This window comes from Talpa europaea, assembly GCF_964194135.1.
Source record: "Talpa europaea genome assembly, chromosome: 14".
In the NCBI taxonomy this organism is placed as follows: Eukaryota; Metazoa; Chordata; class Mammalia; order Eulipotyphla; family Talpidae; genus Talpa; species Talpa europaea.
Window position 1 is genome coordinate 79196903 of NC_140082.1, and position 144179 is coordinate 79341081.

Below are 144179 nucleotides of genomic sequence, written 5' to 3' on the forward strand. Positions count from 1 at the left end.
CATATGTTTTGGTGCACCGTGTACACTTTGTTGGGTGCATACCAAGTACTACAATTGCTGTGTCATAGGATATATGTCTGACCATCTTTGATAGATAATCAAGTAATTTTACAAAATTGTTGAAATGATTATACTCCTACCAGTCCCCATAGGGACACTCCAATTGCTTCACATCTTCACCAATCCTTATTATTTTCTATTTTAGTAACTTTAGACATCTAATTGTGATTTCAATTTTTCTGAAAACTAATGAGTTTGAGCAACTTTTCATTGATTATTGGCCATCCAGGTGTCCTCTCGGGAAGTATATGTCAGATATCTTTCCATTTTTTCTTGGATTAACTATTTCTTCTTAACTTCCACACATATTCCGAATACTAGCCCTTTCTTGATTAACTGCATCTTTTTGCTCCCTGTGGTTTGCCTTTTTACTCTCTTAATGATGTACAGACAATACATTCTACTTATGATGCAGATTGAGTCCTAAGTCGGGGGACACACAGAACTCTGCTCCAGTGGAAGGAATGACCTTCTGAATTCTGTGCCCACCCCCACCAAATACACACACTTTAAAAGGAGAGACAAAAATCGAATTGCATTTTAGATTGCAGCCTACATACCCTGCCCACTCATTTCCTAGAGTCTTTCCCTGGGCAAGTTAACTCTGGTCTTGGTACTGCCCTGCTCAGGCCTGTCACATGTGTATGGGGCTGTGCTTCCTCACTGCAACACTGCATAAGTGCCCAAGCACTCTTTGCTTGAGGGCAGGAGAGAGAAACACAATAACCATCTGCTAGAGCAGGGAAGAAAATTCCCCTCCGGTCCTCTGCCCTGGTATGTGGCCTCCACACTGCTCAGAGTTTACCCAAAGGGAAAGCTCGAAAGAATGCAATTGCTGCATCTTAATCTGCACTGACACAAGCAAAATGCATCACTTCTTCCTTATTTCCAGTTATCTCCAAGGTACATTAATCTCATTTGTTCTTCGAACCTTAGTACAAACCATGGAATTTGCTCTCAAACATGAAGCCAGTGGCATTTTGCAACATTGCTAGGAAGAAAAATATCTTGCTCTGAAGCCTTAGGGAGGTAAAGACTTTCTCATTCTTGAGTTTGTATTTTTCCATTTTTCAAGACTCTGTAGGCATTACAGATATCATCATGCAATTTAGAATTTATTCCCCCTGGAGACTCAGGTGACTTCAAGGTAGCTTCAAGGTGATTTATAGCAAGTGAACGTGGCAGAATTATGGAGAGTGGCGATAAGAAATAAGGTAAAGCAATGGAGAGGGAGAAAAAAAAAAGAAGGAAAACAATTTTGAGCAGGGGATTTAGAACCAAGTGATATGGTTTAAAGCACAGGGAAGAAAGTGAGCGGTTCAGACACAGGACTTCATAGTGGGAAGCCTGCTCTGCTCGCTGGGGAAGACTGACTGAGGCAGGAAGTGTAGACAGCCAGGACATGGCCCTGCTCTACATACATGTCAGTCCAGAATGAATGAACCCTGATTGAAGCAAAATATATGAGTTTATTTGAGGTTTTACTAAAACTGTAATCCAAGAGACACTGATTCAAGAAGCCTTTGTATGTGTTCTGAGTTACCTGGGCTTGAGATGGGGTTTAGCTCTGCAAGGAGCAGGGGTGGTTCTCATTTTGGTCCGCTATGCCAATTAGTCTGGAAGTCGGTCCATTCTGATTAGTGTAACAACATGCAAATTAGGGCAGGTTGAACTGTGACTGGTTGAGTTTCAGTCCTGGCCAGTGTGTGGTAGCTGGCTCTGGTCTCAGCTCCTTCCCAGAGGAGATACAACATGTGTGCACGTGCCTGGGGCCTGGTGCACCTGTTTTGGTTGCCCAACTCAGCTAACTCCATTTTCTTCCTTATCTCTTGTCACCATGAAGGGGTGACTGAAAGCCTGCAGCCCACTTCACATCTCAAGACTGCTGGGTAATCAGTCCTTTCCATCCCTCCCCGCCTTTTCATGTGGACTGTTTCCCATTACTGCTTTGGAACATCAAGCTTTCCTCAGAGGTTAACAACGTTTAGCATAAAGCTCACTTCTCACTGCCCCTTCGCCTTCTTTCTTGTGCACATCAACACTCCAGCCCCATGTGGCATCACCTAAACCAGAAACAGAATGGGAAGAATAAATACTCCGTGCCCACCCCTGAGACCTTAACCTGATGACATCACCCCAAGTCTCAGAGATTTTCTCCTACTTTTTCCTCTAGATAGATGTTACAGGTTTGTGTTTTACATATAAATTTCTCAGTCATCTTGACATTTTTGTTTAAAATGTGAGGTTGAATTTCTCTGTTTTTGATTTGTTTAGGGTTTGTTTGCTTGGTTTTTGCTGTTGTTGCCTTTTTTTTGTTGTTGACGGACCTCCAATTTGCAAACGTACTCATTTGTTAAAAAGATTGTCCTTCCTCCATTAAATTACTTTTTATCCTTATCAAAAAATCAGTTGGCCGACACTCACATCAGCAACACATATACTAAAATTAGAGTGATGAGGAGAAAATTACTATGGGTACAGTGCAAGCTTGACAGGCAAATCTGTGAAGATTCCATACTTTTTAATGTCACCAATTGTGCACTTACAAACAGTTAAAATGGAAAAATATGTGTTGCATGTATTTTACCACCATTTTAAAATTCCATAATGTAATATTACAACAGCCATTGAACTGCACACTTTAATTGGGGTAATTGTATGATATGTAAATTATATATCAATAAAGTCATTGGGGAAAAAATGCATCCAAAGCAAAAAATTAATTGGCTTTGCCTGTGTAGGTCTGTTTCTGTGTTTTCTCTTCTTACCATTGATTAATGTAGTCATATGATAAATCTTAATTATGTGAGTATATTGATAGGTTGTCCTAACTTTAGGTCGAGTGATTCATCCCAATTAATTTTACTTTTCAAAATCACTTTAGCTCCTATAGTTCCTTTGTATTTCTACTTCAGTTACAGAAATAGGTGCCTATAACTACAAAAATGTTGATGGGATTTTGATAGAAATTGCATTAAACCTATAGATCATTTTGGAGAGCATTGACATTTTTACTATGTTGGGTGTTCTAGTCCATAATCACAGTACTGTTACCATTTATTTAATTCTTCTTTTATTTCTTTCATCAGTATTTCATAGGTTAAGCATGCAAATCCTGTACATGTTTGGTTAGATTTATACTAAGCATCTCATTTGTTTACTGAGTTATTGTAAGTGGCATTTACTTTTAATTTGTCCATGTGTTCACTGCCAGAATGTGGTAATGAGCACATGTTCATTATCTTCATTGCTAGTGCACAGAAATACAGTCTGTTTAGTATGTTGGGCTTAATCTTGTGAATTTAGTGAACTCACCTGTATGTTGTAGTGATCTTTACGGATTCATTGGGAAATTTTCTATGTGGACAGTCATGTAATCTGCAAATTGAGGCAAATTATTTCTTCCTTTTCTATGCCTTTTGTTTATCTCTCTTGTTCTGGCCAGGATTTTGTACTGTGTTGATTATGTGATGAGAGCAAACATCCTTGCTTGTCTGTGATCACAGTTGGAAAGCATCAGTCTTTCACCAGTCACTATGATGTTAGTGCTAGTATTTTTGAGGTTTTCTCTAACAAGTTGAAAAGACTTCCCTTGATTTCTAGTGCTCTGAAAGTTTTTCTTGTGAATAGTATGATTATGTGCTTTGTCATTCTTCAGCCTATTAATATACATGATTGGATGATTAAATTGATTAATTTTTTAATACTGAACCCATTCTTGCATCTCTGGAATAAATCCTATTTTGTCATAGTATTATATACATTAGCATAAGAAAGAATTAGGATATATAATTTATATGTTATATATTATATCTAAATATATATTTCATTCTATGAAGATTTTATATATACATATACAAATTTATATGTATACATTTATTACATATTTATATGCAATATAAATATTACATATATTATATTTTAATATATTGGGATACGTATGGTGTGTTATATTTATATAATACATTATTTATTACATATAAATATTTGTACTTATATTCAGGAGAGATAGTAATTATATTTTTATATACTCTTTGTCTTAGCTTTTGGCAATTAGGTAATACTTGCCTCATAAAACTAGTTAAAAAATGTTACTTTGCTTGTGTTTTCTGGAAGAGATTGTGTAGAATTGCTTTTAATTCTTTAAACATGTAGTGGGATTCTTCAGACTTCTTTAGGAACAAGACATAGCTGGAGATTTCTCTTTTGGGATATTTGAAATTACAAATAAATTTATTTAATAGTTATAGGAATTCAAATAATGTATTTCATATTGAATGAGTTGTGGTAGTTTGTGCTTTTTGAGGAATTTGTTTCATCTCAGTGACCAAGTTTTTTGTTTGCATGATTGTTAACATTTTCCTCTTACTATACTGTTGCTGCCTGAAAATCTATATGTGCTGTGAAGCTGTCTGCAGCCTCTGCAGCACCGGTTCCATCCAGGCCAGCCACATGGCACGGCAGACCTCTCCTGTCTCACCCACTACTCCCCTCAACAGTGTCCTCTGTCTGTCTGCCTGTTCTGTTCCCTGCTCTGTGTCTGGTGAATCCTCTCACCCTCCCGTGAATCTGGCCTGTGCCCTGGTTCTTATATAAATAAATAATTTTTTAAAGATTTATTTATTTATTTATGCAAGCACTGGGTACAGTCAGAAGCGCGGGAGGGTGAGAGAATTCACCAGAGCAAGAGCGGTGAACAGAACAGGCAGACAGATGGAGGACACTGCTGAGGGGAGCAGCAGGCGGCAGGAGAGGTCGGCGAACCATGTGGGACCTACCCAGTGGCCGGGGATTGAACCGGCACTGCAGAGGCTGCTGGCAGCTGTCACAGCCCAGCGCTCAACCGCTGCACCACGCGGGAGGCCCAATAAATAAATCTTTAAAAAAACAAAATCCCATTTCAGTCTTCTTATAGGTAATTTGTATCTTCCCCTTTTATTTTTTTTGTCAGTCTTCAAGAGGTTGGTCTATTTTATTGATGTTTGTCAAAGAACTAGATTTCCATTCACTGATTTTTCTCTATTGTTTTGCTATTTTCAATTTAATTGAAATCTATTCTTATCTTTATTATTTTCTTCCATTCACTAGCTGTGAGTTTATTTTGCGAGCTTCATAAAGTACAAGCTTAGATTATTAATTGGATATTCTTTTCCAATGTAAGCATTTTGTACTATAAGTTTCCCTTTTGGCAGTGTTTAGTTGTATCTTAAGAATTTTGATGTATTCTTCTAAAGATTTATTTATTTATACAAGAACTGGGGTACAGGCCAGATGTGCGGGAGGGTGAGAGGATTCACCAGAGACAGAGCAGGGAACGGAACAGGCAGGCTGACGAATACGCTGCTGAGGGGAGCAGCAGGTGAGACAGAAGAGGTCTGCCGCACCATGTGGGTTTCTCCATGGCCAGCGGGAATCAAAGTGGCACTGCAGAGGCTGCAGACAGCTTTACAGCACTGTGCTCAACTGCCTGCACCACCAGGGAGGCCCCCTGATGTATTGTATTTTTATAATATATATGTAATTTCTCTTGAGACTTCCTCTTTGAACCATGGACTATTTAGAGGATTTTCAGTTTCCAAGTCTTTGGAGAATTTCTTTTTATCGTTGTAGTTTGATTCCATTGTGTTCAGAGAATGCATTCTACATGAATCCAATTCTTTGGTGTTTTGACAGTTTATTTAGGTTTTGCATTACAAATGCATAACTTACTGCAGTCGACTAGTGTTGCTATTAAGATTTTGCCAGTTTGAATGAAATACAGATACCTCAACTCTTTTTAAGTCCCTTTACCCTTTCCTATTTGTACTTTTCCTAAATATTTTCTCTATATAGTACTTTGAGAGTCACATCAGGGTTACAATTTTGCTTCAACCATCAGACATAATTTAGGAAAGAAGGAAAATGTCTCCTATTAACCAAATTTTTACTCTTTCCATTGTTTATTCATCTTTAATGGAATTACCATATTCCCTCATTTAGCATTTCCTTTTATTTTTAAGATATTCCTTAGCCTTTCTTTTAGGGTAAGTCTATTAGTGACAAATTCCCATCTACATTGTCCACTGACCCAGGAGAGCACAAAACTCTTGTCCCTCTTCTCCACTCCAACTTTTTCTCTGCCAGAGCCCTTGGAGATGATGAGTTTTCCATCTCTTAATTATGAGGTCTTCAGGTTTCTCTGTCCCTGGAAGGTAGTAAAATTTTCTAAACTATTTGCCGTCAGCAAATCTCCCTCAAAAGACTTCCAAATGCTCCACTATTACAATTCATAAAAGTGCTTAATTGCTTTCTCTGTCTCCATTAAACCTTGTGTTGCGTTTGTAATGTCTTGTGTTTCAAGATAGTATTCTTTAAATGAAAAAGAGAGGATTTAAGAAAAGCTAGCATGGAGACTCCGGGCTGGCTAGTGACCTCTCTGATTCTGAGTGTAAGTCAGCCTTAAAGGGATGAGCACAAAGAAAACATAGTGTAGCTGTATCTGCATCTACCCCACCTGTGGGGAAAGTGACAAATTTAATAAATATCTTGTCCTACTCAAAAGTGTTGGTAGAAAATAGAGTTGGATGCCAGCAACAAGCCATGTAGAGGAATAAATTCCAGATGGGCTTTTAACCTACATGTAGGGTAAATAATCAGATTATACAAATACTAGGAAGTTTCAAAGACTCTCCAGAGAGACCCTCCTAAATCAGGAAGGAGTCCCAGAATGATAAAGGGATAAATTGACATATTGGGCTACAAGACAATACTCAGCATATTTTCTTATGATCTTACGTAGCATTTTTACATTCTAGAGGTCATGCCACATATGATTTTCTCTTGATTTTTTTAACTTCCTCAGTGTTTTCCTATATGGCATATAAAACTTCTAAATTATAATTTCAGTGTCTCTATATGTTCTACATGATATGTGCACTACCATTTATTTAGAACTTAAAATTTTTAAACAAAAGGAACAGTTCTTTGAAACGATGTTTCAAAAGTAGAAAACACATCCCATAATGTCTTGAACAGAAATTTGACATGCGAGACCGTGGCGTGCTGAGGTCCCCTTTCTTGGGATGAGGCAGTTGGTTGCCATATGGCCATCCAGGCCTTGTGCGCTCACATATAATCCAGAGGGGAAACGGTGTTTAATAAATTGTTAGCATCAGTTAGTATCAGTCAGAAAAAAAGAAATATTAGGCCCTCTTTCCACACCCATATAAGGATACGTAAAGGATGACATAGAATGTCCCAGGAGCTAGGGGCTGATTACAGATGTTTGGAAGATTTTTCTCTCATAGTACCCCAAGAATTTTTAGGAGTTTGAGGACATAGAAATTTTATTCTGCAGATTATGGCAATTACATCCATGTCACATAACATTCTGGGACAGATGATCAGACAAAGGAGGATGGCCTGTGAGCAGTAGTGTTCATGACTGCCAGCATCAGTACCTACCATATTTTCTTTCTGGATAGACTTTTTGTAGGGTGTTACTGGAGACATTATGTATCTGAACATTTTGCAGTGCATTTCATAGACAGGAAGCAAGATACAACATTTAAATAAATACACGCAACAAACAAAAAGCAATCAATACATTTGCATCAGAAGATCTGAGCATTGACCCCATTATTAGGTTCCCAGCTCATGACCTCAGCACCTTCCAAAGGTCCCACCTCCTAATACCATCACTTTGAGGTTAGAGTTTCAACATAGAGATTGGGGGGCACAAAAACATTCAGCCAATTGCGTTAACCTTGATCACTCGATTAAGATGGTCTCTGACAAGTTTCCTAGTACAAAGTTACCATTTAAAATTAAATATCTCGATACCACTTTACACCAGTAAGAATGACACATATCAAAAAAGCAAGCAACAACAAATGCTGGTGAGGATATGGTGAAAAAAGAACACTCCTACATTGCTGGTGGGAGTGTAAACTGGTCCAGCCATTATGGAAAACTATCTAGAGCTTCCTTAGTCTACTAAAAATGGAGCTACCATACAACCCAGCAATTCCACTACTGGGGATCTACCCAAAGGACACAAAAACATTGATTCAAAAGAACACCTGTACCCCTATGTTTATTGCAGCACTATTTACAATAGGTATAACCTGGAAACAACCCAAATGCCCAAACATAGATGACTAGATCAAGAAGATGTGGCATATATACACAATGGAATATTATTCAGCAATCCAAAAAGATAAACTCATGCCATTCACCGCAACATGGATGGAACTAGAAGGAATTATGCTCAGTGAAATAAGCCAGAAGGAAAAAGAAAAATATTCGATGTTTCACTTATAACAGGGGAGGAGGCAGGAGAGGGATCAGAGGGAGGGAGAGAAGAGCACAGGAGACTGACATGATAGTGCACGGGTGCATTGGTTAAGGAAACTCTATGGGGGCTACACCTGAAGGGTTGGGGGGAAACAAATATTTTTTAAAAATGAAAAATGATGTAAAAAATAAAAAAAAATTAAAAAAGAGAAAGTCCAAAAAAATAAAATAGTATTTATTAGTCTTTGTCTTCTAAAAAACATAAATAAAATTAAATATCTCATACTCCTGCAAGGTATATTGAAACTGGCATGAAGATACCCTCTCTCTTATACCTTCCAACAGGCAAGGCTCATGAAGTCTACAAGAAAAGTCTTCAAGTCATCCTAATACACTCTGCACAGTCAGGTGATCTTGTGATGTTGGTGTCAAGAGAATGGGCAGGAACAAAGAGGGCATCATCTGTGAATACCAGGGCTTCATGATTGCACAGGTTGGGGAATAGAGAGGTAGGCGAGAGACAGAGAAAGACAAGAGTGAGAACAACTTACAGAGAAAGAGAGACACCTAAAGGATACATTGAAATGGAGACAGGGAAGTCGAGGTGGGCTCCAACTTTGAAATTCCAGTTGCCTTGGTGAACAGGCATGTTTTACAAGGAATATGGGTTCTAAAACCTTGAGATTCCAGTGAAATGTGGAAGTGGGCACACCAACAGGGAGTTGTAGATTGAAGAGTAGAAAGGTAAATAAGACTAAAGAGAGAGAAACTTGAGAGTCTTTGAACACAGGGGGCAATTAATATTTAATTAGTATGGATCTGTTATCTGAAGAAAGGAGCTGAATCCCAGACATACTTGGAAAATACCCATGATTTGTTGAGGGAAAAAACTAGTGAGACAAACGGAAGTGGTGGGAAGATGAGGAGCAATTCAGATGATGAAAGATGATGTGGCCAGAAATAAAGAAGAATGCAAGATGGCACAGCTCTAGCAGCTGTGTTAACAGCTCAGAGCCAGTGACTTGGTAACTCTTGTGACTATGGTTTTGATCAGGTGGTAGAGACAGGATCCAGACTTGAGTAGGGACTAGAGACCTACAGAGAACAGATTAAATGAGGAAGAGGGAAACACATTTCTAGGAGCAGTTCAAGAAGGAACTGTGTTTAGTAATACTGCAGAAGAAAAATAAACTGTAATGTCACCTGCATTAACAGTGACAACCAGACTGGGTTTTATTTCTAAAGAAGAATCACAGGGCCCCAGATAGCAAAGTTTATGAGTGTTGTATCTATTACTGAGAAGGGTTATGTGAAGATAAGAGTCTGCATTCTAGCAAAAGGACACTAACAGGAAGGGGTTCCTTGGCAATTGTCCTCCCTCTGTAGAGGGATGAACTTTCCCTTTTGGGACCTCCATCATGGGCAGGGAGCACCTCAGAGCTAAGCAGCCCAAATAGAGTCTCAGTTGGGACTTCTTCCCTGCCAGTCACATGGGCACATAATTGCTATAAGACCATCCCCAATATCACAGTCTCCCATCACTCCCCATTCACTGAAACCAGGTCAAACCATCATTCTCATGTTATCAATAAACAGGGCTGACAAACTGGTACAACCCTCCCTGAAACTCACCTTATACTCAGAGGGGAAAAGAACAGCATACTGATGACTGCATTTCATACTTTAACCAGGTACAGTTCTTCCTTCAGTGGAAAAGCTCAGGCTGATGCCACACCTGCTAGAATTTATGCTCCCAGCACAATTATGTCATTAAATTCTTACAACCATCCTATTCAACAGGTATTATTATTCCTCTTTTTTATAAAGGGAACCATGATGCTCAAAAAGAGTACGTTGCCAAGGCAACACAGGTAGGAGGAAAGGGAAGATAGTTGTCTGTGGGATAGGAGGTCAAGCAAAAGATGCTTTTTTAAGAAGAGGTACCCTGTTTCTTTTAAATAAACTGGGAGAAAAAAGTTACAGGGAGGAGGAGGTTGCAGGTAGGGGGAGCAAAGCGATGATTGCAGAAGGTGGGTGGCTTGGAAAAAAGGAAGAATGAACTCCTAAGACTGCATGTGAAGAAAGAGGGGATGAGCATATCCATGAAGGCCCAGCCCAGGCTCTCTATAGCTTCCAGATCCATGGTGCCCCCATCCTGAAGATCTGCGAAAACACACTGCTGGACAGCACCCCTGGAGTTTCTGATTCATCAGGTGTGCATAGAGCCTAAGAATTTGCATTTCTGGCAAGTTTCCAGGTGAGACTGTACTGCAGCCCAGCCAACCCACTTTGAGAACTGCCTCTCCATTCAGGATGGGCTGGGTCATCTGGATGCAAGGTCTTGGAAGATGAGATGGGGCCTGACATTGTGGCCCTTTGGGGTGGTCACCTCGAGATGCTCCACCCCTTTGCCTGTCTTCTATCAGGAATATGACTAGGTCATAAAACAACATCAGTTATAGGAACCAAAGTTTCATCAATGCAATGAGTTAGAAACTTTTTTTTGAAAGATTTATTTATGCATGCAAGAACTGGGATACAGGCCAGAGGTACAGGCAGGGTGGGGGGGTGGTGAGAGGATTCACCAGAGACAGAGCAGAGAACAGAACAGGTGGATCTACTGAGATACACTGCTGAGGGGAGCAGCGGGCAAGTCAGGAGAGGTCTGCTGCACCATGTGGGCAGCTCCCTGGCCGGGAATCGAACTCATGCTGCAATGGCCACGGGTAGCTTCATAGGTTGCATCTTAACCCCTTGCGCCACCTAGGAGGCCAGAGTTAGAAACTTGTTTCAGCTGCATAGCTTTCATATGAAAACTCCCATTTTAACCAAGAACCAGAGAATGACAGATCATTTTCATTCCTGATGTGAAAAATTGTTTCATCTTGAATAAGAGTCATAATTATCACAGCATAATTTAAACCATTTTGAAATAAAAAAAAATATCCCCAGTGGAGGAGGTAGAGGTGAGGAAAGAAGCGTGTTTGGCTGCTGTTGGTGGTGTTGGTCATCAGGTGGGCAAGATGCCAAACGGGGATGAGGTGACCGTGGCCTTTACAGAGTAGGGAGAGACCAGCCTAGTGTCTCAGAGCATTTGGGAAGTGACGATATCAAGGTCAAAGCTCTGGCTTTGCCATTCAGATTCAAGGTGACTTCTGCACAGTAGGTTCTATGCCTCTTCTGGACCCTGAGGTGGTCTTTAAGGTAGGCATGCTAGCCCCCGCTGCACAGGATTGCTATGATGTGTGCGGTGGGATGCAGCAGAAGGGACTAGCACATTGGAGACGCCCAAAAAGGCTCCTCTGCTTCAATGTCAAACAAAACTCTTCAATTTCAAGGTGTCCTTAGTCTGATTCTTCTCAAACCCTTGTCTTTGATTGTCCCCTAAGCTCCTGAATCCACAGACCCTGGGCCTCTGTGACCTGGAGAAGGAACCTCGCTGCCCAGGCTGGCCTGAGGGGACTCTAGAGCAGCCTGGAGATGGCTCAGCTTTAACATGTTGCTGCCCAGGTGGCCACCATCTCTCCTGTCCCCCATCAGCCTCCCTGCTTGACACCTCAGTCACCTGTCTGGGCTCCCAAGAGCCACCCACCTGATTGCTGGGCCCCAATCTGGAAATAGGGCGATGCCATGATGTAGCTCCAGCCCTCTGGGCCTGCATGCTGCCTGCAAGTATCTTTTTCTGTCCCTAAAAGAGAGGAGAGTAGCCCAGCTAACACGGACCTGCGATTTCTGCCTCCCCCCTCCCAGGATCACCAGATGCTGCCCTGGCCTAGCCCACTGCCAGGTGGGCCCTCATTTAGCTTTAATTGGAGAACATTCGTGTTGCCAGAGCTCAGTCCACCCAGTAGGGAGAGAAGTAAGGAATTTGTTCGCATTTTGCAAGTACATCAGTGCCAACCTTACCCTGGAGAGAGGGGTGTCAGGTAGAGCGGCCTCTGCTCATGAGGGAAGGTGAGTTTGAATCCCCTGGAGAGTAATGCTTGCATGCTAGGAGTCCCTTACAACTGAAGCCCACAGTTTAACTTGCACAGGGCCTCCTCACTCACCCAAGGAGCCGGGAAGGGGGCTTCTCTTGTCCCAACATCCACCCTGCTGCAGCCCCAATGAGGGGGTTGACAGGGATTGGTGTCACCTCCCAGCTGGTGGAGAAGCTGCCCAGGAAGCAAATTGGCTTTGCAGAAAAAGCAACAGGAGAAGGAGCCAAAATACAGGGGCCTGTGGCCTCCACACTCCGTGAAGAGCGCGTGGCCCTGACAATCGGGCCTTGTGCTCTATGGAGAGAGAAGAACAATTGAGAACAGATTGCCCAGTGTTCCGTGCCCTGAGTGCTTTCATCCACAGGCTACCCCGCAAGGCAGGTCCTGTTATTATACCTGTTTTCTAATGTGAAAAGTGAGGCACAGAGAAGTCAAGATACACTCCTGAGGTCACAGAGCTCAGGAGTGATGAGATGAGATGACTTGAGGGTTGGAACCCAAGCAGCTGCTGCCAATTTGTGCCTGCTGTTTCCCAGTCACCAGCCCTGGGGACGTGCCTCCTCTTCTGTCACTTGGCCTGTCTGTGTGCTTCTGTCTCATATTAGTCTAATGTGACCGTAGGGCCTTGAGCCCCGTCAGGTCCCTAGTATTTCAAACACCTGTACTCTCCGGCTTGTTCATCTTCACCAAGCCCTTCAGAACAGTCCTAGCCCTCAGTAATGGGTTGGGCAGGCTTGATGTGGATTCCCAGGGCCAGTATTGGAAGGACAGGAGACTGGGGCCATCCCAGGTCTCCTGAGGCCTTTTCAGTCCACTCTGCAAGGAAGTGGAGGGGGAGGGAGGAAGATCCTTTGGAACAGCCTCTCACATCTGTAATGTGGACATAAAAGTTCTCTGCTTTCATCCAGAAGCTTCCAAGTACTGGGTGTGTTCCCAACTCCAATGTGTGGCTCCCCTTCCCAACTGTCAGCCTTGTCCCCAGACTTCTCAGGAGGGGCTTCTGCAAGGCATCACCAGGGCCAGTCCAGCCCATCCTGCTTTCCAGGCCACAGTCCAGGTCTAAAACGGCAGTGTTGTTTTAGAGACCTGTTCTCCAGGGTAATAGTGTGCGTGGAATGTTAGTCCTTCACTGGGTCTCACTGGTAGTCTTTGTCCACCCCTCATCTTGAGCCTGATGTGTTTTTAAGTTGCCGGCAATTTGATTGCATATGTCTCTAGAGGCACTTGCATTTTGAAAAGCACTTTAGCTACTGAATCTTTACATAATTTATTAGAAACATATTTTGCACTTATGATATCTGACAGTACAAAAAGGAAATATCCTCTTTTTATTTCCAGAAGTTGTTACTGACTTCTCCTGAATTTAAACTTCTGGAAATTTAGCCAGCGCGCGCTGCAAGTATAGGTGCTATTGGAGCCCCAGAAGCAGCGCTGAGTACAGGGGGACACCTGTCTTCCTGAGACACAGAAGAACTTGAGAGATCCGCGTAGGAACTAAAGCCTGTTTCATAGAAATTCACTTTTCCCTGAAAACTCTTAAGAAAACTAAGAATTAAAAACTTTCAACACACCTGTCTCAGCCTATGGGGGTGAAGGTTTTTGAGTAGAGCAAAGTCCTGGTTCTTAACAAGTGGAGCTCAGGCACCCTTGGAGGGAGGGAGCTGAGCGATCATGGGCAGGGTGCTCTGCTGGGAGGTGGGGAAGCTTTTGAGCTGGGTCTTAGAACCAGGAGAGAAGAGGGATTTTGAAAATATCTGGGGTGGGGGGGGTGCAGGGGGCAAACAGGAATATAAACAAAGGCAAAGGCAAGGGTGCAGGAAGTAGGGGGAGGGCAGGGTGACATGTTCTGCTCAGAACTGGCCTTAAACCCCTGAACTGGATCCTCCCTTGGCCACTGCTGCTTCTAACCCAAGCTCCCTGTGGGGTAGGAAAACCCTCTACCTGTTCTTGTGGGATTTGAAGAGTCCATGTGATGTGAAGCAGCCAGTCTGGTACCTTGTGTGTGGTACATGCTCAGTAACAGACAGTGTCAAACTGTGATTCAGCCATGAGCCAGAGCTTTATCTCTAAGTGAGAACAAAGATTTTATTTAGGGTCTTTAGGGGAATGCAATTGGGGAGACACCATCGGGCAAGGCTTGTACATGTGCTCCAGAGTGGGAGGAAAATACAGAGCTGGTGGAGGCAGAGCTGCCTCCCCCACTGAGAAGTGCTATTACTTATTAGGTAAATTAATAAAATTCTTTAAGAGGAAAAAGAAAGCATGCTGAAGGGAAGGGTGCCTGCATGCTTGTGCAGTGACATTGGCCTCTCTGAAGCTGAGATCCGATCACATCTACTAGTCTTTGTGAGCTGCTTTCCAGTCTCCCCAGTTCCTGGTGTCAGGAGGCTGCTTTGCTGAGGACCGTGTGTGCGGTTGATTGTCTGTCCAGGTTGCCAGCAGCCAGGTGTGGTGGTAGATGCAGGTTCCACTTTCCTAGTGGCCTCTGACTCCATTTGGATACTCCCTTTATCAGTTTTAGTTACATGATTTCTTAGTCATTTCCACAAGAGCTACAGTAAAAAAAAAAAAAAAAAAAAAAGTAACAATCATTATAACCTTGCCTGCCACCTGCTAGCATAAAGCTAGTCACTGAGCCACATGAAGAAATAGTCCCTGAACTAAAAATACATTCACAGGAGGTTCTTGACTCCACCCAGCACCACAGGCCTGTCACCTTCTATGTGGGCTCCCTGGCTTGAGAACAGAATTGATCAGTCCCCTCAAGGTCCCTCTTTCGTGGATTCCCGTCACCCCAATTGCACATCTCACATGAGCCCTTGTGGGCATCAGGGCTGTGAGAATTGGGGGTTTACTTCTGGAATCTATTCCATCTTGTCAGTCCATGTATCCATCTTTAAACCCCATACCGCACTATTTTAATTACTGTAACTTGGTAGTAAGTTTCAAGATTATTTTGGTTATTGATTCAGATTCTTTTCATCTAGTGTCTTCCCACCTCTACTCAAGAATTCAGAAAATGTATTATCTATCAAACCATTTTGAAAGTACTACTCAAAACTCCCTGCAGTAAAATAAAAATTAACTTGATAAAGGAGAACCAAGAGATATGTAAATTATTTGTGATTAACAAAGAGTAAAACATTTGCATAATTATTAACAGTATAGTCATGGAGCTTAAGCAATTGTTAAAAAAATATTCCTAAGGGGCCTCCCCGGTGGCGGCGCAGTGGTTGAGCGCTGGGTTGCGAAGCCGCCCGCAGCCTCTGCAGCCCAGGTTCGATCCCTGGCTGCTCCCAGGCCGCCGGATGGGTCCCACATGGCACGCAGACCTCTTCTGCCACCCGCTGCTCCCCTCAGCAGTGTACTTCGTCACTCTGCCTGTTCTACTCTCTGCTCCGTTCTACTCTCCGCTCTGGCTCTGGTGAATTCTCTCACCCTCCCGCTCCTCTGACTGTACCCAATGCTTGCATAAATAAATAAATAAATCTTAAAAAAAAAAAAGTTCCTAAGAAACTACTAGCATGAAAATTAAAAGCAATTTACAATATTTTAAATGATTTAAGCAAAATGTAGCAGTTAGCATAGGAATAAAAAGCAACTATGTTCAAGTAACTTTCTATTTGGAAATTTGAAGTTGTGTACATTAATTAATTCTCAATTTGATTTTTAAAAGTGAATACACCAACACCATTTACAACTGTAAAGAAACTATTAGAAGAGAAAATAACATAATTTCTAAAAAATTTTACAGGAAAAAAAAAGAATGAAATCAGTTAAAGACAGTAGGGAAAACAAGAAGAAGAAAACTTGTTTTCTTGCATAAACTAGGTAAGACTAAATAAAATGTAGAAAATGGTCCAAATAAACCAATCACTCCCCCATTCTAATCCCACCCCACACCAAAAAAAAAAAAAATGAAATAGGTTAAATTCCCTAACTGAAAGACAGGATACTCTGAAACTAAGTAAAGTTTCTGTGTAATATGAGATTAGAAACAGCTGAAACAAAATGACCTAAAATAGTAAAAAATATAAAGACATAAAAGTATAACAAGCAATAATACAAAAAGAATGAGTAGCAACAAGTAAGAGTAGAATTCAAAATTGAGAATAAAACTGAAGCCAAAATATTTTATATTGATAAAAGGCGCAAACCACCCAAAGGAGAGGCTGATTGCATTATATTTGAAAAGTTGAAAGTAAAGCAGTTATGCTAATGAAGATGTGTGCTTTGTCCATCTGGGTAGGATATGTCAACGGGAATCCCTCTGGGGATGTGGAGCTCCAGGCTGCTGACGACCAGCAGGGAAAGTCCACTCCAGCCCCAACAGGTGATTCCAGAGGTGCAAGCAGGCTCCTTACACTTCCCCCAAAGGGCCAAGCAAGGTGTTTCCAGTAGGAAAGGGTAGTTATTGTGCTTATGTGGTCTCTGTGTGGGGTGCACAGATGTGATTCAATTCCTTCATCTTACCTGTGCAGTCTTGCCCCACTGACCTCTGAGCACCCTAGGGTTCTAATTCCTGTGAAAGCTCCCACATTTGCAGAAAAGTGAGTGAGTCTCAGGAATCTCGATGCCTTTGATGACCCCACTGCTCCTGCCCGTCTGGACCGGGGTGTGGTCCACAGGCTGTTCATGACACACCACCTCCAACTGTGTACGCACGTAGTCGGTGCACCCCACCAGGACCAAATGTGGTCATTGCCCTGACTTCTGGGGTTCACCATCTCCAGGTGGGAATTGTGAATGGCTTTCTGATTTCAAGATTTCCCATGAACCACCCTGCCTGAGAGTCACATGGAATGTCAAAAGTTGGGGTTCAATTTGTGAACCCCTCTGGAAAACACCCTGCACCTCTCCTGAATCATCAACATGAAACACGAGGTCCTCATGGGTTCTGACCTTGAGACTTTTCCCATTTTTCCTGACCTACCTCCTGATGCTTGTGTTTATTTAAAAATTGAAGAGGGCCTTCCTGGTGGCACAAGGGATTAAGAAGCAGTTCAATCCCTGGCCAGGGAGCTACCCACATGGCTCAGCAGAACACTCCTGTCTTGCCCGCTGCTCCCCTCAGCAGTGTATTTCAGTCAGTCTGCCTGTTCTGCTCCCCTCTCTCTCTGGTGAATCCTCCCCCTTCCACCTCTGACCTACTCCCCAGCTCTTGTATGCATAAATAAATAAAATAAATCTTTTAAAAAATTAAAATTAAAGAATGGGATCTTGTGTTGAAGAGGGAGGTCCGTGGTCTGGGATTCCCTGTCAAGACCATGCCAAGTTCATAGTTAATATTTAAAATCATTTAAAATTTCAAAGTATTAATTCAATTTTAAAAAAAGGGCCTCCCCTGGTGGCGCAGCGGTTGAGCACTGGGCTGCGAAGCTGGCCGCAGCCTCTACAGCGCTGGTTTGATCCCCTGGCATGCAGACCTCTCCTGCCGCCCACTGCTCCCCTCAGCAGTGTATTTCATCAGTCTGCGTATTCTGTTCCCTGCTCTGGCTCTGGGGAATTCTCTCACCCTCCCACTCTTCTGACCAGGGTAAACCTGGTTCTCGTATAAATAAATAAATAAATAAATCGTTAAAAAAATAAAATAAAATACAAAAAAAATTTTAAGTGAAAATTTTAATTCTCACTTGACGTGACATGTAGACATTCTCTTTTTTCTTGTCTTTTCCAGAGTTCTCGGGGGCTGTGGTGTCATACCTTCTCCTGGGGCAACTATGGAGCATTTCCAGCAGGGACAGTGTGGTGTTGCTCCAGATGCCTGAGCACCAACACCTGCAGAGAATCACGCTGTCTGCAGAGTAAGTCCTGTGTTCAGGCAGTCCTGGGGAGCAGGCCAGGGGGCAAGTGCAGTCAACAGCTCTAACAACAGAGTTTGTGTGGTTCTAGAAGCAGATCCCTGGAAACAGGTCTAAGGCGAGGGATGGTTGCCTGTCCACTGAAGTCCATTGAGACAGAATTGTAAGATGACTTCATATTGTATTAGATCTTGTGTTTAAGTCATTAAGCATTAATCTTTCTTTTTAATATTGATTTCATAATCTCTTTTTCTTTTATTGAGGTAAATTGGTTTACAATGATTCAGAGGCAGAGGGTCACACCTGCTTGGATGCAAGTTCTCACAGCACACCCACCACCAAGGCACCCACAGCCCTCCTCTGTCTCCTCCACCTGTAACCTTCATTTCACAGCCAGTTCTTGGTATTATTCTTACAAAGACAAAAAAAATGACTATAATGATTGAACAACACTAATGATCTGTGATGATTTGTAATGATTTGATCTGCACTAGTATAAAATCTGCTAAGCTGTTGCCATCCATTACTATCATTTGATTTTTAAACAACTTATAATGTAAACAAAAGGGAGTCACAACGTATCATAGTCATTGCTTTTATTTTTAATGTTTCTTTAGTTCTTGCCAAAAATATACAAAATTTATCTAGTCAATATGCTAGCATAACAATTCTTTTGCCTATGACTCTTTCATTTACTTATTTGCCTACTTTTCATTTTGATAAACTGCAAATCTACAGAAAAAAATGGAAACTAAACACCCATCTTCACTCAGATTTACCAATTGTTTACCCACATACACATGCACACATGTGTAGTGATTATAGATATATAGTTGTCTTGTGTGCATTGTTTTTTTCTCTGAATCATTGGAAAGTAAGTTTCGGCAGATATCTTCTAAGTTCACAGACAATTTTGAAAACTAATTCCATAATCACTGTGGACTTTATCATCGATAACGTAATGTTATTCAATAATAGTCCATATTTAAATACCCCCAGTGGTCCCCAAAATATTCTTCATAACTGTTTTCCCCTATCTAGCACTCAATTAAGCATTTTGTACTGAAGTTGGTTCTAGCTCTTTAAATCTGAATCAAAATCCTGCCTTCATTTTTGTCCTTTGCGATGTTGACATTTTTGAAGCATCTAAGCCACTTATTCTATAGAGTAGTTCACGGTCTGGATCTGTCTACCCGCTTCCTTGAACCTTAGATTCTGGTAAAGACTTTGTGTATTCATACCACACCAGTGGTCCACGCATCATTGTGACCTAGGATTGGGATGATGTGTTTGCTCCCCTGACTAAGGTGGTTCCTGCCAGATCTTTATAACCTTTATAAAGTTACCTTTTTTATTACTTGTAATTAATAAGCAACCAGTGGAATTAACTTTCCTAGTTAACTGTCACCCAAAGTTTTTAGAATCCATTTTTGGTTGTATTGTGATTTTTTTAAATATTTATTTATTTTTATACAGGAGCTTGGGTACAGGCCAGATGCACAGGAGGGTAAGAGGATTCACGAGAGACAAAGCAGGGAGCAGAACAGACAGATGACAGAAATACACTGCTAAGGGGAGGGGAGCAGCGAGCGTAACAGGAGAGGTCTGCCACAACATGTGGGATTCTCACTGGCTGGCCGGGATCAAACCCGCACTGCAAAGGCTGTGGACAGTTTCACAGTGTGGCGCTCAACCTGCTGCACCACCAGGGAGGCCCAGTTGTATTGTGATTTTTAACTACTCAGTTCATTACTTTCTTCCCTGTCGGTCCTTCACTTTTTGCATTTTCATGGTTGTGAAATATCACATGAAGGAAAACAGAGAGGTGGTCAAGAGAAAAACTCCATAGTCACACTGTCTGAATACCCAGCTTGATCTGCACCCCATCACACAATAACCAAATGACACTGAGCCAATGCTTCCCACACCAACCCCCATGTCCTCATCATTCAAAATAGGGGGCAAAGACTCCATGGAAGGAAGTATGGAGGTTGCTCAAAAAATTAAAAATAACACTACCATGTGACCCAACAACTCTCCATCAAGTCATCTAGTCAAAGCGTGCGAAAACACAGAATGTGAAAACCAAGAATGTGTTCATTGCAGCACTGTTCATAGTAACCAAGACCTGGAAACAACCTAAATGCCCACTGATGAATGATTGGATTTAGAAGATATGGTAAAATATATAATATGTATTATATATAATGTACATGTTATATATATATAATGCATATTGTGCTAGAGTTCAGCTATAAAAATAGTAAAATCTTATAAATCTTTATTTATTTATTTATTTATACAAGCACTGGGTACAGTCAGAAGCGCGGGAGGGTGAGAGAATTCACCAGAGCCAGAGCGGGGAACAGAACAGGCAGACTGACGAATACACTGCTGAGGGGAGCAGCGGGCATGGCAGGAGAGGTCTGTCGCGCCATGTGGGACCCTTGCCGGTGGCCGGGAATCCAACCGTCGGTGCAGAGGCTGCGGGCAGCTTCGCAGCCCAGCGCTCAACCACTGCGCCACCAGAGGAGGCTCTAAAAATAGTGAAATCTTAATATTTGTGACCATGCAGGTAGGACTTGAGGTGGTTATGCAAAACAAAATAATTCAGAAAGAGAGAACCGAATACTGAATGATTTCATTTGTAAGTAGAACATGAAGAAACAAAGCAAATGAGCAAACAAAACCCAACAAACCCTTAGATTCTAACAACAGAATGGTGGTTAGTCACAGTGGTTATGGCTACCTGAGGCAAGAGTGTGGGGAGAGGGGAGAGGGTGGGAGGAACAGGTAGAGGGGTCATTTCAATCATGGTAAATAGTACTAGAATTTTGGTGTGTGGCTACACATTCACTGAAGTGGGAAGCTGTACTGCTGAAACTTGTACAGTAGTATGAACCAGTAGCACCTCAAATGAAAAATAAATAGTAGACAAGAGTAACGACAATGCAGGGTGGCAGTTTGGGTGGAGCCCACAGTTGAGGTTCACTGTTGTGTATTCTCAAAGCAGGAGGATGGCTGAGGATGCTGCTTCCCTCCTGAGATCTTTTGTTACCTTGGGTGAGCAGTGAAGGCAGTGAAGGCTGAATAAGACACTTAGCAAAAATGCTCAGGAGACTGAATGACAGGGCAGAGGGTCCCCGTGATCTATGCAGCCATATATGTAAACCTCTGCTGTTCAGGGGTTGCTTAGAGAAGCAAAATCGCCATGACAGTAAACATTCTTCAGCGAGTGAGGTCCTGATGAAGTGGTACCTTCTGGTTCTTTCTAAGGCTCTCAGTATCCCTTCATCTCCCCCGCCCCCTTGGCCTGCACCCCCTGCTCTGTGGTTGGTTTTGCCTTTCACTCACTGGTCAGCAATGGGGCTTTTTGTTGCAAGATTATTAGATGTTGGGCCTCCTTGGTGGCGCAGGGGGGTTGGCACCACACTGAGGCAATCCACCGCCTCTGCAGCACAGGTTTGATCCCCAGCTGACCAGAGAGAGGCCCAAGTGGTGAAGCAGACCTCTCCTGTGTTGCCCACTGCTCCCCTCAGCAATGTGTTTTAGTCAATCTGCCTGTTCTGTTCCCCACTCTGTCTCTGGTGAATCCTCTCATGTCCCTCCCCGCTGCATCTCTGGCCTGTGCCCCAGCTCTTGTATGAATAAATAAATAAATCTTAAAAAAAAAAAGAACTACTTCCTAGGCAGTTATGAGAATTTACAAAAAAATTATTAGATGTCTTTCTGTTTCTATCAAGTGCCATGGTTCTATTTGAGCTCTAGTGCCATGGAATCTTCCCAGAAAATGTTTTAGAAATTTTACCAAGAGAATAGCTTTTGAATAGACATGTTAGTTTAGAAACTGCTTATGGACAAGGATTAGAGTAAGTATTTAAAAAAGAAAAGAGGGAAAAGATTGCCCTCGGAGAACAATTTTAAATAGAAAATAAATAGTTCTTAAAAATACTTCACCTGAAAATTCTACCTGCCTCAAGACAATAGGGCTGGTGTCCACGGAGCATGGCTGTTGTGGGGAGCACGCTGCAGTCAACGTGTTCCCCCACCTTATGCTAGTCAGGCTGAGCTTTCAGGGATGGCTTGTGGTGTCACCTGTTCTTCTTTCTGGGGGAAGTTGGCCCAGCCAGCATAGGTTGTCCAGGCCCTGCAGACCCAGAGGTGACACCACTGCTTGGAGAACAGACGCCCCCCTAAAGTTCCAACCCCTCTTCCTCCTGTGTTCCTCTGTTGATCAAGAAAAACAGGCAGAGATTATATTAAAATATGGCATTTATTTGGGATCTTAGATTTGCAAATCGGGGGGTGCAAACAAGGTACTAACCCAAGTTGTGTCCCCTGCTGGAGTCTTTGGGGTTTTTTAAAGGACAAAAGAAGGAGAACGGAGGATAAGTTTGCAAAAGCTGTTTACCAAGAACTAGGATGGGTTATAGATTGCATTCCTTAGAGTTCATTGGCTTTCAGTCAAGCTGGCCTTGGTTACTATGGAGAGAAGAAAAAGAGAAAAAAAACTTCAGCACCGTTCTCTGGGAAGACCTTGTCTAGCTAGAAACCGGTTCTTGCCAGTCAGTAAAGTGTTTTGTTTGTTTAAGCTCAAAGTCCATAAGATGGAGCTCGGACACAAGATGGAGTCAGCTTGAACATCCCTTCCCACGTGTTCTTCTTGGTCATTCGCGTGGCAGGGCCCCCTGCCTGTCTCCAGGCCTCCTACTGAGTGTCTTGGGGAAGGGTCTGTGGTACAGGCGGGACTTGATAGTTTATGCGATGAAGCCAGCTTAAAAGCATCTCTCTGGTTCTGAGTAACACAGAGCAAATGACTTGGGCTTCATGTGATTATGCAGTTGGGTATGTCCGGGCAACCTCTTGTCTGCTTCCCGAAGTGCATGGATAGAAATCTGAGTTCTCTGGCCTGGAGTGAGAAGTGTGCTCACTCTTCCACTTCGAATCCAGCAGCACTAAGCACCAGAGATTCCTCATAGGAGACCCTTTCCTGACCTTCACGGGTGACGCTCACCATTGTGGAAGAAATGAGCCGCACAGAGCAAATGCTGAAGCCCATGCCTGTCAGTCCTGCCCCCAGGTTTTCTTTGATTGTTTTAAATGGAAATTCTAAATGCACCTTCCTCCTTGTGCAGAGGTTGCTGCCTTTGGAGGAGGGAGGGCAGCAGCCTCATCCCAGCCCCATGGCAGTCACAGGTCCCCAGCCTTCTCAGCCCCTGACCTAAGCTGGTAATTCCAACCTGTGGGCTCCTGGGGATGACATGGCCTCTACCAACAGAAGTGGAGCCCAAATACTGGTTCTGCCAAGGCACAGTGTGGTTTTCTAGTGTGAGTCAGCTCTCTTGACCTCAGTTTCCTGTCTGAAATAAGGACAGGGACGGCAATGTCCACCATATAGGGTGAGGACCAAGGGGCGTAATTCCTGAGGACTCAGGGTCGAGGCACCTGTTGAGAAGGCTGGAGGTCTCAGTGAGAACCAGCTATCCTTGTGTGTTGGCCTTGGGGCGTCTTCTCACAGTGGGCTGGTGCTCAGGGAATTCCTGCTCCCTTCCCCCTGCCCTACCTCCATGCGGACTCCGCTATTATTGCAGACAACTGAGCTGTGACATTAGTATACAGCATTGTTCTGGGGTCATTCTGGGGTGGGTGGTTTGTGTCCCCTCCGGGCAATCCCCAGAGCTAGGAGACAGTGTTCTTAGTCTGCTTTTCATGGTTTTCTTATGTCACGGTGCCAGAATTAAGAGCTCACTGTGCCCACCCAGGACACATCAGAGTCACTGAGAAATGGGACTGGCTTTGCACACTGCACCTCCCAGCTGGGGTGTGGTCAGCACCCAGCCCACCTGAGCTGCTTCCTGGGCTTCCTGTGCTGTCTGTCCTTCCTCGGCTCTTGGGCCCCATGCTGACCTTTCTGTATTGAGCAGAGACCGTTCCCCTGAGTCCTGGAGAACAGGGCCTGAGGAGCCAGCCCCCTGCCTGTCTCTGTACTCTTGGATAAGATCACCATCCAACCATGCACTTGCTCAGCTAGTCTTGAAGTCCTGTGCTCCAGCCACAAGGCTGAGTGCGCATCTAACATTCTACATCATAAATTTAAATAGAGGCAAAGATGTTATTTCAAGCATACCATGAATAATGACTCTTAAAATTCCAGTTCTTGATGGTGGGCCTGGTGTGGTAGATGCAGATGTCAAGGTATGAAGCTATACACCTAAAACTTGTAAAGATTATAACCATGTTACCTTAATTGAAAGTAATAATAATAAATATTTTAAAAGTAAAATAAAATAGCATAGTCCTATCACTTTTTAAAAACACAGACAGTGAGGTATAAATATTGACTTTACCTGTTCAAAATGCACAGCCAGATTCTTCCTTCACTGAAAATTGACATCATTTTGTTTTCTTCTCAAATTTGCATTCGTAGTTTACACCCTCCACAGAACTTTACAGTTTTCTTCTTGACAGTCATTTGTTGGTTATTCTATCATATTTCTTTGTTTGTGTGTGTATGTATGTATATTCAGGTCCATATGTATGCATGTATATGATAAAACATTTCTGTCGCTTGAGCTATTACTGTTTATGTTTATACTAGTGCACATTGATCAAAGCAGTATAATTGCAACGGAAATTAAATATAACACAGAAGAGTCGCTTCATGAAGTGGATATGGGGGGATCCTTGGCTGGTGCTTCATGTTTCCAGCTATAGGACAGACTAGGGAGAGGGACAGTAAGGCTGCAGAGCAACCTTCTTCCCCACAGAGGAATTTTAGAGCAGATGTATGGAATTCGAATTTGAAAGTTGATAGTTTACAAACTCCTCCTACTCATATCCCCTAGGAAAAAACACAATGTCCTGTTGGACATTGTGTCCTGAAGCTCAGGCTGAGAACTGTTGTCCCAGGCTCCCTTGCTCACTCGGGCCCAGCTTTAGTCTCGCACCCACCTCAGTGGGCCTCAGACGATGTCCCTGTGATCGCCTCACCAGCACCAACACTGCTCACTCCCCCTCTGCGGCCACGACCTTCCCCCACATGCAGCTTCCCTTCTTCTAGCATGAAGTTGTGTCCTTGGTGTCCTTGTGGCTTCCCAGGAATCTGTGTGGACCCAGAGGAGGTCAAAGGAGATATTTTGGTTTGGATATTTTATTAGTATGTCACACTCTGGATCTTTCTTCCCTGGAGCCATTCCACCCCTCCGTGCTTGCTGCATCTTCAGGGGTAACTTTTCTGGGTGTGGGTTTCTCTCTAGAGCCCTGGCAGCATGTGGGCCTCAGCATAGGTTCATTGGCATCACTGGGCAGGAAACAGGAGTGATCAGATCTTGACTTCCGGGGCCTCCTCTCAAAGCCCCAGGGGAAAAGGGCTCTGCCCTCAGTGAGGCAGGATGAATATCAGTACTCAAAAGGCATAGTCAAGAGCAGTTCTGGAATCTTCTATGGTAGAGGGGCCTGCTGTCCATACTGAGCATGCCATCACAGATATGTGTATCTGGCTTGACCAGTTAAAGTAATCCCAGTTTCTGTTGTGATTGTTTTTTTCAGCACTTTGTCAAATTCCCTCTGTTTTTTGTGGGCATTCTTTGAACACAAAAAACCCAAACCCCAAATAAAATCATTTGTTATTTTGTACTAGAACCTTATTTAATTTATTGATAAAGGAGCCCTTAAGGGCCTCCCTGGTGGCACAAGGGGTTAAGACTCAACCTATAAAGCTGTCCGCAGCCACTGCAGCACCAGTTCGATCCCCAGTCAGGGAGATACCCACATGGCACAGCAGACCTCTCCTTTCTCACCTGCTCCTCCCCTCAGCAGTGTGTTTCAGTCGGTCTGCCTGTTCTGTTCCCACTCTGTCTCTGGTGAATCCTCTCACCCCCTACACACATACTTCTGGCATGTACCCCAGTTCTTGTATACATAAATAAATAATTTTTTTTTAAAAAAAGGAGACTTTAAGAAGACAAATGATCTGGCTTCAAGAGCACTTGAGTAACCAGGATTCATAAAGTCGGTTGGGAAAGAACTACAAAAAACTGAAATGTTAAGCCAGCTCTTTATAGAGCAATAAAAATAATATCCTCTCTGGGGTTAATGTTTTTACTGGGGCAATAAAATTCATAATATGTTATCAATTTCTGCAGACTAACCTATAATTTTACAGAGTTACACATATATCCTCTGCATTTTTATCAGTTGTGAATTGCTAGGTAAATAATTTGACATTTTCCAGAAGTTTCAGGTTTACTAATCAATGTTCTCTCAAGATATCAAAATTTCATGCAGTCAGTTTTCCTTCTTTCAAGTCTGGGCTGTTTTCCTTTAGCAGTTAGCTAAAAAAGAAAGGTGACCGAGAAATTATGAAATATCATAATCACATCAAAGTGTTGCTTTTGGCCTGCACATGAACTTGAGTCCTTCAACAGATGCTGCAAGGGCACCTGTGGCAGGCAGCTTCCTTGTCCTGCCTCCTGCCTTCATTGTCCTGCCTCCTGACACTTGCAGCTTGTGTTGTCCTAAGCCCTTGTGTTGGGCTGAACCTGCAGATGAACAGACTGCAGCAGAAGTGATGGGATGTCACCTTGAAGTCAGGTTACCAACCCCAGTGACTTCCTCTCACCTTCTCACTCTTCTCCCGTGCTTGCTCTGATGACCACTTGTCACTTGCTGATGGTAATGCTCATGCAACAAGGAGCTCAGGTCCTCAAGGATTATTCTTGCCTGGGCTTCCCTGCTGGTGCAAGGGGTTAAGTTACAACGCCGTGAAGCTGTCCACAGCCTCTGCAGCATGAGTTCAATCCCCATACAGGGAGCTACCCACATGGTGCAGCAGACCTCTCCTAACTCACCCGCTGCTCCCCTCAGCAGTGTATTTCAGTAGATCCGCCTATTCTGTTCCCCTCTCTGTCTCTGGTGAATTCTCTTGCCCCCTGTACCTCAGGCCTATACCCCAGTTTTTGTATGCCTAAATAAATAAAAATAAATCTTTTTTAAAAAAGGAAATATTCCTGTCAGCCCTCACCTGCAAGGGATCCTTCCTTACCGAGTTGAGCCTTCAGATGAGACAGCAGTCCCAACCAAGTTTGGTTGCAGCTTATGAAAGACCCAGGTCAGATAACTCGCCTAAGCTACACCTGATGCCTGACCCACAGAAACTGCAAGCTAACAAGCAAGGATTGTTTTAAGTCTCTAAATTTCGAGGTCATTTGTTTGGCAGCAACTAATAGCTAATATAACAGCCATGAAATTAGTGTTACTTTTATTTGGAGATGTGCTTCTCAGCAGTGTTCTCATCCATCTCTTTACCTGCCTCTCCCATCTTCCTTCTCCCTCTGTTTCTACTACCCTTTCACATTCTTGAATAATCTGTAAGATTAATAATTTTCCTTCCTGGATGCCAATTCCATTTGGGTTTCCTTTCTTTGGCAACTGTGATTACATCCTTGGCCATGATTAGAGGCTTGAACTCAGAAACAGCTTATTTGTGGAGATAATGTGCAGTTCAGAAAAAAATATTCCGTACTCTACCAATAGCATTTGCTTTGCTGAAATCAATTGCTTCAAACTTGCTGTGACTATTTCCTCCAGAACTGCATAGCGTCTTTCTTGGTTCTGAGCCAATAGTTAGTGTTTGAGTGAAATTCCTTTCACCATTATTTCCTTAGGGGAATGTGGACATATATATTTTCTGTTTAAAAATGCAGTTTCTTTCTTGATTCAAATAGCGGTAAACTTTAACTTCACATTCATCAGTTTCAACATAGAAATGACCTTTTAAAAACAGTAAGTTCTTTTGACATGATACAAAAATTACCGAAAGCACATTTTCTAAAAGAATGGTACTCTAGAAGGTTTCCTTTCCTTAGTTTACCAAAGTTACTAGTTTAAGAATACATTTGCAAAAAATAAATAAAGAACATTAATAATTATATCTAACCTTTTTTAGTACTCACTATAAGCCAGGAGCCACAGCATGTAAAATAAGAACTGCTGTCTTCATTTCAAAGATGAAGCTATGAAAATCAGGGACTAGAAATAAAATTGTCCCAGTTTTGTTTGCATGTCTGTGTGGATTATTTTAAGATAAGTGTTTCCAGTGACTAAAGTTATAACCCACATAACTAAAGAACACCACAATTAGTAGATTAATACATTAGGTCATAAAGTTGTCAGTTCATTACAGAAAGATGGGCAGGTTCTTAAAAATCCATCTGTCTTGATGCCAGCTTATTAAAATTTTCAAAGCTATCCAGGATAATGTCATGCATAGAGAAAACCCTATTCCTTTTTTATTTGTTTTTTGTTGGTTTGTTTAGATAAACTGGCATGTTCTGTTTGAAAGATAAAACACTGAATTTTATCAATCACTAAAGGTAAATATTCAACTAATATGGGCCTATTAAAGAAAAAAGCTGGCATTCTCCTATGCTTTGGAAATTTAAGTACATTTTTTAATAAGAAAGAACTCTTATGTTACCACTCTGTTTCACTTACCATAAGGATACTGGAAACTTCCAAGTATAAAGGTTCAGTTCCCCACCTCACCCCTTGACACACAGACTCACTCACTCATGAAACATGTGCACACTGTGCATACCTGCACACAGCCATGCACGCATGCACCCATGTGCACCCACATCCAAAATAAGCACATACGTACACCATCATACATTGTCACACAGACTCACACACACATACCACTGAATACCTGCTGAATACATGCAAGCATGTACATCCATGCCCATACAAATGGATACCTAAACACACCTGCACGCATAGCCTGTGATCCACTTAGAATTAATTTTTATGTATTATATGATGTGTAGGTTAAGTTTCTTTTGTCTTTTTTTTGCCTACAGATGCCTACTTATTAAAATGTCAGTCCTTTCTCTGCTGGATTGCCTTTATGTCTTTGTCTAAAAGCTGTTGTCTGTTTTCTGTTCACTTTATCTACATGTATAGCTTTTTGCCAATTCTATACTTTCTTCACCACAGTAAATTTATAATGTATCCTAAAATTGGGTAGTGTGACTCCTTCAACTTTTTTCTTCTTTTTCCAAATTTTTTCTGGCTAATCCATTTATCTCTCCATCACCTTATCTGTGTCTATAAAGATTAATAATGGGATGTTGATTAGGATTGTATTGAATTCAGAAAGCAGTATGAGAATAATTGGCTTTTTTTTTAAGATTTACTTATTTTTATACAAGAGCTAGGGCACAGGCCAGAGGCACGGGAGGGTGAGAGCACTCACCAGAGACAGAGTGGGGAACAGAACAGGCTGATTGACTGAAATACACTGCTGAGGGGAGCAGCAGGTATGACAGGGGAGGTCTGCCGCACCATGTGGGACTCTCCCCGGCCGGCCAGGAATCGAACTGGTGCCGCAAAGGCTACAGACAGCCTCACAGTGCTGCGCTCAACCCGCTGTGCCACCGGGAGGCCCTGGATAATTGACATTTTAACAATATTATATTTTGTATTCCATGCAAACAGTTCATCTTGTCACTTATTTAAGTCATCTTTAGTCTCTTATCTGAATTTTATAAATTTAAAGTTTTGTTTCTGAAATGTAACCTGATTCAATTTTTCTCCAGGTCTATCTTTCCTATCTTTTTCACTCTCCATAGTTCCCCTACCTTACATCCACATGGACTCAGCCCTCTACCTTTTTACAAAATTCCTACACTTACTGTGTTTGCAGATGAGAGATAATGTCCTCAGAGTCACTCTAATTCTCTCCTCCAGTCCAATTTGGAGTGTGCTACTACACCATCTTGTCTTTCTCGTTGCTGCAAGCACTGTGTGATGTAAGTGCTTTCATTTTCCTTCTTCCACCAGTCTGAATACTCCTCAAGGCAAAGACCGTGCATGATTTTGTGTTATAGGCCTGCCATATGACACAGAGCAAGAACTCTATTAATTACAGTTAATTGTAGAAATGGAGAGCGAATGGGGAGAAGGGGAATAGGTAAGCTAACAGTTATTGAGGCTCTACTCTGTGTTAGTCACTATGTCAGGACAGAGTTAATTGATTGATAGATAAAAATTAAATTAAAATAAATATGTATTTTATATATACAACAGAGAGGCGTAAAGGTATGGGGAGGGAAGAAAGAAGATATATAAAAATGGATGGATATTGCCCTTTCCTTACTGGATTTCTACAAATTTGGGGAATTCTCTACATTTGTTATCAGATAGTCGTGATGATCTTGACCTCAAGTGTCAGGACAGTTGACTTGCGGGGGCTTCGTTGAAGATAACTATTTTCAAACAAGATTCTGGAATCTGTGTTGGCCTTCAGCTAGTGCTTAGTGATATCAGGCAAGCATCTTTGAAGGTCTCTCTATTTTTCCTTCACAAGGATAGACTGGTACAGCATCTTGTGTCACATCACTTTCAAGATGGGAAAAATGGGATTCTGTGTGTGCCCTTTTGATAAGAAAATGTTCAGCAAAAATAGCCAGCAGATTTCCTCCTGCATTTTGAGTGCTTGTGGAAGAGGAAGAACTGGTGATCTAGATACTTTCAGCTGCAAGAAAAGCTTGTAAAGCAGAAATCAGAATTGTCTTGATTGGCTTCGACCAATCATGACTTATTACATGGGACTGAGAACATTGCAGTCAGGAACAAAACCAAATATCTGTCAACTAACAAGGGGAATGGATATTGAATAGGAAATTTACAGCACCTGCCACAATCATATGAATTTGAATTTCTCTCTCTCTCTCTCTCTCTCTCTCTCTCTCTCTCTCTCTCTCTCTCTCTCACTCGCTCTCTCTCTCTCTCCCCTGTCTTTCTCTCCCACCATCTCTGTATTTCCTGTTTTTCTTAATTGGTCTATGTGCTGTACCACATACTGCTTTAATCAGAGTACTTTTATGTTTGATATGTGGTAGGGCAAATTTCTGCATTTACTTTGGTCTTTATCAAAATTACTCTGGAATTTCTTGCCCATTTATTTTTCTAAGTTATCTTGTGATTGCACTGAATTTATTCATATTTTTAATAAAATATGAGAATTGACATCTTCAAACATCTTCAAAGGCATAGTCTTTGCATCCATTTATTTTTTTCCCCATCCTTCAAAAAGGATTTGTTTTCTAAAGAAGAAAAAAGAACCTGAGCCACTAGACTTTTTACCTTAAAAATTATCTTTTTCCCAGATGAAGAGCTAAATAAATTGAAAAAATTGATAAAATTCAATAATTAATGTACAAAACTGATTAATGAGTTGTTTGTTTAACCCTTGTTAGTGGCACAGTGGTCCATTCCAGACACACATTATGCAGTATAACAGCTAAATTTGGGAACCTGGAGAATAAAGGCATAAATCTTTCAAAGTAAGGGAGTCCTGGGCCTCCCTGGTGGTGCAAGAGGTTAGGATGCAACCTGTGAAGCTGTCTGCAACCTCTGCAGCATGAGTTTGATCCCTGGACAGGGAGATACCCACATGGCACAGCAGACCTCTCCTGACTCACCCACTACTACCCTCAGCAGTGTATTTCAGTCAGGCTGCCTGTTCTGTTCCCCACTCTGTCTCTGGTGAATCCCCTCACCCCACACACATCTGGCCTGTAACCCAGTTCTTGTATGCATAAATAAATAAATCTTAAAACAACAACAACAACAAAGTAAAGGAGACTTGCAAGCATTTTCCAGTGCTGGAACCTTGGAATTCTGCAGAGAAGCACTGCTGTAGGTTTGCAAGGATGAGATGTGTCTGACATTCAAGTTCCCTTGGAAGTGGTTGTTCCCAAATGTGGGCATATTACACAGTTGCAAGGATGTAGTTGCCCTTCACACATCGGAACAAGTGCTGCCATGTTTAAAGGTCTCAAAAATCCACTTCCATGTTCAATGCTCACCTTCAAATTTAGTCATTGTTATTCCATGTGGATTATTTAAGAGTGCCAAAGTCTGTAATATCAATTCAAGGAAGGAAGCAGCATCAAAAGATAGTCTTTAACTCTGAGGGTCCCATGTCCTTGAGGATACCCACAGCTATACACCTGTTCTTATATTAAGAGCTCTTGAGGAACTGAATGTTTCATTGATTTATGTATCATTTCAGTGCACTAAGTAAATCCTACGCTTACAACTATTTCCCAAAATAAAAATTTTAGGACAGACTTTTCTTCCATCTTTGTATGCTAGAAGAAATTATTAAAAGGTATGATTGAATGTCAACTAAGAGAATGATTTGCTTCTCTCATGCATCTATGCCCATAATATATTTCAGAAGCACCAGATTCTATGGTCTGAGAACATTGGAGATCCATGTAACATTTTAAAGGATGTTGATTAGCAACCTTTGGATCAAAGTGGTTCTCTGTGGAAATCATTACTCTGCCACAGTGTTCTCTGGGCTTCAGTAAAATGGAACAAAGCCATCTGCCTTGTGAAGCTGTTATTAACTCTCACCACAAAGTGCAGTAGATGTCATTGTGTGCACTCCGCAAGTAGTAGTTATTTTCTTCATTTAGATGTCAAGAGGATTTAAACCCATGAGAAGAATTTCTTTCATTGTCTAACTCCACTCAAATAAATTTGATATACCATTTGTCTAATGCTTCTGGGAAAAAAAAAACTGAAAACTGAGATGAAATAGATATATTTGCAGGGAAGTATAATCTAACATAATGGAATCCTCTAGAGATAGAAAGTCCAAATGGAGTATATGGCTGTGGGAATGAATAAGATTCCCCAAATTAAGAAAGTAAATTGAGTCCAAAAAGTGAAGCAGTCACATCCATTAATCACACTTAAAGTTTTTTAAGGGAAACTTGCATACAGCTTCCTTGGCACTGGAGCTGCTGAACAGGAATTTGGGTCAAGGCAGGATCCATTCCACCCATCCTTATAGGGGGTGCTTAACACATGTGTTCAATCTTGTGCAAGACTACTGATGCCAGATGAACATATCTGATGTCCAGGGGATCATATCACACGTCTTTGTTCTACTAAGATTAATAGAGTTGTGTGTGCATTGTGAGTATAAGTTAATACACATGAAGTAAACAATGGAGAAAATGACTGTCTTTCAATGTAGGACAGATACCAATTATGAGCTTAAGATATACAAGATGGAGTCACTTTGGTTTCCTAGAAGGGCAATTTCCATAGGATAAAATTAGAGAAGTCTGTAAAAAGTGTTCTCTCCAAAGGAAGCATTAAGAACAGATTGATTCACAGGGAATATCTACCAAATCTTCAAATATCTGATGACTCTAGTGCTTTTGGTTATTACAAGAGAAACTTCCAACTTGATTTCAAGCATATAGCATTGACTATAAAACTTGAGGCATTGCACATAAAAAATAAAGCACAGATCAACCTAATTTATCAATATCAACGTAAGAACTTTCAATAAAAATTAACAAACTGAATCAAAAAGCACATTAAAAAATACCAGTGAAGGGCCTCCCTGGTGGCACAAGAGGTTAAGATGCAACCTATGAAGCTGTCTGCAGCCTCTGCAGCAGGAGTTCAATCCCCAGCCAGGAAACTACCCACATGGTGCAGCAGACCTCTCCTGACTCGCCCACTGCTCCCCTCAGGAGTGCTTTCAGTCCATCTGCCTGTTCTGCTCCCACTCTGTCTCTGGTAAATCCTCTCACCCCACTGGTCTGTACCCCAGTTCCTGTATGCATAAATAAATAAATCTTAAAAAAATACTAATGAAGGATTAAAGGGATTTGTTCCAGAAATACAAGTTAGGTTCAATATTAAGTTCTTTAATAAAATTCATCATATATAAATACCTTAAGAAAAAAATCATTTTCATTGAAAAATCAACATCCATTCATAATAAAACCACTCAGTAAAGTTTATTAATACATTGTCAATTTTAATTGGAAGTACAAAATAATATATTCTTATTCTCTGATTTGTCTACCAGGTAGAAGTGGTGAAAAGAAGAAACTCTCTGGGCCAAGACTTCTGGAGAGGAGAAAGAAACAATCTCTTAATTGGTACCATAAACATTAGGTAAAATAATTATCTTATTTTCTAGCCACAGCAACCTAAAATTACTCCCAAGTAGGAGCTGTGGCAAGATGGCATAATGACAATGAACGTCTCTGAGGTCACAGACTCCTCCCTGCCTGATCCCTGTCCTCCCCGCCTGGTAATTTAGATGAGTTTATTCTCCACCCCCATGCTTTTGGGGGCCCAGCTGGGCTTGAGGAGATTCACCAGCATGTCCCCGCCCCTTGGAGGAACAGAGCTGGACTGGGATCAGGTCACTGTACCTATTCTAAAGCACCAGTGGTCATCACAGATCCAAACTCCCTTCGCCCAGCAGAGCCCCTCCAAGTGGTTATCCCAAAAGAAGGAACGGAGGACATGGGATTGAAAATCACCCCACAACATGTGAAATCAGTTGCATACTTGCTAGTATACAATTTTTCTTTATCTATACTGAAGTCAACGTACTTTCTGTAAAGAGAGTAAAAAGTTTGGTTTCTGCTTTAACCTCTCAGCCATGGACAAAAGCAACTACAGACAATACATCAGTGAATCAGTGTGGCTGTGCTCTAGGACAACTTAATAATATCTCTACAAAACACAATATTGTGGACCACCATTGGCCCACAGCCCATACTATGCTGAACCCTCTTGCACAGGAATACATTTGCACTTTTTCAGCCATGATCAGCTAACTATCCACCAATAGTCCAGCACTGACCACTCATATGGGCCACCCTCACATGCCATGGGCTCATCTCTTTTCCCCCCATATTGACTTGCACAGTCAGCATGTGATCAGACTGCAAGATGCCTGTTGCATCCCTCTAAATGGGACTGAGCTGCCTAGGAGATTGACTCCCTTGGAATTTTGCTGGATTGTTACTGAGACCATAACTCAGAGAGATGGCAGTTTAGAGTCATCTTCATCAAATTTGTCATTTCAGTCAAATTCTGGGTTAACTTAAAATCTTTCCCAAAGCCAAGTGGGGACTGAGGGGGCTGGGTAGGCTCACCCATGAAGGCGTAATCCTGACATAGCGGCCAACACAGTTACACTGTGGAAGTGTTCCCCGTCTGTATAACCTGAAAGAGGATTAGAAATCTCATGACTCCAAATTAACCTAAGTGTATGCAGGCTTTGGGGGGGGGGTTGTTTGTTTTTGAATAATCTAATCAGTCTTCTTTTCAATCAGTGGGAGTTGGCATTGGAATTTTACCGAGGGGTGGTATTTGAGTTTGACTTTAGTTATTTAATAATGTCGTATACGAATAATCAGCCAGTTTCCCAAACCTGCTCAAAGATATGTCATAGTTGGCGGAACCAGTTCCCCCACTTCACTGGGCCTCTGCACGTGTTCTCGCTCACATCACCGCTTCTGTCTGTGATAAGATGCCTTTCTCTCTCTTTGGTCTGGCAGATGGATGGTTTCTAGTCTGCTTCCAAACCCCACCTCGGCTGAGTGTTGGGCAGCCCTTCTACATGATCATATGACTCTTGATATGGACGCAGTCCTGTCAGACTTTGTTCGGTCCACGGGGGCAGAACCTGGTCTGGCCAGAGACCTGCTGGAAGGTAAGCAGACCTCCTCACCACAGCACAATCCTCTTGAAAAGATGCCTGTTGCCTGATAGCTATGGCAATTGGACTCTATAAAATTAAAGGTGTGATGAAATAATTGCTATTCTTGACTTTAAGCATGGAGCAGACACTCAACCCTCTACAATAAAAGTGCAGAAGGCATTCACTAGGCTTTGCTTTCCATTAAAGCTTATTATAGTTATTGAGTCCAAATGTATCGATCATTATTTTTTAAAGGAAATCTTCACATTGATATTACAGCACACTCAAGAAAACACTTTTATTGAAGACCTTAGTTTTTTATATCTGTCTTAGATGAGACAAAAATACTTGCTGAAGTTTTTGGTGATAAAAACCACCTGGTAGCCAGTAAATTCAATGGGAATAATTCATAAGCAAGAAGGTAAAATTCATCCTTAAGGCTTTTCAAATCGTGACATTTGCTACATGAAAATGTATATAGTCCATGTGTAGAATCTTTTCAGATATTTATCCAACAATAATCATAATGAATTAAAAATTGATGTTTAGTTTCTATCTGTATAAGGATTTACTTTGTATTTTTGAAGTGTGTGTGCGTGTGTGTGTGTATGTGTGTGTGTTCGCTGAGATGAGAAGAACCAATTACAGCTTCTTAGGACAATCAAGTGCATGAGATGAGAATTTTTAAATAATTACTCTTTGCCTCAAATGTATAAACTGTTGTTTTTGGAATTAGTAATTACTAAGATGAGTAGTGTAAGCCACCATGAGTCCTAATTCATGTAGGGAAAACTGGAAACCATTGTATATTGCATATCCAATCCTACTGAAAATTAAGAACCACCTATTAGAGGATTCTGAGAAAATGGAGGTGAAAATAGTATAGTTTTTAAATTTTCCTACACCTCCCAGAATTTCAAACAAAACTGAGGTTGTAGAATAAAATATGTTATGGAATTTTTGTAATATATGTTAATCAAAGTGCAGATCTCACTTCCCATTAGTCATATTATATCTACCTGACAGTTCCCACTATTTTTTTTTTCTTAATGTAAGTGAACAGTTGTGTTGAGAAGTAGGTTTGGGATGAGGTTGGCAGCGAGAACTGGGTTCAAGTCGACACTCAGCAACTTACTGATTATGAGATGCATAGCAAATTATTTTACTTCTCTTCATTTCAGTTTTTCTATTGCGCCAAACCCCACTTCCAGGATGACTGTGGAAAATGGTAGTTGCAATGTTCATGCTTGACAGAGTAACTAGCATGTTTCAGATGCTCAAAAAATAGCAGCAGACCCAGTTTGCCTTGGTGGTCTTTGCAACTAACATTAACAGTGCTGCTAATAGCCACGTAGCTTTCATAGGAAGCAAGAGCTGTCATCTCTTTCCTTTATTTTTTAAGTTAAAAACAGAAAAAAAATGACCTTTCGTATACAGTTCTAAGAATTTTTACACATTCATACAATTGTGTTATTACTGCCACTATGGAAAACACAGAACTGTCTTATCACCCCCAAATGCTCCCTCCTGCTCTCTTGAATCATCATTCTCTCCTCCACATTGCCCACAATCAATGCCATTTCCTCCTACTTTTGTTTTGCCTCAAGAATGTCATATAAATGGAGTCATATAGAACCTAATCTTATTTTTTTTCCATTTTATTTCATTTTATTTTTATATTCCCCATGCTATTGCAACCCCTTATTTTGACTCCAGTCCCTCCTTTCCCGCCCCCCCATAGTGTGTCTCTGGTTCATAGTTGTTAGTTGATTTTGATTTTTTCCTTCTTATAGTTATTCTTTTTCCTGGTCCCTTATTTAGGTTTTTCTAGATTCCTGCTATGAGTGAGACCATCCGGTATTTTTCTTTTTCTTTCTGGCTTATTTCGCTGAGCATGATCCCTTCCAGCGCCATCCATATTGCTGCAAATTGCATGTGTTTATCTTTTTTGATTGCTGAGTAATATTCCATGGTGTATATGTACCACATCTTCTTGATCCAGTCATCTATTTTTGGGCATTTGGGTTGTTTCCAAAGCTTAGCTATTGTAAACAGTGCTGCTATAAACATAGGGGTGCAGGTGTTCTTTGGGATTGATGTTTCTGTGTCCTTTGGGTAAATACCTAGGCGTGGAATTGCTGGATCATATGGAAGCTCTATCTTTAGTAGGTTAAGGAATCTCCACACAGCTCTCTATAGTGGTTGGACCAGTTTTCACTCCCACCAGCAGTGCAGGAGAAGAACCTAAACTTTTTTTTTTTAAAGATTTATTTATTTGTTTATATAAGCACTGGGTACAGTCAGAAGCGCGGGAGGGTGAGAGAATTCACCAGAGCCAGAGCGGGGAGCAGAACAGGCAGAAGGACCGAAGTACACTGCTGAGGGGAGCAGCGGGTGGCAGGAGAGGTCTGCGCGCCATGTGGGACCCTCCTCCGACGGCCGGGGAGTGGCCAGGGCTCAACAGGAGCTGCAGAGGCTGCGGGTAGCTTCGCAACCCAGCGCTTAACCGCTGCGCCACTGGGGAGGCCCAAGAACCTAATCTTTTGAAACTGACTTTTCACTCCGTGTAATTGAGATTCCTCCAAGCTGTTGTGTTTCTCAATAGTTTGTTCCTTTTTGTTGTTGATTTTCTATTCTAGAGATATACCCCAGTCTGTTCATTCATTCACCTGTTTGACATTCCTGATGTTTCCAATAGTTGACAATTTTGACTAGAGATACTATAAATGTTAAAGAACAGGGATTTTGTGAACATCATTTTCATTTTTCCAGCTCATTTGCTAAGTGTATGTTTAACTTTATAAGAAACTACTAGAATGTTTTTGAGAGTTCTGTACCATTTTGCATTCTCACCATGATGCATGAGAATTCCAGATGCTGCTCATCCTTATCAGCACTTGGTATTTCTTCTTTTTTTATTTTCAGTCATTCCAGTAGTGTGTAATGGTATTGCATCATGGTTTTGGTATTTGGGAGCATTCCCCTTCTGCACTTTTTTTGAAGAGTTTTAAAAGGGTAGCTACTAGATTCTCTTTGAAGGGTCTTCACTTGTGAAGGCACCTGGCCATGGACTTTTGTTCTTCAGGAGACTTTTCATTACTCTTCCAATTTATTTACTTGTTATTGGTCTGTTCAGGTAGTCTGTCTCATCCTGGTTCAGTCTTAGAACATTGTATTATTCTAAACATTTGTCTGTTTCTTCTAGGTTTTTGAATTGTTTGTATATTCAAGAAACAATATGAATATAAAAAGTAATTGCTTATATAAAGAAAATGTAAGAGAAAATAGAAGAAAAGAGAGTGAGGGACGGGAATAAATGCTACAATTCTTTGAATAATACATTGTTTGAATCAGCTGAATTTAGGATCCTATAAATGTTTTGCATAATTATAAAACAAGATTGAATTTTTCAAGAAATCCCTAAAATTTATACAAAATGATACAAAACTGTTTATACAGCTGATGGTTTGTGCAGGGAGAGATATTACAAGTGATTTTAAAACATAATAATTTGACTGTTTATTGACATGTAAGCTAAGGACAACAAGAATTGTTAAGAAAAATCATAAACTGTTTTCAGAAATCCTATTATTGGCAGTAGTATAGATGCTGTTATCTGAGACTGTTGTATATGTATTTAGAATCAAGTAAGTAATTATGTAGTGTCATTGAGAAACAGAATTTGGAAAAGAGATAGAAATGTAACATTGTTAAGATAATACAAGAACTCATAGTCCTTAATTAGATTTGCACCGGCTTTATTGAGATATAATTGACAAATAACATTGTGTTTCAATAACATTTGTTTAAATAACATTTAAAGTGTAAAACATGTTCTTTTTATATACTTACATATTGCAAAATGATTACCATAGCAGCCAACACCATCACCAACCATATAATTACTCTTCTTTTGTAATGGGAACATTTGTCACCTACTCTCTTAGCAACTTTCAAATATTCAATCTGGTAATGTTAACTATAGTTTCAATGCTGTATATGAGATGCCCAGAATTTATTCATATTGTAATTGGAAGTTTGCCCCTTTGACCAACATCTCATTCCTCCAGCCTCCTAACTTCTGGTAACCACCATTCTACACACTATTTCTGAGATTTTGATTTTAAGTACCACATGTAAATATATACAACGTTTATCCTTTATCTGATTTATCCATGTTGTCAAGATCCATCCATGTTGTCACAAATGGCAGGATTTCCATATTTCTCATGGATGAATACTATTCCATTATATGGAATCTCCCTGGCTGCTCTCCTTTCTGAGTTGATGATTTTCTGTAGTGGGATGCTTTGATTTCCTCCTTGTTATCTTTTATGAATTTGCTTTAGATTTGCTTGGTGGTTACCAGGAGGCTTATAAAAATATGTTATATATATAATAGTCTACTTTATGCTGAAAACCTGGATCACATGCAAAATGTCTACCCTTTTACCCCCTGTATGTAGTTGAGCTCACAATTATGTCTTTTAATATTTTATAGTTATTAACAAATTACTAAATATACAATTATTTTTAATACTCTGTCATTTAACCTTTATAGAAAGTTAAGTTGTCAGCATATTCTACCATATTATGATATTAGAGAATTCCAAATTTGACTGTGTACTTTGTTGTTTATTCTCATCTTTGTTTTTACTAATCTGTGTCCTCTTACTTCTGCTTCAATAATCACTCCTTTCCACATTTCTTGTAAAGCAGATAATTAATAATAATGAATCCTTTTAGCATTTGTGTAGTCATTACTAAAGGACAGCTTTGCCAGGTAAAGTATTCTTGGTTGGCTCTTTTTTCTTCTTCTTTTAGCACTTTGAGATCTTCTCATTCTCTCCTGGCATCTGTGGTTTCTGCTAAATTTGCTAAATTTGATGTTTTTGGTATTGCTTTCTGTCCTTGATATTTGATAGTTGTATCATAAAATGTCTTCATGAGCTTCATGAACTTGAATATACAAATCTCTCCCCAGATTGGGGAAGTTCTCAGCCATTATTTCTTTATATAATTTTTCTGCTACCTTCTCCCTCTCTTCTCTTCTGGAACTCTAATGATTCACAGGTTGCTTCTTTTGATAGTTTCTCATAGGTCATGAAGGCTTTCTTTACTCTTTGTTATTCTTTTTCCTTTGTTTTTCTCTATCTAGATCATTTCAAAGTTCCTGTTTTCTATGCCAGAGTTTCTTTCTTCCACTTGAATCACTCTGCTGTTGATGCCATCTATTGCATTTTTTATTTTATTCATTGCATTCTTCAGTTCCACAACTCCTGTTTGATTCTTTATGTTTCCAATCTATTTCTCATTTGTATATTATTTCACATTTGTTTGTATATTATTTCTCATTTGTTTGTATATTATTTTCCTGATTTTGTTGATTTTTTTTGTATTTTCTTGTAACTCACTGATTTTACATAAAAGAGCTATTTTAAATTATTTATTAGCTAAATTGCAGGCTACCATGTATTTGGAATCAGCTACTAGAATATTGTGATCCTTTGGGGGTGTTGTATTTCCCTGATTTTGTGTGATCCTTGATGACTTGCATTATTCTTTTCACAACTGGACTCCAGTCACTTCCTCCAGTGTTTACCTTTGAGAAATACCTTCCACGAGTCCTGCTAGTAAGTCTGTGACTTCCTCAGATATTCTATGGATATGCCTGCTTCACACATTTTGCTTCCTCTAGTGGCAGATCTCTTAAGCTTGTATCCCTTCTCTATCCTGCTGCTCACCAAGCCAAGTGCTAACAGTTTCCTTTTTACTTTCCCACGGGTGAAACTTAAACTCAAATTTGTAGCCTCTCCTTAATCCTCAGATTCAGACTGGTTTTCTACACATTCTCACTAACCAGCTGCCAAAGCTCACTCTCGGTGCATAGGAGTTGAGGGTGTGGATGAAGTACATAGAGCACTGGAGATGTCCATGCATCAGTTCCAAGGATTTACAGCAAGGCATTCCTAGTAACTCATGGGCAGTCTTCTCAATGGAGTCCATGATGCAGTTAATGGAATCCTTGTCTCTTTAATGCACCCAATAGTCCTATCTGCCACTCTCCACTTCTCACCCCTACTCATGCAACTCATGACTCAGTACTCTTGATGAGACAAGAGACAGATGAGCCTCTTTGGAAGCTTCCCATATAGCTAGGGAAGTCAAGTGCTCACTCAGATGCTCTCACTTTCCCCCATAGGATAAATTATAAACTGAGAAGCTATGACTTGACCCTGAGGTGTGCTGCCTTGGGGAGAGGGTACTGTCAGTCTGTTCCTCTTAACCTCTAAAGTGTGGCCAACCTCATAATACTTTTTGCTTTAATGATGATAAAGAGAGACAAGAGGAGAGAAGGGAGGGTAGAGGAAAATGGAGAGGGGAGGAAAAGGGAGAGGGAGAAGAAGAGAGAAAAAACAAACCCAAGGTGGAAGCCACAATATTTCATAATGTAATCTTGGAAGTGATTTTCTGTCACTTCTGCCATATTGTGTAGATCACATCCAACCCTGGTAGAATGTGAAGGGATCTGAATAACACTGCAAATAATAGGAGGTGGGATCATGGGAAGATGATAGAAATGGTTGCTGGAAGTGGAGGGAAATTATAATTAGAGCCAATAGGAGTGTCTGGTAACCAAATTATTTCTGTGAAATTTTCTGAGGCCAGTGAGACCACACCTTGTGTCAGTTCTAGTACACCACTTCCTGGCCTGTGAGGAGGCTGGACCAAGGAGTTTGACTCCCTTATCTCTGTTTCTGAAGCTGTAAAATGGTGTGTGATTAAATGAAATCATTATGTCAAGATGGCACATAATAGGACAGTTATCAATTTTTCATACAAACTGCAATTTTATGCCTTTCATCAACCATCATTTGATCTCATTTTGCTATTGAGGACAAGATGTGCCAAAATCCATCTGGGAGGAACCCAATGGAATTTTGATAAAAATCTTTGGGAAAGACCAGCTTCAAATTTATTATCTTTTCATTTCCTGATATGTAGGAAGTTTTATTTCTTCTCTCACTATCTGTCAGCTGCTTAATCAGTCATAGCTACTCTTCTAATAGTTTTCTCCATGGTTTGTTGCAAAATGTTAATGCTTATGTCATTATCTTGCAGTTTTTAGCATACTTTCCTCATATTTGTGATTAAATGAATTTGGCAACAATAATCAGACCTATAAGAATAAATACCACTGCTTTTAACTTGGCTTTAAATTTGGACAAAAATGAACTATAATAGTCAGACAAATTAAGAAGCTATAAATTATTAAAACAGCATGCTTGTTTATGTATTTTAATATATATTTATATTTTATTGTGAATTAATAGCTTTTTAAAATCAAATACATTCTAAATAACTACCTTAAATGTGACATTGTGCAAAGTAAATCCAACAAGACATAAAAACTACTTGCAATTTCATGCAAAATATTTTCTTATTTGGTTGTTATATGCAAATAGAAATTATAAAAATTATAAATAAACAGCCTAATGAATTTTCATAAATTATACCACCTTACAGCCATCATTATTCTAATGAAAATTGTTTTCAGCAGCTCAGAAGTTCCTTTCCTTCCATCTTCTTATCACTACACCTTCTCTCTCCCCAAAGGTAACCATAGTCATGTCTTCTGAAATTTTAGATTGTTTTTTTCCTATTCTTGAACTTTGTATACATGTGTTAATTCAGATTGTATTATTGTGTGTCTACTGCCTTTGGCATTGAGAAAGAGAAAAGGGGGAGGGAGATCAATCTTTCCAAGATTATTGATTATTTAAGTCTTTGTTCAAAGAACCACCTTTTGTCTGTATTGGTTGGTTCTGTTGTTGGCTATCTATTTCATTAAATTCTGATCTTATCTTTGTAAATTTTAATATATTTGTTTATAGATCTGTCATCTTACTGTTTGTTTTTTCTTTCTTTTATCTCTTCTTTTATTAGATATCTTCCATTATCCATTGGCCAAATTTCCCATTTTTTGAACTACTTAATATGGATACTTAGTTCAAGGGTTGGCCAACTTTTTCTGCAAAAAAATAAAAAAACAAATACAAACTACATTAGACTTTATAAGCCACATATGTTCTTTGTCACATTTTGTAAAACCATTTAAAAATGCAAGAGCTATTCCTAGCTCATGCAAAAACAGAGGTGGACTGGAGTTACCTATGTGCCTATATTATTGATGGTTAGTTCAGCCTCTTTTGAAATATTTATATTGAAAACTATACATTTCTTCTTGATTTCCAAGTATTTCAGGATTTCCTAATTACCTTTTTGTTTTTGATTTATTAAAAGCTACATTCAAGACAAGGCAAAGGCAAGACCTGACAGATCCTACTGGTAAATAGCAACAAGTCACTTTGGGATTCACTTTATTACTTATATAGCCAGCAAAAGAAATTAAAGCCAGAGGTACCAGATCTTGGGTCTTCGTCTCACACCCTGAAAAATTACAAACTGGGATACCCCACTGCCTGGCAGCCAGCTTTAGGCCGCATTTAAATCTATGCTGATTTTTGTCAGCTTGGTCTATCAGTTACCAAAAGCACTTTGTTAAAATATCGAGCTATGATTGTAGCATTGTATGCTTCTCATTTATTTTCTGTCAGCTTGTACTTTAGATGAAGCAACCCTTGAACAACTCAGGTTTGAACAGCATGGCTCCACTTACATGTACATTTTTTTTCAATAAATATACAGCTGACCCTTGAACTCTGTACAGTCAAAAATATTGTAAATGTATTTTCTCTTCCTTATAATTTTCTTGATAGCATTTTCTTTTGCTTAGCTTACTTTATTGTAAGACTACAGTATATAACACAAATGACTTGCAAAGTATGTGTTAATCAACAGTTAATGTTATCCAGAGAACTTACATTATTAGTGGTTGAGTTTTGAGGAATGAATTTTCTACTAGTGTGTGTGTGAGAGGGTTGGGGGGCAGTTCATCAGTGCCCACAAATTCCCATGCTGTTCCAAGGTCAACTGTACTTTGAAATTAAGTATATTTAGTCTTGTTACATGTTTCTTTATAATCCCCATATCTTTATAAACACTCTTTCCTATCATTATTAAAGTTTCATTTTTCCCTAAGGTGTATTTGTCTAATGAATTTTCTAATTTAGCTTTCTTTAGGTTAGTGTTTGCATGATATACTTTTCTATTTTTACTTTCAAACCTTTCATACCTTGTATTTAAACTATAGTTCTAAGGAATATATAATTAGGATTTTTCAATGTGGTCTGGTAATCTGTCTTTAATGTGGAGTATTTCATTTACCTACATGGGATGTGATAACTGATGTATTTGGTTACAGGTCTTAACCTCTCACTATTTGTCCTATCTGTTCTTCATTCCCCTTTTTCATCTTTCTTGCCCTTTTTTTCATGAATCAAAAATTATAATTTCCCCTCTATTAGTTCCGTATCTATACATTCTTTCACTGTTCTTTCAATCGTTACAATAGAGATTACAACTTGAATCTTTTACCACACTTCAGATAGTTCCGAGTACTTAGAACTTATCTCCATTTTCCTCCATATGCTATATTGTGTCACAAATTGGTTCTATTTTAACCCCTAACAAACTATTATTTTATATATAGTGAGTACTCATATACACATATAGAAGTTTCTACTATTTATTCTTTTCTGCATCTCTGTGCTTCAATCTGGAATCATTTCTTTCTGCCTAAAGAGTATGTCCCTTAGCATAGTCCTCTGGTAATAAGTGTCCTCAGGTTTTATTTGTCTGGAAATGTTTTTATTTTGTATTTATTTTTGAAGGATAATGTTTACAAGATATAGGAATCTAGACTGGAATTTATTTTCTTTCAGCACTATGAAGATTTCATTCCATTTTCTCCTGGCCCTCATTATTTCCATTGAGAAGTCAACTGTCTATCTTCTTATTGCTCATTGGAAGGTAATATATCTTTTGCTATCTTCCTGTTTCTAAAATTGTATTCTTCATCTTAGGTTTTTAGCAATTTAATTATAATATTCCCATTTGTATTTTCCTTCTGTTTTTCCTCCATGAAGTTCATATCACTTCTGAATATGTGGCTTGCTATCTCTCATTATTTGTAGAAAATTCAGTCATTATCTTTTTTAGCATTGCTTTTTTCTCATCCTCTGTATTCTTTCTTTCTGAGACTCAATTAAACATATTTTGGATCTGATGCTTCTATCTGCATTATGCTTCTGTTCTTATCCTTATATCTTTAATCTTCCCCTCCCATGTCCATCTTTCTTTGTCTGTCTTCTTCAGACTCGAGTTTTTCTTCCAAGCTGTCTTCCAGTTTACTAATTTTCTTTTCATGGACACCAAGCCAGCTCTTAAACATACTCACTGAGTTCTTATGTTTAGCTATTCTATTTCAGTTCTAGAGTTTCCACTCAGCTTGTTTTTATATTTCTCAGATCTCTGCCAAAATTCTTTAACATATTTGTTATAGTGGCTTTCAAGTATGTGTTTGATAACTCCATTGTCTAGCTGTCAGCTAGTTTTCTCTGATTTTTCTCTGCCTGTGATCTGTTTTTCTCTAATCTTTTTATCCTATCTTGCTTTCTTACTATCCTGATCATTTTAATTGAGTGTTCAACATTGTATGTTAAGCTTTTGATACAATCTTATGCTCTGATTATTTTACCATTTTTCAGAGAAGGTTAAATTGGCTTATTACAGGCAGCTGGGCATTAGCAACCTGGTACCACTTTAAGCCAATAGTGAATTTAAGTGATTTGAAGCTAGACTTAGATCCATGCTATGACTGGTCTATTTTTTGTTCACTCTGTAATGTGCATTCCTTTTAGTGTGTACTCCTTTAGGTTCCCAATGGAAATCCTAGGGTCTTGACTATGGCTTGTTCTTCTTTATGGGCCCTGAATTCCAATATAATCTGGAAAATTCAGAAGATTTGTTTAAAGCTCCACTCAGCTTCTCATCCTCCCAGTCACTGGCAAACCTCCTCACCGTGCCCTCCCACCATACCCACCATGGGGAATGTGGCTCCTGATGTTAGACTCATCTCTCTTATTTCAACCCCCTCTTGATCTTAGCCTTAAAATTACTGACTGCATTTATACTCCTTGACATCATCAGATGGCTTTCTTTCTTATATTTTGCCATGTTTCCTAGTTATTCCAGTGTGACTGTTGTTCTGGAACAACCTAGTCCTCTGTTGCTAGAAGCAAAACTCCCAAATTTGGCTTAAATTTATTAAATTTACCATGCTATCACTGATCAACACTTCAATAATAGAATAAGTGTATATTAAGTTTGTGTGTGGCATTTTTATTAAAGAATCCCAAACTGATTAATGTTGACATTTTATAGCGATTCTTGAAATAAAATACTATTACTTAACCTACATGTGGAAAAGAGTAATTGGAAATATTACCCATTTAATCTCCAGATGATATCTATATTTGCCAATTGAACGAAGGATTGTTGACTTCTGAAATTTGAGTTGTATGTTAAAACAACTAATGTGACATATGCTTACATCAGTCTTGTTGTTTTATAGTGTTCCAATTTGCATGGATGAATTTTGCACAGGATGTATAATTCTGTTACTGTCTGACTGCATACATTTTTGCAGTTAAGGGAATTTTCTAAACCATCAACGCAGATTATCTACCATGGTTTACATTGTACAAGACATATTAGAAAATTCAGTTAATTGGTGTTAGTTATTACATCCTTACCTATTTATTTTAAAACAATTCATATCCCATCAATACTAAGGCGTGATTTCCCATGTTGAAAGGAAATTAATAGTTTTCCAGCTCTCAACCTTAACGCTGTGTGTATTTATAATGCATGTCTTTAACAACCTGCCCAGAGCTGCACCACTTTTTCTCTACCTCCCTGAGGCTAAAGTAAACTTGCAGGGCTTTGCAAGTGAAGATTGTAAAAAGAGTAAAGCAAAGTTTCACAGCAGCCTTGTAGATCTCATAAGAGATATTTATGTGAAATATAGGTTATTCTGCATTTCATTATATCAAATATAACCAGCAAAGAGCATCTAGGACTGGGCTTTTGGACATGTGTACATCACTAGACTCCAAGCAGTGATTTCAGCTAAAAGGAATCTAGATGTTCACTGCTCTTGAGGTAAATATGTTTTGTTCTTAATAATGTTCTCCTACAATAGAGACTGGGTTAGCAGAGTAGCCAAAAAGACCTATTGATGTTGATACTGCTGTGGTGGTGACATGAGCCCAGCAGAGATAGCAGCTCAGTACTGGGAATGTGAACCTGTCCTTCCTTGCTTACTGACCACTTACAGCTGGGCACATTGTCCCTGGAAGGTGGAAAAAGGAGGTGGACAAAGGCCTGAGCAAACGTCTGGTGACTCTTCCTTGTAGTCCTGTGGCCATGTCATGGGATTGTAGCTCCTGGAGTTCTTTACAGAATCGACAGTATGTTTGGCCTGGGGTATAGATTAAGCCATCTCAGAAAATAAGTCTGAAAAATAATTGATTGTTCTCTACTTTAATCAATTTGTTCCATGATTGCAGGTTTGAGCTTCCAGCCCAGATCAGAGATATAGTGGGAGAATGTTGAGGGGGTGAGGGGGAGTATCAAGGCACCCCCTAGTGGCCATCCCTTATAGGATACCCTGTTAACAGCCAGCAGTCTCCACATTGTAAATGGAAGTGGACATTTGGAACTGCCCCCGGTGCTGCCCAGTCAAGATAAAGGCTGCCAGGGAGAATCAGTCATCTGCTCAACCTAGGGAGTCTGGGACAGTGTTTCAGAAGAGAACAGCTTGGGTTTCAGATGCAAGCAGCCCCGTGAGCAGGACTCATGACCAATATCCCCAGTGCAACCCTGTGTGTCCAGCATACCCCCCACATCCACAATTCAGGGTTTGTCCTTGATATCTGTGGCTACCACAGAAAGAACTAAAGTAAAAGCTGCCTTGGGAGGTGAGGGTACAACACTCACCAATACAGGCTCACCACCCAAACCTACCATACACAACCACCACACAGCATCTTCACCCATACTTCCCATTCTCTGCACACCCTCACACACCCATTCCACACAACACATGCCACATGCACACATCAAGATGCACACCCACCACATAATACAAGCCAGTCAGTAATCTTATAATGCAGTTGCATCTGCATATGCATTATATGTGCATACATTTTACATGCTTGCAAATATCTCACATACATGCACACTTTACACATGTGCACATGTCCCCAATGCACACGTACACTGTGCACCCAGACACCCCAGGTGAATATCATGTACAGTATGCACACACAGTATACAAAATGCCTGTAACACACCACTCACATATACCACACATGCTGTGCTATACACCACATATACCAGACAAGCTGTATATAACACACTTATAAGACACTCACACCCACACTGCACCTCCCCATAACTCAGCACACATACCATACCCACCCATATGCAAGAAAAACTGCACGTGTTCTACAGCCACCCAGCCCACATGTAACTCTCACAAATACCCAGCACACACATATACCACCCAGGGTGGTCCACGCCTCTGCCCCAGCCAGCACCTCAGAGTCTGCCCCTCCCTCTTCTCAGGCCATTGCCTGGGGCATTTATAAATAAGAGGAAGGGGCTGCCTCTAGGTCAAAAGAGGAACAGAATTGGTTTTAAATGGTTCAGTTGGAACTGAAAAATTTTTTCAGAATGCATACATAATTGCTTATCTGCAATTTGGTGTTTATGGAAGGTAAGAATTAAATTGATCTCTTTTAACACTACTGCAGATCATTTGGGAAATATACAAAACATAAAATGTAAAATCTGAATTTAACATGTTCATAAATATAGTCCAAGCCAGCTCCATTCTTGGGACAGTGGAAAGATAATTGTCTTCCTTCTCCATTTCCCAGGCTTGCCAGCTTGGCAGGCAATGGGAAGCCATGGTTGGAGCATGAGCTCTGGCATTTTAGACACCCTGGACTCAGGGTGGGCTTAGAGTGTTGTTTTATTTCTCTGAGCTATTTGGTTTTCTTCAGTACTAAAAGACATGTCACCACCATCACCCTAGTGAGGGTCATCCCCATCCTATCCTCTACAGCAGGGTTGTCATGGAGATGAAAGGAAATGCCATGTGTACAATACCTGGTTTATAGTAGATTTTCCAACAATGAATGAATGAAAAAGTGGATGAGAGAGTGAGTTCTACACCCCACTTAATATGCACATCCCTCCCCCAAAAAGCAAACTAAAACCAAGCACAGAAGCAAAGGAGCAGACAAGACTCAGTTGCTCCTACCACGGAGCCACACTGCTCCAGGTAGGAGCCCTGTCCTCAGCCTGCAGCCTTCCTGCGCTGCCCAGCTCTTCTGTTTCTTGCATACGGGAGTTCTGGCTGGGCCATGGCTCACTGGGTGTGGCCGTCCAGGTAGGTCTCACTTATCAGTCTCGGCTGGTCTATAGCCCAGAGCACAAAGAGGAGGCTTGAAGCTTAGACCTTCATCAAGAACTTCCACATGTCACTTGTCACCTGTCTTTGCACCTGACCCAAGCTCAGGTGTCTTCCCCGTGACCCCTGAGTGGGAGCCACAGGGTGTCCTCTGACGCAAAGTGTTTCTGATCACATGCATGGACCAATCACCGATTCCGTGTATCTGAGGTAAAGCAGTTCCTTGGCCAACCATGTCCCAGACCAACCCAGCCCAGGCTTCCTTGTAAGTCATGTGAACTGCCCAGACCACCCAGCCACTGGGAAGCATCCTGCTCTTCCGAAGGCCTTGCTTCTTTGACTCAACTCACAGGCAGTCCGTTTGGAACTCCTGCTGGCTCCCCTACAGGAAGCTCCAGACTCTCCACTGGGACCCACAGTCCAAGCTCCGAGATCTGCCGTCTGCCTGTTTTCTGCTTTCCTCTGCAGACAGCAGTCAGAGTAAAATTTAAAACGTAAGTCATGTTCATAGAAATTTTAGCATCAGCTTTCCAGCGTCTCAAAAAAAGACTGCTGGGGTCGGCTGGGCCTTCACTGGCTCTGTGGGGGCCTGGAGGGAACAGAGTTGCAGAGAGAGCAAAGCCAGGGGACGTAGGCCTGGTTTCAGGCTGCAGTCACCAGCCAGCATGGCGAGGGTGTGAGGGGGGACAAACAGGTTCTCAGGAGTTGGTCCAGAAATAGATCCACGCCAATTGCCATTTGATGTTGTTTCCTACCAAAGGAGGGAAAAGAAAGCCTTCTTGACAAAAGGTGCTAGAAAACACTGTTAAACGAAAGAAAATAGAGGGCCTCCCCTGTTGGCGCAGGCGGTTGAGCACCACACTGTGACATTTCTGCAGTCTCTGCAGCGCGGGTTCCATCCCGGCCATCCGGCGAGGGTCCCACATAGCTCGGCAGATGTCTTCTGCCGCGCCCACTGCTCCCTTCAGCAGTGTATTTCATCAGTTTTCCTGTTCTGCTCCCCACTTTGTCTCTGGTGAATCCTCTAGTGCACCCTCCATACACCTGGCCTGTACCCCAGATCTTGTGTAAATGAATAAATAAATCTTTAAAAAAAAAAAAAGAAAGAAAGAAAATACACCCCAGACCCTGCCTCACACCATGCACATGAATTATTTCAGGGTAAGTTATATTGTAGAAGTAAACATGAAAGCAAAAACTCTGAAGCTTCTAGAAGAAGGCATGGGAGAAGAAAACTATCATGACCCTGGCATTAGCAAGCATATTTTAGAAAAACCAAAATAGAAGGACTAACTATGAAAGAGAGAACAAATGATAAATTGAATTTCACCAAATCAAAAATTTCTCTTACCAAGACACTGTTAAAATAAATTGGTAAGCCTTCAACTGGGAATTAATTTTCATAAAATACATACCTGATAAAGTACCTGTATCTATAGAAGTAATGACTACAAATTAATTATAATTTATAAATATGTATGATTTATAAATATATGTAAATAATATATAAATAACTGAAAATTAGTTATACAAATAAAAATAACACAATAAAAAAGCGAACCAAAGACCATAAAAGAAGATACATGAGTGATCTGTAAGCACATGGAAAGACTTTCAAATCAGTCATCAAGGAAATAAAAAGGAAAAGCACAATGAGCTAGCACTACACACCCACCAGCCTGGCTAAAATTAAGAATAACAAAACCAAGTGGTAGAAGGATGTGGAATAAACAAACTCTGGTACATGGCTGGTAGGAAAGCAAAAAAATAATAAAACCACTTTGGAAAAGTTTGATAGTCTCTTATAAAATTAAGAAAACAATTGCCCCTTAATCCTGCAGTTCTACTCCTGGGCATTTGTCACAGACTGAAAACCCCACAGCTTGTTTTTGAATGCTCACCACACCTGACCATTTTTAGAGAGATTTTTTTCCTGGGTTATCAGGGTGGGCCCATGTTATTCTCAAAAAAGGGCCCCGGAGAATAGAAGAGGAAGATAGAAGAGTCAGATCCACAAGCAAGATGAGATCAGAGTTGCCAGGTATGAGGAAGAAGGGCCAGGAGCCAAGGGGCACGGTGGCTGGTGGTGGCCTCTCACTGACAGCCCCACGGAACGCCAGGCTACGGCCACCGCCAAATGATCCTGGCAGCGCATTTTCCCCTAGAGCATCCAGGAAGGAATGCCAGCCCTGACTTCAGCCTCACAAGAGCAGAGAAACTAGCCCAGCCCTCCACCTGCTGACCAGGTGGTCAGACACAGAGGCTTGACGTGTGTGGTGGTTTGTGAGATAGCAGCAGGCGCTGCTGCAGGGGGAGGGACTGGAAGGAGACCTGACTCTTCTCGACATGCAGGACGTGGTGTAGGTCTTGACCACTGAGGTCTGTGTACTTGACAGAAGTGGAATTGAACACAGATCGGGGCATTAATTCCAAAGTGTAGAAGTGATATGAAAAAAAGCAATGAGTAGCAGGCCACCAGCAACTCCAAATCTCTTCTGTCCCAGAATAAACGTCTAGCTCTTTGTCATGCACCCCTCCGTGTACCCCACTCTGTGCATAGAGCACCTCGCTCACGTGGAGGCTGCAGCCATATAGGGTTTGACCTCGCTGTTCTGATGACCTAGAACAAAGAGCCCCAGGATGCCTTCCTTGTTTCTGCAAATTTCTCACCTCTTGAAGGAGTTCTTTGGTGCCTGATACCTGAAGCAGCATTGAGTACGCTCCCCCTGAGTCCACGTGGAGGGCACCAGCAGGCCTCCGGGGTGGGCACAGCCTGAGGCAGGACATACTTTCTGACTCTTGTCCTTTCGAGGTCCCGTGCCTGCTCCCGACTCTGTCAGCTCCCTCGCCTGCCTGCCCTGGGCTCGCTGCTTCTCCAACAGGTCACGGGAAGGGGCAGGCACTGCCTTCAGAACCCCAGGCCCTGGGCAGGGTTAGAATTTGACTATTTTGCAGACAGAGGAAGGTCACTGAATCTGAATGAGCAGAAAACATGCTACAGGCTCGGCAGCCTTTCCCTCCAGACGGTGTGCTCAGGCCAGCAGCCTGTGGTAGTTGTTTGTGCCCTGGGCTTGGTGGGGCCAGTGCACCTCCAAGTCCTCTCGCCCCCTAAGAAGGGCCAGGGTGGAGAGAGGCCTGGACCCTAGGGCTGTGGCAGCCTCCACTGCTAGCAAGGCTGTGGCCCATATACGCCGTGGGTGGGAAGCTGGTGGAGTTGATGGAAAGAACTAGAAGACTTTCTTTACAAGCCACACATTAAGGCTCCTTCTGGAGGCCAGGTGGGCAGACATCCAAGAGACATATAGTGAATTATTCTCAGATCTTCAGGATTGGGTTTGATTTCTGTTATTAAAAAGCTAACTCAGGAACTTTCAACTCAAACAATGGAACCGGAAGGAGCAGATTTCCCCTCACATCTGCTTGCCATTGGTGAGCGATAGCCGAGGCTGTAAAAGCTGCATCATCTGCTACCCTTAGGCCCTCCCTGACCCGGAGACTCCCTGCCCTGCACGCTGCTCAGCTACATATCATGGGGACAGAAGGCCCCTCCAATGCCCCTCTCTCCCAGGAGTCCTCTTGACCTCCTTGCCTTCTGAGAAGTGACCCCGGGGAGCCTCTGTGCGGCCCCCTCCTTGCAGGAAGTCCTTTCTGCAGACCTGTCAGAGCATCGTGCAGTGAAGCTTGTGAGACACTGCCACCCCACGGTCTTCTCTTTGTTCCATGATCAGCTCCCTCACTCCCTGCACCCCGACTCCTCTGTGCAGTTAGTTCACTGGGTGGATGGTGGCTCTGCCAGCCTCTGAGCCTTTCAGCCTGCTATTCTCCTGTGCTGCCCTTCCTCTTCCTCTTCCAGGATGATTCCACTCACAAATAATAGTGTGGTATGGACCCCTGGCTCTGTACACCCCTGTCAGCCACCCCAGTCTCTGACAGCTGTTTACATGCCTGTGTGTCTGCTCTTAAGAAGCACCCAGGATGCCTTATTCACATTTATAGCGTCAGCACCCAGTGATTCCCGCGCAAACTGTGGGCCTTTCAGGATCAGCACTATGAACCCCTAATCTTCCTTCCGGTGCATATTGGAGCTGTTCTGCCCTGTAGCTCTGTCCTGATCCAGCTATTTCTCCAGCTGCTATGAAATGTTCCACCATACATTTGCATCACTGCTTTGATTAATTGCATCCTGACTATAGAGAACCCAAGCATCAGGAAATACTTAAAAGTTATGCTTTGTGTCTAAGCCCTGGAGTGTGTGAGATCCAAAAATAGAACTTCTCAGACTATAAGTACATATTCATTTACATATTCATACAACAATAAGGTAATTTAATTTGTGGGATAAGTCAGCAGTGAGTTAGTATCTGCTCTCTATATAGAAATTGCCTTTTATTCAGTTGATGCAGACAAAGGACTGAATTAAGAGGTTTCTTTTCAAACTTTTCAAACTTATTTTATCTTTTTACCATGATGAGATACTAATGAGATTATATTTCACATCACTATAACATTGTTTCAGTCACACCAAATAGCCATCATTCAACACTAGATTAGTTTTTAATTTACTTTCCTATTGTATTTAACTATTTGTCTGAAGCGGTTGAGTCCATAATATGATTTTTAGATGTGGTCACATTTGTTAAAGACAAAGCCCAAAAAGGAGCAATTAGTTACCCAGACATGTTCACCAGGCATTCAGGTAAGCTGTAGCCCTGTGGGTAATTTAATATGACAATGAATTCATCAAAGAAAAATTAAGAATATACAGCAAAATGAGGAAACAAGAGTCACTCAGGACCCTACCTTTTAGGGAAAATCCCAAGGTTGTTTTGACATCTCTTCGCTCGGTTCTTAGCCACTTCCATGAACCTCCTGGGTATCACATGGACATGAAGCCCTCTTCCTGTCCCCCTCGTAATAGGGGTGAATGTATGTGCGGATAGATTAGGTATATATGCATGTTCACAGACACACATGTACATGCATAGAAGATTTCAAATATCTGTGTCACAATTTTCATATTAAAGTGACACTCTGTTAATGGATAAAGATGTGCTATATATACACAATGGAATACTACTCAACCATTTAAAAGATGACATCTTGCCATTGGTGACAACATGGATGGGCCTGGAGGAGATTATGCTAAGCAAAATAAATAAGTCAGAAGAAGAAAGACAAATTCTGGATGGTTCCATTCACATCATAATGTAAAGAAATAAAGCAAAGGAACAGACAGAAACTAAAAACCTTTGAAATCTGGCAATGGAAGAATGAAGGCTACCAGAAGGGGAGTGTGGAGAGAGGAGCTAAGGCAGGAGGGGCCAGTGGACTGTGGTGGAAGGTATGGGGGTAGGTGTGGTAGAGATGGGAGCCTATGCATTTGTCAAGGCGTGAATCTATACCTCTACATCATATGCATCAGCATCAATAAACATTTTCTTAAAAGGTGGAGCTTTTTGAAGCCAGAGCATGGGGGAAATTCAGGTCTTTGGCTCCAGTCACATTAGTCTAGACACCTGTGCCCTTCTGTATTAGTCAGCTCGAGCTGCTATGACAAAGTGCCCCAGACTGGGTGACTTAAGCAATAGACATTTATTCTCACAGATCTGGAGGCTAGATATGTCCCAGATCAGGGTGGCAGGAAATTTAGTTCCTGGTGAAGGCTATCCTTATAGCTTAAATGCTTCTAACTGTGTCCTCACAAGGTCTTCTCACTGGAGGGGACAGAGAAGAGAGAGAGAGATCTGGCATTTCTTCCTCTTCTTGTATTGTACCACTTTTTTTCACTCAACAATCCTTCACTAAAATTCTCTCAAATTGGTCTTTATACAAATGCATTCCTTTTCATGGCTGAGTAATATTCCAGAGGCAGATCACCATAACCTTGCCAGTTATTTCCTGACCAGTCAGCAAGGTCCTGGACAACTCCCTTCATCTTCCCTCTCCCTCGTGATCACCAGACACTGGAGAACCCCAACTTCTCATCTTCACTGTCACCAGGTGAGGCTGTCGTTTCTCATTAGAAATGTCGTCCCCTAAAGCGATGTATTCAGAGACAGACAAAATATACAGCAATGATCCCAGTGGCTATACCATATAGCCTACATGTAGAAGAGATACCATCTTAGTTTATATAATTACACTCTGTGACATCTACATAAGGGCTAAATCAACTAATGAGTTTCTCAGAACATATCCCCATTGTCAAGGGACGCGTGACTAAGTATTGCTAAATTGCCTCCTAAGTTTCTTTCTGCTTCTCTAGCTTTGCTCACTCCTAATGCAGTCTGTGCTAGTTAGCCCCCATAATTTTTTTTAATAAAGACATTTTAGTTTTCTAATATAAAAAACATGATCAAGCCCTACTCCTACTGAAAATACTTCAGTGACTCATCTTTGTCCTGGAGATAAGTCCAAATTCATGACGTCTATACAAGACCCTTCAAGAGATGCTCTCTTCCAAGCTCTCTCTCCATCCTTCCTGTGCCCTTCAGTCTCTCCTGTCTTAGTCTGTTCTTCATTCATCCTCAGTGCACAAATGAGCTCTCTTCTTCACAACAACACTCCTTTCCCTGCTCACCCTGCTCCTGGACTCCTTACCAAAAGAGTTTTTACTCTTCCTTCAGGTCTCAGCCTCCTCAGAGCAACTCTTCTCATTCTTCAAATCCCAAGTTAGAGCCCCTGTACTCCTCTGTTATACTTGGGTTTCACTAGAGTCTTCCATCCTCCTTTCTCTTCTCCCTCTCTCCTTTATGAATGTGTTGGACTGCAAGGAACAGAAAACTCATATAACAGTAGCTTATTCAGGCGCACATACACACATACAGAGAGAAAGAGAGAGAGAGAAAGAGAGAGAGAGAGAGAGAGAGAGGCTCATTATTTTTAGCTTTGTATTTTTCATGTCCCTGCTTGTTACCTCATGTTTGCAAGGTGATTGCCACAGCTCCAGGTATCATGCCTGCATTCCAGTCAGCGACAGTGGGAATAACAGCATAGGCCAACTCTCCTCTGAAGTCTCAGTTCCTTTAAATGAGAAGTAAGATTTTCTTGAAAACACCTCCCAACAGAGTTTGGCCCAGATCTGAGCACTGAGGAACAACACCATCTAGAGATTGAGTGGAGGAGGAAAGGGAAGAAGGAGAGGAATGTAACAGCTGTTGATATAACAGGATGACTAGGAGAGTGGGGTGTCTCTGCAGAAGTAAGAAGAGAGTGAAAGTCACAATTCTGAACTTTAGATCTCCCTCCCCCCAATAAAAGAGGGTGAATCAAGAAGGAGACAGAGGTCAGCTATATTAAATTCGGACAGAGAAATGATCTTGGATTTATCTGCATCAAAGTGGTTGGTCATCTTGGGCCTCCCCAGTGGTGCAGCAGGTTAAGTACAGTGCTGTGAAGCTGTCCGCAGCCTCTGCAGCACGGGTTCGATTCCTGGCCGGCCAGAGAGAGTCCCACATGGAGCGGCAGACCTCTCCTGTCATGCCTGCTGCTACCCTCAGCAGTGTCTTCAGTCATCTGCTGTTCTGCTCCCTGTCTCTGGTGAATTCTCTCACCTGCATCTCTGGCCTGTACCCCAGTTCTTGTATGCATAAATAAATCTTTAAAAAAAAGTGGTTGGTCATCTTGAAAAGAGCTACTTTGGTACAATATTACAAAATCCATTGTGGGGGGAGTAGATAGACATGGGATCCTGTTGCCTCTGACCCCCTGCAAGATGGGCTTTGCACTTTTTTGCAAGGCTTCTTTTTTACATAAAAATAATCAACATTTGTTTAAACTTACCACATATAGTTAAGTGGGGTACAAAGTAATACTGGTATCTTTTTAAGTTTTCGGTACCAAAAATTCTTAAACAAAATGTCCGTAATATGATTTTGCAATATTATTATTATATTCACTCTAGTTACACAAGAATCTGATGAACTATGGCCAATGTGAAGATTAGTTGAGCTGACTTTTGAGCTAATTTCCTTCTCCATGTTTCCATAAAAATAAGCTAATTAAAACTAACCTTATAAAATCAACTAGCTTGGAAGACGGGTTATTTCAATTGGTTCTTTCTATTTCTGGCTCTGTATAATTGTTGAGAAATTCAAAACTGTTGCCTGTAAATGTAAATGAGTTGGAATCCATTTCTGGCAACATGGCAAACTAAACATTAAAAAGAATATTCCCACTCTAATACACTTAAAATACTGGGCAATTGTTTTTCAACCTGTTAGAAAGAAATTTTACTTTCATTTCAATTTTATATACTTTGTTTTAGATAACTAGTTTATTCAAATACTTCAAAACTCAAAGAGGGAAACGTTAAAAAAAATTGCACCTTCTCTTCCTCCCCCACCTGAGTCACCACTTGTGTTAATTTCATATTTACCCTTCCAAGATTGGTATATGTGGATGCAAGCAATTATATGTACATGTATATATGTTCTATATATATAGTATATATATTTATATATTTCTGTATGCATTTACCTCCTTACTCAAGGGACGATTATAAATATTTTACATTTTTCTTATTTTGCTAGTAATCTTTTTTGTGGCCGCTTCATTCCTTCATGCACCAGCCTAACGCTGTGCTAGGTGGGGTGTCCTGCTCTTGATAGAAATGTTCCCTGGTAGGTGTATGCCTAACTTTTTGCCTCATTTTGCTGTTATAAAATGATGATACAACATATCATCGTGGTATATATCTCATTTTTATGTATAGGTATTTATGTATAGGTATCAGCATTGTACATACCTCATTTTTATGTGTATAGGTATTTGTGTAGGATAAAGTCCTGGGGAAAAAATGCACTGGAAATTTGCACTGGGAAAAGGCCCGACCCGGGCATCAATCATGCCACACTTCCACCAGCCCGTGGACTGTCTCCCTGCAAAGGTGGCACCCACGTGGGTCTCCAGCTTTCACTTGGCTGCAGCTCTGAAATGTGTGAAATGGTTTCTCAGGGTATCTGCAGCTGCATTTCCTTTGTGAATGAAATTAAACATCTTGTCATAGATTTAAAGGGTGTCTGCAGTTATTTTTCCACGAATTCTGCTAACAGTTCATGCCTCCGTGTGTCTTTTGGATTCTGAATGTTTTTGTTTGTTTGTTTCCTTGCTGGTATCCTGGGCCTCCCTCTCTCCTCTAGTCTTCTCATCTCTCCCCCCAGCCCACCCCCTAGGAGGGTAGGAGGGCTCTCATGCCAGGACTCTCTCTCTTTTGGGTTGCAAGCTCTCCGGCCAAGTAGGGAGAGCAGGGCTGGTGCCCCACAGCTGTGTCTGCATATATCTGGCCCCTCCCCACAATCTGAATCCCCAAGGGGCCGTCCCCACTCCCACCCCCAACCACACTGGCCTCATCAACTCTGGGATGACTGGCTCACTCCACCCAGTCCTTTACCTTCTCCCACCGCCTGCACAGCCCTTCCCCAGAATTCCTCAGGAACTCATCTGCCTCAGGGAGGGGTGCTGAGAGGTGATAGTAGCAGACATTTTCCCACATCGACTTTTGCCTTTTGACACAGTCTGTCTGTGTTCCCTTGTCTCTGGGACTTTCCTTTATGTGCATTGGTTTGCCTGACTTCATGTAACCATTATTGAGGCGCAGGATTCCGTGCCTGCGAGCACCCCCACCCCCAACCCCCACTGTGCTTATGTTTCAGAGGGTTTCTGCTTAGTTTTGCTTATTTTTCCAAAGGAACAATAAAATCTTCTTGTCTGATTCTAAGACAAATAAAAGATTAAAAAAAAAACAAGTTAATACTTTTTTATTGAGATCATTGCATTTATAAATTAGCCCAGGAAGAAATGATGATTTGAGTCTTCCAAAGAACATAACGTATGCTGTTCTGCTGTTGTGGCTTCAGGCATATTCTGCTTTTCACATTTCTTTTAACTTTACTTCTCGGTACTTTATCTTTTAGTTGCAATTACAAATGGAATGTTCTCTTGCATTATGTCCTCTAACTTACTTTTTTTTTATATGTGAAAGCTATTCGTGTACGTTTAATTTTACATCTGCTTTGTTCGCTGTTAGTGCGCTCTCTGCCTCCCCCTTGTGGGCACATGGGAGAATCACCCCTCTGGCCCTGGTGCATGGATGGGGCCCTGTGACTGCTTCTGCAGAAGTGAGATGACGCTCCTGTGCCAGGGTATTTTATCATTAATGGGAGATGCTTCAAGATTTGTGTTCCTCTGCCGCATTTTCGGGCAGTGTTCAAGAGCACCTGCTCTGTCATCCTGAATCCTGAGAAGGTGTGACATCCAGCACACCTGTGAGCCAATAGTAAACCTTTGCTCTCTGACCTCAGTGGGCTGGAGGCTGTTTGTCCAGGCTCTGTCGTCTCTCCTGCACGGTGGCATGCTCTCGATAATAGTATGTCAGGGCGTTTATCCTAGTGTCTCATGAATGTGTCCTTTAGAGTTTCTACTTTTTTGTTTAGTGTGTGCATATTCTTCTGTCTTCTGTTTTACAATGTACCTCATATTTGTTTTAAGCAGGTATGGGAAGGCACAGGAAGGACTGTCATGAGGAAGCTTTTACTCACAGTTGCCTAGAATCAGCCCACCCAGATCAGGGAAGAGGCAGGGGGAGTGAGAGGGGAACATGGACTAGAGCCTTTGATGCAGTGTCCATGTGCAGGAAGCAGGAGCAGCAGGCTCAGGACTAACCAGATGAATGATTTCAGGCTCTGGGAGGAGGCACCATCCCTACTGTGTGCTAGCTGGTGCCCAGATTCACTCAGTGTTCTAGGGAGACATTGGCCCAAAGTAGGAGAACCCCAGAAAGAAGGTGGTGGGGGTGTGGACTCTGTGTTGTCTGGTTTGCACATAAAAGATTGCTGGGGAGTAAATAATTATTACCAAGAATTAGATCAACCCAGGAGGGACAGTCTCTCCAAGGTTGGAAAGCCCCCAAAATCCAGAAGTGTGTTACCAGCCTGATTTTTCTTTCTTTCTTTCTTTTTTTTTTTGCTTAAATATTCAAATCTATTTTTTACCCTTAAAACAAAGTTATAGCTTGGTGTTGACAATACTAGGACAATTTGCTCATATGGGTGTGCCTTTTAAATATGTTAAATCAAATCTTTATTTTAAAGTTTGATTTCTTTATTATAGCTTTAAAATTATTTCTTTTCCGTTATTTTAGATTTCTTGTTTTGTTATTTCTTGCACTTATATTCTATATCTACTCTTTCTCTCTAACCATGTGGTTTTTTTATTTGTTTCACTGTGCCCACTTATTTTTCAGTTTTGTGATCCATTTCTCTTTGCTCCCTTATAATTGAATTTCATTTCTAAAATGATTTTAATTTGATTTTCCTTTTTTCCCCTATGTTTAGTCAGTTCCTAATTCATATCTTCTATGAGTTCATGTACCTCTGCTTCAGTTTTCCTTTATAGATATGACACTTTTGGGCTAAATTAGCCCTCTGAGAACAAATCATATATGTGAAGTTTAACTTGAGCTTTAACCCCACTTGATGTTCCTCTTTGGACAATAAAATCATCAAATGGATTAGAAGTTTAAAGGGCAGGCATTTCATTAGTGAACTGTATCACAGGTGTTGAAATTTATCATGAAATATGTACCTGGTATTAATCCAATAACCTGATACGATGTTGTGATCATCAGCCATTGAAGCATGTTGTAAAAGAGAAAATTTAACAGGGAACTTTTCATCTATGAAGTCTTTAAGATAGGTATTCTTTCATACAGTGATGCTGTTCTGCTGCTTGGAGCAAATATTGCTGGAAGAAAGAGTAAGCAAATACAGAAAGGTAGGGCAACAGGAACATACTTCCATCATCTCAGGTTGGCTGTTGGAGAAAAATGAGTATTTCTAGTTGGGTGAATTGCTAGAAGTTCAGGATCTGCGCATATATAATTAGAGGAAAATAGAAATCAGATAGTCTACTCACATCTGCCTGTGATAATTGGATATTTGACCTTAAAACTCAGGATATAAATTGTAATTAGATTTAAAATTATTCACATGGAGAGGGACTTAATCTTCAAAAGAGGATAAAAATTAAGAGGAGAAGAGTATGATTACTAATTGACTCGGATTCAGTGTGTGTTTCCTCTATCCTTCCATTAAAAGTCCACTGATTCGCAGAGGCAAGAATTCAAGCCTGCACACTGAGTTCCAGCCTCCCAAAATAGCTCCCCTCCTGCCTTGAAGAGTCTGCTTTGGCATCAGGCACAGATCCTACTGTCTTTTTGGCATCAGGCACAGATCCCTGCTGTAGATGGGCAGACCCGTCCCACCAGGTATCTCTCCCAATCAGTGCCTGAACTCTGAAGTCTACTCCTGCTGAAGTTTTCATACAAGAAAGTCTTTTTTCACTATATTAAGCTTAAAAGAAAAAGTAAAACTCAGAGCAAAAGTCCAAGGAAAGTTTGGGAATTCTTCTTACTTTTTCTTTTTGTTTTGTTCCTTCCAGCAGTATGTTGTAGAACTTGATTTTCATAGGAGGTTGTGATCACTAGGAATGTTGTGTTTTGAAGTGTGTGACTGTGTGTGAGCTGTAAGGCGATGAGACGAGACACAATTACATAGTTCAGATCGATGGTAGTTGTGGGTGTGACATTCTACTTTTAGAGATTACACACAAGGTCATTCATCCTTTGGAAAATGAGAACTACTGGCAGAAGTTTTATTAGTTTACTAGGAGCTAATGAGAACCCTCTTCTTGCACAATTATTTTCTGCAATGAGACCATTACCCAGCAGTAATAATGTAATCTCTTTTCATTTCTTGTCCACAGGCAAGAACTGGGACCTGACAGCCGCTCTGAGTGACTATGAGCAGCTCCGACAGGTGCACACAGCCAACCTGCCACATGTGTTCAATGAGGGCAGGTGCCCCAAACAGCCAGAGCGTGAGCCACCCCAGGCGGGGCACAAGGTGGAGCGGCCCTGCCTGCAAAGACAGGACGACATTGCCCAAGGTACTGGCTAAGGGACCAAGCTCAAGCACCGCCCCCTGTGGGCCAGGATGCCATGGCTCACAGGAGGGCTGGGGTGCAAAGAATGGTGAGGTCTTCACCCCCCAGCTGCAGGCACTGAGTGCATCCTTCCTTGTATTCAGCTAAAACGTCCATTGTAGCTTCCAATCACAATTCCTCCCTTGGCTTCCGAAAAGCTGGGTGGTGTGTCCAGTTCTGCAGAAGCCCGCATTGATTAAAAGCCAGCATTCCTCCTGGAGTTCTGGCTTTTCAAGATCAAAACATCTCTAGTTCAATTATCTCCCAAGTAGCACAGTCTCGTGTCTGTTCAGTGTTAGCATCATCATCCCGTGAGTCCCATCCTCACTATTCTTTTCTATTAATTACAGAAGATATCCTTATTACGACCCAGGGAACTATAAAATTACACAGTTGATTTTGAACATGGGTTTGAATTGCAAGGGTCCTGTCATAGGATTTTTTTTCTGTCCAAAGGTTCTGCATTCACAGATTCAGCCAACCAAGTGGTTGAATCCATGAATGTGGACCCTGCTGATAACTAGGACCACCTAGATAAAGGACTTGAGCAACTGTGGATTTTGCTATTACAGGAGTTCTAGAAGCAGTCCCCTGTGGATGCCAAGGGGTGACTGTACTTAAACTTTGGGAGAGTCAAAAGTCATACCAGATTTTCAACTGCACCCCTCACCCCCGAGTTGTTCTAGAGTCAACTGCACAAGAAAAACCTAAGAGTTTTTTTCTTCACACCTCCCAAATCTCACTAAAGTAATCACCAATGGTGACATGCTGGTCTGCCTCCTGCTTCTCTTGCCAGGCATGTTCAAAACACAAAGGCATCAGGGGCAAAGGCACATTACACCTTGTAAAGTGCTTGTTTTGCTGAACAATCGGAGATGAACCAAGTCTTTTAATATTTTACTACCAGTGCACAGTAATTTTTAAACCACTCCTGTATATATGATTATTCTGTTTGTTCTTATTTCTTTCTCCCCTTTGGTGGATGTTTGTTTATAACACTATAGGCAATGCTAAAATAAACTTCTTCATCATCTTCACATGCCCACACTGGTGCTTTTCCTTCCACGAGGTCTTGTTCCCAGAGTGGATCTCCTGTGCAAATGCGAGTAGTTTTAATTTGATGATGTTAAGGCTTCTTTCCTGAACACGTTTCTGCTCATTGCCGTGAAACCAGGCATCTCCCTTCCTTCTTCACTCCAGCCTCAATGTCCTTGAGATGGTTTTACATTGTTTTTCCATTCTGAAGGCTCACAACTGTCTTCTTGTTTTAAATTTTGTCTTGTCATTTGCCTGTTAGGTGGTGAGGTTTCCCCTGCTGTGAACTGCCTGTTCATTTAGTTGGTCCCTTTTTCCATTGATACATTTCATTTTTTAATCAATTTGTAGCATTTTTTGCCCTTAAGGTTACAAACATGTATTTTCTGTGTACATGTATTTATATGTACACTCTATCATTTGTTTTAATAACTTGGTTTATAGAATATTAGGCCTACAAAATGTTGTTGGCTGGTAAGTTTTCTCTCTAAATTTAGAAGGTCTTCTGGAATACAAAATTACTAGAATATTTTCCTATACCAATTTTTTTAAAGATTTATTTATTTATACAAGAACTGGGGTAAAGGCCAGAGGTGCGAGAGGGTGAGAGGATTGAGGATTCACCCGAGACAGAGCAGGGAACAGAACAGGCAGACTGACTGAAATACACTGCTGAAGGGAGCAGCGGGCGAGACAAGAGAGGTCTGCCATACCATGTGGGTATCTCCACAGCCAGCCGGGATCAATCCCACACTGCAGAGGCAACAAACAGCTTCACAGCGCTGCGCTCAACCACCTGTGCCACCAGGGAGGCCCTCCTATATCAATTTTTAAGTTTTGTTCTTAGCCCACATAATTGATTTCAAATTTTGTAAATAGCTGAATAATACTGCTCTGTTAGTCTTGACTTTAGTAGCTTTCTATGGTATTTCTCTCTGCTAAGGCAAGTCCCTATTTTGCAAGTATTTTTGAATTCTTTTTCACTACTTTTGGATATTTGTTCTGCCACGACTTTTGGATATTAAGATTAGAGTTCTAGCTGGAATTGGATTGTTTTTATTTTATTTATTTTTGTCTTTAAATTTTATTTTTATATTCCCCATACAATTACAACCCCCTTATTCTGACCCCAACCCCTCCTTTCCCCGGCCCCCTCCCTCCATAGAGTGTCTCTGGTTCATAGCTGTTTGTTGATTTTGATTTATTCCTTCTTATAGTTATTCTTTTTCCTGGTCCCTTATTTAAGTTTTCTAGATTCCAGCTATGAGTGAGACCATCTGGTATTTTTCTTTTTATTTCTGGCTTATTTCGCTGAGCATGATCCCTTCCAGCTCCATCCATGTTGCTGCAAATTGCATGTGTTTATCTTTTTTGACTGCTGAGTAATATTCCATGATGTATATTTACCACATCTTCTTGATCCAGTCATCTATTTTTGGGCATTTGGGTTGTTTCCTAAGCTTAGCTATTGTAAATAGTGCTGCTACAAACATAGGGGTACAGGTGCTCTTTGGAATTTATGTTTCTGTGTCCTTTGGGTAAATACCTAGGAGTGGAATTGCTGGATCATATGGAAGCTCTATCTTTAGTAGGTTAAGGAATCTCCACACAGCTCTCCATAGTGGTTGGACCAGTTTGCACTCCCACCAGCAGTGCAGGAGAGTTCCTTTTTCTCCACAACCTCGCCCACATTTGTTGTTGCTAGTTTTTTTAATATGTGCCATTCTCACTGGTGTAAGATGGTATCTCATTGTAGTTTTGATTTGCATTTCCCTGATTACAAGTGATGTTGAACATTTTTTTCATATGTCTGTTGGCCATTTGCATTTCCTCTTCAGAGAAGTTTCTTTTCAGCTCTTCTGCCCATTTTTTGACTGGATTATTTTCTTTGTTGTTGTTGAGTCTCATCAGCTCTTTGTAGATTTTTGTGATCAGTCCTTTATCGTTAGTGTTGTGTGCAAAAATGTTCTCCCAGTTGGTGGGGTTTCTCTTTGTTTTTGTTATTGTCTCTTTTGCTGTGCAGAAGCTCTTTAATTTGATGTAGTCCCAGCTGTTTATCTTTGCCTTCACTATCACTGCTTTGGGTGATGTGTCTGTAAAGATGTCTTTGATGTGCAAATCACTTAGTGTTTTGCCTATATTTCCTTCTATGTATTTTATGGTTTCAGGTCTTATGTCTAGTTCTTTAATCCATTTTGAGTTGGTTTTTGTGCATGGTTGAGGTAGTAGTCAAGCTTCATTCTTTTGTATGTAGTTTTCCCAGCACCATTTATTGAACAAACTTTCTTTGCTCCAATGCATATGCTTTGCTCCTTTGTCAAAGATTAGTTGACCATAAATCTGTGGGTTTATTTCTGGATTTTTCTATTCGATTCCATTGGTCTGTATGTCTGTTCTTGTTCCAATACCATGCAGTTTTGATTATGGCTTTGTAGTATAGTTTGAAGTCTGGGGATGTGATGCCTCCATTCACTTCTTTTTTTTTCAGGAGTTTTGGCTATTTGGGGTTTTTTGTGGTTCCATATGAATTTCATCAATAATTGTTCTATTTCTTTGAAGAATGACATTGGAATTTTTATTGGAATAGCATTGAATCTGTATATTGCTTTTGGTAGGATGGCCATTTTAATAATGTTTATTCTTCCAATCCATGAGCAGGGGATATCTTTCCATTTCTTTGTGTCTTCTTCTATTTAACAGTGTTTTATAGTTTTCTTTGTATAGGTCCTTTACCTCTTTTGTTAGATTTATTCCCAAGTATTTGGTTTTTTTGTTTCAATAATAAAAGGGATTTTTTTTATTTCTTCTTCTTCTGATTTATTTGTTTGTGTATAGGAAGGCTACTGACTTTTGCATGTTGATTTTGTATCCTGCCACTTTATTGAACTGATTGATGAGTTGAATTAGTTTTTCTGTGGCGTTTTTGGGGTTCTCTATGTATATTATCATATCATCTGCAAATAGTGATAGTTTGACTTCTTCTTTTCCTATTTGGATTCCTTGGATGTCTTTCTCTTGTCTTATTGCTCTGGCTAGGACTTCCAGTATTATATTGAAAAGCAGTGGTGAGAGTGGACATCCTTGTCTTGTTCCAGATCTTGATGGAAATGCTTTCAGCTTTTCGCCATTGAGAATGATACTGGCTGTTGGCTTGTCATATATGGCCTTTATGATGTTGAGGTATGTTCCTTGTATCCCAAGAATTTCAAGGGCTTTTATCATGAATGGGTATTGCACTTTGTTGAAAGCTTTCTCGGCATCTATTGATATTATCATATGGTTTTTATATGTGTTTTTGTTAATGTGTTGGATAACGTTGATTAATTTTCGGATGTTGAACCATCCTTGTGTTCCTGGAATGAATCCTACTTGGTTGTGGTGAATTATCTTATGGACACATTGTTGGATTCTGTTAGCTAAAATTTTATTGAGGATTTTTGCATCAGTGTTCATTAGGGAGATATTGGCCTGTAGTTTTCTTTTTTTGTGTTGTCCTTGTTCGGTTTTGGTATTAGTGTAATGTTGGCTTCATAGAACGTGTTTGGTATTGTCCCTTCCTTCTCAATTTTTTGGAAGAGTTTGTGAAGGATAGGCACTAATTCGTTTCTGAACATTTGGTAGAATTCATTTGTAAATCCATCTGGTCCTGGGCTTTTGTTTTTGGGGAGGTTTTGATTACCATTTCAATTTCGCTGCTTGTAATTGGTCTGTTTAGGTGTTCTATTTCTTCTTTATCTAGATTTGGGTGATTGTAGAGTTGTAGGAATTTGTCCATCTCCTCTAGATTGTTGAACTTGTTTCCATATAACTGTACATAGTAGTTTCTTATTATTCTTTTGATTTCTGCTGTGTCCGTTGTGATTTCTCCTCTTTCATTTGTGATCCTGTTTATTTGTGCTTTCTCCCTTTTTTCTTTTGTGAGCCTGGCTAGGGGTTTGTCTATTTTATTATTTTTTTGAAGAACCAGCTCTTGGTTTCATTGATCTTTTGGATATTTTTTTAGTTTCAATTTCATTTATCTCTGCTTTGGTTTTTATTATTTCTTTTCTTCTACTGGTTTTGGGGTTTTTTTGTTGTTCTTTTTCTAGTTCTTTGAGCTTTGAGATTAGGTTGTTTCTTTGAGTTCTTTCTTGTTTCTTGATGTGAGCCTCTATTGATATATATTTTCCTCTTATTACTACTTTTGCTGGATCCCAAACATTTAGGAAATTGGTGCCCTCCTTGTCATTCAATTCAAAGAATTTTTTAATTTCTTCTTTGATCTCCTCATTAGTCCAGTGGTCTTCCAGTAGTATGGGTTTCAATATCCATGAGGTAGGAGAGTTCCTTGCCTTCTTTTTATGGTTTATTTCTAGTTTGATGCCTTCATGGTCAGAGAAGATAGTTGGTATGATTTCAATCTTGGTGTATCTGTTGATGTTTGTCTTGTGTCCCAGCATGTGATTGATCCTGGAGAATGATCCTTGTGCACTTGAGAAAAATGTGTACTCCGTTTTTGTTTTTTTTTTTTGGTGGGGGGGGTTTAGTGTTCTATAGATGTCTGTTAAGCCCAAGTGCTCTAGGTCCTTATTTAGAGCTTTAGTGTCTTTACTTATTTTTCTGTCTCATTGATCTATCCACTGTTGATAGTGGTGTGCTGAAGTCTCCTACTACGTATGTGTTTTCTCTGATGTCTGTTTTCAAAGATGACAATAGTTGTCTGATATATTTTGGTGCTCCTTCATTTGGTGAGTGTATATATATATATATATATATATATATATATATATATGTTAATGAGTGTTATTTCTTCTTGAAGTATTGTCCCCTTGATCATAATGTAGTGACCGTTGGGGTCTCTGCTTACATTTTTGAGTTTGAAATCTGTTTTATCTAATATAAGTATAGCTGTTCCTGCTTTCTTTTTTGTTCCATTTGCTTGTAGGATTGTTTTCCATCCTTTAATGTTGAGTCTATTTTTATCTTTTGTAGCTAAATGTGTTTCCTGGAGACAGCAAAAGGTTGGGTTTTGTTTCTTAATCCAGCCTGCGACTCTGTGTCTTTTTATTGAAGAGTTTAGTCCATTTACATTTAGAGTTAATATTGATATGTTAGCATCTCTATTTGCCATTGTGTTTGTCTTTCCTTTGATTTTATTTATTTATTCTTTTAATAACTGTTTTTTTTTAGCCTTCTTTCGTTGTTATTCGTCCCTCTGAGGTTCTGGTTTTAGGACTCCTTGTAGTATTTTTTGTAGTGGGAGTTTAGTCGTAATGAAATTCCAGAGTTTCTGTTTGCCTGGGAAGGTCCTTATTCTTTCTTCATAGAGGAAAGAAAGCTTTGCAGGATAGAGTATTCTTGGTTGGCATCTGTTGTCTTGAAGTCTGTTGACTATGTCCCTCCACACTCTCCTTGCCCATAATAGTGTTTCTTTGGAGAAGTCTGATGTCAGACTGATTGGTTTTCCTTTCTGATGTCAGACTGATATGTTATCTGTTTCTTCTCTCTTGTCAGCTTCACTATTTTTTCCTTGTCCTTGATTCTTGGGAGCTTTACTCTTATGTGTCTTGCTGTAGTTTTCCTTTCATCATGGAAGTTTGGTGTTCTTCTTGCTTCTTGTATATCAATTTTCAGCTCCTTCTTCATGTTTGAGAAGTTCTCTTCAATTATTTCCTTGAATATTTTCTCTGTTCCTAGGTCTCTCTCCTCTCCTTCTAGGATTCCTATAACTCTTATATTTCCTTTCCTCATGGAGTCAGATAGTTCCCGAAGTCTTTCTTCAGTTTTTTTCATTCACACTTCTCTTTCCTTTTCTGTTTTGGTTCTTTTTATTTCTGTGTCTTTAAGAGTGCTTATTCTTTCTTACATTTCCTCTATTCTGTTATCACTGCTTTTCCCAGCATTCTTTAGCTCTTCTGTTAATCCTTTGATCTCCTGCATTTCCTTCATTTCCCTCTTTAGGGACTCAATTTCATTCTTCTGAGCATTGTTTTCCTTAATGACTTCCATCAGTTTTTTCATCATGGCAATTTTAAATTCTTTTTCTGGAAGGCTCAGAAGTTCTTCCAAGTCACTGTAGTTGCAAGCTGGTGAGTGTTTTTTTTTGTTTGTTTGTTTGTTTGGTTTTGTTTTTTTTTTTTTTGTGTGGTGTGTCTTTTTTCTGAGGCGTTGCTACTTTGCTTGTAGTTTTTCTTTTCTTTGCTGCCTGTCTTCTAATTTGCCTTATGCATTGGGACACTGTGCCGCTGGTACTGGCTGGCATCATTTTGGTGTGTTCTTCGAGAGTTTCAGAAACTGGCAATCCAAGTGAGTCAAAAACTGTTATGCCAGAAGTCTAGTGAGGCAGTGGTACTTTGAGTATTTTAATGGTCACTGCCACAGAATCTCTCCTCCTTCTGTGTTTAGTTACAAAGGTGCATCTTAAAGTCCCACAGACTTCCCTGGAGGTGGGGCAGCTGGATTGCACTCTGGGTTCCAAATCTCTGGATCCTCCTCTGGGATCCAACTTCCTACCAGGTGGGACCGGGCTTGTGGGGACCTTCTGCTCACCTCTGACTGCACAGGGAACCTTCTCCCTCTGGCTCCATGGGGAGCCTTCTGCTGGTTTCAAGCAGTCTTTATTGAAGAAAGGTCCCTATTCTAAAATGGTGATTCGGAGACAGGCACTCTTTCGCATGCCTGGTCTGCCCCGGCCGTGGGTGCCCACTCCCCCTCTAGGCTTGGATTGGGTTTTTATTTTAAGAATAATTGGCATAGTGTAATAATTGTCTTCCCATCCAAGAACACTACGTATGCCTCTCCATTTATTCAGATTTGGTTACATCTTTAGGCATAGAAAAAAGCAACTTACTTTTTGCATATTTATGTCTTATCCAGTAATTTGCATAAATCTCATTAATACTAATAGTTTGTTCTGAGAGAATATCTTGGGTTTCCTAAGTATGCAATCATACCATCTGAAATAATTTAATATTCTTCTTGATATTTACACAGCGATTTCCATTTCTTGTTTGATTGCATTAGGTCAACCATCTCGCACTATTGTGAATGAATGTTGTCTTTCTTTCTATTAGCTCAGTCTTATTATTCAAACTACATTGAAATCTATGTCTGGGACTCTACTTTTTATGCTTGTTCTGTTTTCTAGCAAAGCCACAATCAAATTAGACATTTTAATATTCATTATCTATTGCTTTTCTTAACTTTGTCTCTTCTACTGTATTTGTTTTGAGACCATATTATTAGGTGTACATGTGCTCATGATTGTCAGGCCATTCTTTATTATTATTCTTTCTTCACTAACAAAGAATGTCTCTGTCCCATATAATGACTTTCCTCTTTAAATCTGTTTTAATTGTTATTAAATTTCTACCCTTCTGTTGGTTCATATTTGTATGCAATATCTTTTTCCACCTATTATTTTTAATTTTTTCATATCCTTTGATATTAAATATGATTCTTATAACTGATGTATCATCATCAGATATTATTTTATGGTCCAATCCAAGAATCTCTCTCTCAACCATGAATTTAATGTTTCTTTAATTAGGTCATGTCAGTACTTCTTTGTGCTGTTTTATTTACCATACAATTTTGTCTGCATTTTTCTCCTTTCCTGTCTTCTCTGACTAATTAAAATTTTTTACTAATTTGAAACTTACACATTCTACTTTTACTCATGTTATAGTTGCCCCCTATTCTATTAAAACTTATATCTAGCTTTTTCCCCTATTTTTTTAAAAAAAACTTATTGACAAATATTTTGCCCTGGAAGAGACATATATTATAATATGATTTCATCTTCTCCCTGCTTGTCTTCACTAGCCCTCAATCATGTTTAATTATTTTCGTAGCTTCCTTGGACAATTAACTTCTTTACTTTTATCTTTCCCTGAAAGAACACTTCCTCAGAGACTCATTTCTAAAAGAACTTTTGCATAATCAATCTCCTACAGCTTTGAGTGCCTAAAGATGTTTACAATGATATACTTAATTTTTGTTTAGTGGAATAAAATATTGAGGTCCATTTTTTTTTTTCCTTAAATGCTTTAAGCCCTTTCTTCCTTTGCCTTTTTGTTTCTCCTTTTCAGGTCTTCCAAAACATTCCCTTGACCTGATATTCTCACATCGAATTCATTCTTCACAGGAGTCCATTCTCCTAGTCAGTGTTCACACTTTCTATTATTATTTCACAGCCTAATAGGTTCTTTTCTTCTTAAACTTCTTCACCAGGCTGCTTTACCATTTTGTCCTCCTGGTCCCTTCCGCCCCAGGCACTGTGGTTCTGTAACCGTGCCTGCTGCTCTGGGATTCGTCTGTCTCCCCTGAGTGCACACACTGAGCTTGCAGTCACCAGCCATCTTGGCTGGTCACACAGTGTGTATCAGCGAAAAGGCAAAGACGGGCACTCTGGTTTGCACCCTCTGACGGAGAACGTGGGGAGGAAGAGCACTCAGTGAAAAACTGTGGATGTTTTCATTTGGGCTCAAAGTGGGCCCCACTTGCTTCCTCCTTCACAGTTGACTTTGCTCCTTAAGGGAACTCCTAGCTCCTCATTCTAGAAGTTGCTCATTCCAAGAGCTGCAGCCCCTGTGTTGTAACTACTAAGCCCAGGAGGTGGAGGTGCCGTGGAGAGGCGGGACTATTCCTGGGGAGGTTGGGGCATGCCTAGAACCCCTCTTCAGTCTTCCCCAAACCACTATCCCTGGAAACTCACCCACTTTTGCTCCACTGGATTAGCAAGGTGGTTTAAGGAAGGGACAGTAGGCTCCATTACTGACTGTCCATTGTAATGATATTATTCTTAAATTCTCCCTCATGCTACTCTCAGAACAGATGGAGGAACCACCTCTTGCAGACACTGGGTTTGCTCCTCCCCCTCAGGACCTTCCTTCGGGGCCACACACCTCAGCTCCTGCCTGCTCATGATCCATAATCCCAACAGACACCAAAATGACCCTCCTTGGACTGTCTGACAGGCAGCAAGTAATCATCTTGCCTGCTCACGGGGGTTGGCAGGATTGGTGCGTGGAATCAGGGTCTACTCTGCTCCTGTGTGACTTTGATCAGATGTAACTTAAGGAAAAGGAACATAAATCCACAAACAAAACCCCATTAATTTAGTTTAATGAACAATCCTGTCTACTTTAGTAACTTTTAGTGTCTGAACCAGATGTATGAATCCTTTATTGAATTCCTCCTGAAGTCACAGTGCAACAAAATGGAAAATGAAGCTCTCTCAATGTCGCCAGCTCTCTCAACGATGACCTAGGAGCCAAATCTGACCACTGCCAGTTTTTTAAATAAAGTTTTATTGGGACACCCATACCCCCTCCTGAATGTATTTCCTGTCATTGTTTCAGCCCCACAAACACTTGAGTAGTTGTGGCTGACACTGTGTGGCCCTGACAGCCTAAAACGTTTGTGTCTGTCCCTTTAAGGAAAGGTTTGCCCACCTGTTTTAAAATGTACCTGGGAGTTGTTTTAATCAAATATGTAAGACACACAGACACAGAAGAGGCTATCATGAAAGATGCTTTTACACTCATCATTTTGGAGAGATGGGAGGCAGGGCCACAGGGACCAGCACCAGGGTCAGGCAGGAGAGGGAGATGAGAGACTGCAGGGGCAGGAGCCATTGTTATAGTTTCGTTGGGATAGGCAAGACAGGGTAAACAGACTCGGGGTGGCTCGTGTGGATAATTTCAGCAGGCTCTGGGGTTTAAGGAGCTGTCCTATTTGGCTGGTATGTGGTGCTGGGGTGATGAAGGCAGCAGAGGTCAAGGGCAGAAGTAAACTGCTCCTGTTCTAGATGAAAGCAGGCCATCAGCCTGAACCAGAACTTGGCCCATGAGCAGGCTCACCTGAAATGAAGTGGGAGTCTTAATGACCTGCACGGATATACTCAGGAATGAGCCACACGTTTCTCGCAGCACTCACTCCAACATCAGTTTGAATTTTATTTTTCTGAGCAAAAGAAAAGACCACTGTCTTGCCAAAAGAATTCCCCATTATTACAAATATCGCATGTAAAAAAGACAACCTCTACCTAGCATCCTAAGTTTAAGAATTCTTGTGTTATGTTAGATGTCAGCTATTTAAGCACAAGACTTAAAAGCACAAGTACATTTCTATAGCATCCAGAGAACAAATGTGTCTTCTGTGTTGATATCACATGATCAACTTCCTCCCCACATCAGAGGTACTTCAGAGAAATCCTACCTGTGTGTCATGCCCCGTGGCATGTGTTTCGGGAATCTGTGTGTGAGCTGTGTCAATCAGAGTAACTTGAACAAAGTAACCTAACCTTCAAATCCAAGCCACAGTGGAGAAAGCCCAAATCAATTGCTGCCTGCTTAAAATATATAAATGCACGAAAATAAGAGCAGTCTCGCTCTTAGCATTGAATGCTGGAAGAGGGCAGCTCTGCTGGATTGAGTTGGCTTTCACTTACGATGCAAAGAGCAGGGCTGGTGATCTTTAACGATGCTAATGGGTGCGGAGCTGTGGGCTGGCAGCTCGCCTCCTTCTAAATGGTTCCATGACTCAGAGTGAGTAAGTGCCTTATACCAGGCCGAGTAGAGTTAGCCCAGCAGCAGGTGGCCTGCAAGAAAAGACTGACAGGATGGTGGAGGAAGGAGATGGGTGTGCGTGTGTGTGTGTGTGTGCGTGTGAGCATGTGTGTATGAAAATGTACATGTATGCCATGCACATGTGTGTGGTGTGTCGTGTGACATGCGGTGTCTGTGGTGTGTGCACACACACAAGTGTGCATGCATCCAGTGAGCCTGTCCTTGTGTACATGTGCATGTTGTGTGTGTGCCCAGGTGTGCACACTCACACAGCCACACTCATTCTCGTGCTTGTCGTTCCCTCTCCCCTTGCAGAAAAGCGACTTTCCCGGGGCATTTCCCACGCCAGCTCAGCCATCGTCTCCCTGGCCCGGTCCCACGTGGCAAGTGAGTGCAACAACGAGCAGTTCCCCCTGGAGATGCCAATCTACACATTCCAGCTGCCGGATCTGAGCGTGTACAGTGAAGACTTCAGGAGCTTCATTGAACGGGACTTGATTGAGCAGGCGACCATGATAGCTTTGGAGCAGGCAGGTGAGTTGCTGGTCACAGCGGCCCACACCCTGCAGGCTCCAGAAACTGTGAGGGGGCAAGAGAGATCCGTGTCTGGCTCGGGGATTTCCAGCTCAGACTCTGGAGGCCGGAACCAGAACCCCTGCCCTGAGGACAGGCTGTGCCCCATCCCAGGACCAGCGGGAGAAGGGGCAGCTGACTGTGCGCTGCTGAGATCTCTTGCACTTTCTCTTTGTTCCTCAATTCAAACTGCCAGGCCCGTCCCCTCTACAGAGAACTCCATGCTTCTTTGCCTTGCTCCTCTCCTCCCTGCCCCCCAGCTCCCCGACGGGTGCCAACAAAGATGAGAAAGGCCATGGGCAGCCTCCTAATGCTATGATAGAATATTGGGTGCAGAAGACGTGGTCTGCCCACACTGTGGAATGCTGTTTGGCCATAGGAGAAAGGAAATGTTTGCAACAAAACATTTGCAACAAAACAGCAGAATTTTGAGGTTGTTGTGTCTAGTAAAGCAAGTCAGAATGATATTTATATAGCAGATGATTTGACAAAGCAAAATACTCATCAAAACTGCAGTTATTAATAAATGAAGAAGGTTTCTGTGGTTTAGGGGGAGAGGGAGGACTAGGTCTATAAGGGGGGGTACATATAATTTTATTTCAGTTTTGAAAGTTTTTTGACTCTGTTTCATGAGCTGTATTGGTATATAGTTTTCTTTACTTGTCATCTCTTATCTTGGCTTTGATAACAGGGTATGCCATAGAGTGGGTTGGGATAATGTGACTGGATTTTGGTGAGGCTTGATTATGGGCACTGAGCATTGTAAGACTGGTTGATGAATGATTGGGAGAATGTTCTCAGGATGCAAGATTTTATTCCTTCCTTCTTTCTGCCTTCCTTTTTACTCTTCTCCCTTCCTTTGCCTGGTAAGATCTATATTTACAGCCATTAAAGTGAATATGATATATAGTTATACTACTATACCTTGTATCAGAAAGTAAATGTAATTAAACTCTCATCATTATCCTCATATCCCCTGGGCCAAAATTCTCACCATTATCCCAGACACACTCTGTCATTTAGATATCTCCACAATAAAAGAAAGATGGAGGCTTTACAGAACACCAGGAGGCCCTCTCCTTTCCGTGGCAAGCTGGGTGACCTCCCTGGGCCTCAATTACCCTCTGCAAAGAGAAGACAGGCTGGGCCTGGTGAAGTCCTTTGAGTGTTACATGATCGGCTCCTTCTGTACTTCGCCCCCTGCCATCCCCAGCCTGGGTTAGCCTGGCTTCAGTGTCCCCCTTACCTTGATATTTCTTCTGCCATCCCAGTAAGGAAGAGATTCGGGGAACAAGCCCAACTGTCCTCTTTGGAGTCCCATAAGTAAAATAATTAGCTCAAAACAAATGTCTAAAACAGGTGCAAGTCTTCCTGACACTGAGCAATACCTGTCCACTCGCTGCCACTTGAATTATAAATCTTTGCAAAATCACACATCTGGGGGCTCCTGGAAGACTCTGTGCCTTTCCTCTCAGGCCCATGGGGGCTCCGCCTGCAGCATAGGCTGATGGTGCCCCTCGAGCTTGCCTCTGCCTGGTCACAGCCGTTGTTCTCTCTGGGGTCAGGGACAAGGCCTTCAACACCGCCTTCAGTCGGCTGATCCCATCCGCTGTGAAGCAGAGCATTCTCTTCCAAAGGCCTGGCACGTGGAGATGCCCCGTGAGTGGGGGACATCCCAGCACAGCGGGATGGAGGAGCGAGGCTGTTCAGGCCAGTGAGTGCTTCTCTCTTAGGAAGTGGCGCTGGTCTCAGCTCTTGACCGAGACACAAAATTGTCAAGCACTTTCGAGGGTTGCAGAAGACCTGACAGGAGGATCCACAGGTTGGTATGGTCTTGACCATGTGTTGGATGGACCAGTCGCTTCCTCCTTGGTAGGCAAGGAGGCACACCTTCCATGAGCGGAGCCGTGAACGGGCCCCAGGCCGAGGGTGGGTCCGACTTATGGGCTCTAAGCAGAGGATAGTGCTGTGCTGGGAGCCGCACTGCAGGAGCACCGCCCCCCGCCCGTGGGCCTGGCAAAGGTGCAGAGGATGGGAGTGGCAGGTGGAGAGGGCCATCGGCAGGAGTTGTGACTTGAGGGAGAAGGAAGGTGCTAGAGAAGTGAATTCTCCAGCCATACTCTTCCCCTAGCCCAGCTCTGACCAGCTCCCCAACTTGGCAGGAGGGGAGAGACCAGAGAGCTCATTACTGGGGTCCCTGCAGGTCACCCTGGGTGTACAAAGAGGACAGATCTACAGGGCACATGAGAAACGGCCAGGAAGCTAGCATGCCAGGCCCCACCCAGCAACCCTGTTGGCCTGGCTTCATGCCACTGCTGTAGAGCAGGCTAAGGGGTCTCCTCACCTGTTCTGGGCAGGCGGCACGCACTGCCGCAAACAAAAGAAGGGCTGGTGAGCAGTGAGGCCTTATTTGTGTGGGGCAGCCTGGCAACCAGGTGTCAACCACAGGACTCAGGTGATCCTCACCCGTGCCGTGCTTGGTTTGAGAACAGGGTGCAAGCTCCCAGTCACTGTGTTCGATCTGACGCCATGGCTGTGGGTGACTTGTTTTCTCAACAGCTGCGCAGCCACCAAAAGCAAGCTCATGACTGACCCACAGCATGGCGTCATCTTGCCTCAAGGTCACTGGTGATCAACAAGCACAAAACAGTCCCATTACAGTCCCATTAGCAATAACCCTAAACTGCTCATTGTGGAGGCTGTCTATTCCAAAGATGCTTCTATGAATGATGCAGAAAATATGTTTTGAGCAAAAGATTCACTATTGTATGAGTTTATCTTTTTTGATTGCTGAGTAATATTCCATGGTGTATATGTACCACATCTTCTTGATCCAGTCATCTATTTTTGGGCATTTGGGTTGTTTCCATAGCTTAGCTATTGTAAATAGTGCTGCTATAAACATAGGGGTGCAGGTGCCCTTTTGAATTAATGTTTCTGTGTCCTTTGGGTAAATACCTAGGAGTGGAATTGCTGGATCATATGGAAGCTCTATCTTTAGTAGGTTGTGGAATCTCCACACAGCTTTCATAATAGATGTAAGAATTATATAAAATAAAATATTTAAATAAACAAACAAACAAACAAATAAATAAAGATTCACTATTCATAGAGAAGGGGAATTACTACAGACTAGGAAAGAGAAAAGTTTCCTGAGCTGGTTTCTCTCGAATGCCACGGCAGTGCCCACCTTGGCGAGGTTCAGGTCTGACAACAGGGAGTTGCACCAGAAGTTGCTGCCTCTGTATTCTAGCTAGGATCCTGGTCCCAGGCACAGAGTCTGCCCGATGCCTTCCCCACACCTGATCATGCCCCCCACAGCCTTTACTTCTTTGTGATGTCTTCTGTGCTGTTCTCTCCATATTTCACATGTTCATTTTTATCACTTACATTTTCCTTTCTGGACTAGCGTTTGTAAAGGATCCTACTTTACCCCAACTCTCCAATCTTGGGAAACATCTTTTAAGAACTTAGACTTACTGAGTTGAGAGGCTGACCTCACTGACAGTTCATGTCACATGCCCTGACCATGGAGAAGATGAACGTCAAAGCTGTAGGAAGTGCTTCTGTTCTTCAAGGGTCCGAAGGACAGAGGCATATTTGTGAAAAAATATCTAGGGTCCCCTTTGAGTCTTGGAATTGAGTTTTGTCTGCGTGGAAGGATATGGGGGTTGGAGCAAATACGGTTGTGCCTTGGGGAGGTTTTGAGGCTTCGAGAGTCAGCCCAAACTGACTGACCCTGGTGAGCTGAGAGAACCAGCCAGGTGCTCGGTCCTCTCAAGCCTGGCTTTCCTGCAGCCACATGGGATGGCTGTGAAACCCAGAGTCACCCGATACAGACCTCCACCTGCTGCTGCCTATACCCCATCTGGGTGCTGGGCGCTGGCTGCGAAGCACTGGTGACACCCTACCCACGCAGAGATACAATTCGAGTGGCAAAGAAAAAAATGAAAGGTAGACCATAAACATGGAGTGAGGCAGCAAGGAGTGCTTGAGGAAGTTAAGAAGCAAAGTAGGGGACCCAAGGGAAGAGGGGAACTAAGTGGACCTCCGAAGGTCAGAGGGGGCTGAGTGCTGGGGACACTGGCAGAGTGGTCACAGCATCAAAGGCTTGTGATGTTTGAGGAAGGCCAGGGGCACACGAGGGGACTGAGGGCTGGGCTCTGGGCAGGAAGACAAGAGAGTGGTAGCCAGGGGCTCAGGGAGCTGCCCAAGCCTTTGTGCTTGACACTAGCTAGGCAGGCCATCCCCCGAGGGTGCTGAGCAGGGAGGGATGTGTTTTGGATTCACATTTGACCTATTCTGGCCGATCTGTCAAGAAGGTGGCTGGGAGGCAGGAGAAAAAGCAGGAAAGGTAGGAAGGAGGCAGTTGCTTTAGTCCAGGGAGGAGGGACAGTGAGTGGCAGGGACCATGGGGGTTGCAGTGAAAGTAATGACAATGTTGGGCAGATCTGGCCTGGCAGTGGGCCTACCGGGCTGGCTGTGGGACTGGATGGGGGCCTGGCCCCTCTGCATGCTAGCTGTGATGGCCCCATGAGGGATGCAGACCCTGGCAGAGGGCAGGTTTGGGGGCAACAGAGAACCCAGGAGCATCAGGCAGGCTGAGACTCTGGTGAGACCTGGGAAGTTGCTGTCCAGTTGAACACGTGCATCGGGAATTGGGGCGAGGCCCAGGCTAAGGATGCAGATGAAGGTGTTACAGTGTGAGATGAAGCCATAGGCAGGCGTGAGCTTGTTTGGACCGCCTGCCAGGCCTCTGGCGCAGCTCTTCACAATATGGAGTCCTGGTTGGCTGAACAGCCTGGTGCATGAACAGAAAAGTAGGGCGGGCATCGCTCCGTGGCCCTGTGGGAGAAGCTGGCATAAGAGCACGCAAGTCGAAGTCCTCCAAGAAGGGGCCGCAATGGTCCCAGTGGCTGGGCTCACTTCAGGAGGGCAGTGGTATTAAAGGAAAAAGGGGGCTGCTTTGGGAGCAAAAATACACTCATCTTTCTCATGGAGAATTGTGTTTTCTTTTCTTTCATCTAAGTCTTAGCAGGTGATGAGCAAAATGGCATCTTATTTTAAACTGTGCGGTAACCATCTGTTACAAAGCTCAAGTTCATTGTCTCCATTGTCATGTCTGAATCAGAGGAATGAGTGCGGCTCAGAAAAGGCAGAATAAGTGACTAATAGCTCCTCGCTCATACCCCGCAGTCTCCCTCCACGGTACTCGCCTGTGGTTTTCTTCCTTGCGTTCTTTAAACATATTCACAATCCAGTCCCCACATCTTTTTCTGCTTGTAGTGAAGTTATTGTCTGGGGAGATATCAGAGCTCAGACTAGGAACCCTGCCCCAGTCCCCAGTCCTAGAGCTCATGAGAAGGCCTGTAGCCTGGACATCTGATTCCGGCTCCAGCTGAGATGTGAGAATAGCACCAGGCCATTGTTGGTTCTCCAGATTCTGGAAATTGCTGGCATTTGCCATGACTGGTCACCTTCCAGAGAGCCACAGGAATGCTCTCAACCCAGTAGGAGTCATGACTTTGCAAACCAGTTGTTTTTTTTTTTTAAATATTTATTTATGCATACAAGAAATGTGGTACAGGCCTGAGGTGTGGGGATGAGAGGATTCACCAGAGACAGAGTGGGGAGCAGAACAGGCAGATCTACTGAAATACCCTGCTGAGTGGAGCAACAGGCGAGTCAGGAGAGGTCTGCTGCGCCATGTGGGTAGCTCCCTGGCCTCGGATCAAACTTGTGCTGCAGTGGCTGTGGATAATTTCATAGTTTGCGTCTTAACCCCTTGCACCACCAGGGAGGCCCGAGACTTTAAAGGTTAATAGCAAAGGTCTCCCCACTGCTGAACATCCACAGAAGCTTCCTCCTACTTTTTGCACATCCTTGCTTTGGAAGCTCTTCCTCTTAATATTCCCACTTGTCATTCCAAACTCTTACTAGAAGATGATTTCACCCCACTTTCATGGTCAGGATTAACATGCACTCCTAATGCTGAGGATCCCTAAATATTTCCAGATAGCACTCTGGACTTAGAGCTACCTAATGCAAACCAGTTTAAATCAAACCATGAGGCCTCGCCTTCCACCTCCCCAGCCTCGTAATTAAGTTTTGTCTTGATTCAAGAATAAACACTTTGCAGGAACCAGGCTGCCTCCCTCACTGAGGCTCCAGTTGATTTAGAAAAGTGCTGAGTTGGAACTGACTTCTTTTTCCTTCCTTGGACTCTCTTTCTGTGCTTTGAATTCCCAGTCATAAAATTTAAATTCACCAATAAAGAGTGAGCCTGAAAAACCTGAGACCTCCCACCCTCGGCACCAATAAAAGCAGAACCCCAACCTGTGTGCTCCCCAGCTCTGCTTCTCTCTTGTCCTCTCTTCTCTCTCCCCCCACCTCTCTCCATGCCCCCCTCCCAAAAAAAAAACCCTCCCACTTTCTTGTGGCCCAGGTGTGCTATGTACTTCCTACTTTGTGTAGGTGATACAATCTCTTTTTCCAAGTTTCCTGATGGTTATTGCTGAAAGGCATCTTGTCATCATAACAAGATCCCAAAGCTCTTGTCCATTCACAGAAATGACTTTCAAAGGGGAAATGTCTATGGGAAACTTACCTGTCCTAGGTACGTGATCCCAGGCATTTCTGACCTCTTGTCAATGAGCTGATTCCCTACTGTATTGTCACTGTTCTCATTTTTATTTATGTGGAAAAAATAGCACCAAAGTGGACTCCATTTGTTAATTCAAGTACTCAAAGTGAAAAGAAAGTGTAGGGGGTTTGTGAGGAATGGCTAGAAAACAGAACTTTTGGATGACTTAAAACATGAGAAAATGAAATTGATGATGGCTCAGATCTAGGAGAAGCCAGTCTGTCAACAAGTCCATGTGAAAATAAGAAAAAATGTAATGATCAAATCTAGTTTGGTGACAGAATATACATTGGCAGTTTATGGCTTAGCCTTGTGTCTACAGACTCAGTGAGCAGCTAACATCCCCTTCAGTAATTCAGGGATACCCTTTTGCATTTTATGGGGGCAGTAATCTGGAAAGGAAATACTTGTAAATTGGGGTGTTCTGAAGACTGTTCATCCAGCAAGCCCATCTAGCTGGGGGAAAAATCTCACCCCCTCAATCTTTAACAAAGTGGCTTCTCAGATGCCTGCAACTTCTGGCTACCTCTCATGATGGTCCTCAGAGATAGGCCATCACACTTCCATTTTTTTGACTTTTTCTGGAAATGGCAGTTTCTTGTCTTTAAATTAAAATTTGAGGGCCTCCCCGGTGGCACAGCGGTTGAGCGCTGGGTTGCGAAGCTGCCCTCGGTCTCCACGGCGCCGGTTCGATCCCCGGCTGCTCCCCGGCCACCGGAGGAGGGTCCCACATGGCGCGCAGACCTCTCCTGCCGCCCGTTGCTCCCCTCAGCAGTGTGCTTCGGTCCTTCTGCCTGCTCTGCTCCCCACTCTGGCTCCGGTGACTTCTCTCACCCTCCCGTGCTTCTGACTGTACCCAGTGCATGTATAAATAAATAAAAATAAATCTTAAAAAAATAAATAAAATAAAATTTGCCTAGAGTACCATTTGCCATATTTTAATTTTTAATACTTTTGTATTCCCATGTCACAGAGGTGTCCTTTGCAAATAGCATGTAGTTGATTTATTCTTACAATCAACTTGACAACTATCTGTTCTGGTATGATGTGGATTTTTTCGTCCCCCTCCAAGCTTTTTAGAAATCACTTGAATATTTCTCATCATTTCATTCTTCTACCCTACTACTAATTTTGAAGTTAACCACTCTTTCTTATTATTGAGAGGTCACCCAAAAATATAAAATATGCACACAAATTCCATGTCAGATTAATCAATATCTTAATCTATATGTGGACATTAGACTAGTTTAATTTTGTTCATCCACCTCCTGGTTCCTCTGTTACTATCATTATTTCAATTCTATTAATCCCATCAGACATTATTACTGTTGTTTTATACAGCCATTGTTCATTTAGATCAACCCATATATTTACCATTTTTGTTTTTGTTCATTTCTTCTTGCATATCAGACCTTCCTTCTATCTGAAGTTCATCATTTAGAATTTTCATGGGTGAGTGTCTGCTAATTTTACTCTCTCAGATTTTATTAGTCTTACATGTCATTGTTTCACTCCCCTATTAGAATAGCATTTTTGCAGGACAAAGTATCCTGGGTGGCCAGTTATATCTGTTCAGCACATTGAAGATATTATTCTGTCGGCTTCTGCTTTCCTTTATTTCGTTCTACAAGTCAGCTGTCAGTTTGCCACAATGGTAATCTCTTTTTAAGCCTGCTTGAAGATCTTTTCTCTGTCTTACAGTTTCTAGTTTCACTATTTCAAGGTAATTTTTATTTTTCATGCTTGACATGCCTGAGACATTCTAAATATGTGGATTTATTCCTGTATATTTCTTCTGAAAAATCATCAGTCAATACCTATTCAATATTGCCTCTTATTCCTTCCTGAATTTCAAGTAGACAGTGTTAGACTTTTTTCAGTCTATCCTTCATGTCTCATAACTTCTCTTTTGTATTTCTTTCCCCCACCCCACACCCAAACCAGTTGTATTCTATATAATTTCTTATGGCTTATCTTTAAGTACATTAATTTTTTCTTCAACAGTGTCAAATCTGATATGAAACTGACTCTGGGTTTTTTAAATTATCTTATTATAGATTTTCATATTTAATATCTATGTTTCTCAAATCTGCTTCTTCTTTGTTTCATTCTTTTTTATTTTTTAAATATTTTAAATATACTTGTGTACACTTGCTAGTAATTTTAACCTCCAATTCACGGGTACCTATGAACTGCTGAATTTTTGTCTATGACCATTCCTTATGATGCCTCATTTCCCGCTGGGCTTATAATTCTAGATTGAGAGCATAACAGTATCTGTGGGAATCTTGTGTGGCCTGTGTTGAGGGTCTCCTCAATTGTATTGAATGAGATATTGTTTTATTTATGCTAGGCTCCCAAGGGGAATTAGCATTACAAAACAATTTTTATGTTAATGGCTTATGTTATAGCCTCCAAGTCACAGATCAATTTTAGCTCAAATCAGAGCCAAATAAATAGTTACAACATTTCTGAAAGAAATTGTCCATGGATTTTTTCCTATCCTAGTCCATTCTAGAAGAAGAAAAATTTATCTCTTAGTTTCCTTTATCAGTAGGAAAGTTATTTCTGATCTTTTAACCTAAGGGATACTTTTTGAGGGTCCTAACTTTACATAAAGTGAGAGGTTTCCCAGTGCAGTTTCTCACATCACAGGCTCTCAAATCCTTTTCCCCAGTTCTTGTGTTTAGATTGGCAAAATGTCTCCACCGACAGGCAGTTGCAGAGTTGGTACATATTTTCAGCTTCCATTCCAAATACTTTGGTCATGAGGGGCTTACACACTTCATTCCAAAGTTGGATATATACATCAAAAGAACGTTGACCAGGAAAATTTCTTTTTTTTTATTCTTTTTCTCTCTAAATCTGTACCCACGCATACATCTTAGGGAGAGGCGCTTCTGTCTTCTAATGACTAAAGACAAAACCTTCAGCTTCCATTTTCTCTGCTTTTTTGGACGTATGCACAGAGATTTTATTTTAAATTGGTTTTGTTACGTATTTAAAAGGAATTAAGAAGAATTTAAATAGAGTATAAACAACAAAAGTAAACCTCAAGAGGAGATTGTTGGGATATAAGAAATATCTCCATGTTTTTAGAGAGTTGTTTTCTTTGTTCTATTGGGCATGATATCACAAGACCAGCGAGGTTCTCATTCTTCTCTTATTTCCCTAACATGCTTTTTTCCCTTAGACCTACCCTACTTCATTCTTTAAAGACTCTTTCTCCTAATAATACAACCTCAAAATGAATGTAGGCAAAAAACTTAACATGCCCTAGGTAGATGCCTGTTCCACTCAATAGTGTAATTTGCATTCCTGAGGTCCTCCAGAGCTCTGAATTAGGCTGAAGAAGTTTTCTGCCTCCTTTGTAGAAACAGTGATAATTGATTAACATGTCTACAGGGAAAAGATGATGATTTGTTGATTTGTTGATGTTATCTCCTTAGGGGTGAGAAGGGATCTACCAGGGACACTTCAGGAAAATCACCTACAAGCTTCTAGGTTTATGCCTCTGAAAAATTTAAAAATTATAATCAAACTATAAAAATTCTGATTTACTTATTGAAAACAAAATCAGTTATATACCCCAAAGTGTATTTAACTGAATTCAACCAATTTTTAAAACTGTATCAAGACATATGAGTTAATTTACATAGAAACTATTTAGGCATTGCAATAAAATGTCTCCATTTATAAGTGTAAAACTGTGAAACACACCCATGGGGGCACTCTTTCTGTTTTAAACACTTTTGAATCTACAGAAAAGTTCATATATATATATATATATATATATATATATAGAGAGAGAGAGAGAGAGGGAGATGTACATATAGATATGTATAGATACAAACACCAAGACTCACCAATTTTCAGAATTTTGTCACATTTGCTTGCTTTCTTTATATGTATATATACACACACATTTATATTATACACATACATATAAACATATTTACATATACATTAAATACTTGCTCTTCTTGCTCTACCATTTGAATATATGCTGCAAGCATGTATCTCCTGAAAATTCTCCTATAGAGCCAGAAGAACATTATCATTCCTAGGAAAAAGAAAAATAGTATTAACTTAAGTTGCTGTCTACTATGAAGGTATTCACTTTATTCCCAGTTAACTCCAAAATCTCATTTTTTTATTCCAAGACGCAAAGTTCAAGTATGTATTTGAAGGTGTATCCTTAGTCTCTTAAAAAACATCTCCTTCCTTTTTTTTTTTTTTTTTGGCTTTTCATGATAATTTTTTAAGGGTTCCAGCCAGTTATATCTTATCCCATTCTTGAATGATCCAATAGGATTCATTCCCTACCATCTCTCCCCAGTGTAGACTTAAGGGCCATATAACCTGGCTTCCCTTCCCAGATTCTAGAAAAGAAGCTGGAACAAAATGTGGAGCAGAAAATCCTTCTGATCTGCCTTCCTCTAGGAAACAAAAGGGGAGTCAAGATCTATGCCTAACCACCAGCGATCTCAGAGTGAGGCTGGAGAGAGACAGTGGGAAGGCATATAGGAGAGAGGGAAATAATATGATTTTCAGGTAGAACCAAAGGTAGGGGAATAAGTCTTATGCACAACACACATTTTTCAACATTTAATGCTATAATTTTTCTGAAGGTTTGAATATATTATGTATTTTTAAACACTGTCTTCATGTTATATAATGAGAAAAATATCAAATTCATATGGGAAGAGAGAAATGAGAAGCAAATTCAGGAGGCACAGAGAGGGAACTTGAACTTGATCTTTAGTGTTGTTTTCTTTTACACTGAAAGGAATGAGCTGCAGCCAGTATGACAGAGGACTGATATTCATTTGGTTCTGGTTGATGGGTATAAATTCTCTCAATCAACCCTTTTCAAAAGTGTCGTAGAAAAAAATGAAATCCGAGAAACATATAAGACACTGAGCGCAAGAGCCAGCAACTGAGAACCAGAGGCCCTTGTTTCCTGAGGCAGCAGGCTCTGTGATTTAGCCGAACTTAGACTTGAGCTTCAGCTCTGCCATTTATTAAAGAACATGTTTTAAAATCATAGCAGCTCAAGAAGTTAAAACCAGCTCGCCACTAACTCAGCCATGTCTGACTGGATCAAATCAGCTTGGATGATCTGATTTTGTCCTGGCTGAGCAATGGCCCCTTCAAGATTCAGTGCATGTGGGCCCATCTGTTCTCTCTCTTTGAGCCTCAGTTTCTTTATGTGTCAGATGGAAATGTGCACACCCTACATACACAGTGGGGGGATCTATAGTGGTTCCTGCAGCAAGCAAGAGAGACACTAACCCAGTCAGCAGCAGCCTAAGTAACTGTCACTCCACTATCAGCCCAGATAGTCAGTCTGGGTATAGGGACACTCAAGCAAAGCTGGCAGCTCCACGTTGTCATCAAGTGTCCAGGCATACCCAACCTCCTGCTCTTCTCTCCTCAGCAGGTCAGTACTATTTCCTTTTGGGGTACATTGTGGCTGGAGTGGCATCTCATGACACATCCTCATACAGCAGTGTCCAGGGCAGCAATGAAGGGGCCCAGTGCTTGTTCCTTTTCCAGGATGAGCACCAGTTCCCAACAGTGACCCCTGCAGGTTACATCTTACATCGCAGGGCAGTGGCCACGCCAACACAGATCTCTGGCAAAGGGACTTGACATTGCACTGAGAGTCTTGAACCTATCAGCATTCAGCCCGCAGTGCAGGGAAGGAAGCTAGTCTCACCTGAAAAGATAAGAGCAGGGCCCTGGGAGCCAGGATGGGAGAGAAAGCCACTGGGTGCACAAACTGTAGTGTCTCTGAGGTAAGCGTGTTCCCTGTCCCTCCTCCTTCCCCTCCTGTTTGCTAACAACCCCCATACACAATGGCTCTTGAGGCACCACTGTCAGCTTAGATCCACTTCCAATAATGAACAAGGCCTGCTCTCCTCACTGTGAAATGTTTCTGGCTTCCAGGAGCTACAGCCACTCTGTGGAATTTTATGCTTTGTAAGCAAGAATCTTGTCACTTTCTTCCACTTTGTGGCAATCCACTTTTAATATCTCCCAGCCTGGATATTTATAAAAATACTTTGTAAAAGTCAGGTGAACCGGATTGCTATTTCACAGCCTAGAAAAAAAAAAAAAGGAAGTCACTAAGTAATGGCATGTTACTTCAATTATGTCTCAGACAGGCCATTCAGTGGTGCTGTCAATTAAGGTACTTAATTGAATTTCTCATCTAGTTTTAATAAGATGACTTGCACGTGGTGAGATTAGACCAATTTGTTAGCCTGTGCATTAGCATCTTCACATAATAGATGCTTATCTCTTTAATTTTGTAGTGTTAATTTAAATACATGTTTTTCATTTAGAATTAAGAACAGTTATTTTACATTAATAAAACCACTTATCATTAAAATACAATACTGACTCTTAACCCAAAATGCTATAGATCATATAGGTATCCAGATTAAACAAAGTACTGGCAAGGTTTATTATATTAAACATTGCTAATAGGATTATCTATTAGGCAATAACTGAATTGGGCAATGATTCTGAACTAAATGTACTTTTGAGGGCCTAGATTTTCTATTATTACTTACAGCATTCTTCATATTTTATAATTTATTTACTTAGAGCAGTAACACCCTTTATTAAAATTAATTCTTAATAGTGATTTTTTAATTGAAGTAACATTGGTTTTTATATTATATAGGTCTCAGGTGTACAACCTTATCAATCATCTACTACATTATGTTTACCACCAGAATTCTAGTTCCCATCCTTGACCATGCATTTACCCACCTCCCTCCCCCATTCTCATCTGGTAGCCACTATTTTGTTCTTATAGCCTACGAGTTTGTTTTGTTCATTCATTTTCTTTATTTACCACATATGAGTGAAAGCATATATTGTCTGTCTTTCTCCATCCAATTTATTTCACTGAGGATAATACCTTCTAGGTTTATCCATGTTGTTACAAAGGGCAGGGTTTCATCTTTTTTATAGCTGAGTAATATTCCATTGTGTATAGCTACCACATCTTTTTTTTTAAATAGTTTTTTTTTAAGTTTATTTATTTATACAAGCACTGGGTACAGTCAGAAGCACGGGAGAGTGAGAGAATTCACCAGAGCCAGAGCGGGGAGCAGAACAGGCAGACTGACGAAGTACACTGCTGAGGGGAGCAGTGGGTGTGGCAGGAGAAGTCCGTCGCGCCATGTGGGACCCTCGCCAGCGGCTGGGGATCAAACCGGGGCTGCAGAGGCTTCAGGCAGCTTCGCAGCCCAGCACTCAACTGCTGTGCCACCAGGGAGGCCCTCTACCACATCTTCTTTATCCATTCACCTGTTCTGGAGTAGAGTAGTTACTACCTAAGTGGCTACTACTTCCTCAGCAGCCATTGTCTTGGCATTCTGTCCAGAGAGACATCATTTATTTTGTCTGCCCTCATTAATGTTGCCAAGTTGCCAGCTTCTCCAGTATCTAGTCTGGGATCTGTGAGGCAAAGTGAAATTCCAGGGAGCCTCCTACTGGGTAGCCTACTACCAACCACCACTATGTTATTCCTGAGATTCCTCGCCAGTCTGCCATCCTCTCTACCATTTTCAGCATCTTCCTGTGTTTTACACAGAATATCCAGGAATTGAAGTTGTACTTAGTGGAACAAATAGGGAAAATGTCCATGAGATGTTTTCATGCAATTTAACATTACACCTAAGTAGCTATAATGGTTTTGATAAATGTACATCATATTTTCAAAGATCCAAAGGTATGTATCAAGAAAAGGATGACTCAGGGTAAAAGTAACTTCAGGAAGTAAAACTGCATCCAAAGAAAGTACTCAACCATGGTTTATATTGTGTGTAAAATATATTCCTAGATTCAAGAAGAGAGGGATTTGACCAAATGTCTTTATCTTCTGGCTAGCTGGTGGGAGGACTTGGCCATTTCTTATCTTTGAGAGAAAAAAAAATGTTGTAATTAAGAAGATGTCACTTAACATTCTTCCTTCCCACTGAAACTCAGGAAAATCTCTGCTGATGTTGACATTTCCTCAGCAAACACAATGGACTCTGCTGCTCTGGGGTCCTGTTCTCATATGCTCCTCTGTTCCAGGTCGCCTGAACTGGTGGTCCACTGTGTGCACCAGCTGTAAACGGCTTCTTCCTTTGGCCACTACTGGGGACGGGAACTGTCTTTTACATGCTGCCTCACTGGGTAAGTTCTATGGTTGTAGACAGAGGGTGGAGCACCCCTGGCTTGCTCTGTGTGTGCTTAAAGGAGAGACATATGCTAAGTAGAACCATATTCATTGTTGTCATTTGGAAGGACCCCCCAACAGATGGAGCCAACAATCCATTTCTCTTTGTCAAGCAACAGGCAGGCTTGGTGGAAGCACAGCACACATGGGAAAAGTCCTGTCATGGTAGAAGAATCCCTGAGCATTAGCTGAAGGAGTGAGGATTAGAGTGGCCTAGAGCAATCCAAGAGGACTTCGTGGAGGAGGTGGCTTGCTTTTGAGTGATTTTTTTTTTTTTTTTGGTTTTCTGTTTTTTTACCAACAATTGAACTTGAAAGAGTATAAAAATTGAGGACATTCAAGCAAGAAAATCACATCGGTAAAGCATAAAGACAGGAATTAGCAGGCTGTTTCAAGGCAGGGCTGAGCTCAGTTGGTCTCCAACAGGAAGTTTGGGGAGCAGTGTATGAGGTTGGGAAGTTCTGGGTCCATCATATTGACAGAAGTCCATGCATTTGCACTGACAGAATACAGACATAAGTACAGCATGGGTCACAGCAATCAGCCCAGTGAGCACAGACAACAGTGAGGTCAGTGACTTGCTCCAGTGGAGATGTGAGCTTCTTGGTGGAAAAAAGTCACACCGGTAAATGCTGAAGTGTGGGTGGCAATATTTGAATAATTGAAGGTTACAGTATACTTTCTAGAAGCTTGATTATCCCTTCTAAACCCAGTACATCTCATCAGTCCTGGAGTGGCTAAGTCTCTCTCCAGGACCAGTACTCTAAGATGAGTGTATGGTCCTCGGTGGTCAAACATGTGTGCCCAGGTAGACAGTCAGTGTTGTGACCCAGAACCAGCACCGGACCCAGGCGTCTCTTTAGACATGTAGTGAGGCTTGTTCAGCAAGAAGTGGACACAGATGTGGCTGAGAGGTCTTAGAAGGACGTGCATCAGGCCTGAAGGGAAGACCTGCACAGAGACCCCAGGGAGCCCAGAGGAGAGTGGAGCCCCAGAGCAAGGGGAACATTGCACACCCCCTGGGTTTCAGGAAGGTATGGGAAAGACAAGCCTGCCACATTTCTATTGGTTGGCATCATCAAAGTATTCCATATTCATTAGCATAACAGAACAAAAAATCAGTCATCCCACCACCCACTTTTAACATGAGGGTCTCTTGTCTTCCAGTCTGTAAAGTCTCACCATGTTGAGATTCCAACATTTTTCCCTCCAACTTCTATGGTGGATTTTCCAAGCTATCATTCTTCAAAATGTGATTTTAGCAGTTGTATCATGTTTCATCATAACATAGTAACTATTCCCTCATTAGGCAACGTATTTTACCTTGTTCTATATAAAACCTGAAAGAAAATTGTAGAAGAAGAAATAGCTCATCTGTGTCAAACAGCAGCCTGGTAGCTGCAGCCATGGTCTCGGGCGTGGAAATGCCTTTGTCCTCCAGAAACTGCAGAATGCAGAGTCCCTGTCCGGTCAGCACAGATCAGAAGGCCACACGCCACGCTGGTCTTGTCTGTTGGCAGTGTTTTCCCAGTGAGCACAGCAGGGGCCTCCGCGGCCTGCAGGGAAGAGAAAGCCTCCCACAGGCAGGCCTTGCTCCAGCTGCAGAAGAGGCTGGGCCCCAACAGTCTGCGGCTCACAGCCAGCTGGTCTTTTTCTGTTTTCCTTTTGTAATCAAGTAGCTGACCCTCACAGGAATCAGACCTGAGATGGCCATGTGTGACATTGGCCAGCAGTGCTGTTGAACCTGCTGACCAGACATTGAGTTAGGGTGGTGGGACACAGGTAGAAATATACAACAGGCATGTGGGCAGACACTTCTGGGACAAGGGGACCCTTCTCTGCAGGAGAGACCAAGTGGGCCTCCCTGGTGGCTCAAGGGGTTGAGTGCAGCACTGTGAAGCAATCCGCAGCCTCTGCAGCATGAGTTCAATCCCCGGGCAGGGAGCTACCCACATGGTGCGGCAGACCTCACCTGTCTCGCCCACTGCTCTCCTCAGCAGTGTATTTCAGTCAGTCTGCCTGTTCTGCTCTCCACTCTGTCTCTGTTGAATCCTCTCACCCCCACATCTCTGGCCTGTACCCCAGTTCTTGTATGCATAAATAAATAAATCTTTTTTAAAAAGAGAGAGAGATCATGCAAGGAGCCGTGGGAGCTTAGCATGGACATGGACCTTGCCTGGCCAGCAGAGCACTGGAATGCCACTGCAGGCAGGTCAGAAAGATGAGTAAGATTAGCTTGGCCAGTTTAAAAAGGAGCATGGGAAATGGCTTCCCTAGCTCAGTACTGGAGAGAAAGACGAAAGACTCCATCCTCAAGAGTTGGCAGCAGTTCCCGGTTTTTGTATTTCTTTGCATTTGCAGACACAGCCAGATAGAGCCTTTAAAAATAGCGTTCGATGCAGGTCGGTCCTCTTTTCAAAACTCCTGGCTCACTTAAAACCCCATTTTCTCATGCTCTGCCCCAGCTTTCTCTCTGTCGCTTCTCAAGTTTTGCAAGAGAGCCACCTCCATGGTCCCTGGCCTTTCCCTCTACCTGGGAAGGTGACTCGATGCCTTCTTCACCCGTTGGGGTCTTGCTCCATGTCTACAGTCACCCCGTGCCCAGCAGCACTCTGTGCTGACCTGGCTCCATCTCTCCTTACATTCCCTGCTAGTTAGGTGGCTGTTCTACTCCCAGGATGTGTGCTCTGGGAGCTGTTAGGAACTTGGTCTGTCTGTCTGTTTGCTGCTGTGGGAATTCCCAGCACTTACAATTTTATTTGTTGTGAAATAAGTGCGGAGATAAATAAATGGAATCAGTGGGACTCACTGCAACCAATGAATGAATGGAAGAGTGAATGAATGGGGGTCTTGCCTGGTGGCGCAGGCGGTTGAGCACAAAACTATGAGGCTGTCCACAGCCCCTGCAGCACCGGTTCGATCCCGGCCGGCCAGCGAGGGTCCCACATGGTGCGGCAGACCTCTCCTGTCTCGCCCACTGCTCCCCTCAGCAGTGTATTTCGTCAGTCTGCCTGTTCTGTTCCCCGCTCTGTCTCTGGTGAATCCTCTCACCCTCCCGCGAATCTGGCCTGTACCCTGGTTCTTGTATAAATGAATAAATAAATCTTTTAAAAAAAAAAGAGTGAATGAATAGAAGGATGGATGGATACCCCCACTGTTGCCCCCCTGGCTAGGGCTGTCCCTCTCCTCAGTGCCTCTCACTGCCTGGGTGTCTCGATCACATCTGAGCTCCCCGGACACCTGCTGGGAAACAGCTGGCTTGTCCTTATGACCCTGATCCCCAGCCCAGGCAGGGGGCAGGTCTCCTTGGAGGCAGGCTCTCTCCTGGGGACAGACATGTCCAGTGCCTCCTCTGACGCAGGTTCTGCTTGCCACCCCGGCTTGGGCCCCACCTGGGACACATCACCCCTTGTCTCGCTTACATGCAAGACCTGCACAGTGAGTGTAGGTCCCTCAAAGCAAACCCAGGGACCTGAGAGTGGCCAGCCAGGGGTCCCAGGGAGAGTCACCCCCAATTTCACCCACTGTGCTTCTTCTCAGAAGGCAACATGAGCCTTCATCCTTCCACTTGCACAGACAGAAAGCTCCGGGTAATGTCGGGAGCCTGCTGCCCTAAAGGGAGCTGGGGTTTTTGGAGGAGACCTTTTTACTCTGCATATGGAGTCCCAGGATGTTAGAAGTTCTGCAAAGAGAACTTCTCCCCAGAATTGACTCCTGTTCTCTGAGGACATGCTGGTTTGTGCGCATGTTCCCTACTAACCAGGAAAACTTGTTTTCAGCAGTAACGTATTAATCTGTACAAGCAAAAACACAATTGGGCTATTTTCTTGTTCCTTTGTTCATATCCTTGATAAAAGCTTGCGCTGGGAGAGTGAAGGGCAGAGCTGCTCTCGATGGCTCTCCACAGCCTCCTCCCACTGCAAATTCATTTAGACTTCGAGTCTTCGTTAATGGCAGAGAACTTCATCGGCTGTCGTGTCTGCAGCAGGGTAAAGAACACAGGATAATTGCTAGCTAACCACAAGAACTGAGCAAGGAATCTTTGTGCAAGCAGATGCTGGGTCCAGGCCCCAGTAGGTGGTGGCAGCAGTGTCTCTCTCTCCCCTGCCCCCTCCTCATGTCCTTTCTCTCTCCTCTGCTCCACGTGGGCCTCCTGGCTACAGGAATGTGGGGTTTTCACGACCGGGACCTGGTTTTGCGGAAAGCCCTCTACACCATGATGAGGACGGGGGCCGAGAGGGAGGCCCTGAAGCGGAGGTGGAGGTGGCAGCAGACCCAGCAGAACAAGGAGGTTGGTCATTGCTGGTGTGTCAAAAGCATGGGGCCCCCACCGGGCATGACCTTGTGAAGTCCAGAGCTGGGCCCCAAAGCCAAGTCCCCACCTTGTGAGGTCAGGCAGAAATGGCATCTGAGATTAGTAAGGCATCCCCCATTTAAACCCACTCAAAAGGCCTCATAACAGCAGCTCAGAACCAGCACCCAGTGACCACACATCCCCTTGCACCCCACATCCTGGCCTAAGCATGGAGACCACCCACCTTCACTGTGAAAGTTGTCGCAGCATGGAGGGTGATTTATAAGGTCACCTGTAGCTGGTCCTGCTGGTGCAGCTGCTGGGCAGCCCTGAACTGCCACGCCTGGTGCCCTGGATGTGTACTTGGCCCAGAAGGCACCTAGCCTGGCTGACGGAGCATCACCACTTGCTATCTAGAAGAACCAGGCTGCTTCCCACATGAACTTGGCCCATGACCCCTGTGAACATTTTAATAGTCAGCCCCAAGCCAGGGGTGTGGGCAGGTTAGTGCTCCAGCCCCTCTTGTCCCTTGGGAATAGCCTTGGATGAGCTCAACAGCACTGAAAGTAGAGATTGGGGTTCTGAAGTATTTCTCCTAACAAATGGGGATGGTCGGTGGTCACTAATAGGTGTGCGGGGTGCTTGTCCACTTGGGCCGAGGCAGAAGGTCCCGTGTGGCAGCCCAGCCTTCTCTAGGTGGGGAGGGTGAGGCCCACCCCCCACGTCCTTAACCCACGTCCCTTTGTGCCAGTCAGGGCTGGTGTACACCGAAGAGGAGTGGGAGAGAGAGTGGACGGAGCTGTTGAAACTGGCCTCCAGCGAGCCTCGTACGCACTTCAGCAAGAACGGCGGCACAGGAGGCGGGTGAGTGCTGCCCCCACGCTCCCCAGTGTCGTCCCGAAGCTCCTGACCCACCCTCAGGGCTGGGAACAACATAAGTGCTTTCTCCTGGGTTGGAGCGACACAAAGACTCCCCTCCAGAGGTTAGATTCTACAGGAGACCACAGGACAGGAGTGTGGGGGACAGCTGCAACCCTGCACCCCTGTACATAACCCCCACATGTTTTTGCAGGCAGAAGCATGAAGTTTGTGTGGGCTGCACACCCATATTCCTTATACCTTGTCCCCCTCCTGCATTTTGGGCCGTGACAGGGAGGGGTCCACAGCACAGTGACCATTGGAGGTGGCACACGATGGTGAGGTTCCCACACACCGCCCTTGCACTCACCGGGCTCGGAAGCCCCAGGGCACCAGACTTGGGCATCTCTGACCACGCACCTGTGTACTTGCTGGCTTCAAGAAGCCCCACTGGGAGCAGGAGATCGGAGCCAGCCCAGTGTCTCCCAGATGGCCACGGATGTCACCGTGATCCCGGCACACAGGCCCTGCTGCCTTGGCCGTTGTGCATGTGTAGAGTAGCTGGTCCAGGGTTGGAATGAAGCCGGCAGCCAAACAGGGCAGCCACGAAACGTGGGGCCCCGGCATTTCAAAGGCTTATGCTTCTTTGCTTCATGCTTTTTGGAACTGAGGCCAGCAAGTGTGTCAGACAAACACGAGAGAGCTGGGTGTCGACACTCAGGAGGTGCCTGCTGGCAGCCGCTGCTGGCAGTTGTCCTGGGGACCGGCAGGCTCGCAGGGGCGACCGGGGCCTGGCCCACCCTCCGCTGCCCTGGTGCTGGCTGCCCCAGCACCCATCCCAGGCCCTTCAGGGATGACTCTTGCACAGAGCACAGGAGCCCAGAGGCACAAATCCTACAGGGTTGGTTTGTCACTTTGTTCTACCAACGGGGCATCTCGGCACTGACAGTTGATCTTATTTAACAGCATTTGGGGACAAGTGTCCTAAAGACTCGGTCCATTCCTGCGACTATGCTCTCTGCTGGTCCCACAAGTCCCACCTGTGATGTGTCTGAGGCATCCCTTAGTATCCCTTTCACCGGCGCCTCCCTGGCACCTGCCTCAGCCACCGCCCACCTACGCTGCCACATCACACCCAGACCGTGTCTCCTCTCTGAGCTCAGCTTCTCCCTCCAAGGACACCGCAATAATAAGAATACTAACAAATGACTCTCCCCTGCAGCCCCCATCCAGAGGGCATTCACCCAGGGTCACAGAGCTGGGGGCGCTGTCTCACTCCTAAGGCTGCACCTCAGCCCCTGTTCCTGCCCCCTGAGACCCAAGATCACCTGTCTTGGTTACGGTCACTTTTCACATTATTCTGCCTTTTTTTGAGCTGAGACCTGTGCATTTGCCACTGCATGTGGCCTGGGAGGGAGGTGGCCTCAGATGGCTGCAATGACCAGGCAGTGAGATTCGGTGGGACAGTCAGACCCTACATGGGGTCCGTCACCTGCCCCTCCCCAGCCCAGTCAGTCCAGTGACCGGCTGCTTTGCTTTGTCTCCCAGCGTGGACAACTCTGAGGACCCCGTGTACGAGAGTCTGGAAGAGTTCCATGTGTTTGTCCTGGCCCACATACTAAGAAGACCCATCGTGGTCGTCGCCGATACGATGCTGAGGGACTCAGGTGGAGAAGGTAAGCCCCGTCAGGCCACAGCAGGCGTATCTCAGCCACAGTCTGAACGTGTAGCTCCCAATTGAGAAGAGCCAGCCTGGCATAGGGGTGAGCTTCCAGATGCTGAGAGCCTCACCCTGCATGAACAAACATCTTACTATTTATCCTCATTTCTCCTCTGCGCCTCCCAGGGGAGAGAGGCATTACTCCTGTGTGTCAATGGCAGGTGGCCATCCTGGTGACATGAAGGCTGCATCTCACGCCCCCCCCCCATCAGCCCCAGCCCCGACCCCTGAGCCCAGAGCAGGTGGACAGCAATCACCCCGCCAGAGATGCCTCGTGCCAGGGCCACTCAGCGACCTGAGCCGTTACATCAGTGTTTAAGAGACAAATGGATACAGGGCTGGCAGCACTGCTGGGTGGTACCCCCCTGAGAGCTTTCCCAGAGTGACCTGAAATCAGTGCCCACACTTAGAGGGTAGGGAGAGATGTGAGGGGACAAGGCACTCCAGGTGAGTGGGTGGCCGTTTTCATGATCCTTTCAGGCTTGTCTTGGGAGAATGCAAGACGAATAGATTTCCGTGCCTGCCCTCAAAATCTCAGAAGTTTATGGAGTCCTGGAGTGGGCTCGGTCTCGTACATGGTGCAGATGGTCTCCACACCATGTGGCCATCACAGCGCCATGTCCTTAGGGCAGTTTCTGGGAGCAGGGGGGCAGTTTCTGGAACCCACATCCCAGGAAAAAGGAGGAGGCGAGGAGCTTCCAGTTATCAAGGTCCAGCTCAGGAGTCAGCCAATAGTCCTGTCCTCTCGGTGGCCTCCCCAGCAGTCACTGGGCAGGCTGTGACAGAATCAGGACGGGCAGGCTAGGAGGACAGACTGGGAAGGGCCACTGGTCCCTGCGCAGCCCCTTTGCACATGTTCTTTCTGTCTTCCCCTGACCTCCTGGGGTGCGCGCCGCCCTCCCTGCTTTACAGATGACAAAATTGAAGCTCAGCCAGGCTACACGCTGTGCCCACAGCCCTCAGCTCAGGCCTTGGAGGAAGGAGGGCAAGCCAAGACCGGGAGGGCACAGGGCGAGTCTCCCCTCCAGCCTTTCTGCTGGAGCAGATGAGGGGGCCAAGCTGAAGAGCCCACGGGCAGAAGAGCAGAAATGGAGGGACCAGGGATGACCAGCTGGGAAGGCCACTCCCAGGTTAACTGCCCCTGCCACTCAGCAGACTCCCCCACAGCCCCCCAGATGGCTTTCTTGATTCTTTCACTTGCGTCACCAACACAAGCTACTTCCACCTGGTGCCAGGCTTCCCTTTTGTCACTTGTCAAGAGTGTCTCTGCTCAGTGGGTGCTGGACTGGCCTGCCCAGCGACAGATCCCTGCAGCCCAACTGAAATGGAAACCTGTGCCTTCACAAAACCCTCCAGTAGGGTCTTCCAGGGAGCAGGACAAATTAGGATGAGCCCCCTCGTGCTAAACCACAGTGGCCAAAGGCTGTCTTGTGTGATTGTCATGGTGGTCAGGGAGCTGGCAGAAGACACGGGCCTGGGCTTCTGAGGTCCCCGGGCAGTGGACCTGAGCCATCAGCAACCACGGGGCAGGTTCACGCTGCCTCTATCCACCCGTGCTGGAAGATGCAGCCCTCTCGAAGGTGGACTCACCACCTCTCAGCCTGCACGGGCAGAACTGCCATCTGTAGCGCAGGCAAAGCAGGGTGGGAGAGGGACCCCAGAGTTTATCAAAGACCTCATTGAAGCTGACTGACGTCTGGAGAGGCCAGGGTCCTTATGATTCAAAAGCAGATGCCATGTCAGAGCAGATATGTCCAGAAACTAGTGGGTTTCAGTGAGGGTTTAGGCTTTTCCTCCCTGTTCTTGATGAGTAAGGAAATAAACAAGATTACGCCTTGTCACTCAAGCAGCCAACCGCTCCCCACCCCCCGCCACCGTCTCATTTCCCGTCTGACTCACGAGTTGGTCCTCAGCTCTGCACTTGGCTCCTTCCAACTTAACAGCAGAGCATCTCAATATATAGAACAAGCAGCTCTTGAGAAGCCTGGATGCTGTTCTGCACACAGACACTTCCATAAACACAGGAGAGGAAGCGGTCCATCCAGAAAAACATGGTCTCCAGGAAACTGTCAATGACGCCACTGACCATGCCAGGTGGGCTCTTGGTCACCTGTGTGGGTGACAGGCCATCCTGGCAGGGGGGAGGGTAACAGTGGAAATCCCTCATCCCTGTCCCTTTTGTCTCCAAGGTGTAACCAGTAAGGCACAGGCCTCTGCATGGAGGCAGACTGGGTCCCCTGGGCACACACAGAACTCTGGGTCTAATGGACCCACCGCCTCTGAGCCTGAGCTTCCTCATCTGTGATAAACATGTCAGCAGGAGCTCCTGTGGCCCCTGAGGATGCCAGGATAAGGCCCCTCTGCTTCCAGCGGGATGGCTGACACCCAGGACAGTGGTCTGAGACCCTCATCTCTGACCGGATGGTGAGGAGCACCATCCACATGCCCTCCAGCCCCTCACAGCCTCACCTTCTTTTGTGTCCACAGCATTTGCGCCCATCCCATTCGGAGGAATCTACCTGCCCCTGGAGGTCCCTCCCAATAGATGCCACTGCTCACCCCTGGTTCTCGCCTATGACCAAGCGCACTTCTCTGCCCTGGTGTCCATGGAGCAGAGGGATCAGCAAAGAGAACAAGGTACGCCAGAATCTGCTGCCTGAGACAGTGGGTGGGGCGGGGTGGCAGGCGAGGGCACAAAGGCAGAATGTGGAGACCCCCCACCACCACCACGGGAAGCATACCCTGCACACTCCAAAGTGACGGGCTTTGTGTGAGACTGCCATATTCCTGTGTGAATGCTGCCATTGATAATAACCACCGCAAGGACCAGTTCTCATTTAAAATTTGAAACAAATTAATAATTCCACCACCCTCAAATAGCCTTACTGTCATTCCCTTTCACATGTCTATATATTTTATATAGCTGTAATTTATCTTAAATATAATTTTAAAAAAAACTCTAGATTGGGGGATGGCAAACTATGGCCCATCACCTGTTTTTTTTTTTTTAATTTATTTATTCATGCATATAAGAGCTGGGGTACAGGCCAGAGATGCGGGGGGTGAGAGGATTCACCAGAGACAGAGTGGGGAACAGAACAGGCAGACTGACTGAAACACACTGCTGAGGGGAGCAGTAGACGAGACAGGAGAGGTTTGCCTCGCCATGTGGGTTGCTCCCTGGCTGGCCAGGAACCAAACTCGTACTGCAGAGGCTGCGGATTGCTTCATAGTGCGGTGCTTAACACCTTGCGCCACCAGGGAGGCCCCATCGTCTGTTTATTTTTTGTAAATAAAGTTTTATTGAAACAAGCCACACTCATTCATTGACATGTTATCTGTGGCTGCTGCTTTTGCACTACAAAGACAAGGAATTTAGTAGCAGCCACAGAGACTAGTAGCCTGCAAAGTCTAAAATATTTACTAACTGCCTCTACATGGGAAAAGGTTGCCAATCTCTGCTCCAGAGTAAGCTTTTGAATCAAAAGGTTGATACTTCCTTTTGTTCAAATGATCAAACTGAGTTTCCTGCCAATAGCCATTTCCATGCTATGGACTCACAGCTGTGCACTGCACAATTCCAGCCACCAGCCAGATGGACTCATGCGAGGCCTGTCTTAAGTCAATGCATTGTGTCTTTGCTTTGAAAATGGCAGGGAGAGGCCTCCCTGGTGGCGCAAGGGGTTAAGACACAACCTGTGAGGCTATCCACAGCCACTGCAGCACAAGTTCCATCCCCGGCCAGGGAGCTACCCACATGGTGCAGTAGACCTCACCTATCTTACCCTCTGCTCCCCTCAGCAGTGTATTTCAGTCAGTCTGCCTGGTCTGTTCCCCACTCTGTCTCTGGTGAATCCTCTCACCCCCACACACACACCTCTGGCCTGTACCCCAGCTCTTGTATGCATAAATAAATAAATCTTAAAAAAAAAAAAAAGAAAAGAAAATGGCAGGGTTTCGTTTGGAAGGGTTTTCCCACATAAACAGACAAAGCTTGTGTGACTCATTGAGTAAAGAGATTCTTGCTCTTATTTCTGGTTTAGAGAGAGAATCCCCCAGAAGACTAGCAGACAGGCAGGACTGAGTAGTGTCAGGGTCCTTGCCACAGGGTGTTGTCCCAAGAAATCTGTGGTGACTTGTCACTTGGTGATGTGAGTCCAGAAAGGAAAGGAGAGTGGGCATGGCCAGCTGCCATGGGAACCGTGCTGTTGCTGTTCTGTATTTACAGACATTCTGGCCACAGAAAAGCATCAATCGTGAAGGCCTGAGAGACGTTTTGCCTCTTCAGTCCTTTGGCCAATGAGTGCTGGCCCCGCACTCGTGGGTTTTTGCCTCTCTCCTGTGGTTCATTGAAGACCAGGCAGTCTCAAGACCCAGGATCCAGGCCTGGAGCTGGACCTCTCTGTCCAGTCTCCCAGAAGTTGCCCCTGGTCAGGGAAAGATAAAGGTCCTGGGCTGGAACTCAAATCACTGGGTAGGGGCTCAGACACTCGGACCCCTGACAAAAGGAAGTGATCTCTTTCAGGCCCTTCGGATACTGAAAGGCCTCTCCCTGCCATTTTTTCAAGACGAAAATGAACATGTCCTTTGATAGGTGGACAAATGTGGAGGGGCTGTCACTTGGCCCCTGTAGAGATGTGGGTGGTACTGCCTCCTGCAGCTATGCCATGGAGCTGGGCAGCTCCCCGCAGCATGGACACATGGGCTCCAGGCTCAGCCGGCACGTTGCCAACGGTCACACCAATGCTCTTTGCCCTACTGGAGTGCAGGCTCCTTTCCAAAACCTTTCGGGGGCAACTACTTAACCTTCCCCATTTTCAACCCCCACTTGACAGCGGAGCCCAAGGAAGAAGGGGCTGTTTTCAGGTGGCAGCTGGAAAAGCGTTGCTAGGTCTGGTTGGTAGTGTGGATGACAGGGTTTCCCAAAGGAAGACGTGGCCAAAGTGGGTGTCAGTTGGGGAACATGTGTCTCCCAGAGGAGGCACAGGAAGTGGTAGCCCACTTCCTGTTTGTTTGAAGTAAAACAGCTTCTTGGGTAACTCAGGAACCTCAGGACTGGAAAAGTGGAGGTTTGCCTTCTAGCTATTCTTTTTTCAAAAAATTAACACATAAGATAACTTTTTGAACAGTTTTTCCCTCCTAAAGGCAAATAGCCTGTGAGAGTCTAGGGGATATCCAGGGAGTCCCCACTGCTGTGACCTGGTGACTTTCCCAGGGCGCTGGCTCTTAGCCCCTCACCTGCCCTTTGCTTGCAGACAGAGAGGGCCGAACACTGATGTGAACAGACACGGGGCAGCGATGCCCATGCACCCACGCAGCAGCTCCAAACCTCAGCCACTGCTTACGATGATCACAGCAGAGTTTGCTGCTCACTTACTGGAAACAGAGACCGCACACCCTCCAGGTGTGGTATGTGCCAAAGAATGTTGTTGCAAAGAGCAGCTTGAAACTTAATCTTTGCCACGTAGAGAACAACACACCACATTTGTAAAAATGAGCCATTTGGGGATTTTGTGGAGCCAAACAGAATAACCCCACATGACAGACCATGAAAGGAGTTTTTCATCTGTATTTGATGCACAGCTCGCGGTTAAACGAAATGCCAATCTCTATTTTATTCCCCAAACCAAGTATCATGTTACACCTCCACTGCAATCTATTTGACAACAATCCATGCTTTTTCTCACAGTGCTGATTTAGAATAAACAACAGCCATCTCTCATTAAGTAGACATTTGTCCTAACATGTTACGGATACCATTGAGTATTCCATCAAAATGAATTTTATAATGTAATTTTCTAATACTGTGTTCTAAAATAAGGTGATGTTGACTCAGAAACACCTCTGTATTGCATGCCAGCCCTCATCCGTGTGCGAATCCAATAATGGAGGAGATGTGTTGCCCCTGCCTGTTATAAGACATTGTGATAAGGAGGCCTGAGAAACCAGAAAGTGCCTAAGAACTGCAAATTACTTTTATGGTCCTTGCAATTAGTCTCCCTTCTTTTCAGCTTCTTCCTAGACTTCCTTGCAGATTAATACACTGAAGGATAAACTGAGATGGGAGAAGACAGGCTGCTTAGCTGCTCCCCCCCCACCCCCGGGCCTGCTCTCAACCTTGTGAGACCAGGTGCCCGGTCCCTTTGCAGTTCCTCCTAGAGCCCTGGAGCACAACCACCCCGGAGGACGGGGTCTGCATCTGCAAAGGCCCCCTCCTGCAGGGTGTGAGGAGTGGAGCTGGGGTGGGGGAATAGCCAGACTTTTAAAGACCCCCGCACCCAGGACCTCAGGACTAGACAAAAACTGTGGTCTGCCATCATGGGGGTCAAAGTCTGTCATCATTATGCCCCTCAAGGTCGCATGAAGCAAATCCCCCTAAATTGAGTGTGTTTTCCGAGAGGCCCAGGATTCAGGGCCCACTGCTTTTGGACACGGTGTGCCAAGGCCAAGGCTGCAGCAGGCACGGGAGCAGGGAGAGGGAAACTACACCGACTGCCTTTCAGAGAGGCCCTGTTCTTCCCCGGCCAGATCCTGGACATCTCAAAGCCAGATGTCACATCTCTCTAATCTTTTTCTCTTGCCCCAAAACCCTGGAGGGATTTAATAAATGCTGAATGAATGAACGAAGGAATGAGACATTTACTCGCGTTTGACTAGATCCTCCAATGCTGTTCCAGTCCAGGATCTCACGTGGCACTTGGCTGTCATGTTCCTTTTGTCTCCTCTAGTCGGTGACTGCCCTTCCGTCTTTCCTTGTCTTTCATGATCCTTAGACTTAAAGAGCCCTTGATGGCCAGTTATTTTGTAGAGTGCCCCTTGCTGTGGGTCTGACGTTTTTCATGATGATCTGAGGTTATGCATTTCGGGGAAGCGCTGTAATGTTGTGCCCGTGTGAGTGCATCCTGCTGGGGCCTGGTGGTGCTGATGGGCTCAGTTACTGGGGATGTTAACCTTGGTCACCAGTGATGGTGGAGCCATCTGGCTCTCTCTTTAAAAATTTCTTCTCTCTATTGAAATCAGCCATCAAATCCTACATGATATCCACCTTTTCTTGTCTTTTTTTTTTTAAGATTTTTATTTATTTATTTATACAAGAACTGGGGGACAGGCCAGATGCGCGGGAGGGTGAGAGGATTCACCAGAGCCAGAGCGGGGAACAGAACAGGCAGACTGAAACACACTGCTGAGGGGAGCAGCGGGCACGACAGGAGAGGTCTGCCGTGCCATGTGGGACCCTCGCCGGCCGGCCTGGATCAAACCAGCGCTGCAGAGGCTGCGGACAGCTTACAGCGCTGTGCTCAACCACCTGCGCCATCAGGGGAGGCCCAATATCCACCTTTTCTATTAGAATCTTCATGAATAAGTATGGGTCATCAGAGTTTCCATACCTTTGCACACCTGAGTCTTATTCTGTTGACTATTTCGCTCTTGTGTCTCTTGAGAATAGTTTCTTATGTTGCTGAAAGCCAAAAATCTCGAGTAAGATAATAGAGACTGAAGAACATGGATTTGATTCCTGCAACTAGACATACCTTTCCTTTTGCTTCATCTTCACTTTCAGCATGGGGACTCATCAGGTTGGGACTTGAGCTGGGTTTGGGTTTCATTGTGGCTTTGCTTGCTTAGTGCATGCACTCAGGCTTCAGATCCCTCTAGTGACATCTTGTGTTGGGGGTGCTGATGTTTCTCATTGTCTAGGGCGTACCCTGCTCCCAATCTCTCCCTTCTAGCAGTAGACTATTCCTCATAGTCTGTTAGCCTGGGTGCAGTGGGGGAGCAGGCAGCTTCTGTAATTCTAATTAAGCCTCTATCTTAGCATGCACAGTGTCCCATCTGCAGGGAGGTAAGTGACCTCCAGCTATAGTTCTGGGATCAGCACATATTCCTGTCCCTCCTCCAGGTGAAAAGAGGTATTTTCCTACCTTCCCAAGCCTGTGATTTATCAGGGCAAGATGCCGGTGCCCTAAGGTTAAACAGTGTTGTTGCCCTGCCTTCTGCAGTGGGTTCCTTAGCATAGATCAGAGGGAAAGATCTGTGAAGGACACGTCTCAGAATTCTTTTCTTTTTCTTTTTTTTTTAAAGATTTATCTATTCATGCATACAAGAGCTGGGGCACAAGCCAGAGACGTGGGGGGCAAGAGGACTCACCAGAGACAGAGCAGGGAACAGAACAGGCAGACTGACTGAAACACACTGTTGAGGGGAGCAGCGGGCGAGACAGGAGAGGTCTGCTTAGCCATGTGGGTAGCTCCCTGGCCAGCCAGCAATCAAACTCATTCTGCAGAGTCCGTGGATTGCCTCAGTGTGGTGCTTAATCCCTTGCATCACCAGGGAGGCCCCCGTCTCAGAATTCTTGCCAGTCATTTTGTAGGTACCAGGTTAGCTCCTGTGAAGGTCTGCGGGTACATGTGGATTCCCCTTATACATAGAACTGTGCCCCCACCCCCAGTTCTATATTCTCTCACTAGGCTACACTCTTCCTTTATCAATTTGTTAATAGTTTTAGCTGAAGTCTTCGCACTGCGAGTGGGTGAGTCTGGATTAGGTTCCCACCCCCCTCTCGGAGGCACCCTTTTCTGCCCTTAGAGTCTTGCTGCCCGGTCACACTGGCTCTCTGCTGGGTCAATGGAAAGTGTGAACCTGCACGTTGTTATTGTGGTGGTAGGACAATGCCCTCCCAGCTCTTAACATCCCAGGCACCAGATGTCTCCGTGCTTTTTTGGAAAATAATTTCTCAAATTATGTCCAGGCTAGTTGCAGGTGGTATCTGTACGCTCCCAGGTTAAAAAATAGGAGAGAGCCTTTTCAAGGAAAAAGGGGAAAAAAATTGCAGATTGATTTTGAAGAACATTTGCCATTCTTTTTTTAAATATATTTTATTATATATAATTCTTACATCATTTTTCATTCTGCACAATGTATGCATTTTCATTTTGGTTATATTCCCCATATGGTTCCACCCCACCCCCTTATTTTGACCCTAATCCCTCCTCAGCCCCCCCACCCCCACCCCCACCCCCTAGTATGTCTCTGGTTTATAGCTGCTTGTTGATTTTGAATTTTTCTTTATTATACATTTGCCATTCTCGATATTTGCCACCAGAGGGCAGGCTGCTAGCTGGGTCTCCTAGGGGGGAATGGGCAGAGTGCCAGGCAGAGCAGCCCAAGCAGCTGGTGCTGGAGGCCCCTGTGGCAGACCACCTGGGAGTCAGTCCCAGCACAGCTGTTATGGGTGGGAACTCCCAGGGGCCCCAACAGGCAGCACTTCTGTGTTACTCTCCTTGGTTTACCTGAAACAAGCATGGGAATCAGAGTGGCTTGACACAGGAGGTTGATTCTGCCGCAGGTCAAGTCTAAAACAGGCCTTCCTGACTGGCAGGCAGATTTCCAGCAAGGTGCTCAGGTACCTGCTCCTGCCCTCTTGCATCCCGGCTTCTCAGCAGGGTGTGTGGGAGCCTGCCCATCCCCCTTCACCCCACCCACACACACTTCCCCCCAAGCTTCTGCTCATGCCCCATGTTGTAAAGAGGCACCTGTTCCTCCTAAGTGCTGGAGGGTCAGGAGGTACACCCTGCTGGGCAGGCACCTCCCACCGCGCCTCTCCCCTGCCAAGGGGGTGAACTGCCAGGCAGAGCTACCCCAGCTGCACCCACAGAAACTGCTCCTTGCAGGTTATTGTTCTAGAGCAGTATTTTCTAGATTTGCCTGAGTTTGAAAACCACCAGAGGTGCTTATTTGAAATACAGTTTTCTGGTCCTTTGCCAAGACACTCTGGCTTGGCATCTGAGTGGTGGCTGGAACCAGCAACTTTCCCAGGCGTTCCAGGAAGGCCCCCGCTGCCACCACCCCACCCCATGGGTAGAAAACCGGGCAACCCTCTCCCTGTGGATATGGGTGATTCCTGAAACTATGGGTTCTCTGGGCATGCCCAAGAGACGCCTATCCTGAGGTGCCCTGCCGCCTTCCCTGGGTGTGTCTGCCCTGGGAATGGGAAGGGTGCTTTGCGTCATGGCCACGTTCAGGCAGAACCTGGCAGCCTGTGGCAGAGGCAGACCAAGCTACCCCTGACCTCCCAAACCAGAGTAGGGTGCTACCCAGAGCCCAGCCAGGCTAGATGGAAAACCAGGAGCAAAGCTGTGTTTCCCTTTTATGGGAGGCTGGGGGAGGGGATTGTTTGTGCTCACGTTTTTTTCTCTAACAGCACTGGAGGGCAGCATTGAGCCAATTTTTCCAAATCTTATTAGAAAATCAACTATTATGGTATCCAATCTTATTATAAATTTTACTTATTTTTTTAAGTTATATTTATTTATGCATACAAGAGCTGGGATACAGGCCAGAGGTGGGGGCGTGGGTGAGAGGATTCACCAGAGACAGAGCAGGGAGCAGAACAGGCAGACTGATGAAATGCGCTGCTGAGGGGAGCAGCGGGCGAGACAGGAGAGGTCTGCTGTGCCATGTGGGTTGCTCCCTGGCGGGCTGGGGATCGAACTCTTGCTGCAGAGGCTGTGGATTGCTTCATAGTGCGGTGCTTAACCTCTTGTGCCACCAGGGAGGCCCTTATTTATTTTTTATTTAGCGGTGCATTTACTGTCCTTTTGTTCTTGCCATGGCATCCCCACCATGAATTAGTGATACACGCCATGTGGGGGAGTCCGGGGTGGAGGAGGAAGGAGAGAGAAGGAAAGGGAAGTGGAAGAAGAGGGGAGGAAGCTGACCCAGGGTTAGGGCCACACAACTTCTGGGTGCCAGGGCAGGTGCGGGAGAGAGGCATTCCTCTGTGGTGCTCTGGAGTGGGGAAGGAAGAGGCCTGAAACAGGGAACCCCCACCCCACTACACTTGCTGTCAGCTCTCAGCCCACTGCCCATCTGTAAGGGGACCTGTTCTCTTCACCTCCCAGGCTGGTGGGACAAGGCCATGAACACACAAGTGACCATCCCAGTGATGGGGGAGGGGGGTGGCTGGCCCCCCAACCAAGGAGCCTCAAGCAGAAGTCTGGAAGTCCTACTCCCCAAAACTAGTGCTGGCCTGGTCAGAACCCCTGACTGTACTGCTCTGCGGGGCACACGGCTGCATGAGTTGGGCCTTTGGAGAAGCTAATGGAGCCTAGTGGGGAGGCAGCTGCTCAGATCGTGGAACTGGGGACACTGCCAGCATCTCCCTGATTCTTGTCCCTGACAACAGGTGTCTGCCATGTTCTTTAGGGCGCTGTTCTCTCTGCATCCAGCCCTGCAGCAGCTCAGAAGCTCCTAGCAGAGCCCAGATAAACCTGTAAACACCCCACTCTACCCAGCCTCCCCGAGGTGGCCAGGACTCCCCTGGGGGGGGGGTGGCATGTTTCACTCAGGAAGGACCAGTCCCTGGCTGAAGTGATGATCAGTCCCTCCTCCTGCACCGCTCCTTCCAGCTGCTGGTGGCTCCGACACTGAGGTTTCGTTCCTGCTCACTGGCCCCAGCCCCAGCACCTGTGGGCAGAGGCCTTGGGCATAGAGGTCCAGGGTCCCTTGAATAAAATGAGCAGGCTCTGCTCTGGGAAGAGAGGCGGGCCCTGGAGAGGCCTCCCACCCAGGGGCCTTGCCGCCTGCTGTGGGCCCCAGGTCCTTCTCAGAAAGAGCAGAAAGTAGTAACTATTTCCTGTCTGCTGCCCCACCAGGCACCTGCTTCTCAACAGCACAATAATTTTATTTTCATATGGGCAGTATCTGTAAGACCTGTGGTCTTCGTGCTCCTGCTGGTACCGGTCCGTGTATAGTCCCCATCTGTGTACCTACCACCAGACACCAGGCCAAAGGGGTGCCCTTTCCTGTGCTTGGGGAGTTGAGGGGAAATGTGGGGGTTTCCAGAGTCCGGGTCCCACCTGTGGGCCTCCTGGCACCGCCCTCTCTCTGTTCCAGCTGTCATCCCCCTGACGGACTCCGAGCACAAGCTGCTGCCCCTGCACTTCGCAGTGGACCCTGGGAAAGACTGGGAGTGGGGGAAAGATGACAACGATAACGCGCGGCTGGCACAGTAAGACCCCATCCTGCCCCTGGTGTCACCAGGGTGGTGCCCTTAGGGAGGGGCTGAGCCCCCCAGCTCCTCGCGGGACAGCTAGTGTGCGGGCGGGCAGGGCAGACCAGCTGAGGCGGTTTACTTGATTTTTTCCCTCGCTGTTCTCTTGCCAGCTTGATCCTGTCCCTAGAAGCCAAGCTGAACCTTCTGCACAGCTACATGAATGTGACGTGGATCCGGATCCCCTCTGAGACCCGGGTGAGCCTGGAGTGAGCCCTGGCACTTGGGCGCTATGCAGCCTCCCAGCTGCTGGGCCCAGGGAGGGGCGCATCTGCTCCCATGTCCCACCCCCTAGTTCTGTTCGTGCTCGTGGCCTGGGTCACTGCAGCTCGGGTTTGAGCATTTGGGGTTCCCGGGAGTGTGAGTGCACACCTGTGTGCTGTGCGCCGGGTGGCGGTGTGGAGGTGCGCGCTCCTGCTAGGAAAAAGTCCCATTTTCTCATCCAGAAGGAGTAAACACGCCCACTCTGAAAACAAACCGTAGGCAAGTCACAATACAGAGCTCTCTCCGCCGAGATCTGAACGTGATGTGCTGCCGCCCAGCAGGATTAATCATAAAATCTGTGTGGGGCCACGGAAAATCCCATCCCAGAGCACAAGTCAGGCTTGCCTCCTCCAGCTCTCCTCCCAGAAGGCAGGGCAGGGTGGCCCAGCTGGCCACCTCCCCAGGGAAGGTCTGTACTGCCCCAGTGTCCAGATACTAAAAGGGTCACTCTAAGTATTTCAAGTATTGCCTGATGGATGCTTTTGTGATCACCTAGTGAACTTCCAGGGAATAGGATTTGTAAAACAAAACAAACAAAAAACATGTTTGCAGACCAACTGGTCCTTCCCCAGAAGTCAGTTTATTTGGCCAGAAAGTGGGGCTCATAAGGGGTATTAAAGGGGTGACATGAGGGGAATGAGTACCCAGGTGGGTACCCAGGACATGCCAGGCACTGCTCAGTGCTGTCATGCTTCAGCCTTCAGCCCTTTAACCTTCAGGGGCTGCAGGAAGCAGGTACTGAGACCCGACTCACCGGTGTGGCGTGACTGGCTCCACACTGACTTGCCTGTCAAATGCCAGGCATGGGCCCAGCGCTGCCCTGGCTGTTCTCTCCAGTCCCCATGTGGGATGTGAAGGCAGCAGCTCTAGATCTAGAGCCAGGAGGCTCTTCTGTGGGATATGTTCTGCCCTAGAGTGAGCAGGGGGTCACTGCCACACCCCAGCAGCCTCCTGATCAAATGCTGGACACTGAACTTCAGCCAGCGCTCTGGATCTCTCTGTTCCCAGCACAAGGGACCTCCCAGCACCAAGCACATCTCATTCCCTGGGTCAAAACCTGAGCTTCTAGCCTCTCTTGTCCCTGGCAACCAGTGAGAGATCCCCAGTTCCTTCCAGCCCCGGGACAGAGTGAGAGGGGAAGGAGGAAATGTCAGACTAGGAGGTGGTGATGGCCAGTCCAACCCTACCCTGGCATCTGGTGACCTGGCAGCGGGAGACCCATCCCCCACATCTCCCCCCAAACCTGCCTGGGGGTGGAGGGAACAAAAAAATGAGGAGAACAGTTGTCCTTCTGTGAGGCCAGGATAGCCCCATCGGGCCTGAGCACTAGTTCCTGCCAGACCCAGCCACAGGTGGGGGCCACCTGCTCTCCGCCCAGTGATGCTATCAGAATTCTCAGGCATCACCCAGAAAGGAACCCCCTCCGCAGAGCCACAGCAGGAGCTGTGTGCTCTCATCTACCTCCTTTCTCAGGCTCTCCATGAACCCCAGGCCCTGACCCAGGCCATGTTCCCATGAGGCCTTGCCCTACTCACCAGCCCACAGGTGCACCCTCCCTACTGGCTGCCAGCCCCCACCTCCAGTCACCACCACAGGCAGCCTTTGCTGGAACTGGTAACATCTTTTCTGCTGAGCCCAGTTTCTATTTCAGAATCCCTCTCAGTGTTACCCCTACAGTAAGATCCACTGCTGGATCAATGGAGGGGGTATCCCTCCCAAAAGTCAGAGACTGAGGTTCTGAGGACAGGTGCCTACCCCTGCCTGAGGGAATAAGCGGGACAGCCTTTGTAGGAGATTCACAGGTGAACTGTCATCTTCACCTGAAACAGAGGCCTCTCAGGGGCCTGTGTCTGGGCCAGCTGAAGGTCAGAGTCGGGCATGGCTCTTCTCTCTGAAACAAACAAGGCGGTTCGGGTTTCAAAGCCAGGTGGGCATCTGCTCTTGGTGCCAGCTCCCCCGCTTAGGCTCCGAAGGTTAAAGGGCTGAAGGCTGAAGGACGACGGCACTGAGCGGTGCTTGGCATGTCCTGGGTACCCTACCCACTCCCCTCATGTCACTCCTTTAGTACCCCTTGTGAGTCCCACTTTCTGGCCAAATATACTGACTTCTGGGGAAGGACCAATTGGTCTGCAAACATGTTTTTTGTTTGTTTTGTTTTACAAATCCTATTCCCCGGAAGTTCACTAGGTGATCCCAAAAGCATCCATCAGGCAATACTTGAAATGCTTCGAGTTCACCAAAGCAATCAGATTCGGGGCAGTGAGGCCCAAGGGCTCCAACCGGCGCACGGGGTGTCTGGGTCCATGTTCCCAGGCTGCGTGCAGAGACCGCCCATCTCTAACCCACCTCCTCGCTCACCTTCCTTCTCGCCCCACAGGCCCCTCTGGCGCAGCCCGAGTCCCCCACGGCCTCGGCGGGGGAAGACGTGCAGTCCCTGGCCGACTCGCTGGACTCGGACCGCGACTCGGTGTGCAGCAACTCCAACAGCAATAACGGCAAGAACGGCAAGGACAAGGAGAAGGAGAAGCAGCGCAAAGAGAAGGACAAGACCCGCGCGGACTCGGTGGCCAACAAGCTGGGCAGCTTCAGCAAGACGCTGGGCATCAAGCTGAAGAAGAACATGGGCGGCCTGGGCGGCCTGGTGCACGGCAAGATGGGGCGCGCCAACTCCGCCAACGGCAAGAACGGCGACCTGCCCGAGCGCGGCAAGGACAAGAAGGCCAAGGCGCGCAAGGGCAGCAAGGAGGAGTCGGGCGCCTCGGCCAGCACGTCGCCCTCGGAGAAGACCACGCCGTCGCCCACGGACAGGGCGGCGGGCGCGTCGCCGGCCGACAAGGGCGGGGGCCCGCGGGGCGACGCCTGGAAGTACAGCACGGACGTGAAGCTGAGCCTCAACATCCTGCGCGCCGCCATGCAGGGCGAGCGCAAGTTCATCTTCGCGGGCCTGCTGCTCACCAGCCACCGGCACCAGTTCCACGAGGAGATGATCGGCTACTACCTGAGCAGCGCGCAGGAGCGCTTCAGCGCCGAGCAGGAGCAGCGGCGCCGCGACGCCGCCACGGCCCCCGCCGCCGCCAAGCGGCCCCCGCGCCGGCCGGACTCCGAGGGCGCGCCGGGCCCCGAGCGCGCCTCGCCGGGCCCGCCGGCCGGGCCGCCCACGCAGCTGGTGCTCAAGCTCAAGGAGCGGCCGAGCCCGGGCCCGGCGGCGGCGGCGGCGGGCGGGCGCGCGGCGCGGGCGGCGGCGGGCGGCGCGGCCTCCCCGGGCCCGGGCGGCGGGGGCGCACGGCGCGCGGGCGCGGGGGGCCCGGGCCGCAGCCCGCCGGCGCCGGGGCGCCAGAGCGTGATCCACGTGCAGGCGGCGGGCGCGCGGGACGAGGCGTGCGCCCCGGCGGTGGGCGCGCTGCGGCCGTGCGCCACGTACCCGCAGCAGAACCGCTCGCTGTCCTCGCAGAGCTACAGCCCGGCGCGCGCCGCCGCCCTGCGCACGGTCAACACGGTGGAGTCGCTGGCGCGCGCCGCCCCCGGCGCCCTGCCCGGCGCCCCGCCCGGCGCGGCGGCCGAGCCCAAGTCGCAGACCTTCCCCCACGGCTTCGGCGCCGCGCGCGACGGCCTGGAGTTCGCCGACGCCGACGCGCCGGCCGCCTGCTCGAACGGTGAGGGCGGCCGCGGGGCGCCGGGCCCGGCGCAGCGGCGCTGCCAGCGCGAGAACTGCGCCTTCTACGGGCGCGCCGAGACCGAGCACTACTGCTCCTACTGCTACCGCGAGGAGCTGCGCCGGCGGCGCGAGGCGCGCGGGGCCCGGCCGTGAGCGCGCGCGGGCCCCCCCCCTCCCGGCCCGCCCCCCGCGAGGATGCCCCGGCCTCCGTCGGTGTCTTTTTTGACCTGCCCTGGTCCACCGGGAGGCCGGCGACGCCGCTGTCAGTGCCGTGGACGCGTCTGGCCCCACGTTCCTCATGGTGCCTGAACCTTCCACTGACGCCACTCAGGTAGTAGACGGATAGGAGACAAGTCATACCGTTGGCAGTGGGCGTGCTCGCTCGCGTCCGCCTCGCCCCCGTGGAAACTCCATAGCCATTGCAAGAGTATTTTTGTTCCTCGATACGAGAAATAAAGGAATTTGCCGCCCCTTGTTTTTAGAAGGGAGTGTTTTACATGCCTTCTTTTTAGTTTTCTTTTTGCTCTTCTTCCTCACCCAGCGATGACCTCTGCCAGGCGGCGGGCACCTGTGCGCGATCGGGTCCACCCAGGGTTTAGTGCCAAGGCGCGGCGGGGAGCCGGAGGGGGGCCCTGGCTCCAGGCGCCCCTCCTCGGTTCCCCGCTGCCGGCAGGAGGCCGGGCGCCCGGCCGGCCGCCGACGCTCGGGTGGTCACTGTGGCCCTCCTCTAGGAATATTCGATCTGGCTTCATCTCATAAGCAAACCTCCTCCCACAGCCCCCGGCTCGAGCACCATCCACACTGCCATCCAAGCCGCGGGCGTCCGCAGAAGGGGCACCGGACCACCTACCTCACGGGGCGCGGTGAGGTGTAGCGATCGCTCCGGGTGCCGGGCAGCTCAGGTGACAGGAGCTTTCCAAAGATACCTTGGGTCCGAAAAGCGAGGTTCTGGACTCACTCTCTGAAGTTGCCCGCAGGCGAGCAGAAATGACGACCTGCTCACATTTCTCCTTTTGAAGACGCTTCCACACTGAACTGTCCCCCGAGGGCCCCCGGGAAGTGACCGTCGCTGCCCCAGGAGACAGGCCAGGAGTTGACCCTTTGGGGGTCGCTGTGGGAGCCCCCAGCTGGCTGCTTGGCACCGGCCTGGGCCTCTTGCCAAGAGGAAGGGGCTGCTGCGGGGCAGGGGAAGGAAGTCCACCCCCCACCTCCTATATCTGGGTTCTGCATCTATCTGGGTTCAGCCAGGCCCCGGGGCGCCTTCCACTGGGCAGGGAAAGCCCCGCCTGTGGCTCCATAACACATGGAGGGGCAGCCCCACCCCTGAGCCGTCCCTTTTTTGGTGCCTCCTACATTTCTTGAGGAAAAATAAAAATGTGTCCTTAGCTACCCCGTTCTGAGCAGCAATATGCAGCCTCTTCCTTCCAAGATTACCTCTGGAGAATGCTGTTCCTGGCCAAGGACACCGAGGAGTGAAACCTGCCTCACTAAGGAGAGATCAGATCTCATTCCAAGAAACAGATAAGATGGGGAAAATCCTCACTAGCAAAGGAATCCTCTAAAACCCGCGAGCGCCTTGGCATAGCCTCTAACATGAAGAAAGGAGAAGGCACCCAGCTTGGCTGTGAGTCTATCCTCAGAAAATGCAGGGGGTCGTCCGCCTCTTCATTGGAGCCAGCTTCTCCTTCTACAGAAAGGATGCTTCCCCCTGACATAAAGAGCAGCAAAAAAAAAAAAAAAACCAACAACAACAACAACAACAGCAAACCAACAACAAACACAAAACAGGAAAGGGATTTTTGTTTTTACTTGTTTGAAGAATTATAATAAACTAATTTGAGTATCTCCTGTGAGTAATCCTTTTTGTTTTTACTTCTTCCACAGCATGTGGAGTTTTCCGTAATTTCTTCAAGTTTTGCATAAGTGGTTCCTTAAATCAAAATTATTTATTAAATAGAATCTTTCAGAAAAATTTTTGAAAGTTTTACTTTTCACGCTGAATGATACTTTCAAGGTGTGGGAATTACTAATGTTCACGTCCCTCATGTTACTGGGGTTTCTTTTGTTACTCGGGGTGGGAAAAAAAGTAGTTTTTTAAAAATCTCTCACCGAGAGGGTTTGTGGCAGCTTTTTGGACTGATTCTTCATGTCATGCTGAGCAACTGCTTTGCCATCCAACACCGTGAGGTCGCAGGAGGTGCTGCTTCAGGTGTAGACACTCCACACTCTCCTCACTCCTAGAAGGTTGAGACCACCGCGCTGGGAAGCACTCACCTGTGCAATCAGAAACCAAACTCCTAGGCACAGAAGTTAAGGATGCATAGAATGGTGTTTGTTTTTAAATTTTCTAATGTAAAAACAGCCAACCAGAAATGTCCCAAATGGGCTATGCAAATACTTCATCTTTCTCATGGTTTCTGCAAGGTTGCGGGGGGGGTGGGGGCGTTGGGGAGGGAAGGCCAACCAAAATTAAAAATGGTCCATTACAATAGCAAAGGAAAATCCTCAGCCTTCAGTGTCATTCACGGGTGTTATCAAAAGACGGTGACCTGTTCTTTCTCCTGAATTTCTAAGTCACCTGCCCTCTCCCCATCTGACAAACGTGCCATGCACAAGCGCCTGAGATCCAGCTACTGGCCACCACGTCGGCTTCTCCAGCCGCATGGAAGACCCCTGGATGGTCACCCGGAGGCTCAATGTGCCAGGTGCCTGTGAGCACCTCCCTGCTCCAGGTTAACGTGGTACCATCCCGTCCGCACCGTTTACAAATAGCCATTCCCTTTGGTGAGAGAACTGGATCATCTCTCCTCCAGGCAGTGTTAATGCAAGAGGCCTCTCATTAGGTGAAATTTACTAGTCCAGTGTCCCAAGGGCCCTCCATGTTGTTCAAAACAGCTCTTTAGACTTGGTCTCCCTGACTAGAGATTAGTTTCCCAGATTGAACGGGAACTCGTAGCAGCTGCTGAGCTGTTCGCGTGTGGGCCAAGAGAGCCCCCAATGCAGTTCTAGGACCTGGGAGCCCTTTGTGGATCCTACGGGGAAGTGGGTTTGGGGCATTGGAGTAAAGGAAGAAGGCCAGTCCCAATTCTAGAAAGGCAGTGAACCCCCACCCCAGGGTGCACGTCCTGGACTCAGGTGTCACCGGCCAAACTTCCCTTTCTGGGAAGGTCAAATGTCTCTACTTTTCCAGAAGGACCCCAGAGTCGTCTAACCCAGCAGAGGTTATTATGGTAATTAACTTCACATTTCCTGCACATGCATTACCTGGGTATATGATTTTTTTTAATAATATATTGTTAAAGGAAGGAGTTTTTAAGTGTATTCTGTTTGTAGACTTTATGCTACGTTGTGCTGAAATTTTACAAGCCAAGTTTAAATTGTACTATAGAAATTATTTTTGTATTATTTTCAGAATATGCCACAGAGCAATATTTTGTCCCCTTATATTGTCACGGGGTGTCCCCTTGGAAAGGTGACTTTCGGTGAGAAGGGCTCCACTGTGGGCTCTTGGAGCTTTCTGCTGTTTGTGCAAATATCCTCTGAAAGTGGGAATGTGTCAATGTCTTTTTCGTTCATTGAAAGCCTGATTTCTTTTTCTGTTCATGGATTTTGGTACCGCACCTTTCCTCTTAAATGAACACTTTATATTCATGAAATTACTGTGGACTTTTTCTTACCTGTAACCACCCACTGCCTCAAGTGGAGTTCCAAAAGATTTGCATCTATTCCTTTACTAAGTTAATGTTTTCCAAAATGATTTCATTTGCTAATTCTGGTAGCTTACTGTCATTTAATTTGGTGACTTGGGATAGAAGAACTCTCTATGAGCCCCCCCCCAACTTCTGGGGGTATCATTCTGTGTGGTGCCCCCCATGTCCCTGGGCTGGCATCCTTAGCTCTCACCGCCCCCCTTGGTGTCCACAGGCTTATTTTGCAAATGACTCTACTTTGCAAAATGAAACTTAACCTAACAAAACACGTTTCCCATGAGTTAAGAAAAAAGGGCTGTACCTACCAGTGGGATATCTGTGCAAGGGGGAAAAAAGGCTTTGCCAAATCTGTGTGTGTAAGTTCTGTTCTCTGTGCGTCTTTTCTGTTTCCTGAGAGACCTGGAGTAAAAGCTGAAGGCATCTACCGTACGTTTGGGATTTCTTTCTTTATGACGTGATTCCTTTGCCCTCCCCGTGTAGACCTGACAGATTAAGTGCTTTCTCTTTTCCTTTCCCTCAACGCTTCTAACAAATAAGAGGAAAACACCCATTCGTGGCTGGGCAAGTCCTGCCCCGTTGCTCTTGGGCTGCTGAGGTGTCAGAGTCCCATCCTACCGCCACCTGAGGACAGGCACGCGAGAGGCAGGGGCCGGAGGTGGTGGCACCAGGGAGCAGGCCCCCCCTTCCAAAAAGCCTTAAAGGGGTGGCTCTCTGGAGACCTCTGGGCACCACCTTCCCCTTCACGCCTGACTATAAAGAGCTGGCTTGACTCTGCAGCTTTATTCTTATTCAACTCTTGTCCACCCCGGCCCCCACGTGCACGCCTCGGCACTGGTTGTTCTGGCACAGAGGTTCTTTCTGACAGTGCTGCCAGTTGATGTGGGGGTGGCTCCCGGGCAGCTGGTCCTGGAGACCCCCCTGGTCTGCATGTTGTAGAGGGCCCCCCACACTCACCCTAGGAGGCCCCTGAGGCTGCACAGCAGGCTTCCAAGGTGCAACGCTTTGGAAGAATCTCATGAAGGCTCCAAGCAGTGGGCAATATGGTCTGTTCGCAATCACATCTTTCTTCCCCTAAACCAGCCCTTCCTGCCCGCTCCACCTCCAGCGGAAAAGAGAGAGGAAGATGCTGGCATGGCCCTGCAGGTGTAACCGGCCTGTGCGATTCGTGCAGAATGAAGATGCTTCACTCAACCCAGCTGACTTAAAACGTGCAGAACCAAAGGGACCGCGCAGAAGCCATTCAGCCAAACCACGCTAGCAATATTGCCACTGAGTTTGCAAGTTAATTTGTTGAAATTTGCATTTTTGCAAAAAAGAAATCCCATCCACCCTAAGCATGTATATATAAAATGTTGCCCATGGCTTATATTTTTCTATTCCCCCAAGAGACCATCTCAAGAATGCATCCACGTGGGTGTGTATATATGTGTACATACCACACTCACCTATAGCCGGTTCTTCACCACAAAGAGTACCCCTTGGTTTGAAGAGTATGTTTAGGCTGGATCTGCTCAAGACCAAAGCAACACACGAATGTAGCGAGGCCGGGTCAGCAAAAGCTGCGGCTTGGAGATAGAACCGAGACCCTGGAGGACAGCTGTGAACGAAGAAAAATAACCGGGTCCTGACAAGGACAGCACTTCTCTGACCTTCTCCTCTGTCAGCCTCTCTGTCCCAGAGTCGCAGCCCTGCCCGGAGCCTCCCATGTTCGGAGCTCCTCCACTTCTCTCAACAGACTCCCATTCTCATGCCAGCCACAGCGTTCCCCCTGCGCCACCTGCCAGTCTTTGTTCCAATGTCACCTTTTATGGGGGTCTTCCCTGACTTCTTACCATGACAACACACCCCACTCTCCTTGTCCTCCCTGTGCCTCTTCCTCTTGTGCACTTATCGCCTTCTGAGCCCTGCACACGGCCTTTGTTCATTCACTTTACCCCGACCTCCTGAGCCCCCACAGAATGTAAGCTCCATGTGGGCAGGACTTTTTGTATGTTTGGTTCAAGTCTGTGTCCCTGGTGCCTACAACAGTGCCTGGTATGTGGGAGGCACTGGGTCAATATTTGTTGCAGAAAAGAAATTAAATCAGTCATTTGATAGTTATTAAATAGCTTAAAAATAATTGGTTTTAACCTTCATCCAATTCTGATTCCCCTCCTGTCCCTAAATGGAGAATCTGCAGCCTGGGGCAGGTGATGACAAATGTGGCAGTGAGCACAGAGAGCCAACTGCAGCCGGTGTCCCCAGGGCTTAACTCAGTGTTTGCAGCGAATACTCTGGAACAAGCTGACGTGAGGAAGAGTTTCCCACTGACCAGCCTCAGAGGTGAGGCACTCCGGGATGGATTCCTATCACACCCCCACCCAGTGGTCATTATGCACCTGGACCGTGCTTGAGAATTCCTTATAACTGGTCCTTGGGATGCTGTACCCTTCACAGTGTCTGCTGAGAAAGAGTTCTTCCTTCTAGAACAAACCCAGGGAAGAGGTCAACCTGACCTCTAGAAGGACTGCTCTTGTTGACCAACTCAGAATCAGAAGGACCACAGCACCGAGGCCCCCAAGGTCCCCCTTGGTCACTGGAGGGTGTGGGCTGGAGGGACAGAGCCTTGACGTGCCAGAGCCAAACCATACTCGCTCCTGGGCCTGAGCCAGGGCCCGCTAAGGCAGGCTGGCAATCATCCACCAGCGCAGGAGGGCCAGTTCCTCCTCCCAAACACCTACCCCCTTGTGGGGGTGTCTTCGCGACTACCTAACCTTGGGGGTGTCTTCGCGACTACTTCTAGGTCCAAATGTGTTTTCCTCTGAGTCGTTGGCAAAATACTGTTACAGGCGTCTTCCGGGACCTTTGTCCTACCGTGGCCTGGTTTAAAAAGGCTTTGCCCATCTCGTGATCCTCTCCCCTGATTTTCACTGTCATTTCTCTGGGTGCCATATTTTAGGGTCCCTCATGAACGAGGGTGTCAGCTCTCCCTCAAAGCACCCCTCCTGCAGCTGCCCAGGTGGCAGTAGGGGACCCACATGTATGTGTTCCTTTGCTTGAATTTCCAAATAAACAGCATCCCTTTCATTGCTGACCTCCCAGGCTGGGGCACGCTCCTGCCAGCGCCCAGGAAGAGAAAGTGAGGGCAGGACACTCTCCTCGGGCCTGTCCCCTTGACCTCTGCAAACCTTCTGAGGCAGGTGCCCGACCATCCTTCCAGCCCTTTGCACACAATCTTCCTGTTGCATGGAATGAAATCCAAACGCTGATTTGGAATCACGATTCAGCCAGTGGGAGTGGGGCAGTTTGTCCCACTAACTTACGACCAAAACTAATAAAATAATCACGAGCACCCTGGAGAGCATCCACCCCTGGAGCCCCAGAGGGGGAGGCAAATTCCACCTCTGACAACCTGTCACCACTCAACAGGAGGGCAGCCCTGGGCCCTTGGTCATATTAACCAAGGCAATGTCCAAGGCACAAGGAGGCTTCCCTGAGTCTGCACAAGACTGCATCTACAGAGTTTGAATCCCACTCAGCATCCTCTTAGATAATTTGATCTTCTTTTAACTGAGGGAAACATACGTACTTTGTTCCTTCAAGTGCTCATTTGATCTCCCCGGGAACCAGTAACTATTGTTCCTCTTCCCCTTCCCTTTTCATTTTTCTTTCTCTGTCTTTTTCAGTTTTGTTTTGTTTTGGGGTTTTGTTTTGTTTTGTTTTTGGTTCATTTGACCAACGGCTTTGTTCCCTGATTTACCCAATTACTGTGGACAAAGAAAGGAAATTGCTGAGAAAAAAAACAGGCCATAAATCCTGTTACTCTGAGTTGTCCAAAGCCCTTTCTAGCCGCCAGTGTTCCCTCTGATTCAGGACAAATACTCTTTTCATTCCAGCCCACCCTTGGAAGAGCCCCCTTGGAAGAGCTATCTCTGGAGGTTGGGTTGTTACTTTGTAAAGTATTAAAGCACTAAACCAATTTTTGCAATATGTAGTAAATCTTGCTTTCATTTTGGAAAACTTCCAGTAATGACTACTGCACTTTTTATAGAACGGTATTTAACTTCTTTCTTTTATGAAAGATTATTTCAAGTAAAAATAGCCCTGTAATCCGTGTGACACGGCTTCTCCATTACTTGACCCAGAGAGAAGCTTCGATGCCTACTCAATAAAATTAACATGTTTGTAAAGCATTGGTTGGTCCAGTTATTTACCCACCGCTGTGTTCCTTGTAAAATGCTAATGAGGAAAGCTTTATGTCCAGTGGAAGAAGATTCTATCAAGCATCCAAACACAAGAGGTATTTTTTAAGTGATCTTTCAGTTAGATTGGCTGTAAACCCAATAATCACAGTGTCGTGACACTTTCAACCTGAATAAAAACAAGAATGCGTGTGTGCGCGCGCGCGCGCCTGTGTGTGTGTGTGTGTGTGTGTGTGTGTGTGTGTGTATTCAGCAGAGGTCGCCATGTCAGCAAGGGGGCGACAGCCAGGCATTCCGGGATGAGAGTGCTTTGCCCTGACGATTTTTGGTTTTGTTTTTTGTACATGCAGCCGTGAGCAAAAGAGAGACGCCCCCACAGAGGCCGTGTGTGGCCCGGCCACAGCCCTGTCTCGGTCATGACCTTCAGAGTCCCTGGCTTGCGCTGGGTGCCCCGCATGAAGCTGGGGGCCATGACAATAGTGGGGGCCCTTCCTAACCTGAATGCGCACCTTGACTCTCCATGTCAGATGTGTTCTAGAGTATTGGGGTGCAGGAAACATTCCCCCACTCCAGCTGGGTTATTCTGAGGCTGAATAAACAAGCAAATTGCCATCAGACAGATAAGTGGGAGAAACAGACCAAATTGAATGATCTATATGGAGAATTTACATGGCTGTAAATTCTAAAGTGACTAAGGCTGTGGCTCAGCTGGGAATGAGACTGGGGCCTTCGGGCAGCAAAGAGCGAAGAGGGTCTCGCAGGAGGAGGGAGTGGCTTTATATGACCAAACCTTGCTTCTCGATATCTGTCCTGCCTTAAGATAGGTTTCTCCAGTAAAAAAGGTATCATTTTGTTTTTTTAATTTTATTTTTATTTACATATTTTTTACATCATTGTTCATTTTTAAATAATGTTTGCTTTTTCTACTGTTATTATTTTCCCTGCAATGTCTCATTTGGTTCCCCTATATTCCTCCTGTAACTGAAACCATCCGATATTTTTTCTTTTTCCTTCTGGCTTATTTCACGGAGCATAATTCCTTCTAGCTCCATCCACGTTGCTGCGAATGGCATGAGTTTATCTCTTTTGATTGCTGAATAATATTCCATGGTGTATATATGCCACATCTTCCTGATCCAGTCATCTATTTTTGGGCATTTGGGTTGTTTCCAGGTTTTACCTATTGTAAATAGTGCTGCTATAAACAGGGGTACAGGTGCTCTTTTGAATCAATGTTTTTGTGTCCTTTGGGTAGATAAAAAGGTATCATTTTGGAAAACAGAAAGCACACAGGTCATCTGCACAGAATTTAATATGGGGTCATCTGGTCTGTGGCTCCACCAGCCCAACTGCTCCATCCGGGTCCATGGGGCATGTTGTCAGTGACTCCCTGCGCATGACCCTGCAGCGCGACCCAGTTAGTTTTAAAGATCTGACTGACTTTGTGAAAAGGATGAAGTTCATGAATCAGGAGGTATCCCATCTAGCAAGCAGAAAGGCACTGCAAGGAATGGTACAAAACGGAGGTTTTACAGTCAGGAAGAGGGCGGGACAGGGTTATCAGCAAAAGAAAAGAAAGATCATTTCAGGCAAAGCCACTGTTTAGTCCCGTAGGGAAGTCAGAGGCACCCATCGCACAGGGGCTGACCTGACACCCAGACAGGTTGGTTTAAATTGTCACTTTGGGAGAGGGTGAAACTGCAATGAGGTTAGGCATGAAATATGGGGACAGGGAGGGGGGGCTTGGTGTGAATGACTCCACTTGGGACCTGCTGGTTTTTTTTTTTTTTTTGAACACCCTATTGCTGTAAAAATGAAATTCATCAGAAGCAACCCTGCGTGGAATCCTGTCCAGGAGACTGAGGCCTTCTCCAAGTCCGCGAATGGTAGTTCAGGGCAAAAGCACTGCAGGTAGGAACATGTGATTTCAGAATATTCTAGTCCAGTAAGAGAAAATGACTTCTCTCCTTAACAGGAGGGATCCAGGACAAGCAGCTGGCCGCCAGGAGTTTGGCTGGGGATGCCCAGGAACCACATTGGCCCCTGCTGTCCTGTGTCCTTCGGGCTGACGCTGGTGACAGGAAATCCATGAAGATGTCCTCACCACTTCTGTTCCTGAGACCATGGTCCCTTTGTGTGTGGGACGGTCGAGCAGACATCAGGATGGCTGGTGAAAGGGTGGGCTGACCTCACAGAACACACCCTGCTGGGGCCAAACTCTGAGCCCCTCCCCCACTGAGGGCTTGCAACAAGCACAAGCACGGGTCACATGCTCTGTGCTTGTCACCATAGACATCTTCCCTTAGGACTGTAGGACTGTACTTCGTTGTCCCCAACCTTTGAAGCCTGTTCTTCCAAGTTCCTGACCATTCCAGCAATGTGTCCCTGCCCATAAGCAGGACACTAATGACATTTGGGGCCGGGTCTTTTTTCCGCAGGGGACTTTCCGATGTGTGTTACACCATGTTCAACCGCGCCCTGGCTGAGCTCTGTGCGTGAGCTAGTAGTAGCTCCTTCCACTCACATGTGACACCTGCAGATATTGCCAGGCCTGGCCGAATGTACCTGAGCCGTGTCAGAGCAGGAAGATCATCCCTTGTGAAGAGCACAGGAGCAGGGAAGTTCTTTGGACTGTTTTTCCCTCCAAAATAGCAATAACCCCCCTGTTCTGCTCAAGCTCTGTCCCCCGGGGGCAATTTCCCTTCCTGCCCATCTTTCAGGACACTCCAGGTTGGAGGCGAAATGCTCTCAGAGCCCTCTCTGAGCTGGAAGCAGCACTGATGGAGAACCATCTGGAAGCAGGCCTCCTTGCCATCTGGTCTCAGGGAACTTCCCCAGGGGGGGTGGAGGGGAGCAGGCAGCAAGCAGGAGGACATGTCACAGGGGCCCGCCACCTGCTTACAAGCTGACTTGCGCCGTCTGCTCTGGGTTCTTCGAGTGCAGCCTCTCCCCCAGATGACGGGGGCCTCTGCGGGCGGCCTGGTCAGATCACACGTGTCCCAGCACGTGATGGCAGCTTAGGTCGCGTCTCAGTTGATTTCCTCTGGCTCCCAGAACCTAAACAAAATTCATCTGAATAAACTGAGAGAACTAATTGGCTTTATTAAACGGCTCAGGAGCCAGACAGCATCCATGCAGCAGGAGAAAGGCGCTGCCGGGAGGTGTACAAATAAAAGGGTTTCACAGGCAGAAAGAGGGTGAGGGCCTCCCCTGGTGGCGCAGCGGTTGAGTGCTGGGCTGCAAAGCTGCCTGTGGCCTCTGCAGCGCCGGTTCAATCCCCGGCTGCCGGGCGAGGGTCCCACATGGCGCGTAGACCCCTTCTGCCGTGCCCGCTGCTCCCCTCAGCAGTGTACCTCGTCAGTCTGTCTGTTCTGTTCCCCGCGCTAGCTCTGGTGAATCCTCTCACCCTCCTGCGCTACTGACTGTACCCAGTGATTGTGTAAATAAATAAATAAATCTTTAAAAAAAAAAAAAAGAGGGTGAGATGAGGTGATAAGCAAATGTAAAGACCATTTCAGGTGAAGTCACCTCAGAAGTAGGCAGGGGGGTTCCATCATGCAGATGATCTCACTCCACGTGGGGCGACCAGGAAATCCCTGGTCATGACGAGTGGTTACAATTTACACGTTAGGGACAGACTGAAACTGCGGTTAGGTCAGACATGAGGTCTTAGTGGGGCCAGACTTGAGACTCCACTTTGGGCCTGTTTTTTTTTTTTTTTTTTTTTAACAAGTCCCTACCAAGACCCTCGAGTGCACCAGGAGTTGTTTCTTAGAAAGGAGAATCTGCATACAAGAGGGCATGTCTTTTTCCCAGCACCCAGGACCTCTGTACCATGATTGCCACCAGCCCTCTCCTCCCTACCCACTCCCACAGATTGCTGTTGGCCACAAACATTTTAGCACCATTGGGTGCTTTAGGGGATGAGGTCCAGGAATCCCACTCATAACTGGTGCCTGATAGACGTGCACATATAGATAGCACATCCAAGGAGCAGGCAGGCTGCCTTTAAAATCCAAAAAGTCTCAGCAAGCATCCATATTTTTAGGTATAGCAATGTGGCTTTCACTTTTTTTGTGGTGTCCTGAAATGCTCCTTATGTTCCAGGCCCAAACCCAAAGCAGTGGGTCCTTTGCCCTCCAGGGAAAGAACTCCCCAGACAGCGCAATTGTCATCTGACCTCCCCAAGTCTCCACTTTAACTGCTGGACCACAGTGGTATTTTTAGGTCTCCCCAAATTAGAGACAACTCAGAGCCATGGCTGAGTACAGTTGATCCTTGAGCAACACGAGTTTGAATGACACAGATCCTCTTCTCTGAGAATTTTCTTGTAAACAGACAATGTAAATGCACAACACCGAAGACGGAGGCCCTGAAAAGTGTTTCACTGACTGTGTTTCTGGTTGACAGCAGTTACTGGTAGTTAAATTTGGGGCAGCCAAAAGTCCTATATGGGCTCTTCACTGCATGGGATAAGTGTCCCTCACCCCTGAGTTGTTGCAGAATCTAGTGCACTCTTGAATCTTCCAAGTATTCTATTCCCTCACTGGCTATATGAGAATAGACATTAAGTTGGGGTCTTTTCTCAAGGAGGCCCCAGCTCATTAACCAAGGGGCTCCATACCTGCTAAGTAGCTCAGATCTACAAATTCAGGGCTGAGCTGGGACTCCACAGTGTGGCTGCTTACAGAAGCAATTTTGACTTTGAGCCTAAAGTATTGTTAATAAATTAATTTCATTGAGGTATATTTTAGGCAAAGCAAAATGCACAAGTATCAAACTTAGAGCTGGGTGAGTTTTGACAAATGATACTCCCAGGTCCCCAGCACCACAATCAAGATACAGAACACCCCATCATGAACAGAGAACCCCCCCACCCATCCCAAGGGGCACCCCCCCTCCCAAACAGCTGGTGTGCACATCACTTTAGACTTACTCTATCTGTTCTTAAGCTTCATACACATGGAATCATGGTATGTACTCATTGGCTCTGCATATTTTGAGAGCCAGACATGTTGTGCGGGCATCGGGAGTGTCTCTCTCTTTTCTCGTGCATCCATTCTCCTGTTAATGGCATTCAGGTGGTTTCCCCTCTAGGAATGTTCTGAATAAAGATGCTAGAAACTCGCGTCAACATTCATGACATAAGCTTTCATTTCTTCCAGATAAACAACGTAGAGCAAAACTATTGGATTGCAGAATGCATGTATATTTAACTTTATTCGAAATTTCCAAATGCCAATTAAGTTGGAAGGTACTACAATCCCAAAAGCAGATTGGTTTCACTTACCCGAGACAGGAGCCTCCTCTATCCCTTTCGTCTGGTGTCCATGCAATACTCCCCATCACCTTATAATCACCTCCTCTCCACCACCCAGGTGGACATCTGCTGCTGGCACATGGGGTTCTACACAGGAGTTAGGCACTTGCACTGGAGCACGGGGCTGCCCACACCACCCCCCTCCCAGGCCTATGCTTCTCTTCCCTGACTCAGGCCTCCCTCCTGGCGAACTCACTCTGCCCTCTGCCCTGCCAGCCTCCCGCAGATGCGGCCTCCTCTCCCTTGGTCACCAGGACCCTTATTTATTCTGGGATGACCTTGAGTCCTGTCCTGACCTTGTGTCTGCTCTGTACATGTCAGGTCAAGAGGTCAGACACGGGCCTCCCCAGTGGCACAGCGGTTGAGTGATGGGCTGTGAAGCTGCCTGCAGCCTCTGCAGCGCCGGTTCAATCCCCGGCCACAGGGCGAGGGTCCCACATGGCGCGCAGACCTCTCCTGCCGCCCGCTGCTCCCCTCAGCAGTGTACTTCGTCAGTCTGCCTGTTCTGCTCCCCACTCTGTCTCTGGTGAATCCTCTCACCCTCCTGCACTTCTGACTGTACCCAGTGCTTGTATAAATAAATAATCTTTAAAAAAAAAAAAAGAGGTCAGACGTGCAGACACAATACAAACGTTGATGCAACTCTACTGGAGAGGTGTTTGGATGTGTGACTGTCACTCATCTGCTTTTGCAGGACCTTTGGCTTTGTTCTTAGTAAAGGTCCTTGAAGCTATATTTAAGTTGTTTAAAAAAAAAAAAAAAGACCCATAGGATGATAAGAAAACCCAAAAACCATTTTTTTCTTAGATTTGGTCTTTTTAACTGCATTTTGTTTTCTTTATATTTTATGCCTTAAAAGAAAGAATTCTAAGGATTCCAGGAATCCTTGTGACAGTCTCAAAATGACTGAGATGGATACTAACATTTCCTCTGAATTTGGTACTAATTTTAAATCTGTTGATTAATAACTTCAAAATCCTACAGTAGTAAATATATTCATTCTTGCCTTCACACATCACCCAATCTGAGACCAAGATTGATTTTTCCCTGCCCCTTCTAGGTAAAAGGGAAATACGCTGCCTGCCTGGAGCTGAACCCACAGAGCAGGGCTTCACTGAAGCTGCTGCCTGCCCGGTGCTGCCCCCTGGTGGTCAGGAACCACGCTGGGTCTGAGGGTGGAGGGAGGAAGGGGGAGGGAGGAGGGGGGAGGGAGGAGGGGGAAGGGTGGAGGGGAAGAGGAAGGAAGAGAGGAGCAGAGGAAGGGAGGGGAGGAGCAGAGGGGAGGAAGGGAGGGGGAGGAGTGGAGGAGGGAGGGGGAGAGAAGGAGAAGGGGAGGACGGAGGAGGGGGAAGATAGCAGGAGGGGGAGGAGTGGAAGAGGGAGGAGGGGAGAAGGGAGGAGGGGAGAAGGGAGGAGGAGGAAGGGAGGAGGGGGGCGGGGAAGGGGGAGGAGGGAAAGAGGGAGGAGGGAGAAGATAGCAGGAGGGGGAGGAGTGGAGGAGGGGAGCAGGGAGGAGGGGAGCAGGGAGGAGGGGTGGAGGGAGGAGGGGAGGAGGGAAAGAGGGAGGAGGGAGAAGATAGCAGGAGGGGGAGGATTGGAGGAGGAAGGAGGGGAGAAGGGAGGAGGGGAGGAAGGAGGGGAGAAGGGAGGAGGGAGGGAGGAGGGAGGAGGGAAAGAGGGAGGAGGGAGAAGATAGCAGGAGGGGGAGGAGTGGAGGAGGGAGGAGGGGAGCAGGGAGGAGGGGAGCAGGGAGGAGGGGAGCAGGGAGGAGGGGAGGAGGGAGGAGGAGGGAGGGAGGAGGGAGGAGGGGGAAGATAGCAGGAGGGGGAGGAGTGGAGGAGGGAGCAGGGGAGGAGGGAGGAGGGGAGGAGGGAAAGAGGGAGGAGGGGGCGGGGAGGAGGGAGGAGGGGAGGAAGGAGGAGGAGGAGGGAGGGAGGAGGGGGAAGACAGCAGGAGGGGGGGTTCAGAAAGGAGGGGGAGGGGCTGTAAACTCACTGTCCTTTCAGATGCCCGCTCTTTAGGGTTGAGGAGCGCAGGAAAGTCAACCACAGGATTTTTAATGCTTTATTCCTCTTAGGGGGGAGGGGGTGAATCAGTGAATTGTCTTGCCACAAACCAGCAACCTCCTTCTTTCAACTCTAGTGCTTTGAGCAACTGACTCTGTAGCTTGAGATTCTGGTGCAGCCCGTGATCTGGGGTCTGAAATCTTCGGCCACTATGTTTTACCCGACAGTAGTTCAATCAAAGGGTTGGACTTCACACTTGACACCGCATGAAAAAATAAAGTCCAGCCAGTCTAGTCCCAACGGTGGTGCTGGGGAGTCCCCGATCCACACACTGCCCTGCTGAAACATAGAAGTGAGCAATGACACCCAGCACATCCACCTCAAAAGCAACTTTTTCTTTATAAATAATCTTCTCCATTATCTTACTTTTTTTTGGTACCAGGTCTTTAAAGATCCTCCTCCAGGTGCCTGGAGACAGCCACCCGCAGGAGCATGTCTGTCCAAGAAATGCGCCGTCATCTTCACAAACCGCAGCCTCTGGAGAACAAATGCTTTTCAAGTGCTTTGGACAGTCTCTCGAGCAGGACCGTTTGAGTATTTTTGAAGGCCCCATTCACGATCACCACCTCCCAGGAAAGTGAGGGCCTCTTCCCATTGTTAATGTTCGTGACTGTTTCCTGCCCGTTGTTGTGATTCTGGGAGCTGTGCGGCAGGTTCTTCACGATGTGGGCTCAGTGTCCCCAACAGGGTCAGATGGACTTTTTCTCAAAAGGCCCAGAGGAGGCCTCTGGCCACCTGGGTCCAGGAGCTGGAGGTCAGTCAAGGCCTTGTGAGCCAGAGTGGATCCGGCACAATGGCTTCAAGATAGGGATTGTTCAAGGTTGAGAGCAGCAGTGGCCCTGGAAGCCAATGGGGAGCATTCAGCCTTACCTGGGTCCTCTGCCCTCCCCTCATGGAAGAGATCATCCTGTCCTAAGCTTCTGCCCTTTTCCTAATAAAAGAAGCAATTACTGCTCTTCTGTGACCTAGAAGAACACAGTTGGGGGTTCTCATTCAGTTCTAGCTTCATCAGTAAACACATTCGCTCTAAGAATCTCCTCTTTATTTCAGGGGAAAGATGAAGTCACCTCCTCCTTGCCCAGCATGTGCAGTCTCCCCTCTGTTCTTGATGCCCTAGGTCCCCAAATGCAGAATAAATATTCCTGGTCAGCTCCATTATGCTTTATAATTTACAATGTCAATTCTCCCTGTATATGGCATTGAATCAATTGCCTTTCCTTGGCTAACCTGTCTGACTCTGTTTTGATGACTCAGCCAGCCCAGGAAGAACCCAGAGGACATGGAGGACTTCTTTTGTGCCCTGTGAGTGTGTGGAGGCCACCAGGCTTCCAGTGCTGGAGAGGGGGCGGGGATGGACAGCAGGGCAGAGATGGCGGAGGGGAGGAGCCAACCCTCCGCCTGTCCCAATTGTCACCTGTCTGTGAGGCTGGCTCAGGTGACACCCCTGCTCGCTCATGCAGAGAGCGCATCCCCACCTGAATGCAGCCTCCAGCCTCCGCAGGAAGGAGAAGCAAGGTAGGGCACCAGACTTCTTGGCTGAACAAGGGGTGTGTGTGTGTGTGTGTGCATGCACGTGTGTGTGTGCACAAGCATTTTTCTGTATTACGTGTGCCTGTGTGTTGGCACCTATGTGTGCATCTCTGTACATCTCTCTGTGTCTGTGTGTCCGTATCTGTATGTCCGTGGGTGTGTGCTACTGTATGTCTGTAAGTACTGGTGTGTGTGTGTCTGTGTCTGTGTATTTGCATCCATCTGTAAGTGTCTATGTGTCTGTGAGTGTCTGTATGTATCCTTGTACCTGTGTGTGCGTCCCTGTGCGTCTGTGCCTGGCGGTGTGTCTGCATCTGTGACGGTGTTTCTGTGTCTGTGGGTTTCCATGTGCACATCTCTGAGCCAGGCGGCGTGGGACACGTAGGTGCCCCTGGCATCTGTGCCTCCAGGAGACCAGGATGGAGAAACAGGCCAACTCTGCAGCCACTCAGTTGCAAGAGGAGATCCTCACAGCGCCCTTCTCTTTCTGGGAGGCACTCTGAGAGGGGTTTCTTTAAGTCAATATTGTTTAAAAATGAACAATGATGTAAAATAAATAAATAAATAAATACAAATGAGAGATTTATTAAAAAAAAAAGTCTTAGGTTGCCGGTGCCTCCACATGCAGCTGCCTGTGAGCCTCAGGGCGCAGGAGCAGACTGGAGGGTCTGGAGTGAGTTGCCCTCAGCTCCAGCCCAGACAGCTTCTCGGGCCAAGGCTGCCGCTGGTCCAGCCATGCAGAGCAGAGCCTGGGTTTGTCTGGAACTCCCATAAATAAACAGGAAATTCCCCAGCGGCTCATGAAAATGACTCCATAGTAGAGTGAAATGGATCGTCTTCAGGAGAAACAGGATTCGTAGCTCACACTTTGCTCCCAGGCCCACTTTTTCCCAAAGAGACATTTTTATGAAGTTATGAATGAATGTTAAACACACGTGATGGAAGGACATGGAAAGCAGCTATTAAAGGGATGGAATCCTGATTTTGTTAAAACAATGCTGCAGGGCTCTAGGGTCCAGACACCCCAGGGCAGCAGCACTGTGTGCAGGTGCCCTGGCATGTGCCGGCATGGATGGGGGTGCCTAGGGGGTTTCATGCACATGGGCGCTTATGCACAGACACGTTGATCCAGAGAATCTTGCTGCAGCTCCAAACACACAGACCATTGTTAAGAACGGATGAAGTACTTCAATTGTCCCCTGTTTGGGGGGTGTTAGGTGTTTCCCAGTTACGGTTACCAGAACAGCTTTGCCATTTGTCTTCACTCAGTGGTGAGCACATTTGCAGGATGAGTCTACAGGTGCAATCACTAAGCCACCTATGTGCAAACATACACTGAGTGAGGCTGCTGGTGTCCTGGAGAGCAGAGTGGGCAGAGCCAAAAGGGGCCTGACACAAGTCACAGACCACCCACCTGAGCCACACGCCACTGGGGCAGCAGAGGAACAGGGCCAGCAAGCTTCAAACACCGCCCAGGGGTAGAGGTGAGTGGCAGGGCCAGGAACGGGAAGGGAAGAGGGTAGGAGACCTGGGAAGACAGTACCCAGGTGAAGCGGCCTTGATTCCCAGCAAGTTTGCTTCTCCATGGTCAAGCTGTGGAGACCAGATGGGGCACCGAACCCATCTCCCTGCTATTGATGAGTGCTTGGGGAGAAGCTACTCCAGGATTCAGAGCAGGAACAAAGAATCTGCATTTGCCTGCACTTACGAAAGCAGCACAGATGTGAGGCATGGCTCAAGTAGGATTTCTGCACCTCCGTCATTTTCTCCTCAAGTTCTGGTCCTTTCTTCTCAAACTCGATCCCATAACCTACCCTGACTCTGGGTCTCATGTTCCTGACTCCTGCCAGGGCCAATTTTACAGGGGGCTACCATGGGCGTTGCTAGGCCTTGGGCGGTCTGTGGCCTGCCTGCAGAGCAGGAGGGGAGCTGAGAGCTCAGTTGGTCCAGGCCCCAGAGGCCTTCTGCTGCTGCAGGGGGTGGTCTGCTCCCAGCGACTCTAGCTGACGACGGCCTGACTCCACTCCCATAGTCGCTGCGGAGTCTGTTGGCAGGCACAGGCCCATCCTGAGCTCCATCTGAAGCTAGTGGGCTCAAGCCCTGTGTAGGCGAGCAGACGTCTGGCGTGGGCCCAGGTGCTGTCTTCATCCAGGCTGTCTGGAAGTCGCTTACGAAGAACACAGTGAAGACTTCGCAAACTCACTTCTGATGCTAAGGCTCTGAAACTTCTTCAGAACATCGGTCTCTTTTGTACAGTGGAAAGTGAGAGAATTGTTCAGATGAACAATACGTTCTTTTAAAATGTAAATACAATCAGTTATAACAGCATGTTCTCCAACCATGATGAGGACTAGAAATCGATACCAAGAACACAACGGGAAATCTATAAACAGTGAAATTAAATGATACACTTCTAAATAATTTATGCATCGAAGAGGAAGTCACAAAGGAAAATTGAAAATATATAGAACTTAATAAAGACTATGATAGTTAATTTTCTGTGTCAACTTGGCTATGGGAGGCCCGTATGTCTAGTTAAATGTTATTTCTGGGTGTGTGAGGGTGATTCTAGAAGAGATGGGCACTTGAATTGGGACCCTGAGTAAAGCAGATGTGTACCCCAATGTGGGTGGACATTCTCCAATTTGGTGTGGTCTGAATAGAACAAAAAGGTGGGTTGGTTCTCTGCTCAATGCTTGCTTGACTGGGGCGACAATCTTTTCCTGTCCTCAGGGCTCCTGGTTCTCAGACCTGCACTGAAGCTTTTGGGTCTTTGACCTATACCACCAACTTACCACCAAATACCTCTATTACAGGATATTAACTACTAGTTGGCCCCTAAAAAACAATAGCCAACTCCATGCTGCTTATGAGACACACATAAAACAGACTGAGGCTTGGACCGAGATTCATGAAAGCAAGGACTAGAGACCATGTCCCCATCGCAGAATCAAGCCCTGCCCCATCCCGTGGCCTAAGCGTGCGAGATAGTCGGATTGTCTGTTAATGAAAGCAAAGGGGAAAGCAAAGGGACGAGTAAAATGTGCTGGGCGCGCCGATAAGCAAGTGAAAAAAAAATGCAGATGTCAAAATTTTATTTAAATTATAGAAAAGAGACTCCAAAATCAAAAGCATTAAAACAGGACAAAGAAGACCATTTTATGTTGCAAGAGGATATAAATCATGGCATGATAACTAGGTCATCCTTCTTACTTGTTTGTTATATTAAAATGAGTGAAAAAGAAAAGTTTAAAAACAGGAAGAGAAAATAACAAAAGTGCTGTGGTCACAGAAACTTCTCCCTAACTCTCATGCTTGACAGAGGCAATATGTTAATGAGTAAGAAGAATATGAGACCTTGAGGACCATCAGCCATGCTGCTGATTTATTTTTTTTTAAAGATTTATTTATTTATTTATTTATACAAGCACTGGGGACGGTCAGAAGCACGGGAGGGTGTGAGGATTCACCAGAGCCAGAGGGGAGAGCAGAGCAGGCAGACTGACGGAGTACACCGCTGAGGGGAGCAGACGGTGGCAGGAGAGGTCTGTGCGCCATGTGGGACCCTCACCCGGCGGCCGGGGATCGAACCGGCGCTGCAGAGGCTGTGCGTGCTACTGATTTAACCGATACTGGGGGTGAAGTCAACACCCCACCCCCAGCACAGAAAATAGTTTTTAATGGAGAAGTCTATTTTGAGAGCCAGGATTCTTGGAGGGGTGGGGAGCTGGTGAGTGGGTGGGGTAGAGGAACACTGGGGATGCTCCCTCTTGGGTTCCCTGGACTGGATTTGAGTTCCTGGAACTGAGAGCAAGGGCTGGAGTTCAGGGGGGAAAGAGGGTTTTGAGCAATCTCGAAAATTTCTGAGCCATGGGGTGAAAGCCAGAGGTCAGCAAAGCATTGAGGAGAAAGACTCAGAGCCAGATTGGAGCAGCAGGGAGCTCTGCTGGGTGACAGCTGTGACTTAGGGCACGTGACCACCGGTCTTTCTCCTGCTGCTGAAAGACAGGCCATATTCTTCAGGTGTCTGTACCCTTGGGGTGGGATGGGGGTGGGGGAACAGGGTGTCATCATGTCTTCATACTTTGGGTATATTATTTGTGGTCATAATCTAGAGAACTGTGAGTCATATCTGCTTCAAATTTTGTATAAAAACTGACCACTTTCCTTCCCAACATTCAAGAGATATTTATAAACACTGATTATGTATTGGGCCAAGGGACAACCTCGATAAATACCAAAGAGCCGAAAGTGGATTGAGGTTCTAAAATCTCATGCAACATAGGTTAACAACATAGGTTAACAACTACAGTTTAAATTTTAAACACACTGTGTAAATCATATCTCAATTTTAAAAATCTAATCACTTGAAAGTTAAACATAAAAAACTTTCTCCCAAGTGAATGTCAGGTCACAGAAGAAATCAAAACTAGTCCACTGATGGAGGATTAGATCAAGAAGACGTGGCAGAGGCATATAATGGAATGCTAATCAGCTATAAGGAAAGGTGAAATGTTATGGTTTGCAACAAACAGAAGGAACATGAGGGGCCCTGCCAAAGTGGTGTAAACCAGGAAGATAAAAATAAATGTTGGATAATTTCACATATAGGAGTGATATAGGGAAATGAAGCAGATAAACAAATATAGCAACATAATTATAAACTAGCAGACACTTATAACCAAACTGAGATTTCTGAGGTTAAGAAGGAGGAAGATGCAGGCCATGAGGGCATAAACAATGGGAGGAGGGAGGAATAGAAAAGATAGATAGACAGACAGATGGGGGGGGGAGTCAGACCTCTTCTCTTTTTTTTTTTTTTTTAAGATTTATTTTATTTATTTATACAAGCACTGGGTACAGTCAGAAGTGCGGGAGGGTGAGAGATTTCACCAGAGCCAGAGCGGGGAGCAGAACAGGCAGACTGACGAAGTACACTGCTGAGGGGAGCAGCGGGCAGCAGGAGAGGTCTGCGTGCCATGTGGGACCCTCTCCGATGGGGATCGAACCGGCACTGCAGAAGCTGCGGGCAGCCTCACAACCCAGCGCTCAACCACTGTGCCACCAGGGAGGCCCCAAAAGTCAAACTTCTTTACATAAACAGAAAAAGATGAATAAACTGCTCCCAAAATGTATCAGACATAGCTTAACCTGTTTTCATTATTCAGCAAGAAGGAATGACTTTAAATGAGTAGGCAACATAAATATGAAAGAAAAGAAATAAAATGTGAGGACTGTGTTGGAAAAGGCACACAAGCAAATGAATTGTTAATGGAAGAAAAAAAAAAAGTGAGTCATCAAATGAAGAAACCCGGTGAAGAAACCCGGTCCTTGCAGGTCACAAAATGGGGGGACTGGAATTCCCCTCCCAATTGTTGACACCCAGCTGCCTCTCTGAGCCTCATCACTTCTCCCGTCTGCTGGGAACCAGCTGGGATCATCCGAGGGTGAGTGAAAATCAGGACCCTACCCTGGCCCCGCTGGAGAGGCAGCGAGAGCACTGAGCTTCAGGATCCCACTCCGAGCCAGGCTGGGTGAATCGGGGCAAACTTTCTGTCCTGGGAAAACCCTTCCCCAGGTAGCACTTGGGATCTTTGAAACTGTTCTCCCTACTGAGCTGCCCGACCCCCACCCCCAACTGCAGATTCATGAGCAACATAAACGTCACTGTTAAGCCATTTAGATGAAACTGAACAGCAGCAAGTTCAAACCTCCTGCTCCCTGAGGCTGGTGGCTTAGCCTGACTTGTTACACTTCAATTGAAAAGGTGTTGGGGTAGTCATTTACACCCCTGGAGTGGTCAGGATAGAGCTAGTGTCTGCGAAGTAGTTGATCAAGTGCCTGGCACCCAGTAGGAGCTCAAGCAGTTGGCCCTAGTTGCCATCCTCATCATCACCAGCTTCTCCTCCATGACCGGTTCACAAATGGTATCAGCTGTGAAGTAACTGCACCGTCGCTGTTACCACTGAAGATATCAAGAACTTTCTGAGGTCAGCTATTCCCCGGCCAGTGTCCTGGTTTTTCTCTCATTCGTGAACATCTTTTTATTATGAAAGGTTCTTTGCAAACTGGCCTCCAGATAGCTTCCAGGTTTCAAAATAGGTTCTGGGTAAAGCAAGGCCAGTGCATCTTGGGAGGAGCAGACAGAGGACAGACAGACCCGAGAGCTTGGGGCAGGCTTTTGTCAGTCTGTCAGGCCACAGGCACCGCCCTCCCTGGCAGGTCACCTTGACCTCAGCCACGCTCGCTCTGACTAGAGCTTTCTGCTTGGTCCATAGGGGCGGTTCCCTGGACTGCAAACAGCTGACTGGGTCACTGCGGGCCACCAGTTCCTACCACATCTGCCACGGGGCGGGGGGTGGGGGGGAATGCTGGGCCCCAGAGAGGGTTCAGTATGTCTCCGGGTGTTCCCAGGCTCCCTCCCAGAGACGGGGGTGGACCGGAAGGCGTCAGCCTGGTCCCATGTGAGGCAGCCCTGGAAGCCAGGACTACTGGGGGTCCACATTTCTGGCTCTGGGCCAGAAGGGAGCCTGCACTGTGCACTTCCCCCACCCCAGCTAGTTCCCCCAAGAGATGTGTGTCAGACTCAGCAGCTTGCTGCAGGCTTGAAGCAGCAGAGTCCCTGCAGCCTAGGTGGGTCTGGGCAGGCCTGGGCTCCAGCAGGGTGACCGCTGGGTCTTCCATCACAGTTGGAATCACCTGGGGCAGAACAAAGGCACCCGACAGCCACCTGGAGCTGCAGTCGCCCTGGACACGCCTCTCAGAACAGCTCCACATCCTCTGCGGGACAGCTCTGGGTAAAGGAGCACAACGTCCTTGCTCGCCCGCCCCTCCCACCTAGCTGTGCCCTCACTGTGTCTGGGGGTGGGAAGGGCCTCCCCAACCTGCAGGTGCTGGGTGGATAGATAGAAGCACCACCCTGCCTCGGAGCGGGAAAGGGAGCAGCCAGGCTGGCTGCAGCCAACTGTTATCACTACCACACCCACATTTAGAGGAAACTGGAGCACTCAGAGGGGCAGAGGGGACACCATGTGGACCCCTGTCCTTGGAGGTATAACTTCGAGTTCCTCTACCCTCAACCCCCAAAACACATCACCCCTAGAAAGCCCAGAGCCCAGAGTTGCTCTCATAGGCACTTCCACCGTGTGTGTGGGGGGTGGAGTGAGGCGGGGGAGGGGTCCCTTTGGGGTCGATGTGCTCCTGAGCACAAATGTATGGGAATGGGACTTGGGGTGGATTGGGTCCCCCTCAAAAGCTGTTCCTTCCTTTTCATTGTTGGTCAATCTTCAGGTTGTGACACAAACCCAGTGGGAAACGAGTTGTAGAAAGTGGCCGTGTGGCACACACAGATGAGTGTATCACATGTAGGTGAGTGTGTCACACTTAGGGGGAGTGCTCCTTTGCAAAAATACTATCAGAGCTATACACACATCCGCGTGCATGCACACACACACACACTCACACACTCAGTGTGGGTGCACCACAGAGGTGAGAGTGGCGCACAGAGTGAGCGTTTCAGGCAAAACTGTGTCTATGACAGATGTAAGTCCCCACACACGTGTGCATGTGCGCACATGTATATACATAGGTATATGCGTGCCTCCAGAGGGTTGCCATGGAAATTGTGTCTGTGAGTCACAAGAAATGTGAGAAACACTCATATTCTGTTTGCCTAAAAAGAAAGAAAAACGAGCAAGCCAGAGGCCCCCTGGCTTCTCAGGAAACAGGCGGCAGACATTTTTAGCACAGGCTCTGGCAGCCGAGGGGTGGAGACTGGGTCCGTCGCCCGCCACAGGCACGGGAGGGCGTGCCGGCACCGCCGTGGATGTCCAGGAAAGAGCTGGGACTGGCAGGCAGAGCAGCTTGGCTCTGAGGCCTTGGCAAGGCCCCCAGCTCCCGGCCCTCCGGTCCCTCACCTGTCCCACGGGCCTTTGTTTTGAGACATCACGTCACATGTGAGGGGTCCGACCCCATGCGTGACCCCAGGAGGCCCTTCTTGTTCCCACTGCATAACCAGAGGTTTGCAGAGAAAACCCAAGCCGGCCACAATATCCTTTTCAGCGACAAAGGCCCTGAGAACCAGCCCCACCCTCGAGCCTGCAACTCACAAGGGAACAAAATGAAGACAAAAACTTAAAAGAACCAACACCACCCGGGCCGCCCCGCCCTCGGCGTGCGCAGCGTGTACACAGGAAGGAAGTGGCCGGTGATTCAAAGAGCTGGAGCACAGTTGTCTCAAGGAAAGGAGTATTTTCCGACCAGCCCAGCCCCTGCTGTGGTTTTGAACAAGATTTCAGACACAGCCTGGGCCAGGGCCCCCACCCGACCCCCCGCCGGCGCTTGCAGTGTCTGCCGTCTAGACGTGTCCTCCAGGGTGGGCCCGGCAGGAAGGCGCCCAGCGGGGCGGGCTGGGGCTGGAGCACTGTGGGGCGAGCAGATGCTGGTCCCGTGGCCGAGCCGGGGTGCATCCGGGGAGACACGGGCAGCTGCCCGTCTGCAGGGCGGAGGGAAGCCGTGGACCTCCAGGGAGCCTGTGTCTCTGTTCCCAGCCACTGACTCACCTGCAAACCTGCTTTTGATTTCTGGTCCTCAGGTCCCAGCAGGTTCCAGCAGGTCCACCTGTGCAGCCAGGGGAGCTGAGAGCCTGTCCCTCCCTAGTGAGGTGCCCCTTCCATGCTGCTACCACCGGCGGCTTAGCCGCAGGACTCGGTTCTGCGTCTCCTGTCCCTTCCCTCAGCCTGTCCTGCTTTCCAGCCCCCCACCCCCTAGGCCCACACGCCATGGGTGGCAAGCACACTGATTTGTACCTGCTCCCATCTGTGCGCTTTCCTCTCTGCCCCTCCTCCCTCGCCTCTGCCTACATTATCCATCCCCACACCACCTCCTTTGTGGCCCTCCCGGCCTCTCCCCTGCTGCTGCTGACCCAGCACTTCCCGCCTGGCAGCTGCACGCTGGCTCTGCGAGCCATGACCTCTCTGTGCCTCCCCGTCCATCTGCAGAATGAGGGTCTCAGAGGTGCCAGCTGAGAGGAGACAATGACCGCAACGCGCTGAGCCTGGCCCAGGACCCCACCAGTTCCGTCAGCGCCACAGAAGCTCCAGCATGACGACACTTACAGGCACGGTGTAGCCAGCCTTCCCTCTGCTGGGACGTCACCTTCCCAGGGGAGGCTCGTTGGCCGGCTTTCTACTTCTTTCCACCTTTCTTTGGTGAATTTAGAAGCTTCCCTGCAAACAGCACATGCTCAAAAAGGAAAGTGTCTCCTGGTAGTGTGGGCCAGAGGTGGCCAGAGGAGAAGGGCAGCTGTCAGCCGGGGCATGGCCGGTGACAACCCCTGCAGGAGGGCAGGAGGGGCTGGGGTGGCTGGGGCTGAGGTCCACGGCGCAGAGCCCCGGGGTGTCAGCAGCCTCCTTCAACCGCGAAAGGGCAGGGCTGCAGCACACCGAGACTCAGACCTCACAGGCTGACGCCCAGGGTGGGTGTGTCTGGAAGATGTCCTGGGGCCTTGGACACTCTGGGGTGAGCACGCTGCTCCTGACCGCCAGTGGAGGGGAGCGGAGTACACTGGCCAGAGACTGTGTTGTCAGAGCCCTGTGCCCCGGGTGGCTTCTGCTTCTGTGTGTGTGTGTGGTGGGGCGGGGGAGTAGGGGGTGTAGTGCAGACAAGGAGCAGAAGGAACTGGAAGCTTCTCTATTTCTCCTCCAGAGACCAGCAAGGGAAAAAGGAAAGGTTGAGAGTCCACCTCCCTGCATTACACAGGCAGCAAGAAAACAAAAGGACAGTGACCTCGGCAGGTGACCGGATCTCCTTCTGGTCTTAGGAGACAGTTGGCTCAGACACCCAGGTCCAGGGAAAGTGGGGGGGGGGGGGGAGCCTGACCCTGAGTCACAAGGAGCCAGGCCTCCATGGGACATGTCTGGAGGCCTGGCCTTTCAGGGGCTTTGGACAGCACTGGGAGTCTGTCCTGAGGGTGTCTGTCCAGAGAGGAAGGGGAGAAGGGAGGTGGTCCAGGCTGTTCATTAGAAAGTTCTGGTGCTGGCAGCTGGTTACCGAGGCCTCGCAGGCTTCGCAGCAGAGCTAAGGTCCTCAAACACATTGTTCTTGAGAATTTCAGGAGGGAGATTCTTGGAGGGTTTCTGGCTTTTCCCAAATACACTGTTCTCAGGCCCCAGGACGAGAGAGCCAGCAGGACCGAGGCTGTGGAGACACCAAGCAAACCAGCAGGAATGAGGCCTCAGGAAAGGGGACCTGGGACACAAATGAGTCTTACAGGGGGCGAACCCCAGGTTGTGTTTCCATGGTGATGGTCAGTGTGGGACCCGTGAGCCCACCTGCGTGCGAGGCCTGAGGCCCAGTCACATCCTTTCCCGTCCACCTGAGGGACCTTCCTGCTGCCGGGAGTCATGCTGGTCCCAGGTCAGGTTTCTTCTTTGCCACCAACTTCTCTTTCCTCGTGCCTCGTCCCTCCGTGCCTCCTCCCTGAGAAGAGAGGCCACGGAGGGAAATCCTCAGACTGTGCCTGCCCTCCCTGTACCCAGAGCCGTCTCTCCTGTCCTGAGAGCAGGGGTCCGGCCCAGAGCCGCCCTCCGCTCCTACCTTCCCTCTGCTCTCCTCTGTGTCATCCACTTGCCCTTCCTGCCAGAGACGTCCCTTAGGGCACCGTGTTGTCTCCCTCCTGCTTTCACACCAGCCTGCCACCAGCCACTTCCACCTGGGATGATTTACCCTCCATCCCCTCCCCACCACCAGACAGGCAGGAAAACCCAGGACATCTGGTGAGGGACCGAGGTTCCTGGGAGATGGGACACCATGGGTCAGCTGACTACCACCTGCTTGCTGCATTTACAGGCTGCAGAGCATGTGGGGGACTCTGACAAAACAGAGCAACCCCCCGAGCTCAGGACACAGAACTAGAAGTCCAGCAAGACCAAGGAAGCTGGAGTTTTCAAGACCAAACAGGAGACTGAGGCCGAGTGATCCCCGGCCATTGGCAGAGGGCCCCTCCTGTGGGTGCAGTCACGGAAGGGAGCAAGGAGCAGTGCCTGATGTCCACATGGGTCTCCCACTGGCCGGACTGGAAGCTTGGGGCTCACTGGGCAGTTGGTCCCTGGCCCAGATTCTTAGCCTAGACTGGGCATGGCTCCAAAGCCCCTGACAAATCATAAATGCAAGACCCCCAAAGGATCAAAAGGGCTTCTGAGTAATTTAATTTCTTCTCAGAACAAGCTCAAGAATATTTATAAGGATACAAAAATATCAAGCATCCAACATGGTAAAATCCACAATACTTGGCATCCAATGAATATGACCTTGCAATCCAAGAAGCAGGAAAACACGTGTGTGTCCTAATGAGCGCTGGGCCAGGTCCAGCTGGCCAGCAGAGAGCCTTTGTGTAGGTCAGAGGCTATGTCTGCCTGGGAAGCAGGGAGAACTCAGGGTGGGGGGTGGCACTATTCCGGCTCACAAGCTCCTCCTTAGAGCTGGAGGACGAGGGGGTGGGGTGGGACAGAGGTGATTAAACACACACACACACACATACGCAAGCACGCACGCACGCACGCATGCAAAAAAAATAAAAATAAAAAATTCACTCCATTTCCCCTTCCAGCATCCTTTTGTTTTTTTGGCTTGTCCTGGTTTTCAGAAAAACCATCTAAATTGTTCTTGCTCCAATCTCCTCCTTTCTCTATTTCTCTGCTTTATTGTGACATGTAATATACATCCAAAAAATGCTGAAAGCAAGTTATAAAGCAAATCCCTCTGTAGCCACCAATCAGAGGCATCCCCAAGGATGCACCTTGCTCCCTGCACCCCCCACCCCAGACCCTTCCCCGTGGCATTCCCAGGATGCACTTCTGTAAACCGCTTCCTGCTTTACACAGAAGAGGCGTGTCCTTCCATGATAAGTGTGACAACAACATGTCTGTGCCATGTGTAGGGGTGGAATAGTGCAGTGGATGCGTGGGTTTAGATCCAGCTTCTTTGTCTCCATATTATGTGTTCTCAAGAGTCATCCTTGTTGCTGTGCACATCTGTAACACATTCGTTTTGCTGCTGGTTAGAATCCATTGTGTGAACTACACATCTTTTAGTCCACTACACTAGGAGTGGACATTTCCATTGTGTCCATTTGGGGACTGTCTTAGTCGGTTCAGGCTACTGTAACAAAAACACCGTTATACGAGGTGACATAAGTCAGGCAGGAAATGGCAAATACAGCATGATCTCTCTTACATGTGAAATCTAAACTACAACAACAAAAACAGCTCAGAGACAAAGAAGACAGATGGGGGGGCTGGTAAAATGGGTGAAGGGAGTCAAAATGTACAAGCTTCCAGTTACAAAATAAGTTAAGTCCTGGGGATTGTTGTGTCAGCAACACCACACTGATAAAGAAAAGAAACAGGCGTCTTGGAGCAGGCTGTAGGGTGCAGGAGGCTGTAGGGTGCAGGAGCAAGATCCTGGCCTTTTTATTGACACAGAAAAGGGTGGGTCAAACTGAATACTGGATTTAGGGCTTTAGGAGAGTGAATCCAATGATTTACACCCAACTCCCACCCATGGCGCCAAGCTTCATAGCAAGGCGCTCCACTGCTCAGTCCCTGGGGTGCAAAGTACATCAGTCAGCGGCCCCCTGGGCATTCCCTGTCATACCTCATGATTTATACCTATTGCCCCAGCTCAATCAAGCGTCCTGCTCTTGTCTAACTTGAAAGCCTTGTACACCCACAGGGGATGTCACGTACACGTGTCAACTATAGTTAATAATATTATATTGCATATTTGAAAGTTGCTAAGATCTTGAAAGTACTCATCACAAGAAAAAAATTGTGTTGTATATATGATGACAGATGTGAACTACTTTTATTGTAGTGATCATTTTACAATATATACAAATATCAAATCAATATGTTGAACATTTGACACTATGTTTTATGTCAATTAGACCTCAAGTAAAAAAAAAAAAAAAAGGCACAGGCTGATGGTGTAAACAACAGACATTTATTTCTCACAGTTTTGGAAGCTGAAAATCCTAGATCAAGGTGCCAGGTTCTGTGAGCGCTTTCTCCCTGATTTGTAGATTGACTGACTTCTCGCTGTGTCTGCACATGGGGAGACAGTAATGAGAACGAGATCTGCACGTCTTCATCTAAAGTCACTAATTCCAGTTATCAGGGCCCTGCTTCCTGACCTAATTACGCTCCAAAGGCCCCATCTCCAAACAACAGCATGCTGGGGACTAGGCTTTCAACATATGGATTTGGGGGACGCCAACCTTCAGTCCATAGCACTGACTCCAATCAACATATTGCGAGAAACATACATGCATATGTGTTTGGCTGTGACACACACCCACGTACAATTGCAGGCGCCTGGGTGTGAAAAGCTTGGGCTCTAGGAGATAAGTCACACCATTCTCCAAGCACCTGCTGAGTGCCTGTGGCTTCACATACTTGCCAGCACCTGGTGCTGTCAGTCTAGCTGTGAGCAACTAGTGCATTATGGTTTTAATTTGCATGTTTAAGGCATTGTTTGTTGTCCATTTGGATAACCTCCCCTTTGGAATATCTGTTTAAATATTTTGCCATTTTTCCATTTTCCTCACTATTCTATATTTTACTTATTGGTGTTTAGGTGTGGATGTAGCCTACGTGACCCGCAGCACCTAGCCAGTTACATCTCCTACAAATACCTTCCACTCTGTCTTAAAGTCTCTCTCTCTCTCTCTTTTTTTTAGAGATTTATTTTATTTTAAGATTTATTTTAAAAAATGATTTATTTATTTATGCATACAAGAGCTGGGGCACAGGCCAAAGATGCAGGGGGTGAGAGGATTTACCAGAGACAGAATGGGAAGCAGAACAAGCAGACCGACTGAAATACACTGCTGAGGGAGCAGCGGGAGAGACAGGAGAGGTCTGCCATGCTATGTGGGCTGCTCCCTGGCCGGCCAGGGATCAAACTCACGCTGCAGAGGCTGCTGATTGTCCCACAGTGCGGTGCTCAACCCCTTGCGCCACCAGGGAGGCCCTTAACATCTCTCTTAATGGTGTCTTGGGATGGAGAAAATCTTCTTGGGATAGAGAAAATCTTCTTAATTCTAATAAATCAAAAGAATCAAACATTTCCTTTATTCTTCATTTGGATGGTGTTTTTTGGAAGGTATTTGAGAGAACTTTCTCTTTGCCAAGATCATGAAGTTATTCTTCCATACTTTCTTCTACCACTAGATGGTTTTTGCTTTTCATCCTTCTTTTCAATTTTTTTAAAATATGTGTAACATAATATCTACCATTGAAGTCATTTTTACTCATACAATTCAGTGGCATTACGCGACCACTCACATTGCTTTGCAACCTATCCTGCACTCCATTTCCAGAACTTTATGATCTACCCAAACTGAAACTTTG

General features: G+C 45.5%; 1 protein-coding gene across 2 annotated transcripts; it reads left to right on the forward strand.

The window, feature by feature from the left end:
* Window positions 1–35512: 35512 nt before the first annotated feature.
* Window positions 35513–113114, forward strand: OTUD7A (OTU deubiquitinase 7A; the record flags this gene model as incomplete). 2 transcript variants are annotated; one of them, XM_084253051.1, is made up of 11 exons in its annotated part: window positions 35513–35663; window positions 62857–63039; window positions 74976–75194; window positions 89974–90075; window positions 94282–94409; window positions 95164–95276; window positions 96819–96946; window positions 99478–99627; window positions 108886–109000; window positions 109156–109240; window positions 111684–113114. In XM_084253051.1, 11 exons carry the CDS (start codon window positions 35513–35515, stop codon window positions 113112–113114), a joined length of 2805 nt encoding a protein of 934 aa, XP_084109177.1. The 2 variants fall into 2 exon arrangements, with proteins under 2 accessions (XP_084109177.1, XP_084109178.1); XM_084253052.1 differs by having other exon boundaries at window positions 95185–95276.
* Window positions 113115–144179: the final 31065 nt, after the last annotated feature.